This window comes from Stegostoma tigrinum, chromosome 21 (genome assembly GCF_030684315.1).
Source record: "Stegostoma tigrinum isolate sSteTig4 chromosome 21, sSteTig4.hap1, whole genome shotgun sequence".
Lineage (NCBI taxonomy): Eukaryota > Metazoa > Chordata > Chondrichthyes > Orectolobiformes > Stegostomatidae > Stegostoma > Stegostoma tigrinum.
The window spans coordinates 13,555,280-13,684,972 of record NC_081374.1 but is presented as its reverse complement, the minus strand read 5'-3'; the positions used below and the strand labels follow the sequence as shown (position 1 = coordinate 13,684,972).

Below are 129,693 nucleotides of genomic sequence, written 5' to 3'. Positions count from 1 at the left end.
TTTGAAAAAAATATTAAGGTGAAAATTCTTTACATGCTCAATCATATTCACTCAGACAAAAGATTGTGCTGAAATAGGGCATGGTTTTAAAAGAACAAGGGGTATGGAAGGAAAATGGTACTGAGGTACTGAAGTTGCAGAGTCAGCCATGATCATACTGAATGGTGGTGTAGGTTCAAAGGGCTGAAAGGCCTACTCCTTTACCGAATTTCTATGGTTCGAAGTAAAAATTGGTTAATCCAAAACTCTCGTATTACTTTAAGATGTTACTCATATTACTCTCACATTACTTTAAGATGTTACTCATATAACTCTCATATTACTTTAAGACGTTACTCATATAAAATTAGATTCCCTACAGTGTAGAAACAGGCCCGTTGGCCCAACAAGTCCACACCGCCCCTTGGAGCGTCCCACCCAGACCATACCCCATCCCCCTATAACCCACACACCCCTGAACACTACAGGCAATTTAGCATGGCCAATCCACCCAGCCTGCACATCTTTGGACTGTGGGAGGAAACTGGAGCACACGGCAGAAACTCACACTGACACAGGGAGAATATGCAGATAGTTGCTCCGGGCTGGAATTGAACTCGGGTCCCTGGCGCTGTGAGGCGGCAGTGCCAACCACAGAGTCACCATGCGCCCCTTAGTAGTGAGCTCTGGATGGAGCTCACTATTCTAAGATGGCAATGTTTCCTGTAGAGTAATTTCAGGTCAACAGTTACTGTTGCCCTGAACAGAAATTACTGACATAAGTTTTGCTGAGGTCTCATGAAACATTTCTTGTTATTTCAATGTTGATTTCAACTTGAGATTTCTTACTGGGGATCTGCGGTCTCCAAAGGGAGAAAACTGGCCAATCTGATTGGAGAAATGTCACAGACAGCAAAGCAGGAAGATAAAAAGTAGGGAATATGGCTCACATCTAAATCAATACCAAGAACACAAAATACAAATCTGGAGATGCACATGTTGTTAAGGAAGAATCATAAATATTAGAATGAATTTTTTAATAAGATTTTACTAAAAAACTGCACCTTTTCTCTGGGGATAATAGTCAGGGAGGCATTATCCTAGCGGTATTATCACTGGACTGTTAATCCAGAGATCCAAGATAATATTCTGGGAACCTTGGGTTGAATCTTGCCACAGCAGATGGTGGAATTTGAATTCAATGAAATATCTGGAATTAAGAATCTAATGATGATCGTGAATCCTGACTGCTAACTGTTGGGAAAAATCCATCCGGATCATTAATATCCTTCAGGGAAAGAAACTGCCATCCTTACCTGGTCTGGCCTACATGTGACTCCAGACCCTCAGCAATGTGGTTGACTTTTAACTGCCAGTCACACCCTCATCCCATTAATGAATAAAGAGAAAAAAAATCTCCATGCTTATAAAATTGGGTTTTCAGAGTGAGCGATGAAGTTTAATTAAAACAAGAAATAGAAGAATGGATAGTCTACTCAGCACTCTTCATCTGCACCTCCAATCATGTCTGATCTGTTTGTGGTCCATCATAACCATTGTCTTGAATATATTAAATAATCCAGATTTCATTGACCTGTGAGGTGCAGAATTTCAAAGATAAACGAGTCTTTGAGTGAGTAAGTTCCTCTTCATTTCTATTTTATATGGGATCTCTTATTCCAAAACTGTGCCTCCTGGTTTTACACTCTAACACCAACAGAAGCATCCTGTCACTCCCATCTGTTGTGTCGAGCCCCTCAGAACCATATAAGTAACTATTATCTCTCATTCCTCTAAATTCCAATTCTCACTCTTTCCTATTGAGATAATCCTTCATACAGGAATGACCTAATGAACCTTATTTTAACTGCCTCCGATATGAATATGTCACCCCTCCAATGCCAAATGTGTACCAAGTACTGTAGATCTGGCCTCATCTGCAATTATGTTCAGCAGTAATTCTCACCTGTGACATACTGATTACTCACTTATTTGTGATTAAACAAGGCTCAACACGTCCACTAGATTTTACAGCAAGAATATAGAGTAGTGAGTTGAAGTTCATGACAAGTCAGTAACGTCTAATGATTCCATCTGCAAGCACTGCAGTAAAGCACCACATGGAGGTTTAGCTTACCACGTTAATAAATTATGTTTACTCATTATATGACCTAGAGTACAACAGCCTCCAACTCAATAATCAAATTGTACACCTGGATATTAACTTTAATAAGAAGCGTTATACTGCCTTCATAGGCTGAAACCTAAAGAGTTATGAGCTGACTCAACAGGTCTGTGAGTAGTCCAGCAGAGCACACACTCAAAAATGACAAAGAGTGTATTTGGGGAAAAAAAGATAGCTTTACACCAGTAACATTAATTGCAACACAATAACCTATCAGGAGTAAACTGCAAAGGTGTTAAAGAGACAATTCTTTAATCTTTCACATACATTTTCAGTAATGGAAGATCACATTTATCTGCTATTATCAAAGCATAATTAGATCTTACTTCTTACCCAATATGAAATGTCAGAAAGAAAAGCATAACAGGTCAATTTAACCTGGTTATTCAGACGTGACACCTTATTTCCTGTGACGTAAATATTTCCAACTGATCTGGAGCTGTGCTATGTCCAAAGAAAAGCAAAATTTGAAATGGCAACTTGCAGTGATTGGAACAAGTTTGCCCAGGTGGACCTTATTGACAGTGAGTTCCCTGATTGGGGCTGTTATCTTGTACCAATCAGGGAAAACTCCCTGGCAGATTTAAACAAGAATCTCAGGGATTTTCGTCACTCAAGGGACTGGCTCTGAGCTTGCTGGTTAGACTCCAAGTGTAAATACAGGGTGACTTGGTGAAGGGGTTTAGACCTTTGTGGAGATATTTCAGAACTCAAAAAAGTAAAAACATGGAAAAATCCACTTGTAGGCAATCAGAGACTCATAGTGATCCTGACTTAGATTCCAGGGTTCTTACTTTTTACACCAAGTCATCGCCACGTTATTCATAAGCAGAACCAACTCTCTTGAAGGTCCAGAATGAATCAATTTTCATCATTTGAATATATATATTTGACCATGACAGTATCAGTAAGAGTAACCACCACAAAGTCCTTGTGGAGACAATGTCCCACCTTCACAGTGAGGATATCCTCCATTGTATTGTGTGATGCCCACATTGTACTAACTGGGAATAGATTGCAAACAGATCTAGCAACTCAAAACTAGGCTTTCATGATAACAATGTGGGTTATCAGTAACAATAGAAATGTACTCAAACACAATCTACACCTCGTAGTCCAGCCTATTCCACATTGTACCATTGCCATTGAACCAGTGATCAACCCTACATCAATGAAGAATGCTGGAAGGCATGTCAGGAGCAGCTCCAGGCATACCTAACAATGAGATAGCAAGAGCTGCCAATGTTAGAGTCAGAGGTAAGATAATGTGGAGCTGGTGGAACACAGCAGGCCAGGCAGCATCAGAGGAGCAGGAAAATTGAAGAAGGGTCACGATCCGAAATGTTAACTTTCCTGCTCCTCTGATGCTGCCTGGCCTGCTGTGTTCCACCAGCTCCACGCTGAGTTTTCTATTCCTGAAAATGAGGTGCCGACCTGGTGAAGCTACAAGTCAGTGCTACAGCATGCTAAACAGTGTAAGTAGCAACTGATAGAACTAAGCACGGGGTGTCATGGTGGCTCAGTGGTTAGCACTGCTGCCTCACAGCACCAGGGACCCAAGCTCGATTCCACCCTCAGGTGACTGTCTGTATGGAGTTTGCACATTCGCCCCGTATCTGCGTGGGGTTCCTCCAGGTGCTCTGGTTCCTCTCACATTCCAAGCATGTGCAGGCTAGGTGGATTGGCCATGCTAAATTGCCTGTAATGTTCAGGGATGAGTAGATTGGGGGATGGGTCTGAGGGGGATGTTTTGAGGTTCGATGTGGACTTGTTGGGCCGAAGGGCCTGTTTCCACACTGTAAGGATTCTACAATCTATGATCTAAGCAATTCTATGATCAATGGATCAAATCTGAGCTATGCAGTCCTGCAACATCCAGTCATGATGTGGTGGTGGGCAAACAAACAGGAGCAAGAGCCTACAAAAATATTCCCGTCCTCACCGACGAGGGACTCCAATGCATCACAGCAAAGACTAAACAATAGCATTTGCAGCAATCTTCAGCCAGAAGTGCTGAGTAGATCATTCATCTCAACTTCCTCCAGAGGTCCACAGCATTAAAGATGCCAGGCTCATACAATTTGCTTCACTGTAGATGATACCAAGAGATGGCGAAGGTATTGGACACTGCAAAGGCTTTGGTCCGGACAACATTCTGGAAAAAGCCTGAAAACATACTCCAGAACTTTCCACACCACTAGACAAATTGTTCCAATTCAGCTACAATACTGACATCAACATGACCTTATAAAAAATTACCCCATCAATTTCAATCATTGGTAAGGTGTTGGAAACAGTCATCGACAATGCTATCAAGCAAAACTTGCTTCGATATAACCTGCTCACAGATGCTCAAATATATGTCATACATAGGAAATCATGAATGTTTAGAAAGTGATGCATTATAACACCTAACTCTCATTCTTTCACATTAATTTCAGTTGTGCTCCCTATGTATCATTAGCATCTGGTCTGTTCATGTTGTAACACTTCACTTTTCTAAGTTAAGTATCAATTGCCGAACATGCATTAATCTTTCCAACACTTTGAGATTTGGGTAGAACACTTGATCATCCACTGTGGTACTAACAATTATTCAATGCTCAATGTTAATCACAAGTCTGTGAATTATCATAAAAAATGAAAAACCTGCGAATGCTGTAAATTGGGAAAATCTCAGCAAGTCTGGCAGCATCCAAGAAGGAAAAAGACAGTTAATATTTCGGGTCCAGTGTGAATTATCATCCAATAATTTCATCTGGGTCATTAACAACGATAGCAAAACTCTGATCCCTGCAGCTCAGAAGGAGGTCATTTGGCCAATCAAGCCAATTTGGGTTCTCTGCAAGAGCTGTTTAACTCTCCTGCCCTTTTTCCACAGCCCCACATTTTATTTTTCTTTCTGGTATTTATCCAAATCCCCGTTGAAAGGCATAATTGAAGTTAGTCTTCACTATCCTTTAGACAGTGCATTCCAAATCCTTTCTAATTAATGCACCAAAAAACAAAACATGTATTTCATGGATAATGGGAACTGCAGATGCTGGAGAATCTGAGATAACAAGGTGTGGAGCTGGATGAACACAGCACGCCAAGCAGCATCTTAAGAGCAGCTGAAGTTTCAGTAGAAGGCTCTAGGCCCGAAACATCAGATTTCCTGCTCCTAAGATGCTGCTTGGCCTGCTGTGTTCATCTAACTTCACACCATGTTATCACATGTATTTCATGTTGCCTTTCATTCTTTTGCCAATCAGGTTACGTTTGTCCCTTTGGATCTTAATCCTTATACCAGGGGCATTGGTTTCTCTCTACATACCTTAAGACCACGAGATCATTAGACCATAAGAAATAAGAGTTAGAGTAGGCTATTTGGCCCTTGAGCCTGCACTGTCATTCACTAGAATCATGTTTGATCCCACATTCCTCGTATTCACTTTCTTACATTTTTCTCGTAACCCTCGATTCCCATACTGATCAAGTACCTATCTCAGGCTTAAGTAATCGTAAGGACTCTTCCCCCAATGCTCCGTATGGCAAGGAGTTCCCTCTGAGAGAAGAAATTCCTCCTCATTCCAGTCTTAAGTTGGAGCCACAAATTGCATGTCTCAGGGACTAATCTCCTCCAAGTTCCTTTGAAGCTTGAACCTGAGGCCTTGAGGATCCCAGCTTCCATGTGTCATGAGGAAAAGGAACAGCCGTGGACTTGCCAAAGCAGACACAGTGTCTTGATAGGGAGAAGCACCCACAGAGGGTAGTGGGTGCCTGGAACGCATTGCCGGTGGAGGTGGTAGACGCAGACATGATAGTGTCTTTTAAGATGTGTCTGGACAGATACATGGATGGGCAGGGAACAAATGGATACAGACCCTTAGAAAATAGATGACAGGTTTAGACAGAGGACCTCGATCGGCGCAGGCTTGGAGGGCCAAAGGGCCTGATTCTGTGCTGTAATTTTCTTTGTTCTTTGCTCTTTGTTCACATTTCCTTCTGTTTTTCACATTGCTATCAGCTGGTGGTTTAAGCTGAAAATGAGAAGCAAGCGAGCCCACAAAAGCAGAAAGCACACTAACATTTTTCATGCTAACACTAGACATCCCATATCAACCTGCTGGAGATGTAGGGCATCCTTGAAAAGCTCTTCTAATCTCAGTGGATAGATAAAGCATTCCCAATAATTCCGTTGAACAGCACACCTGCTCGTGGGGTCAGGTAGCAAGCCCACAGTTATCCATTAAGTATAGAATGTAAGAGGATGTCATTTATACATCCTCCTATATCACAATTTCTCTTGCAGAGTTGCACTCACTTATTGGTGAACTTATTGAACTTTACATCCTCAGCTATTACTATTGTTTTGAGTTTATGTTGTAACAAAGTTTGGCAATTAAATTAGTATGTATTTCTATAGCACCTTTAATGTGATAAATTGGCCTCAAGGTCACTCACACTAGAGAGACATGTTTGGAATGGGAGATGATTTGGGATGAATTGGCTAAAAGCACGGCCCAAAAGAAATATTTTAAATGCATGGTGGGATGTTGCAAGGCAAAGTGGCTTGGAATGGGAATTCTATGGCTGGGAAAGATTATTGGCATCTCTAACATCAAGTTTAAATATCAGTATTGAAGGAAAAAGTGTGTGCAGGGACATCAACGCAAGGTTGGAGCTCAGTTGGTAAAAAACAATATTTGAACGGGCATGTAGCTTGGAAGAATTTGTTAATTAGAATAAATGTTTTAAATTTCATGTACTGGAAGTCTGTGGAAGTCAGCAGGGCACAAGTAATAGATGTATAAGCCACAGTATATTTAGCAAATTGAAACTTGTTCAGTGATAAGATCAGGAGATTAATGAGCCAGGCTCTAAGAAGATCAGTCTTAACAAAGGTCCGCAATGCCAGAGATCTCAGGAAATGCCGCTGTGGTAACAGTGTGCACAGTGGTGTGTTTGAATCTCACCTCCAGTGCATGTAGAACACCAAATCTGGTTCAGTCAGAATGAGCAGCTGGACTTTTAGATGATAGAATCCCTATGGTGTGGAAACAGGCCCTTCAGCCCAACAAGTCCACACCAACCCTCAGAGCATCCCACCCAGACCCATCCCCCTCTGACCTACTTAATTTACACAACAATTAACACTATAGGCAATTTAGCACAGCCAATCCACCTAACCTGCACATCTTTGGACTGTGGGAGGAAGCCCATGCAGGCACAGGGAGAATGTGCAAACTCCACACAGATAGTCGCCCAAGGGTGGAATCGAACTTGGGTCCCTCACGCTGTGAGGCAGCACTGCTAACCGTTGAGCCCCCGTGCAGCCCAGCACATTAAAATGTGACTAATTGGATATGGGCATCCTATAAATTGTCATCTTAAAAGAAGTACAAATTTTCATTGACTGCTGAGAGAGCAAATGGTAGCCTAAGTTTTCTCATAATGAGTAGCTGCCAATCCTTCATGTATAGTTCCCTTTGACAAATCACAAATACAGAGATGGCAGTGTCAATGTTTTGTTAGCTGTCCATCATGCTGCTGAATCAACAACTGTAGCTTTTTTTTTAAAAAGGCTGTAAGTGTAGATTTGTTAAACTTATAGCTCTGAATGCTTATACTTAGATTTCCATTCAACTGTTAATCTAGCAGTTACTCACTAAATGAAGAATCAAGTCATGGTGTAAATGAAGTTATTACATGGACCAGGGGAAATGTGCAAAAATAACAGAGGGAAACAGTCGTGAAGAATTGCAATGAGCAAATTAACAGGAGTCAGCTTTAGAGAAGACCTTCCAAAAATAAGGCATCATTGGAAGATATAAGGAGTCTGCAGTGAGAGGTATGAAAGAGGGGAACACTATTTGTTGCATACTGTAGAATACTTCCAGAAACCTGGCCAAGTGAGGTAAAATAAGGTGGCTTCCCCTGGGTTTTTCCAATTATTGTGCTGTGTATCAGTCTCTGCTGAAGCAGTATCATTCAACTCAAACACTGTTTTATTCATTCAAACAATAAGAGCAAATTTTTACCCACAATCTTTCATACATGACAAGAAGTAGTCTGGTTTTGTAAATACACTTTATTTCTTAAAAAAAATAAAAACTTTTTCTTGTAAATGCCATGTCAGAAGTCACATGACACCAGGTTATAGTCTAACAGGTTTATTTGAAATCACAAGCTTTCACAGCGCTGAAGGAAACTTCACCTGGCGAAGGAGCTGTGCTCCGAGATGGTTACGATTTCAAACAAACCTGTTGGACTATAACCTGGTGCCCTGTGACTTCTGACTGTGTCCACCCCAGTCCAACACAGGCACCTCCACATCTTGTAAATGCAGTGACAGAGATATTTACAAAATTAGGATTTGCTAAAACTAAATTTCTTTAAAGAGTTAGGTGATTAAAGAAACAAAACAATTAACTCCCCTGCTGATTATCAGAACTTTTTCCCGTCTGACAATGCACAAGTAGGTTTGGGGACGGGGTTGAGGGTTGGGGTGTGGTGGTTGTGAGACAATTCTCTCCACTTGGCTGATTCAAATCCAACAACACTCAATGCTATCCGAGATGCACACATGCTTGATGACACATCTACCAGAAGTATTCTCTCTATCCACCTTTAAGTCATCACTGTTAGCACCTACAAGATTCACTGCAGCAACTCACCAAATGTCCCTAGGTATCGCTTTTCAAATCTATGACCTCTACACTTAGAAGAAGGACAGTAGGGTAATGGAACGTCCCCACTGCAAGTCTCCCTCTTGGTGACACCTACATGATTTGGAATTATTTTGTTGATGCTTCAATATCACTGGAACTCCAGCCTGAACAGCACAAACATTCACTCTGCTTGGAGTGCAAGAAAGTAGCTCCAAAAGTAGCCATTAGAGTAGCTTTGAAAGGGCCATTAGAGATAGACAATTAATACTTGCCTTGCCATCAACTCTTACACTCTAAAAATGAATTTTAAAAAAGTATTAAGACATTGTCCAAAGTCCTCATTCCTGCTGTTGTTCATCTCTCAAACCAGTAGATGATGCTCCTGAGCAGTAAATGATGAACAGGAAAATTGAAGGCGCAGTTGAAACAGTTGATGCTAGAAAAAAGTTAGGCAACACCTTCAGTGAAAGAAAAAGCTAACATTTCAAATCAATTGCCTATCACTGGAAAGATTTACAGATGTAACATGTCTGTAACTTTTACAGATGTTTTAAGGTGAGGGAGGAAAAGTTTAAGGGAGATATGTGTGGGAAGTTCTTTACGCAGAGGGTGGTGGGTGCCTGGAATGTGTTGCCAGTGGAAGTGGTAGAGGTGGGCACGATAGTGTCATTTAAGATGTGTCTAGACAGGTACATGAATGGGTAGGGAGCAGAGGGATATACATCCTTGGAAAGTAAGCGACAGGTTTAGACAGAGGATCTGAATCAGCGCAGGCTTGGAGGGCCGAAGGGCCTGTTCCTGTGCTGTAATTTTCTTTGTTCTTTGTTTAACATGTTTAAGCAATACAATACAGGAGGAAAAGAAGGGGAGATAGGAGGAAACCACAAAGGGAAGATCTATGCTGGATGAAAGGGAGGAATCAAAGAGCCAGAGAGTTATACAGCATAAAAAATGATCTCTCAGTTCAGCCAGTCCATACAGACTGTAACTAAACTAGCAAAACCTGCCTGCACTTGGCCCATATCACTCCAAACATTTTTTATTCACGCAAGGTATTGCATTTTGGTACAACGAACAAGGGTAGGTCTCATACAATTAATGGTAGGGCCTTGGGTAGCATTGTAGATCAGAGGAACCTAAGGGCACAGGTACATAATTCTTTGAAGCTTGCATCACATATAGACAGGGTGTTTAAGAAGGTATTAAGCATGCTTGCCTTCATTGCTCTGAGTATAGCAGTTGGAAAGTCATGTTGAGGCTGTACAGGCCTTGCTGAGGTCTCTTCTGGAATAATGTGTCCAGTTCTGGTTGCCCCGTTATAGGAAGGATATTATCAAGCTGGAGAGTTTTCAGAAGAGATTTAACAGGATATTGCCAGATATGAAAAGTTTGAATTATAAAGAAAAGCTGGATTGACTGGGACTTTGTTCACTGGAGCACAGGAGGTTGAGGGGTGACCTTAAAGAAGTTTACAAAATAAACACAGTATAAATATAGTTAATGGTAGTTGGCTTTTCCCTAGCATGGGGGCTTCAAGACTAGAAGATGCATATTTAAGGTGAGAGGAGGAAGATTTAAAAGAGATATGAGGGGCATTATTTTTTACACAGAGGGTGGTTTGCATGTGGAATGAACTTCCTGAGGAAGTGGCGGATGTGGGCACAATTACAACAATTAAAAAAAAATTGATAAGTACATGAATGGGAAAGGTTTGAAGGGATATGGACCAGGAGTAGGCAGGTGGGACTAAGGACTAGTTTTGGAGTAGTTCAGCATGGACTGGTTGGACGAAAGGGTTTGTTTCTGTGCTGTATGACTCTATGACTCTAAGACTCTATGTACTTACCTCAATGTCTTTTAAATGTTGTAACTGTACCTGAATCCATTACTTCCTCTGGAAGTTCATTCCAGACAGGAATAACCCCCAGTGTAAAAGAAATACCCCTCAAGTCTTTTATAAATCTTTCCCCTGCAACCTTAAAAAACGCCCCATTGTCTTGAAATCCCCAATCTTAGGAAAAAGACATCTGCCATTCACTTTATCTATAGCCCTCATGATTTTGTAAATATCTATAAGGTCACCCCTGAACCTCCTACGCTCCAGTGAAAAACGTCCCAGGCAATCCAACGTTCCCCTACAACTCGAATCCTCCATTCCTGACAAAATTCTGGTAAATCTCTTCGGAACCCTCTCCAGATTAATAATATCCTCCTTGTAACAGCACAACCAGAACTGCACACAGTACCGCAGAAGAGGCCTCGTCAACACCCTCTATATAACTTCAACATAATGTCCCAACTCCTATATTCAAAGAGCAATGTAGGCAAGCATGAAAATTGACAGAAAAAAAAATTCCTAGGACTGCATGCACTGATCATTCTGGCTGTCCATTTGAAGCACACAGGATGAATTAGACCAGTATGTATCATTCACAAGTTTTGCTTGTTCTTATTTGCCTTCTGGGAGGTTAAATGATAAAAAGGGCAATGTGCAAGAAGGCAAAATGAGATATTTGTGTGACAAATAAAGGAACAAAACAGGAGCCTGGAGAAATGTAATTGCAAATAGCAGAATCATCATCGACAATCTACCATCCAAAATGTCATTAACCTGGAATGTTAACATTGTTTTTCTCTCTCCATTGAAATGTGGGAATCCCAATCTATTGCATGCTTTTCTAACACTTTTTTGGTATTTTTCAGGTTTTATTTCAGATTTCCAACATCCACCTGCTTTTGTGTGAATAAATATAGGCATATAACGTATTCCAATTTTTTTCATACTCCTGTTTGTGGGGATTGTTATAGTCAATGCCCGAACCAAGATTCTCTGATGAATCTTGATCTGGAGACATGCATCTGAAATTTCAGTTGAGTTTTGAATTTAAGCACAAAACAATTAGGACTGGGTTGGGATTCACTACCTTCTTTAAATGGACAGTCCAATGTTTGGCAAATGAGTGAAAGTGTTGATGCCGTCTTCATGCTAACTAACTAGCTGTCTGGAAATCTCAAGATGAAGATAATTTTGCCAAAAATAAAATTTGTTTCTTCTTTAATTTCCATATGCTCGCATTAAAGATTAAAAGCTGAGTCATTCAAAAATATGTATCCAAACAGTAACAATGATATTTTGATCCGGCAACTCAACTACTTTGGTTAAATCTCTTTTCTGTTTGCTTCCAGGTTCCAAGCCTCTGATTACTTACTGGGTGTAACCAGTAAATACACTTTTTTTTAATCAGAGAAGTTGTGTCTCACAGTGAGTAATAATTGAACGGTGTATTTTTCCAATTGGTTCTGACTTATCAAGGAGAAACATCATCATAAAATTTGCTCTGATAATTCACTATAAAACTCACCTGACTTCTTGTTTTCATTGCACTTGGAGCAACATTTCCCACACGATAGTAATTCAGATTTTACAGCAACGATTTAAACATTTACAAGAACGTAACCTGAGAGCAAGCAACTTACTGGCCCTGATCAGAAGGACAGAATGAAGTGGATAGTCCTCACACTTTGCTGTTTCCATTTGACAGAATGCCTTAAAAGGTAACAAAACAGAATCAGTTTTCCTAAGAGATGATGCACTTGATTTAAATATGTACCGAGGAAGACCAGAATATCCAACTGTCAATAAGAATGTTCACAATTTTAGCTTTGCTTTGAGCCTTCTAACCAATTTGACCTTGGGTGGTGTGTTTGCTTTCATCTCAAATGACTGTCCCCTTTGGATTATCAAGAAACAGGGGCCACATTCTTGGGAGAAGGGGACCAAACATTTAAGGTTCAGGCCAGATGGCATCTCTGCCTTCATGACATTGTGTTATTTTAGATTCCCTACCCCAGAGGACTCTGGAATATCAATCATCAAGCGTAATCAAAACAGAGACGTCAGAGGAGTTCTGAAGTGCTCCTGCTTTTTTAAAAATGTTCCTTCATTAATCTCAATAAACTGTTCTTCCTTTAGGATTCGAAAAAACAACCATCTAACTGTGTAACAATCAGTTTGCTCGTTTCCATAGTTTCCTAAACTGGGACCTCATAACTCAATACCACCCCAAGCTTAACAATTAAAAATATTTTGAGAAGCCAGGATGTATGTCATTGTAGATAATGGAAGAATTCCTCACCAGTAAAGTGAAGGTTCTTTTATGCAGTAGGGATAGAGGTGTATTGCCTGGTATTGTTAGATGTTGCTACAAGTCAGAGAGTTAGGCAGTGAAAGAAAGAATGGGGGTCTAATCTGATGGCATTTTCCATTTATTTGCCACTGTTGTGGGTCAGCTGAGTTTGTGGGAGAGGGTGGGCAATTACTTTGAAAGCTGGTCCTCAGTGCTAGGAGGCAAAATGCCTAAATAGACTAATTAATTTTTAACTGCCCTTCCCTTCTTTACAAGAGTTAATTTAAAAGCTGCTTCACAATAAAAGCATTGAGATAGATGTTTTGCAGAAATATGGAAATTATATCATCTGGAAGCTAATCTTTAGCAGGGAGATCATTTTCAATCATTGCTTGTGGCTTCATCAATTTTTCTTATTATAATTCGATAGAATTCCACTGAAGAAGCACAAGTCGATCAAGCAAACAATGAGAGAGAAAGGGATACTCTCATATTTCTGGGAACACCATAAGATGGATATGGTACAAATGGGTCAAGCTCAGGAGTGTTCTGCCATACAAAAAACAGCCGAGCCCCTTCTCAATTACATGGATGTAAGTCTGTTCTGGCAATTGGCTTAAACTTACTTGTGAAGCTGAGTTATAGATATTGGGTTTTGAAACTAAATAAATGAAACTTACATTGCTACTGATAGAATACCTTTAATGCAGCAAGATGGCTAAATTGGGTAGGAAAATAATCGTTAGAGGATAATCAAGTAATAAATTTTAGCTGTTATTGTTTCACAAACTGAGTGAGACATTGAGAACTGACCTTTCAACTTCCCAATGAGACCTAACACAAGTTGGGACTGAAAAGACTGTGATCTTTACTTATAAAGACTATCACACATAAAGCACTCAGACATGTCGGAACATCTCCATCAATAATATGAACATTAAACACGCAACAAACCAAGAGAACTTTTGCATTGATACTTGTTAACTAGCCTGTTGTAAATTCTTTGGAAGGTCACCAAAATAATTTTGAAGAAGTTTGAAGTGCAATTGCCAACACATTGGTTGGGACATTGGCTAAGTGTTACATAGATATTCAGCACTGAGCTGTTGAAATTATTCACAGTCACTAGATAAGGGCAGAATTTAATATTTAATGCATGGCAGCAAATATTTCAGCTATTTCATATAACTTATCCTGAACTCATTGCCTTGGTCAGAGGGTCTTTCATAAAGTAAAATGCTTTGTATATAGACTGTGGCTAGAAGACTTGAGATTTTTGACAATATATACTCTAGCCTTGTTTATTTTTTGACATATTCACTGGCCCAAATTATAACAATGGTATGAGCTTCTTTCTGGCATAGGACTGATATGAAGTTTGAATTTTGTTTTCTCTGATTCAGCTGTCTTTCAGGAGGTACTATGACCAATACATTGTGATGATACTGTGGCTATGAGGTGTATTTTGTCCTGGGTTTTTCTTTTGAAAAAAAAAAGGTTGAGGCAGAGATGCTGAGTGTTCAAAGGCAATAACATAAACAGCTTGTGAGATCTTGTTTTTTTTTAAAGTTGGAACAATAAAAGCAGCCTGAATGGGTGGGGTCAAGTCTCATAGAACCAGGGCTTTTAGTTTACCTTGCAATAGCAGTTACTGGGACCTTGAAACTGGATGTAAAAGCTTTTATTCCTTTCTCTGTTACAACTAAAAGCTGGGGTACCCTTCTTGCTGCTAGAATTGCATGTGAAACAATCTGTTTTACTGAATTTGCCTTTGCCAAGGGTGTGTTTATGAGATGTAACTATATTAGAACAGTTATTCGAACAGTAGTTAATTAATCTATCATTCTGTTAAGTTTTCCAATACAGTTATTTTATTCCAATCCTTCTTGCTTTTGTTTGTATTTTAATTATAGTGTATGAATAAAGTGTGTTTTGCTTCAAACCAATAAGATTGTATTCAGAATGCAATGCCTGGCACTTGCCTTAAAAATAAGAAAAAGTTAGGGTCTAGGTTATTTCCTTGACATGTTTTGAGGGCGGCTTCATCTACCCATAATAACACCTTCACTTAATTTTGAGGCATCTTGTGCTTTGAAATTGTAGCTAAACTTGCAACAACTTAAAATGGAAAAAAAAAATTAGATTAGATTCCCTACAGTGCGGAAACAGGCCATTCGGCCCAACAAGTCCACACCGCCCTTTGAAGCATCCCACCCAGACCCCTTCACCTATAATCCACACACCCTGAACACTACAGGCAATTTGACAGGGCCAATCCACCTAGCCTGCACATCTTTGGACTGTGGGAGGAAACCAGAGTACCTGTGGGAAACCCACGCAGACACAGGGAGAATGTGCAAACTCCACACAGACAGTCGCCTGAGGCTGTAATCGAACCCAGGTCTCTGGAGCTGTGAGGCTGCAGTGCTAACCACTGAGCCACCGTGCTGCCCCAATGAAACAATGAAAGAAAGTTAGGGTGGAAATGTTCTATTGGGAATTAGGTGATGGAATTATTTCTGTTGCCTGAAGGACCCCCTTCCAACCCTGGGAGGAACTGGCCACCCATTGAGCTTTTGATCAGGGTACCCCTCCAATTGGCATAGAGTCAGGTTCCTTCTACTCGGAAAGATAGCAAGTGAGCTTTAGAAAGTCAATCAGAGGGCATGCACCTTCAGAGCGGCAGCAGTCTGCAGTAACGTGTAAGTAACAAAAGGTGCTTCAAAACAAAGGAGCCAGCATACCAACTCTTTATTAAAATATGATTTATAAACTGGAATAAAGAGCCAGGTTACCCAAAGATATAGTGGTGGAAAAAGTAGAGAGTAGCTGGGAGCTCCTCTAAAGGTCATCTGTTGGCTGCGCCTGAACATATTTGTACTGCCCTCACGACAGCCTTCCTCTCAATGCCTGCCATCGAGTTTGTAAACTAGAAACAAACTGGGAACCTCCTTTAACTGACTTCCCACTTTGAGGTGTTGCATAGCCCACACTAGATCAAAATGGCTAGCAACTGAAAGGCATACTTGTGAGCGCTGATGGCATTTTCAGGCCCCTGTTTCCAATCTTGGCGGTGGCCACAAATTCTGCCTTCCAAGTCCAATATTGACTCTTCCTCATCCAGTGCAAATCAAGTAAATAAATGAGGAAGCATTTACACCATGTTCCTGCCCACACTTCAATTTTGTTCAGGCACAAAAAAAAGCCTCCTGTTTTGATTTCAATGGCTTTGTTATAAGGCAGAATTGTTACTTTAACTCCAGGCCTGACTGTGGCGCAAATTGAATCGAGCACTTCTGCAAAACCTGACACAGTAAGATTGCAAATGAAGGCTCTTTCTGTTAAATAGCATGAGGAGTGTTTCTCCATTCCATAATGGTTTTACATGTTCTCTACCTCCTACCGTCCAGCCCATCTCCAGACTGCTAGCTTGTTCTCTGCCCTGATTCACTAATTCCCTCACCAGGGACCATTTTGGTAAGTTACTGAGGAAACTGGGCCTAGTGCCCACACCACCTGACCAATCACCTGACTAATTAAAAACCAAAAGAACTGCAGATGCTGTAAATCAGGAACAAAAACAAAGTTCCTGGAAAAGCTCAGCAGGTCTGGAAGCATCTGTGGAGGAGAAAACAGAGTCAACGTTTTGGGTCCGGTGACCCTTCCTCAGAACTGATGATGGCTGGGAAAACGTCAGTTTATATGCAGAAAATAGGGAGGTGGGTGGTGTAGGGAGTAAACAATAGGATAGAGCCCAAAGAGAGAGGAAGACAGTTGGACAGACAAAGGAGTTGCTAACGATCAGGCTGGGAGGGTGAATAGCTGTTAATGGGGACTGTTAGTGACTAACAACCAGGGTTGAGTAGTGGCAGGCTATGTGGTAACAAGGCCTGGTGTGTGGGGTGATGAGCTGGGACATGGGAGAGTTTAGGCCCTAAAATTATTGAACTCAATATTGAGTCCGCAGGGCTGTAAGATCCCCAAGCGGAAAATGAAGTGTTGTTCCTCCAGCTTGTGCTGGGCTTCGCTGGAACACTGTAACAAGCCGGAGACAGAGATGTTGGCCAGGGAGCAGGGTGGTGCTTTGAAGTGACAGGCAACAGGTCGTTCAGGATCTTTTTTGTGAGCAGAACATAGTTGTCGCCAAGCCTATGCTTCGTTTCCCCACTGTAGAGGGAACCACATTGTGAGCAGCGAATGCAGTAGACAAGATTCTTGGAAGTGCAGGTGAAGTGTTGCTTCACCTGGAAGGTATGTTTGGGCCCATGGATACTGGGGAGGGAGGAGGTAAATGGGAAGGTGTTGCAATTTCGCCTGTTACAGGGGAAGGTGCCGTGTGGCTGTGGGGAGGTGTTGGGGGTGAAGGAAGTATGGACCAGGGTGTCCAGGAGGGAATGGTCCCTGAGGAAGGCAGACAAAAGAGGGGAGGGGAATATACATCAGGTGGTGGCATCTTGCTGGAGGTGGTGGAAATGGCACCAGATGATCTTCTGGATGTCGATGGTGGTGGGATGGTAGGTGAGTGTAAGGGGAACCCAATCGCTGTTGCTTGGGAGCAAGAGGCGGCACCAATATGACACTTCCGCCATCTACAATCCGACCCCACCACCCAAAACATTCTTCCATCCCCACCCATGTCTGCCTTGTGGAGAGACCACTCTCTCCGTGACTCCCTTGTTCGCTCCACACTGCCCTCCAACCCCACCACACCCGGCACCTTCCCCTGCAACCGCAGGAAGTGTTACACTTGCCCCCACACCTCTTCCCTCACCCCCATCCCAGGCCCCAAGATGACTTTCCATATCAAGCAGATGTTCACCTGCACATTTGCCAATGTGGTATACTGTAACCATTGTACCCAGTGTGGCTTCCTCTACATTGGGGAAACCAAGCGGAGGCTTGGGGACTGCTTTGCAAAACACCTCCATTCGGTTCGCAACAAACAACTGCACCTCCCAGTCGCAAACCATTTCCACTCCCCCTCCCATTCCTTAGATGACATGTCCATCCTGGGCCTCCTGCAGTGCCATAATGGTGTCACCCGAAGGTTGCAGGAACAGCAACTCATATTCCGCTTGGGAACCCTGCAGCCCAATGGTATCAATGTGGACTTCACCAGCTTCAAAATCTCACCTTCCCCCACCGCATCCCAAAACCAGCCCAGTTCGTCCCCGCCTCCTTAACTTGTTCTTCCCCTCACCTATCCTCTCCTCTCACCTCAAGCTGCACCTCCATTTCCCTCTACTAACCTCATCCCACCTCCTTGACCTGTCCGTCCTCCCCGGACTGACCTACCCCTCCTCACCTCCCCACCTAGACTCTCCTCTCCACCTATCTTCTCCTCTATCCATCTTCGGTCCACCTCCCCCTCTCTCCCTATTTATTTCAGAACCCTCTTCCCATCCCTTCTCCGATGAAGGGTCTAGGCCCAAAACATCAGCTTTTGTGCTCCTGAGATGCTGCTTGGCCTGCTGTGTTCATCCAGCTCCATACTTTGTTATCTCGGATTCTCCAGCAACTGCAGTCCCCATTATCTCTGAATGAAATTGATGAAGCTTTCCAATTCTCGACGAGACAGGGAAGCAGCACCGATGATATCATTGATGTATCGGAGAAAGAGTTTGTGGGTGGGGGCCAGAATAGGACTGGAACAAGGACCACGTACCCCACGAAGAGAAAGGCATAACTAGGGCCCATGCGGGTACCCATGGCAATGCCTCTTACCTGAAGAAAATGAGAGGAGTTGAAAGAGAATTTGTTGAGGGTGAAAACAAGCTCAGCCAAGCGGAGGAGGGCAGTGGTTCCTGGTGATGGTTCAGGTCTTTGTTCCAGGAAGAAGCAGAGAGCCCTCAGACCCTCCTATTGGGGAATGGATGTGTAAAGGGGTTGTACATCCATGGTAAAGAGGAGGTGGCTGGAGCCAGTAAACTGGAATCTTTGAAACCGGCGTATGGCGTCAGATGAATCATGGAAGTATGTGACTTATTACCTGAGTAGTGTTGACTCCCCTCTACCCATGTGATTCACCCAAGTTTTCAGAAGTTCAAATGCCTCATCATCCATGATTTGCCATCACTGCTCCAGTTCCATGCCTCTTCCCTCCAGTTAAAATCAACCTATTCCCATGAATGACTTGATAAAGCAGTTGTAATTAAAGCCTTATAGTTTACTGAGGGTTCAGCTTCTGTTCTGGATTTCAAGAGCACAGAAAAACATTTCCTTCGTCATGATAAGCTTGGATGGATGGAATTTATCAGAAGAATGTTTACCCTTATATTGCTCATTGCTGATGTTATGGATCAACCGTGTTTCATTGCATAAATGTGGACTTTGCTATCAGGCCAATCTACTGCTAAGTGCATTTATATAATTAATCACTTCTCTTTACAGACACAGTATGGCGGGGAGATTTCCATTGGTACACCACCTCAGAATTTCACTGTTGTATTCGATACCGGTTCATCCAATTTATGGGTGCCTTCTGTTTATTGCTACAGCAGAGCTTGCAGTAAGTAAGACCAGTGAGAGATTGTATTGTCACCAGGTTAACCCTCAAAATTCTTGCTCTGATTGGTACTCCCCTTAGAATCCAGATTCTCATCACAATTTGCATTGTTTTCTGTTTTTAGACATGTATGAGAGGATATATCAGGTGTTGACAATTTTGGAGATGAAGTTTTTTATAGGATTGGACATAGACATCCCAAGAACTTTGAACACAATGACAGCATGGATCTTTCATTGTGTCTGAAACATCAATGTCTGCTTTATGTCTGGTTTTGCTGGGGTCTGGTAATTCCCACATTGCAGGTGAGGACCCAAACATGCTGTTGGCAAAACCTGGGATACGTGAGTGATGAATGGTAGTAGTGGTGGGAAAATGCAATGTGATCACCTGCCTGGGAGCAGAGGCAGGAGGTCCAGCTTTGTCAAGTGTCAATTAGCACATTCTAGCAATTTCACAATGGCCAGGTCAGGTAATTGTCAGGATTCAAAAGTAAAAATGCGCCTAAAGCACTCCTATGTATGTTTCTTTTTCTATGGAAATTACAATAGGCTTGAATTTTTTCAGGCATCGGGGATAGATGGAATGAAGGACTAATGGATATACCGGGTAAATGATGGCAAACTGTCAGTCTCACTTCCATCTGGAACATAAAGTCCCACCTAAGATTGGAACATTCATCTATATTCAGTATTGGTGACCATGACAACTATCAATGATTGTTGCAAAAGGTCACCTTATTGACTAAAATCATTTAGGGAAGAAAATCTGCAGACCTAAGCTGGTCTAGCTACATGTTACTCCAGACCCACAGGAATGTGATTGACTCTTAACTGCCCACAATTCATGCATAATTAGAGACAGGCAAACTAATTCTGGATTTGGCAGAGATGCTCACACCCCATGAGAGAATAATGGAAACCAAATTTCTCGCAATGGACAGCAAGAAGATGGTTCCAACTACAGTCTGTGCCACTCCTGCCCCTCCATTGACTGCTGTAATGTGTTTGAGAGTTGTTAGGGATTCTTCACTGGAAACTATATCCAGTTTTGTGTCGTTGGTTAACTTAGACATGTGAGGCAATATTACATTGTCCAAATTGAAATATCTCCACAGGAGCCTGTATCCCCGTATCACCACGTCACACTTTATTTACACATGGAGATTCATTGGCACTGATCCAGCTCCCTGAGAGCCAGCTGCCAGAGTGAACAGGGTGTCTGACATTCCTGCTCTTACCTGTCAGCCAGACCGCCCTGATTGGACCAGATTAACAGCCCTAATCAGGGAACTCATATTCTACAAGGCCTACCTGACTGAACGGATTACAATCACTGCGCAAATTGTTTAGAAAAGATCAGAAACAACCCATCCGCTGGATGCCAGTTGCCAGTCTGACAACTCCCCTGTCACCCCCACTCTACATCATCTATCCTTCAACCTTGTACTTACCCTAACATGTACTAGCATCCAGTGGGCAGGCACTCTGTGAATTTGCTTGTGTGTGTGAAACAAATTGGCAACACTCACTGCTAGATTCCTAGTCTCCTGATCTAGAACCTCCTTTCAAATATCCAGTAAACTGACCACATCTAAGCTTTCATATTGCCTTCTCTATTCAGACTCTGCCGTTCCAAAATGTTGCACGCCCATTCATTTGGAAAGGAATGAGAATATTTTTGTAATGAGAATTAGCCACAATATGCAGTACCAGCAAGGATGTCATCTCCTCTTTGGAGAAGGAGAATTAACTTTCTGATACATACAATAATTCTGGGAAAAGAGATGTGCCCTTTTATGCTCTTTAATTTGCACTCTTCAAAACAAAGCCGCAGGAATGCCAAATCTCAAAGTGAACAGCAATTTCTACAAGGTATTGTTATTGCCTTTGGAATTTAATAACTGCCATTCTGTCCTTATGAGGACAAGGCAAATGGACCAATGAAATAACACGGTATGAAGCTAAATGAACGCTACAGGTCAAGCAGCATCAGAGGAGCAGGAAAGTTTGATGTTTTGGGTCAAGGCCCTTCTTCAAACTTTCCTGCTCCTCTGATGTCGTTTGGCCTGCTGTGTTCATCCAGCTTCACACTATGTTATCTAAGATTCTCCAGCATTGGCAGTTCCTACTATCTCTGGTCCAATGAGATGTCTCTTTGCAAAGTCTATATGTTGAAATATTAAACAAGGTTGGTTTTGTTCACTATAATTCTGTCTCAGTGCAAAGGACATTGTTTTTTTCCTTTTACAGAAGAGCATGACAAGTTCATCCCAGATAAATCATCAACTTATACAAGGGATGGCCGTCCTTTCTCTATCCATTATGGTACAGGCAGTCTGACAGGAATAATTGGAATAGACAGCGTCACAGTAAGTAATTGTTGTACCCTAAACAGGAATCTGAAATGTCAAGAGTGCTGCAGTGCCTGTGCAATGACCTGTCCGTTAAATAGGACACGTTAATTCAAACAAGACTTGTGGCACCCCATAGGTGGATTGCTTGAGAATACTTAATTGGCTCTTATTCAATGTTATTGACTTGAATTGCTCAGTGAGTTGCTCTTGCCACAGATGATGACCTGCTGAATACTTTTACTATTCCTAGTTTTGTCTCTATTACATTTGGTTTCAGGTTGGCGGCAGCTTAACCGTCAGCTTTTGTGGTCCTAAGATGCTGCATGGCCTGCTGTGTTCATCCAGCTCCACACTTTGTTATCTCGGATTCTCCAGCATCTGCAGTTCCCATTATCTCCTTTTTGCCTGTATTTTTTTCATGTTCTTTAGAGGCTTCAGTACAAAATATAGGCTGATTCTCCAGTGCAATGCTGATGAGTTGCTGCACTGTCAGAAACGCTGTCTTTTAGAGCAGGCCTGAAACCAAAGCCTTGACTTCCTCTCAGGCATTTGTAAATGTCCCATGGGACAATTGAGAAGGGCAGAAAAATTATCGTCAGTGTTCCAGTTGTTGTTTATTCCTCACCTTGCATCAATAAAACAGGTTATTTGGTCATTGTGTCATCACCTTGTAGGACCTTGCTGTTCAGAATTTGATTCAATGTGTTTCCTCCATGACAACAGGAGCCATACTTCAGAAGTACTTCAAAACTTTGAGTTGTCTTGAGATCGGGAATAATGTCACATAAATTCAGATCTTTCTTTTTGTGCTTAGGTTGAAGGCATCACTGTTGTGAACCAGAAATTTGGTGAGAGTGTGACAGAGCCTGGTACAACATTTTTGTATTCCCCGTTTGATGGGATTCTTGGATTAGCTTATCCATCTATTGCAACAGCAGATGCCACGCCTGTATTTGACAACATGATGGCACAAGGCTTGGTAAACTTGCCCCTCTTTTCTGTGTATCTTAGTAGGTGAGTCTTTCTTCTACGCTCCTTATACAAAGTAGATTAAATATTTGAGGTTCCAATCTTTAAAGATAACGATTCCTTTTTACAGAATATACGCAATACAATGTTCAAGATTAGAATACTTGGAATTTTACCCTCGTATTCAAATTCTACGGCACAGTGTTCGGTCAATATGGATCAGAAAAATCTAGCACTTATTTAATGCAAACCCTGATTTGTTTAACCAATCTCAATCCATTATCATGTATTTCTGTTTCAAACACCAAGATTCACTTCTGCTTATGCAAACTTTTGTCACATTACTGAGGTATTTTGTGAAAGAGATGACTGTACTAAAATACAAATTTAATTTATTTCATTAGTTGGAACATATTTTGGGATTTCATGTATCTACAAGAGGCACTGTATAAATTGCCCCCATGACCACCATCCCTCCACACCCTAAACTTCTCCCTGAAGGCCCAGTTCAAATATACATCTCTATGAATCAAGAAACTTCTGGGTTCGTTTCCTAGACTGAGTTGTGTTAATAGCTGTTTAGAAAATGATTTCAAATGCTCCTGGTCTAGGGAACGAAACAAAACTGAACTAGAAACTCTGCTCCTGTCCACTTTCAGGTAAAGGCATCAGCAATAGTAAGGATTAGAGAATGAGTGGATGAGGGATTTTTAATTGCTGTTTAATTACTTTCTGTTTGATTGTATCTTTCTGCTAACTGAGCTATGCTCACTGTGCTTGATTGATTAAGCCTGGGTGTGAACTCATTGTAAAATAGTCACCAGAACCTATTACAATTTGAGCTGCAAGCAATGATTTTTGCTTGTAGAGATATTTTAAAATCTTGTCAATGTATTGGCTTCACACTGAGGAGCAGGTATCAACCTTGCATTAATCTGAGGTATATGAAATATACGAGAGGGTTTTAAGAACATAGGAAATAGGAATAAGGCGTGCCTGAGTGTTAGTGAGCAGGAATTGCTGAGCATTTGCAGCTTAATGGCAATTCTGATGACACTTTCCATCAGTTTGCTGGTGTTTGAGTGTGGGGCGGTAATTGACTAGGTTGAATTTTCTTCCTTTTTGTATGCAAAGTATACCTGAACAATGATCACATTGTTGGGTAGGTGCCGATGTTATAAGTGTTCTGGAACAGCTTGCCTAGGGGCTTGGCGCGTCCTGGAGCATAGGTCTTCAGTACTGTGACCGGAATGTTGTGAAGGTTTGTAGTCTTTGCAGTATCCAGTGCCTCTAAGTGACCACGAGATGAAGTTGAGATAGACCATCAATTAACATACGTGTCTTAGGACTGTATCAAGGATCACTTGCATTGTCTTGTACATGTGAGAGCACAGCAATTGAAATTGTGTACCGTCAGAGAGTGGACAATTAGAATTCAGGTGTGTGATAATGTTCAGATACCTAAAAGAGAAACATCATTGTTTTATTCCTAATTGCCACATCCCTGTCAAGATGAATAACGTCATTCATTTGTTCTCTAAGTTTGTGGGTGCTGATGAGTGCTGGATCAAATTTGAGCAGATATTGTAGTAAAGTACTAGTACCTTGCCACAGAGTGTGTCGATTTGAAGTTCAGTCAAAGTGACCCAATGCTGCAAGGCTGCATTACACTGTTAAATCTTACGTCCTCAAAATTTCCTTGCTATGAACCCGGTTTTGGGGACCTCTGCCCAGTTGTCCAAAATAATGATTTGAACAAATCTTCTGAATAACATGTGATCAAAATTTCACATTCAAGTTTTCAAATTTATCCATTAGTTAATCTTATGATGGTATGTTGAAGTTTCTATCTGCCATTTCCAGAACCTGGTCTTCAGCTAGGTGTTTTTAACCTTGTAGTTTTAATTGCATCTGTATCAAAGAATCATGGAATCATAGAACCCCTACAGTGTGGAAGCGGGCCATTCGGCCCATCAAGGCTAAACCAACCGTCTAAAGAGTAACTCTCCCAGACCTACTCCCCTACAGTGTCTCTGTAACCTTGCATTTCCCATGGCTAATCCTCCAAACCTACACATCCCTGGGTACCACAGGCAATTTAGCAAAGCCTTCCACTTAACCTGCACATAATTAGACTGTGGGAGGAAACCAGAGCACCCAGAGGAAACCCTTGCAGACACGGGGAGAATACACAAACTCCACACAGACAGTCACCTAAGGCTGGAATCGAGCCCAATCCCTGGCACTGTCATTAGTGAGTCTACATTTTGCCACATTTGTCAGTGTTCAATCATTGTACAATAAGAATCGAAGAACAGAAGGGACATTTCCCCTCAAGCTATGAGCATTGCCAGGGTTTCTTTGCATTTATGTGTTGCCAATGTCAGGGAGGGGAGAAAGATATCCACATGTGTACATGAGCGGTTGACCCTGGTGGTGTCACACTGCCATGACATGATGCATTTGCACATGTTCACGATGGCTCCGGCAACTAAGCAACCCTCGCCCTCTCTCTGCTCCGGGGCCTGCTTCTCCCACTTCCTGCTCTACACACCCACTACAGGCTCCACTACCCTGCTCTGCACACTGGGGTCCTCAACTAAAGGCACTGAGATGGGAGTCCTCAAGTCTAGGAACATCAAGTTGCCTTGAGATCAGCAAAGACTGCACACTGCTCAGCTCCCTGTCATTCCCAGCTCAGCAGGACATATGTACATCATAGGGGCTGTGACTGCATTGCGTTTCCTCTGCAGCTGCGGTGTCCATGAAGACAACATTTTCTAAAAGATTTAGAAAGAATGTAAGATTGAAATCCGCGGTCAACAAAGTTCCTTCACTAAACTGCCATGTCTCAGCGATTCAGAACACTCATAAACCACTTCCTGTTTCCTCTGGCTTTAAAGATTTCTTTCCTCAGGCCTATCCCACCACCACCAAGCCTGCTGTTCTCTCATTGCCATCAGGCTGTTGGCAAATCTTTGGATGGGTGTCACAATCTTGGCTGATCTCTAGCCAACTTGATGATTCCTGGATTTGAAGACTCCCATCCCAAAGCCTTTAGCTCAGGATCCCAGATCCCATAACTTCTCTCAAGGCTCCTGTACTCTTCTTCTCAAGTCAGCCTAGAGATTTTGCCCAGTGGAAGCTTGCATCAAGTTGTCCAAACTTACTCAATTTCCTTAACAAGTGTAGAGAAGGAAGGGACAATTCCCAACTGGGTACAAATTACATGGTTATTACTAACAGTGAATGGAAGAAATGTTGAGTTATACTTCTCTAAACGAACACAGATTTCTATTACAATCTGCTGTCACTTCTGATGTACATTATTGATTATTTTTCATCATTCTTGACCAAACTTAAAAGCTTTCTCTTTTTGTTTTATTTCCCAGAAATCCAAATGATGGGGCTGGGAGTGAAATTATTTTTGGTGGATTTGATACTTCACACTTCATCGGTGAACTCCACTGGATTCCTGTGACCAACAAAGGATACTGGCAAATTCAGTTAGATGGGTAAATGCATGCATGAGATAACTGCGTTTGTTCTTATTCCATATCACAGGTGGTGCTCCAGGGCATGTAGTTTTTCACAGAATCACTAGCTGGCATTCAAAACCTGCCTCCCATGGAGCAACCCTTCAATTAACATGATCTTTGGCTCTGAATTAGGTTTTATAGCAGTAACTTCAGGATGATATGTGATTGGAAAATCTGGGTAAAGTGGGGAGGTATTTGGACACAAGGATGGGGAGGGTAATAGTGTGGTTGCAGAATAATGTTTTGATTAAGACATAGAATCCCTACAGGGCGGAAACAGGCCCTTCAGCCCAACAAGTCCACACCGAGCCTCAGAGCATCCCACCTAGACCCAGCCCCTGTAACCCACCTAATCCACACATTCTTGAACACTATGGGCAATTTAGATTAGATTCCCTGCAGCGTGGAAACAGGCCTTTTGGCCGAACAAGTCCACACTGCCCTTTGAAGCATCCCACCCAGATCCATCTCCCTATAACCCACACACCCCTGAATGCTACAGGCAATTTAGCATGGTCAATCCACCTAGCCTGCACATCTTTGGACTGTGAGAGGAAACTGGAGCAAACCCACACAGAGATGGGGAGAACGTGCAAACTCCACACAGACAGTCACCCGAGGCTAGAATCGAACCCAGGTCCCTGGTGCTGTGAGGCAGCACTGCTAACCACTGAGCCACCCGCAAGACATGCCTCAGAACAAAATAAAGAGTTGGAACTGCTTATTTTCTTACATTTGTGGGGACTCATTCCCATACTTGAGGGGTATTCAGTATCAGATTGTTCCAAGGTTGGTTAAGGTTAATGGAAAATAGAAGCTCCCGGCTATAATTTGAGGTGAATAATGTCAATGTATTCAAGGGAAAGTTAGATAAATACATGAGAGGGAAAGGATTGGAGGGATACGAGGAACACCTGCATAGACTTTTAGGGCCAACTGATTTTCTGTTATATGCCATTGTCTGTTAATGCTGCAGAATCTGTGACTCAAGTCTAAGAATATAGTAACCACAAATTAATTGTAAAATTTTAATCTGAAGATCCAGTGCCCTGTCTGATGAAGGGAAGAAAATTTCTGCATCTGAATGTCCAGAGCATTAATAATAAAACAAATGAATTGTCAGCGCATATAGAAAACCACATGTACAATCTGATGACCATTAGAGTGATACGGCTACCATGAAACCAAATCTAGGACCTTGATATCTAAGGGTATGTGACATTCAGGAAGAAGATAAAGGGTGGGAAAAGATTGGGTGGTAACTCTGTAAATTAAAGTGTGCATTCATATTGCAGTGAGAGATTATCTTTGCCCTAATGTTAAAGACAACAGAATCAGTTTAAGTGGAATTATAAAGCATCAAGGGGCAAAAAAATCATTGGTGGAAGCTATTCATCAGCCCCTAAACAGCAGAAGTAACCAACTCACAGTATAACTCTGGAATTTAGGTTTGTATAATTACAGTGATATTGTAATCATGGAGGTTTTTAACCGACATGGAAATTGGGAAACCTAATTAAGTCTTATAGAGAATGAATCCTTGAAATGTGCATTAGAAGGTTTTTTAGAACCATACCTTGTGGAATCAACCAGGAAACAGGCTTTTTTAAATCAAGTATTGTGCAGCGACAAAGAGCATACTAATAATATTGTTGTAGAGGAACCTTCAGGGGAGAATGACTATAATGTAAAAGAATGTTCCATTTAAGCTTGAAAGTGATGCAGATCAATCAGAAACAAGGCCCTTAAATCTTAACCAAAGAAACTATGAAGGTATAGAATCTGTGTGGGTAGAGTTGAGGAACCACAAAGGAGAAAGGTCATGATGAGAGTTGCGCACGGGCCTCTTTGCAATAGTCAGGATGTGGGGAAGAAAATAAAATTAGGAGATAGAAATGGCGTGTAAGAAAAGCCACTCTTCGAATAATCATGGGGAACTTCAATGTGTGGAGGACTGTGAAAGTCAGGTTGGTAACTGATCTCAAGAAAAAGAATTTGTGGAATGTCCAGAAGATTTTCTTTTGGAGCAGTTTGTGGGAAGGCCTGCTAGCGAACGGACAATTCTGGGTTTGATGATGTGTAATGAGGTAGAATTGATTAGGGAGCTCAAGGTGATGTAACTTCTAGGAGACAGTGATTGAGATATGATAAAATCACCCTGCAGTTTGAGAGGAAGAAGCTGAAATTGGATCTTGTGGGATTACAATTGAATAAAGGTAACTCCAAAGACATGAGGGAGGAGCTGGCCAGAGCTGGTAGGATGTGGAGCTTGGAAGACAGTGGAGCATCGATGGCAGAGTTTCTCCAGGCAATTCAGAAGGCACAGGAGAAATTCATCCCAAGGGAGAAGAAACATACTCAAGGAAGGATGAGGCAGCCATGGCTGACAAGGGGAGTCAGGGACAATATAAAAGCAAAAGAAAAAGCATACAAATGGTGAAGATTAGTGAGAAGCCAAAGGATTGGGAAGCCTTTAAACACCAGCTAAGGATAACTGAAAACACAATAAGGGAGGAGAAGATGAAATGAGAGAGTAAGCTAGCTAGTAATATAAAATAAGACTCCAAGAGTTTTCTTTTAGATATCTAAAAGTTAAGAGAGAGACAAGGCTGAGCATCGGGCTGCTGGAAAATAAGGCTGGAGCCGGAGTAATGGGGAACGAAGAAATGGTGGAGGAACTGAATAGATACTCTGTATCAGTTTTCACAGCAGCATACCAGAATTTGAAAAGGGGCAGGAGGCAGAGGTTTGCACAGTGGCCTTCACTGAGGAGAAGGTGCTAGGGAATTTGAAAGGTCTGAAGTTTGATAATCAACTGGACCAGATGGACTACATCACAGAATTCTGAAGGAGATAGCTGAGGAGATTGTACAGCCACTGGTGGTGACCTTTCAGGAATCACTGGAGACAGGGAGGGTCCCAGAGGACTAGAAAATGACTAATGTAGTATTCCTGCTTGAAAACGTAGGAAGGCAGAAGACAGGAATCTATAGACCAGTTAGCATGGTCTCAGGCATTGGTAAGATTTTACAGTCCATTATTAAGGATGAGATTGTTGAGTACTTGAAAGAACATTGTAAAATAGGATGGAGTCAGCATGGCTTTGTCAAGGTGAGGACAAATCTGTTTGAATTCTTTGAGGAGGTAACAAGCAAGATAGACAAAGAACAGAAAATGGGCATGATCTATTTGGATCTCCATAAGGCCTTTGATAAAATGCCTCTCAGGAAGCTGCTAAATAAGATACGAGTCCATGGTGTTAGGGGAAAGGTACTGGCATGGATAGAGGGTTGGTGATTGGCGGAAGGCAGAGAGTGGGGATAAAGGGGTGGCTTTCAGCTGGTAATTAGTGGAGTTTTGTAGGGGTCAGTGTTGAGACTACAACTATTCACATTATACATTATGATCTGTACAATGGAGTTGATTGTTGCTAAATTTGCAGATGACACAAAAATAGATGGAGGGACAGGTAACTGTTGAGAAAGTGGGGAGGCTGCAGCAGGACACAGACAGGCTAGGAGAATGGGCAAAGAAGTGGCAGATGCAATACAATGTTGGAGAGTGTGAGATTATATTCTTTCGTAGGAAGAATAGGTGTGTAGATTATTTTCTAAAAGGAGAAAGGCTTTGGACACCTGAAGCACAAAAGGGCTTACGTAAACCTAGTTCAGGAGGCTGTCTTAAGGTTAAATTGTAGATTCAGTTAGCAGTTAGGAAGGCAATGCAATGTTGTCATTCCTTTTAAAAGGGCTATAATACAAGAGCAGAGATGTACTGCTGAGGCTGTATAAGGTTCTGGTCAGACCTCATTTGGAATATTGTGAGTAGTGTGGGGACGCATATCTAAGGAACGATGTTCTGGCATTTGAGGGGATCCAGAGGAAGTTTACAAGAAAGGGGAAGAAGGACTTGTTGTCTGAGGAGCAGTTGAGGACTCTGGATCTGTACTCGATGGAGTTTAGAAGGACAAGGGGGAACCTCATTGAAACTTGGAGAATACTGACAGGCCTGGATAAAGTGGTCACAGAGAAGATATTTCCACTAGTAGGAGAGTCTCAGACCAGAGGGCACAGCCTCAGAATGAAAGGATGACCCTATAGATCTGAGAGGAAGAGAAATTCGTCAGCCAGAAGGTGGTGTATATGTGGAACCCATTGCCAAGCTGATTGGCCTAATTTTGCTCCTATACCTTATGGTCTTATGGGCTATTTCCAAAACAGTAAAACAACACCCAGCTTATCAACCTTATGCTTCTAGATCTCATGTATGTCAGTTCCATCACAGACTAAACATTAGCCTCTTCCTAGGGTCATTTATCTAAAAGTGTTTTAAAAACTACTGGCTCAAGTAAAGAACAAACATACCAACCAGTGACCTACATTTTCTGATGTTTGAAATACTAAAAGCTGCAGACACCCACATAGCAATTTTTTTCTTAATGACTATTGAAAGATGTGAATGATGAATCCGGCCAAAAGCAATCCTATTCTAGTCACTCAGGACAGGCATCTTAGAGAATAGACAAAGTTGTTAAATGATATTTTGCATGCGTTTATAGTTAAATGATTAGCTGGGCGATAATTACTGCTAAGTGGTACTTTAAACAATTTTGCTTTGACAGCAAATAGGGGAAAGTGAGATTAATTTGTAAACCGGTTACAGAGATTTTAGGAACTGCCGATGCTGGAGAATCTTAGATAACAAGGTGTAGAGCTGGATGAACACAGCAGGCCAGGGAAAGCTTTCCTGCTCCTCTGATGCTGCTTGGCCTGCTGTGTTCATCCAGATCTACCCTCTCAATTTGTAAAGCATTGTCTTTGAGAGGACAAGGCTGAGTGAAGAGGTTACATCACCCTTTAAACTACTGTTGAAAGTGTTTTTGACACAGAGACACAGCGGTAGGGAATTGGTTCCTGTGATCAGAAGGTTATGGAGATTATTTGAACTACAGGTCAAATTGATCACTATGACCGATTTCTTAATACTGGTAACAAGCCAGAGTTTATGTATTTTGTAACTGGATAATTGAAAGTTCAGAGAGCTCTGGAAGTGAGTTTGCTCGCTGAGCTGGAAGGTTAGTTTTCAGACGTTTCGTCACCTTTTTTTTTATTTGAAAAAATATACTTTATTCATAGAATGTACAAAAAATAAAACATTTATACACCTACCCAGTCATGCAAGCCACTCCGGGTTACCCGGGGGTACGTACACCAACTATAGGGAAAAAAAAACAAAACAGAGAAAAAAAAACAAAGCAAAGAAACCGCCCCGGCAGTCGTCACCCCGCACAGTCCCAGTTGGCCCCCTGACCAGTTGGGGAAGGCGCCAGCTGGGCCCAGTTACCAGATAGGATTCTTTTCCCTTTTCTGGACGAGGGGGCTCATACGGTGGTCTTTCCCCACTGCGCCTTGGCGGCGGCTGCCCCAAGCTTTAGCGCGTCCCTCAGCACGTAGCCCTGGACCTTGGAGTGCGCCAGTCTGCAACACTCGGTCGGGGTCAGTTCTTTCAGCTGGCAGACCAGCAAGTTGCGGGCAGACCAAAGAGCGTCTTTCACCGCATTGATGGTCCTCCAGGCGCAGTTGATGTTGGTCTCGGTGTGCGTCCCCGGAAACAGCCCGTAGAGCATGGAGTCCCGTGTCACGGAGCTGCTCGGGACGAACCTCGACAAATACCACTGCATCCCCCTCCAGACCTCCTGCGCATAGGCACACTCCAGAAGGAGGTGATCAACAGTCTCGTCCCCCCCGCAGCCACCTCGAGGGCAGCGTGCGGTGGTGCAGAGATTCCGGGCATGCATAAAGGATCTCACTGGCAGAGCCCCTCTCACCGCCAGCCAAGCAATGTCCTTGTGCTTGTTTGAAAGTTCTGGCGATGAGGCATTCTGCCAAACGACTTTGGCAGTCTGCGTGGGGAACCACACGATGGGATCCACCCTCTCCTTTTCCCGAAGGGTCCTGAGGATACTACGTGCTGACCACTGCCTGACGGCCTTGTGGTCAAAGGTGTTTCCTTTCAAAAATTTCTCCACGAAGGACAGGTGGTACGGAACGGTCCAACTACTCGGAGCGTTCCGCGGCAACGAGGCCAGGCCCATCCTTCGCAACACCGGGGACAGGTAGAACCTCAGTAAGTAGTGACACTTGGTGTTTGCGTACTGAGGATCTACGCACAGCTTGATGCAGCCACACACAAAGGTAGCCGTCAGGGCGAGGGTGGCGTTCGGTACGCCCTTTCCCCCATTTCCCAGGTCTTTGTACATGGTATCTCTGCGGACCCGGTCCATCCTCGACCCCCAAATGAAGTGGAAGATGGCCTGGGTGACCGCAGCGGCGCAGGTCCAGGGAATAGGCCAGGCCTGCGCCACATACAACAGTACCGAAAGCCCCTCGCACCTGACAACCAGGTTCTTACCCGCGATGGAGAGGGACCGGAGCGTCCACCTGCCCAGCTTCTGCTTAAATTTGGAGATACGCTCCTCCCAAGTCTTAGTGCATGCCCCAGCTCCACCAAACCAAACACCCAGCACCTTCAGGTAGTCTGTCCTGACGGTGAAGGGGATGAAGGAGCGGTCGTCCCAGTTCCCGAAGAACATGACCTCGCTCTTACCCCTATTGACTTTGGCACCCAAGGCCAGTTCAAACTGGCCGCAGATGTCCAACAGCCTACTCATCGACCGACGATCGGTGCAGAAGACGGCGACATCATCCATGTACGGGGAGGTCTTGACCTGAAGGCCTCCGCTGCCTGGGATAGTCACGCCCTTCAGGCCCACGTCCTTCCTGATGGAGGCGGCAAAGGGCTCCACACAGCGCACGAACAAGGCAGGAGAGAGCGGGCAGCCCTGCCTGACTCCAGATCTAACAGGAAAACTGTCTGATTCCCACCCGTTGATCGAGACTGCGCTAACGATGTTGGCGTAGAGCAGCTGGATCCAATTGCGGATGCCCTCCCCGAACCCCAATTTGGAGAGGACGTCCCTCATGTAAGCATGAGAGACCCTGTCGAAGGCCTTCTCCTGGTCCAGGCTGACGAGGCAGGTGTCCACCCGCCTGTCCTGTACGTAGGCGATCGTATCCCTGATGAGCGCGAGGCTCTCAGCGATCTTCCTGCCCGGCACAGCACAGGTTTGGTCAGGGTGAATCACTGACTCCAGGACAGACCTGACCCGGTTGGCAATGACCTTGGCCAGGATTTTGTAGTCCACGTTCAAAAGTGAAATGGGACGCCAATTCTTAATTTCTTCCCTCTCCCCCTTCCTCTTGTAAATGAGGGTGATGATGCCCTTCCTCATGGACTTGCACATTTCCCCTGCCCGAAGCGCACTATCGTACACCTCCAGCAGGTCCTGGCCGACCAGACCCCACAGAGCAGAATACAGCTCGACCGGTAAGCCATCACTTCCGGGAGTCCTATTCCTCTGCAAGGACTTGAGGGCTCTGGCCAGCTCGTCCAGGGATATCGGCCGGTCCAGCCACTCCCTCGTGCCGTCATCTAAGACCTCCGTGATAGACGACAGGAACGACTCGGAGGCCGTGCTGTCCGTGGGCTTCGTGTCGTACAGTCCGGCATAGAAGGATCTGCTGATCCTCAAAACGTCGGGCCGAGACGACGTCACCGAGCCGTCGTCCTCCTTCAGCCGGCTAAGCACAGAGCTCTCTTTGTGCACCTTCTGAAAGAAGAAACGCGAGCACGTCTCGTCCTGCTCCACAGAGCGGACCCTGGACCGGAAGATTATCCTGGAGGCCTCCGCGGCGAAGAGCGAGGCCTGCTGGCCCCTCACCTCGCGGAGGTCCTCCGTGACATCGACCCCCATCAACTGCAGAAGGAGCAGGTTCTGCACCCTTTTCTGGAGTCGCGACAGCTTTCCCCGCCTCTCTCTTGCCTTCTGAACACCCTTGAGGACAAAGAACCTCTTGATGTTCTCCTTCACCGTCTCCCACCAGTCGCCTGGAGACTCAAAGAGGGGTTTCACGGTCCTCCAACCGGTGTACTCCCTCTTAAGCTCCTCGACGTTCTCTGGGGTCAACAGAGTCGTGTTGAGCTTCCACGTCCCCTTGCCGGCCGGCTGGTCGTCCTGTAAGTGACAGTCGGCCAACAGGAGGCAGTGGTCAGAGAAGAACACCGGCTCGACACCAGTGGATCTGACCGAGAACGTCCGTGACACAAACAGGAAGTCTATCCTTGAGCGGATAGACCAGTCTGGCCGCGACCAGGTGTACCTCTGCTGCGCTCCGTCTGCAGGGGTGCTGAAGACGTCGAGCAGCTTGGCGTCCTTCACCGTGCCCATCAGGAATCTGGACGTGACGTCCAGTTGAATCCCCCCACCCGCTGTCCCCACGCCGGATCTTCCATCTGCATCAATGATGCAGTTGAAGTCTCCGCCTAGGATGACCGGCCTGGACGTAGCCAGCAGGGGTGGAAGCCGCTGCAGCACAGCCAACCGCTCACCCTGTACCGCTGGGGAGTACACGTTGATCAGCCTCAGGGGAGCATTCCTGTAGGTGATGTCAGCCACTAGGAGGCGCCCCCCCACCACCTCCTGAACTTGAGAGATGGTGAAGTTGTGCCCCTGCAGCAGAATAGCCAGGCCCGAGGAGCGACAGTCGTTACCCCCCGACCAGATCGAAGGCCCACAGGTCCAGGCGCCCAACCATTTCCCGTACCTGTTGAGGTGTGGTATCCCGCACTCCTGCAGAAACAGGAGGTCCGCCTTGGTGGTGGTCAGGTAGGCCAATGTGGACACACATCTCGCGGTTGACTTGACGCTGCGCACATTAATGCTCGCAACTCGTACCCCCATTGTGGGCAGTGACCGCAGTACCCTCCCCAAGTCCAAGGTCCAGCCTCTCCATCTGTCCCTTCATGCCCATTGCCCGGGCTAACTGCTGGACGCTCTCTGGGCTCAGGAAACCGTCTGTGCTGCCTTCCGGGTGGCATCCCCCCGTCAGGGGTGCGGAGGCAGGAGGGTCCGGCTCCGGATCAGGCTGGGGACGTGCTGTTTCCTCCTTCCCGCCTGGAAGTTCCGGGGGGCCCTCCAGTGCTCCAGCGGCACTTGACTGGGTGTCGGAGTGAGCCTCAGGACGCCTCCCGTCACCTGGAAGCGGGGTGCTGCTTTCCTTCCCCCTCGAGACCTTTAACTTCTGCTTCGGGTGGGCCCTCTCCGAATCCTCCTCGTCAGAGGAGCTCTTATAGCCCCCCTGTAGCTGTCTCTTCCCTCCTGATTGTTGCGGTTCCTGGGCCCGTCGACGCACCTTCCTCCTCGCTTTCCGGACTGTAGTCCACTCCCCTGGGTCGCCTGTCGCCGCCTCCATTGGCTCCGGGTTGTCGGGGGGGATCGGAGCCTGCAGGGGTGCTTTGCTGGCCTCGGGCCCATCCTGCAGGGCTGGGCCCTCCTGCACGGCCTGGCCCTCCTGCACATTAGTGGGGTCCTTGCTAGGCCCTGGTACCTTCCTCTCCTCCGGGGGGGCTGGCCCCGCATTTCCCCTGCCGGCGACCTGGGCGTAGGTGGTACCCCGCCGCGGGCATGCCCTATAGAAGTGGCCCGCTTCCCCGCAAAGGTTGCAGCTTCTCTCTCGTGGGCAATCCTTTGCAAGGTGTCCCTCCTCCCTGCAGTTCCTGCAGATGGTGGCTTTGCAGTCGGCCGCCATGTGACCTGACCTACCGCAGGCATGGCAGACTTTAGGTTGCCCTGCATAGGTCAGGTAGCCCCTGCTCCCGCCGATCGCGAAGCTGGACGGTGGGTGTGCGACATTCCCGTCTGCGCCCATCCTCAGCGTCACCTTGACCTGCCTCTTACTCGTCCAGATGCCAAAGGGGTCCACCATGTCAGTTAGGTCCCCTTCCACCTTCACATACCTTCCGAGGAAGGTCAGGACATCAACTGCTGGCACATGCGGGTTGTACATGTGTACAGTCACCATACGGCTCCTCTGCGCTGGCATCACAAACAGTGGGACAGCGGTCAATACAGAGAGGGGGCCCTCACCTCCTTTCTCCTTGAAAACCTCCAGGAAGCGCTCGCAAAGCTTGGCACTCCGGAAGGTCACATCGTAAAAACCCCCTCCGGGGAAATCCTGCAGGCAGTAAATGTCCGCAGCAGCAAACCCACAACAGTCCAACAGGACCCTCTTCACGAAGAAGGTGCGGTCCACAGGTGCACCTTCATCCATCTTCTTTACGGAAACACGGATGGTGTTCCGGACCCCCTGACCTGGGGCACGAGCACTTGCCGCAGCCATCGTTGCAGGTTGGCTGCTCCCCTGAACCAGCGTTAGGCCGAAGCCAGCATTAAGATCCACTGGTCGCAAGGGTGCACAGCCAACCCGACGTCCTCCTTTCACCTCCAAGACAGCACTCTCGTCCTCTCAGTCCACAAGAGAGTGGGTCTTTATTGTGTTTGAGATGTAAGCTGGTTCACTGAGCTATAAGGTATGTCCCCAGATGTTTTGTCACCATTCTAGGTAACACCATCAGTGAGCCTCCGACGAAGCGCTGGTGTTATGTCCCGCTTTCTATTTATCTGGTTAGGTTTCCTTGGGTTGGTGATGCCATTTCCTGCATTGGTGATGTCATTTCCTGTTCTTTTTCTCAGGGGATGGTAGATTGGCTCCAAATCAATGTGTTTGTTGATGGAGTTCCGGTTGGAATGCCATGCTTCTAGGAATTCTCGTGCGTGTCTCATTTTGGCTTGTCCTAGGATGGATGTGTTGTCCCAATCAAAGTGGTGTCCTTCCTCATCTGTATGTAAAGATACGAGTGATAGTGGGTCATGTCATTTTGTGGCTAGTTGATGTTCATGTATCCTGGTGGCTAGCTTTCTGCCAGTTTGTCCAATGTAGAGTTTGTCGCAGTTCTTGCAAGGTATTTTGTAGATGATGTTCGTTTTGCTTGTTGTCTGTATAGGGTCTTTTAAGTTCATTAGCTGCTGTTTTAGTGTGTTGGTGGGTTTGTGGGCTACCCTGAAGCCAAGAGGTCCGAGTAGTCTGGCAGTCATTTCGGAAATGTCTTTGATGTAGGGGAGAGTGGTTATGGTTTCTGAGCCCGTTTTTTATGTTTATTTGGGTTTATTGCTGAGGAATCGGTGGACTGTGTTCATAGGGTACCCATTCTTTTTGAATATGCTGTATAGGTGATTTTCCTCTGCTCTGTGTAGTTCCTCTGTGCTGCAGTGTGTGGTGGCTCGTCGGAATAATGTTCTATTGTAGTTTCGTTTGTGGGTGTTGGGATGGTTGCTCCTGTAGTTCAGTATTTGGTCCGTGTGTGATGTTTTCCTGTAGACGCTGGTTTGAAGTTCCCCATTGACTGTTCACTCTACTGTGACATCTAGGAATGGCAGTTTATTGTTGTTTTTCTCCTCTTTTGTGAATGTTATGCCAGTAAAGGGTATTATTGATGGTCTTGAAGATTTCCTCTAATTTAGTTCGGAGAGCATTACAATGATATCTGTAATTAAGCAAACATGCTGATTAAACCATGTGATTTTGTTACGACTGACAAAAAAGTAATGCTGCTTCGAAAGGTTTCTTCTGTACCATGGCACTACTCACTGGGGATAGCGCACTGTAAATCAAACCTGACCATTTCCTGAGTCATCACAGTATGAAAATTGGACTAAAACCAATTGCCCAATTCTATCTAACTGCCTCATTCAGGTTAAAAGGGTGTACATGCAGGTATTTTTCCATTCACAAGAAAACTTTCATTTTTTATAATCAAACTGTTTTTAACCAATGGCAAAAAGTAGACTAAATGAATTGTTCACCTACAACTGTATAATGTAAACAACTCAGAAAAAAGAAAAGGATTCTTAATTTATGTGACTTAAACTTTAAACCCCTCCCCCATACCCCATCCTCCCAAACACACATGCGCACACACACACACACACACACACACACACACACACACACACACAGACACAAGAACACACACACACACACACACACACACATGCACGGACACACACACGCACGAACACACACATGCATGAACATGCACACGCACGAACACAAGATCACAGTTCTGTGTCACCAATCCCAAATTACTAAGTAGATTGGTTGGTTCCTCAATCATTTTTCTTTCTTCAATGCAACGACAATGCTTTTTGAGATGATTATTTTTTAATTCACTGGTTGCTTGGTTGGACCCAGGGATCTTTCTTTTCCTGCAGGGTTTATTATTCTTCCTTGCAGCAACTCTAAGTAATTTTCCCCTACACTTCCACAGGGAGTTGAAGTTGACAATTTTCACATAAATGGAACGCAGTGATAAGTGTTGATGCTTCTAGTTTCTGGGGCTTCTGTCTTCTTCTGATTTCTCCCAACTACTTCCCACAGGGTTTTGGTCCAATCAGTAAGATGTTGCTGTGCAGCGCTCTCCCAAGCCCACAATAATTGGTGTCAATTGAAAATCAAATCACAAGGCTGTATCTGGGCAGAACTGCCCTGGACATACAGAGATGCCATTAATTTATCTGGACTCCTCCCTCACTGTTCCAATAAGGCAAATTGCATATAGAACTCACAACAAGCTCCAGTAACTTGATTTTGAAACCGCAAATAGCTCACATAGTTTGCTTAGTTTAAACTAGTATATTTTCCCAGTCCATATGACAAAATAAATAGAAGTGGCCTGTACAAGCTTACAACATTAAGAGTGAGTTGTACAGCCTCTTTCATCTAAAGTTTCTGGCCTCGATATCAATGGCACACAACAACTAGCATATTTGTGGACTACATGTGGAACACCTTTTGTAAATTTTAAGGCAATCATTCATACTTACAATTACAGAGGCTGCTTTGAAATTTGATTTGATTTTACTTACATCCCATGAGGGGTCTGTCTCAGGTGTTCAGTCCATCAGTGGAAATCCTGGCATATCTTTGGAGTGGGCAACAAAACTCTCTACCCAATTGCAGCAGTGAGTTGTTCTCAAAATCTTTCTTTATAACTTCTCCTTGCTATGGTTGTGTGCCTAATCAGCTAAAAGCCTGGATTTGTTCTTTTAATTGATTTTCAATCACATCACTATCATGTTCAAGATAATAAAATGTGAGGCTGGATGAACACAGCAGGCCAAGCAGCATCTCAGGAGCACAAAAGCTGACGTTTCGGGCCTAGACCCTTCATCAGAGAGCTGCTTGGCCTGCTGTGTTCATCCAGCCTCACATTTTATTATCTTGGAATCTCCAGCATCTGCAGTTCCCATTATCTCTGATACTATCATGTTCAAAGCCACTAACAGATGTATTTTCTCCAGGCTCTTTTCAAGGCAGTGCTTGAAGAAAAGTGTGGCTGGTCTGGAGTGTTATTTTCCTTATCTTTATGTACAGAAATAATGGAGCACAGTCCCTCACAAATCCAACAGATTTGAGCAAAAATCAAGTCTTGAACTGTTGTCTTCCCATCCTGTCTCCTGTTTTTTTTTTGGGTTCTGAGGGAATTAAGGGATTCAGGGGTAGAGCAGGAAAGTGAAGGTGAGGTGGAAGATCTTACTGTTGAGGTGAGTAGGTACAAGGTTGTGCATTGTCTATTTTCGATGTCTTTGTGTTTTTAGTGTGAAGGTTGGTGGAACTGTTCTGTTCTGTGAAAATGGATGCAAAGCCATTGTTGACACTGGCACATCCCTCCTTACTGGGCCAAGCAAGAGCATTAATGCACTTCAGAACAGAATTGGAGCAGTTTCTAACAGAGATGGAATGGTATGTACAAGAAAATCTGATTTATTGGAAGCATTTCATTACAAGCTGTCAAGCAGTACAAAATAATGGGATTCCTTTAACTATTTTTGATGACAGGTTTGAAAAACTAGAGGTAGCAAAATGGGTCTCTCAATTAAAAATAAACTACTATGGTTTCAAACTAAAATGTATTTCGCAAGAAGACATTTTTTCTCACAGTGAATTGTTAGGAGCCAGAATGAGCTTTCTGAGATGATGCTCAGGACAGATTCAATAGCAATATTCAAAAAGGAACTGGAGAAATACTTAAAGGGAAAGCATTTACTGGCCAACGGAGAAAGAGCAAGGGAATAGATTAATTGGAAAGCCCTCCAAAAGAGCCAGCAAATGCACAACTGGACAAATGGCCTCTTTCTGTGTTCTATAATTCTATGATTTTATGCACACTCCCATCTTCAGGTGACATATACAGTGAATAGGCCAAGTCCCAAGACAAGTAAAAACCTCTGACAACCACAAGCAAGACTTAGTGAAGCTGTTCACAGTATCTTGTGAAATAACTCCAAGAGGCCAGTATCCCATCACTCTTTATTTACATGGTGCGTAACACTTGACACTGGTGTGGGCTTCCCCAGAGCCAGCTCTCAGAGTGAGGGGAACCCCTTACACTCCTGCTTATAGCTGTCAGCCAGGGCTCCATGATTCAACTAGATTAACAGCCCCAATCAGGGTACTCTTATTCTATGAGGTCCTTCTATGAGGTCCACCTGGCTAACCTTGTAACAATAATTACATCTTGCCTTCAAAATAAAGTTCCCATTACTGCCTTGAGTTGCATTCTTATGTATTTCAAAAGAAGGGAAAGTGCAAGTCTATTATCATACATTGTGTTGATTCAATTGTCACCATTCAGCTTGTCTATTGATACTCCTCTTAGCTACACTGCACTTGAAATTGCTTCTTAAGAGATACATGTCTATTGTGAAGCAAAGATTTATTCTGATTTAAACCAATTCCACCCTTTATGTTCAAGTAATGTGAAACATGACAAATGTCATGGCAAAGTTAATCTGACAGTGTATATTTCCACTCCCCCTCCCATTCTCTAGATGACATGTCCATCATGGGCCTCCTGCACTGCCACAATGATGCCACCCGAAGGTTGCAGGAACAGCAACTCATATTCCGCCTGGGAACCCTGCAGCCATATGGTATCAATGTGGATTTCACCAGTTTCAAAATCTCCCCTTCCCCTACTGCATCCCTAAACCAGCCCAGTTCGTCCCCTCCCCCCACTGCACCACACAACCAGCCCAGCTCTTCCCCCCCACCCACTGCATCCCAAAACCAGTCCAACCTGTCTCTGCCTCCCTAACCGGTTCTTCCTCTCACCCATCCCTTCCTCCCACCCCAAGCTGCACCCCCATCTACCTACAAACCTCATCCCACCTCCTTGACCTGTCCGTCTTCCCTGGACTGACCTATCCCCTCCCTACCTCCCCACCTATACTCTCTCCACCTATCTTCTTTACTCTCCATCTTCGGTCCACCTCCCCCTCTCTCCCTATTTTTTCCAGTTCCCTCTCCCCATCCCCCTCTCTGATGAAGGGTCTAGGCCCGAAACGTCAGCTTTTGTGCTCCTGAGTTGCTGCTTGGCCTGCTGTGTTCATCCAGCCTCACATTTTATTATCTTGGAATTCTCCAGCATCTGCAGTTCCCATTATCAGTGTATATTTCCAGTTAGGTGAACCTTAAAGTTACACCAGTTTGTTAATAGTATAAGGAAAAAAATTCCAATTGATGGAAGCGGAGGCCAAATGGAAAGGATACTGTAAATTTGCTAATTTGGAAATTGGTTCAGAAGTATTTCACGCACTGTACAAAATCCTGAACTTGTTAAAACCATTGTCTGCTCTTCACATCATTTAATCAGATAGTTAAATTTAACACATACTTGAATGGAATGCAAAGCTCAATATTGCCCTTTTTCCCCTGCAATTTCAAACCATGGCTAGTCCTGATCAGTTTTCAAAAAAAAAATCACAACTAAATTTTCAACCTTGCAAAAGCTTTTTAAACATTCTTATCTTTTTTCATTTTTCTTTAAATGCTAAATTGCTGCAAGACATAGCATTTGCATACATAGCATCTTACCTTGTAATGTTTGATCAACATACCAGTAGCGAATCAAAGGTAATGTATCATAGCTTCCCCACAGTGTGGAAGCAGGCCATTCGGCCATTAAGACCACACTGATCCACAGAAGAGCAACCCACCCAGACCCACATCCCCACCCTACCCATGTAACCCTGTATTTCACATGGCTAATCCACCTAGCCTGCACATTCCTGGATACAATGGGCAATTTAGCATGGCCAATCCACCTAACCTGCACATCTTTGGACTGTGAGAGGAAACCAGAGTATCCAGAGGCACGTAGACACGGGAAGAATATGCTAATTCCACATCAACAGTTGCCCAAGACTGGAACCAAATCTGGGTCCCTGGTGCTGTGAGGCAACAGTCCTCACCACAGGGTCACCATTGGTGGCTGAACAGTTAATTTTAGGATACTTGGTTTTGCAGTCAGTTGAAATGCTTAATATGATGTATTTGAAAGACCAGAACTCGCTGTCATCTGACCTCCAGTGCCACCAACTGTAGCTACGGTTTCAAACTCACTAAGTAAACAATAGTCAATGTCACTGCTTTTCAACATCTCTAACACCTGTAAGGTCAAGGGTAACAGGTACATGAGATTGCCAGCAACAGCAATTTCCCCTCCAAGCCACACAACAATCTATCTTGGAACTGTATTGCCACTCCTTCATTGTTGTTGGTTTAGAATCCTGGAATTCCTTGTTAACACTGTGAATGTTCATATGCCTCAAGGGTTGCAGCAGTTTGACAAGGTATTGCACTACTTCCTTCTCCAGGGTGTGGGCAATAGACAAAAACTGAAAGAACTGAGGATGCCGTAAATCAGGAACAAAAACAGAAGTTGCTGGGAGGTCAGCAAGTCTGGCAGCATCTGTGAAGAAAAAAAATCAGAGTTGACATTTCGGGTCCAGTTCTGAGGAAGGGTCAACAGGCTGCCAGACCCGCTGCGCTTCCAGCAACTTCTGTTTTTGTTCATGGGCAATAGACGTTGTCCCAAACAGCGACATCCAAATTCTATTAACAAATAAAGAAAATAAAGCACCTGAGGGAAAAGTGGCACTTAAGCCTGGGCTTTTTAGACTAGAATAGGCATAATACCACTGCGCTACAAGATCCCTAGAGTAGTTGGCCAGTGATACTGAGATGAGAATCAACCCTCAAAATGCCTCATTGTCACCTCCTACTGCGAAAGTAGAGAATTTCTCTTTTAGTAACTGGACACTGATGTGTTTTACAGTACTCCATAGACTGTGGATATATGTCCAGCATGCCTGACGTGACATTCACAATAGGAGGTGTTGACTACATTCTTCCACCTCAAGCCTACACACTTCAGGTATGCAGTCACTTATTTCGTAAGAAGAAAAATTGGGAAGTCTACTGTTTCTTAAACTGTTATTTTCGTCAGATTTATGACAGAATGTGGGGTAGATTTGCAATTGAACACTCCCAGTGTAGAACTTCTCAGGCTTGGAATGCATGTCACAAATTTTAGTTCTGAGATCAAAATGTCAAACATAAGAATAGGTGAAAAGTCTCTTGGGTTCATTACATATTGGTCCTGCCGTACAAAGTTTTGCCTTAAATCAGATCATTTGCCTTATAGGTCCAAAAACGAATAATTAAAAACAATAACAGCAAAGGTGTAACATTAATAAATATACAAATTTCTGCCAATTATAAAAATAACCAACAGTTTCAAAATGAGACCATTCACTGCAGTTTTGCAATGATAACCAGGACCGATTTTTATTGATGTCAGCTATTACTCAGCAGTAATTCTCTCACTCCTGGGTCAGAAGTTTCAGTTCTCCTTGTGGTTGAACCTTCAAACATTTCATAATTGAATGATTTGATTTTTGGCAATGACATGATTTCAGATATCCTGAGACAGCAATGCACATGTTACCAATGTGACCTGTTTCAGTATTCAGTACGGGTTGGGCATGAAACATTGTCATGGTTTAGCTTGTATTTGTGTTGAAGAGCTTTTTTCTCTGTTTCCCTACACCTCTGTCCCTCATCCTGATTCCCTGTCTTTCACAGATAATACAGTGAGGAGCTGATTGAACACAGCAGGCCAAGCAGCATCAGAGGAGCAGGAAAGCTGACGTTTTGGGCCTAGATCTTTCTTCAGAAATGAGGGAGAGGAAGGGGGTTCTGAAATAAATAGGGAGAGAGGGGCAGGCGGATAGAAGATGGATAGAGGAGAAGATAGGTGGAGAGGAAACAGACAGGTCAAAGCCTCCTGCATTTCCCACAACTCATCCCTCACATCCCGTCCCCGCAATAACAACCAAAAGAGAATCCCCCCCATCCTCACGTACCACCCAACCAACTTCCGGATCAAACGCATCAGCCTCCGACACTTCCGCCATCTGCAATCCGACCCCACCACTAAAGACAATTATCCCTCCCCACCCTTATCTGCTTTCCAGAGACACCACCCTCTCCACGACTCCTTTGTCCACTCCACACTCCCCTCCAGCCCCACCACACCTGACACTTTTCCGTGCAACCACAGGAAGTGCTACACCTGCTCCTACACCACCTCCCTCAGCCCCATCCCAGGCCCCAAGATGACTTTCCATATCAAGCAGATGTTCACCTGCACATCTGCTAATGTGGTATACTGCATCCGCTGCTCCTGTTGTGGGCTCCTCTACATCAGGGAAGCCAAATGGAGGCTTGGGGACTGCTTTGCAGAACACGTACGCTCGGTTCGCACTAAACAACTGTACCTCCCAGATGATAACCATTTCAACTCCCCCTCCCATTTCTCAGACGACATGTCCGTCCTGGGCCTCCTGCAGTGCCACAATGATGCTACCTGAAGGTTGCAGGAACAGCAACTCATATTCCGCTTAGGAAGCCTGTAGCCCAATGGTATCCATGTGGACTTCACAAGCTTCAAAATCTCCCTCTCCCCCTACTGCATCTCAAAACCAATCTAGCTCGTCCCTGCCTCCCTAACCTGTCCTTCCTCCCACCTATCCCCTCCTCCCACCTCAAGCCCCACCACATGTCCTACTTACTGACCTCATCCCACCCCCTTGGCCTGTCTGTCCTCCCTGGACTGACCTATCAACTGTATTGTACAGGGGCTTAAAAAACACACAATGTGGAGCAAATTACTCCTAATGCTGGAATCTGCACCAAAAACAAAAAAAGATGCCCGATATGAAATTTTAGCTTTGCTCTCTCTCCATGGGTGCTGCCTGACTCACCGTGACTTCCAGCATATTTTGTTTTCAATTTAACAAAAGCACAACTGTTTTGAATGGGGGACAACAACTTTGTCCATGTCAAGTCAGAAATTGTGACTCGGGTCAACAATTTTGTAAGTTTGTCTAAGAGACAACACATGCTGACAGTGCAGGGTGGTACTGAGGGAGTGCTGAACTTTGGGAGGTGCTGCATTTGAGTGAAGTATTTAACTAAGGTCTTGTATGGCCTCTTGTAAAACATTACCATCACCACCTTGAAGAAAAGCAAGCAAATTCTTCTGAAATCCTGACCAATATCTAATATTATTACTGAACGCCAATGATCCAGTTGTTAGCTCAATGTCATTTAGATGATCTTTCTGTATGCAGATTAGCTGTCATGTGTTTTTTTTTATAACACTTCAATAGGAGAAAACTTCATTTGTTGCAAAGTCCTGAAAATGTCCTGGAAGCATTCTGTTATGAGTTCTCTCCTTATTTGTAATGCAGTTAGTATTGTAGTTAATCAAGTCTGTTCCCCTTGCAGGAGGAGGATGAATGGGGACAAATTGATTGCAGCAGTGGATTCCAAGGCATGGACATACCTCCACCTGCTGGGCCACTCTGGATCCTGGGAGACGTCTTCATAGGCTATTATTCCGCAGTGTTTGACAGGGGGAACAACAGGGTGGGTCTTGCTAAATCTGTCCCATGATGTCCCATTGCACTGATTCAGGTGGATAGGATTTCAACGATTATTGCAGCAACTTAGAACATTGCGTGTAGCATCACTTTGAAATTAATGATTTTAACACTCAGAAATTACCTCATTGAAAATTTTTGTCAATGTTTCTAAACAATCTCTACCACACAGCTTGCAAATTCACAATCCAGCATTTACTAGGGTTTTAATATTCATCAGGATATTGATTTAAAACAAATTTCAGGACAGACGGTATCATTGTTTCTCACACGGTTGTTGCACAGAGCCCAGAGTCAATGCCCTTAAAATCATTGCTATGAAAATACTCATCGCGTTCAGAGATTCTAAAGTCACAGACCAGTAACTTCTGTGCCCTGTGATTTTATTCAATATACTGAGAACTTGAAGCTAAAATGTTAGATATTTACCTTTAACTTCCATCGCAATGCATTCCTATCCAAAGATCTCAACTCAGTTGCTATTTTAAGAGTCAATCCTGTCTAGAGAAAGGAGAAACGCCAGAAGAAATGGGGATTCCATTTCATGCAATAAACAAACATGCATCAACGGCTTACATCACAATGGGTTTTATTCATCTCGATTAGCAACGTTGCATTGCTTCCGGATGCAGAAAATCTTTCTTCAAAATGTTTTGTAAAATGGGCTCCTTTTTAAAAACATCTATTTGTATAAAGCGTGTTGCTTCTGTTGCTTGTTGAACTGGGACTAAAATCACAATCAGGATCAACATTGATTGTTTTTGTAACTAATTAAACTAACTTCCTCTCAGTTAATGATTAATTGTTCAAGAAATGGTTCGAGAAATGATAAGACCAGCATTTACTGTCTATCTCTCATTGCCCTTGTACTGAATGGTTTGCTGGGCCATTTCTGAAGTTAGTTAAAACACATGTAAACCAAATTGGGTAAGGTTACCATATTTGCATGCCTAAATGACAATAGTGGGCTAAATTGGTTTAAAATGGTAATGGTTACATGTTCGTTGTTAGGCCAAGCTTTTTTAATTTCAGATTTTTATCAAATTCAAGTTTCGCCAATGCCATGACAGGATTCAAGTAGTGACATTCCCATTACACCATCACCTCCTTTGTACTGTCAAGCAAATAATCATATAGAGCACAAAGGGGAAGGAAACATAAAGATTTTACACTGTTACACATAAATAAGGGCTCTCACCAGTTATCGAATTTAATTACAACTTTTACCCTTCTCCCAATACGTTTTATTATTTTAAAAACAGTAAGGCTTCTATGGGGAATTTGGCACCTTGATAGTTTGATTACATTCTTACACAACTATTGGCTGATGTAATATGCCGTGTTATAATTGCATTACCTTAAGATGAAAGGGTCTAACCATGAGCAACCTATTAAAAAAGCCATGATGTGTAATTTAAACTGAAACTCATTCTGCTAATAAAAATCGAAAGATCTGCAGAGCTGGAGATCAGAAACAAAAACAGAAATTGCTGGAAAAGCTCAGCATATCTGACAGCATCAGTGGAGAGAAATTTGATTTGATTTATTATTATCACATGTACCTAATTACAGAGAAAAGTTTTGTTCTGCGTGCAGCACAGGCAAATCATAGCACACAAAGATCATGGAAACATTTTAAACCAAAGATGGATCAGAAGGAGGATTACAAAGTTACGGTTGCAAAGAAGATGCACAAAAAGCAAAATTAGATTTGAGATTTGACATGTCTATTCAGAAGTCTAATCACAACGGGGAAGGAGTTGTTCTTGAACCTGTTGGTACATGTTTTTGAGCTTAAGCATCTGTTGTGTGGCGGAAGAGGTTGGAAGAGATTATAACCAGGGTTGAGGGGTGTTTAATAATGTTTGCTGCCTTTCCATGGCAACAAGAAGTGTAGATAGAGTCATTGGATGGAAGGTTGGCTTGCATGAAGATCTGGGCTGTGTTCGCAACATTCTGGAGTTTCATATGGTTCTGGCCAGACTAGTTGCCACACCAAGTTGTGATACATCCAGATAGAATGCTTTCTATGGTCCATAAGTAAAAGTTGGTGAGCCTCATTATGGACATACTGAATTTCCTTAGGATACAGAGGAAAAAGAGGTGTTGTGCCTTCTAGGCTGTCACATCTACGTGGGTGGTCCAGGACAGATCAGAGTTAACGTTTCAGGTCCAGTGATTTTGAATTTCTGACGGAGCTTATCAAAGCTGTTGGGTTCATGATATCTCCCACACCATGGGAATGGTGTGAAGTTGAAGCACTGATAAGGCGTTGTTCAACATGTTTTTGTTTGTTATATCATAGAGCCATTATACACATTTCTTTCAATGTTTCTGCTCAAAAGGTGAGGGAAATGAATGCACTAATAATGCACAATAATTCGACATCTTCCACATTCACTAGTTTGCTGTGCAATCTCTTCAATAATGTTGCGATGTTTTAAACCACAATATAATTTTAAAGATGAGCTGCAGCTCAGATTTTACAAGCCTTACATTAAATTAAACAATGCTTCTGAGTGTGTTTATAGTCATTTTATTTGCTTATCATGTCTTCTTTCAATTAAAGTATCTTCTTTTACTGCTTTCCATGGATCTCTGCCAGACACATTAGCGAGTTATCTATTTTATTGCCATATACTAACAGCACTGTTATCTTGTCACAGCTGAATATGTTGTGTGTTGGAACATCACAGGGTGGAAAGGGGCATCCCTCACTGAAAATAGATAACATTATTGAACAGTACACTGGTACATTGACCGGGAAGATGTATCCTGCTTATTTGTGTAAAATCATACAAAGATATTATTACTCATGAGAAGGAAGCATCTTGTTCTAACTGAAAGGAGAGATCTCCAGCTCGCTGTAACTCATCTCTAGATTGTAATATCCAGGACAGGGAGCTGTACTCAAGAATTAGATTCAGTTGGGACCACTGATGAAACCTTGAAATTGGGGGCCCAAGGACTGGGAAGGGTGGAGTTGACTGGAAGCTGAAGATTGGAGGATTAGGGAACACAAATGGCAAAGTCTAGGTGGGTCAGGAATGGCAGAGATTTGGGGCAGAGAATGTGAAAAGTTGAAAGTCAGGAGTGGGGTGATTGGGGGAAGTGATAGAGGTGGAAATGTTGAGATTTATAGATGTCAAAAAATCTTGTAATTATAGTATATACTGAAGAAAACAGTTGCAGACTTCAAGAGGACAGAAATGGACTTGTGAAATGGACTGGTCTAGGCCCGAAATGTCAGCCTTCCTGCTCCTCTGATGTTGCTTGGCCTGCTGTGTTCATCCAGCTCTACACCTTGTTATTTCAGATTCTCTAGCATCCGCAGTTCTTACTATCTCTCGTGAAAGAGCACTATGGTTTGTACAAAATCAGCTATTTTGTCTTCATGACATTTCAATAACATTTTAGAATTGCAACAAAGTTTGGGACATTCCATGGTTGTGAAAGGTGTGGTATTCACAGGAGTCAGGATAGCAATAGCGGCTAAAGGAAAGCAAGAGAAGATGGGCCCAGTTGTCTCTTTGGAACTGCTTTCCCCAACATTTCATATTAACCAGCTTCCATCCCCAAGATCAGTCCCCTTCCTACAATCTGATGCAATCACTTCAATACATCCCTCATCGTGTTAATTCTCCCCAAACTCCTCCACCAGCTGTATCCCCATTATCTTCCCCACTGAATATGATTACTTCATTCCTCCTTCCATGATTTCTGTCCTGCCTATCAGTTGTTCCTGACCCCAGTTCTCATTCCTTCTTATCATCTCCCCCCCAACTTTCAATCACCCCGACTCCTGATCTTATCTATCTCCCACATGATTTCCTTCTAAATAGTCACTCCCCCTCCTGAGCCACAATCTCTTTAATACCATTGCAAACTTCTTCTCCATTGAGTTTCCCTCTCAACCTCGAATTTCATCAACACTGTCTTCCCAACTCACGATCTCTTCAGCTTCCCCGTTCCCCTCCCTGTTACCACCCCCTGACCAACCCCCCAACCCGTCTCACCCTGATTTGTGACCCAGAGATTGATAAATCTGTTGGTGCATGCTTTCAAACTTTGGTATCTTCTGCCAGATGGAAAATAGTGGAAGAGAGCATAACCAGCGTGGGAGGGGTCCTTGATTATGTTGGCTGCTTTCCTGAGGCAGTGGGACATGTAGGTGGAGTTAACGGGTGGAAGACTGGTTTCCATGATGGACTGAGCTATGAATACTAGTAGACTTTCTACTCTATAGTCCGTGTCTATGAACACTACTCAAACTTGTGTGTTGACAGTTTGCAGAAGTAGGTTTTCTGTTCCTGCAGGGGTACACAACAGACAATGACTGAATTGGGTGATTTTAATTACCACAGTTTACAATTTTTCATCTCCTCTTACATATCTCACAATATCATCCAAGGATATTACCAAGTTCTGCATTTGATTTTCTTATTTTTCTTTAACCCAGAGGGCTGTGATTGCTTTGTTATTAAAGACTGAAGTTGTTGGCAATGAGAGGATTGGGTGATAAGGATGGGGTCAGGACAGGACAGCTAAGGTAGAAGGTATTCGAAGATAGAGAATTCTAACCGTAAACCTACGCTAGCTCCAAATTCTTATTTTCTCCTTCTCTAGGTTTGTCCTTTTTAATTCATATTTACACAATGTTTACACTCATCCAGTTAAATAATATCAGTTGTCCTGAGCATATATTAACTACCTAGATTCATGAATGCTAGGGCATAGATAGTCATTATACCATCGCAGGATCTTTAATACAATTATTCAATGAATTGGATTTTTTAAAAAAAATTGTTCATGGGAAGTCAGGGTGGCTGACTAGGTCAACATTTATTGTCCATCTCTAACTGGCCCGGATGACATGGTTGTGAGCTGTCTTATAGAAGCACTTGGTGGATAAGGACAGCTATTAGGGTGGGAGTTCCAGGGCTTTGACACAGTGACAGAGAAGGAATGCCAATATAATTCCATTCAAGATGAAGGGTGGCTTGAAGGGGAACTTTCAGGTGGTGGTGTTGCCATGCATCTGCAACCCTAGTCCTTCTAAATGGCAGAGGCCATGAATTTGGAAGGTGCTGATGGAGGAGACTTGATGAGATACTGCAATGCATCTTGTAGATGGTGAAGATGGATCCCACTGTATATTAGTGGTAAGGAGAGTGAATTTTGAAGACTGTGGATGTATGCCAATCAAGTGCCATCTGTCCTTGGTCTTTCCCCATAAAGTCACAAATTGTGCTTTATCAACATTAAATTTCCTGGTTGTTAGTTCTTAGTGAATCTGCTTTCTTCATTCTTTCAGTCTGGAGTAACTTGCTGTGTAAAAATATATTCTCATTTTCCTCTCTGGTGCTTTTGCCAATTCATTTAAAGCAAATTATTGTCAGACAGGACAGATAACACAGGCGTGACTTTGGCCTAATCATTGGCAGGATTGTACATAAAGTATAAACACAGCCAGATTTCAGCCTAGCCATAATGCTGTATAACTCATATTTTCCATTACTGAGAATGTTTGACATTGTCTTCTTTGCACAAAGGTACTTTGTATCCAACTTTCCTTCCAAAATTTCCATTCAATGATTATAATTCATCTCTCTCTCCAATCCTGAAGCTGCCAGCTATTGTATCCATTTTGTCATCATGTTAAAATGCAGTACCTTAGGTTTTCAGGTTAATTTTTTCCCCTTTTTAAAACAGCCCAATATTAAACCTACATCAATTAACCAACTGTTTTGTGGAACTAACTTTGTCCATGAGGCAATTTTCGATGTTCTGATATCATAAAAGGTGTTACACAAATGCAAATTATTCCTTACATTTTTAAGTCCGATATGGAAGCTTAAATTTAATCGGGTGTGTTGCCTTAATATGGAATTATGCAAGTGTCTGTTTAAGTTACTCCCAAGACTATTCAATTCTTTTTGTTTTGCTGTACTTTGGCGAAATGCAGCAGGAGAATTACAAATGATTCATGAATTCCAAACTTCCTGGCCTGGGAAGCTGGGTGTGCCCACTTCATTCACCTGGATTGAATGAAGGAGGCGTATTGCTCACTCCTTGTGTCTGAAGTTAGTTCTGAACAGCCCTCAGTATTGGGGTCAGTGATGGGTGGGAATTAGAGACTGGGCACTATTATGGTTGGGTCTAGTTATAAATTATAAAAGAGCATGAAGTAGGTCTGGTGAAACCTGAACCAGGAGTAATTTATTTTATGTCTTTACCGTTGCACAGTCAGACCTAGACTGGCTCAAAGCTTGCCCCCTTCAGGTCATTTGACCAAGTCTCTTTAAGGGGCAGCATATATTCCCAACTGTAAACATAGCAGCCCACACCCTTTACTTCAAAAACTCGCATTAATATACATACATACAATCGTAAATCTGACATAGGCATAATAGTCAACATGTATACATTGTCAGGAATATTTACAAAAGATGGAAAACATGAGAAATTGACCACTAGCCCACAATGCAAATTGTCCCTTCCATTGTCAACATTGGCATGATTCATCTCTTGAAGGGATGGCGGTTTCTAGCAGACCATCTCCTCAACTCTGGAGCCTTTTCTGATGTAGTCTCCTAGACTTCCAGAAGCTCCTTCCGTTTAGCAAATGCACCCAATATCTGATTGGCTGCCATTGTGCTGTGACCCCGCTGCTGTCTCCTCCCTGTGTATGTCAAACCCTGACTCAGAGACACATGGCTCAATTGTTGCGACAGGTTCCATTTGGCTTGGCCCTGAATTTTGAGGGACAATCACACTGTCAGCTCCCCCCCAACCACACTGGCAAGGTACCAGCTGGTCCATGTGTTTCCCCCAGTCCAGCTCACCCTCGGTCTATATCGTATATGGCAATGGCCCTGTTTGAGCCAGCAACATCGCTAGAATCCATCTCTACCCAGATGTATAATTTCTGGCCAAGGTGCTCTCCCTTTTCTGGACTATCCTCAACTTGGAGGTTACAACCCTTCTCGCTTTCTACCCCTTTTGATTTCACATACAAATACAATGTAGTCATCATCCTTCCCCTTAATTCAAACACCCAATCCTGTGTGACACCTTATCAGCGATGGGCACTTCCATGGATAGCCCCAGGTTCCCATGAGCTTATGGTATTAGCTAAACACTGTAATCTCTAGGCCTTGGGATCTTCCTATGCATCCTATTCATTCACATTCCAAAAGTTTAATGGCTACACTCCTTCAGGTCTTTCTCAGCCTTTGTTATCTGTAAGGACAGCTCAAATTCTATCACCCATTGTGTTTTGGTGTTCTCTTTTATCACAATCAGTTACTCCTTTTATCTTCCCACTGTCCCAATTACATAATGTAAAAGTAAAATATCAGTTAATTTCAACTAATTGCTATAAGATTAACTTCTGCTATAAAGTTCATTGTAAGTGTAACTATATACAACTAATTCTACTGTCAGTATTTTGTAATTTATAGGCTGTGATCAATCTATGTTGTTCGGGGCATAACAGAAAGTGTTTCTTAAGGCTAGTTAATCCTTATATCGAAGCTTAAATTTTTTTTAAGGCTTGTATCATATCCTGGTTATATATTGAAACCAACTTCTATGATTAGAGCATTTTTAGCTAGAAACAATTTAATGTTGCTAGTAACTTCAAAGAGGCAACTGTTTACTACAAAATAATTTTAGCTGTCATCCTTGCAGCTGCTTGAGTACCTAATCTAGTATCTGACGTTATTTATTTACTGGGACAGTCATCCTTTCATTAACAAAGCTTGAATTAGTCATTTATCAGCGCTAAGGCTTCCTTTTATCAGAACTGTTTCAGATGGGAACATACAGCGTTTCTTTAGTGACCTTCTAGCAGTTCTGTTCAAAGGTACCATTGTATTTCACTATGTGAGCTGGTTGCTTAGCTTTGCCCGAATTCTATCTGCCGTCTTGTAAGCAGGCATGGGCCACTAGTGTGTTCAGGTACAGGTCGCCTCACATTGCCAGGTACAGGCCACCTCACATTGCCAGGTACAGGTCACCCCTACACCCATCTCTGCAAGAGTGCTGCTGCCATTGTTGATATCTCATATATGGGCCAACAATGGAGTTTAGCAGCTTGCGGTCAGTCAGCAGAAAACGGCTGCACTTCTTAACATCAAACATGATGCTCATTCCTTTTTTGTCGACTTGGGAGTAATTCTCCTCTGTCTTATTTAATGACCATGATGAGAATGCAATGGGCCTTTCCTCTCCATTTAGGAAGATGTGCAACAACTCCATAAAACAAGGCATCACATGCTAACTGTAATGTTAACTCGGGGTCAAAATGAGTTCAGACTTCTGGCTTTTTCACTGATTGTTTCATCTCCCAGGAAGCCTTCTCACAACCAGTGGTCTGTTTCCACGGCTGCTCTTTCCCAATCTAAGAGATTTAGCATGGTTGCCAGATCCAAGATGAACGTGCCACAACAATTGATAAATCCCAAGACCTATTTCAGTTGAGACACATTCTCTGGTCTAAGGGCCTTGTAGTAGCTTTCATCGTCTTGGGTACGATGTGGAGTCCCTCACCATTGATTATATGGCCCAGGTTCTCAATGGAGTCTTTAATAAGCTCACAATTCTCCCTTTTTATTTGTAGGGTGTGCACTTGCAACCTTTTTAGCATCGTATTGAGATTTCTCAAACGCTCCTCTTTGGAGGAGCCATCCACCAAAATATTGTTCAGATAACACTGGACTCCAGGAAACTCATTTAAGATTCGATGCATGGCCCTCTAGTATAGAGCCAGCGCTGACTTGATGCCAAAAAGGAGGCACTTGTCGCAGGACAGTCTCCTGTGTTTCACTATTGTCAACAGCAGCTGAGACTCCTTTGCATTCTCCATCTGTAGGCAGGCCTGCGACAGATCCATTTTTAGAGAATTTCTTTCACACTGCCTATCTACTGAATAGGTCCTCTATGAGTGTGAGTGGATATAGATCCAAACTCAGGCCTGAATTGACCTCAAATCCTCACGGTGCCATTTACTTTGAAGTTTGGATTGATTGGAATGGCCCATTCACTGCTGGTGTCAATAAATGTTGAGCTCAAAAAGCACAGCAGGTCAGACAGCATACGAGGATCAGGAAAGTCAATGTTTCAGGCTGAAACCCTTTATCAGGACTGTGTCTTTTCCAGCTCCACATTTATTACCTTTGGCTTCCAGCCTCTGCAGTTCTTATGATCTCCTCATTAAAATCCCATCATGCCAGGTGACAGACCTTAACTCCATTAATAAATCCGGTGACCAATGAAACTGTCATCAACTGTCATAAAAGGTCACCTAATTTGTGAATGCCATTTAGGGAAAGGAAATGTGCAGTTACAGTTGCAAGCAAACTAGCAAAAGAACATCACATATGCTGAACAAAAATGTTTTGTGTTCTTTCTTTCTGGAGTGAAGGTCTTCTGAGGAAAGGCTGAGGGACTTGGGTCTGTTCTCATTGGAGAGAAGAATGCTAAGAGGGGATTTAATAGAGATATACAAGATGATCAGAGGATTAGATAGGGTGGACAGTGAGAGACATTTTCCTAGGATGGTGATGACGTCAGCTTGTATGAGGGGGCATAGCTGCAAATTGAGGGGTGATAGATTTAAGACAGATGTTAGAGGAAGGTTCTTTACTCAGAGTGGTAAGGGCGTGGAATGCCCTGCCAGTCAATGTAGTTAACTCAGCCACATTAGGGGCATTTAAACAGTCGTTGGCTAAGCAGATGGATGATGATGGGATAGTGTAGGGGGATGGGTTTAGATTAGTTCACGGGTCGGCACAACATTGAGGGCCGACGGGCCTGTCCTGCGCTGTATTGTTCTATGTTCTATGTTCTATGTTCTATGTTCTATGTTCAATCACTGGTGGGTACTGGTTCCAATGCTCCCAGCTTTGCTTGCCATTCCAGTTCCATGTAGATCAAATTGCATACAGTACTGGACATACCTTCAGACTCCTCAGACACACCTCCAGCTTCAGCTATATTTTAATTTCAACTCCTTTCACTTCCCTCAGAGTTTCTTGAAGACATGTTTGTCATCGGTCAGGATCTTTTGCAAACTCATGTTTGAGTCTGACAAACTACACCTCAATTCAACTTGAATTTTCGTAACCATGGAGCATCTAAATAATGCAGGGTATTTTCCTTTTATCACAGACGATTGCAATTTTGCACACTGATCCCTTAACTGTACTTTCACCAGTACATAGACCTTCAGTGGCACTACTTGTTCTCTGTGTAATTTTGGCAGGCTTCAATGATAATGCCTTTAACTTCTCCCTGTAGACTGATTTGGGTATCAGGAACACCACTGCACCCATACCCACTTCCATCTTTACTGCCTTCCCCTCTAATTTGGGAAGAACCCAGAAACAATCAGCTTAACCCATCACTGATGAGATATTTAACTGAAAACTATGCGGACTCTGGGCCTTTTGCTTCTCCTGCAGACCTAGCTGACTCCCTATCTACCCCCCTGGCTGTTGACAGGGACCTTAGGCCTTGTCCTCAAGATTATTTTTTTCTGACTCTCCTCCTCTTGTTTGGGTTGTATCCAGTCATTTCAGGCCATCTGACCCACTTTCTTACATCTGTGGCACCGGACTCCTCAAGTCCAATGCATTGACTCCTCATGGCCAAACTTCCCATGTTGGTGGCATTCTGCGCACTCTGTTGAACTTCTACGACTTTAGGCACCCCGGCACCCAATTGTGTTGTTTGGCCAACTGCCAACTCCATTGAGGCAGAGATTTTAAAAGCTGCCTTGAAATCAAGGTCTCTCTTTGTTAGTAGCTTCCATTGACTGGCTTCATGCCAGAGGCCACAAAACAACTGATCCCGCAAGGCATCCTAGAAAAATCCACCAAACTAACAATGTTCCATTACGCTCTTTAAGGCCACAAATTGGGCAATGGGTTTTCCTTCCTGTTGCACCCGTTTACAAAAACGGAAACATTGCACGACTATCAGAGGCTTTGGTGCAAAACGATTTTCCAATACATCTCACACATCTTCACACATCTTCTCCGCTGGTATCACTGGTTGGACCAGACACCTTTAGAATTGCATAGGTCATGTCCCAATGGTGTTCAAGGAAACTGGGACCATTAAGAGTTCAGCCACTCTGTTTACCTTCCCCAGTATTGATTAAAACATTCGGTGTACAGAAACCATTTTTCTGCCCATTTGCCAAATGGTCTCTTTGTTCCAAATTGGCCCACCATTTGATTGCATCCTCCCCCATTGTTTACTACATTTGTCTTTCACCACTTGTTTTCCTGCCATCAGGAATTTTTCCCACCGGTCAAGTCCCAGTGGCCGATAGCCGCTTGCGATCCGAGCCACCTCAGTGAAGACTCTCCGCAAGAAACTCCTGGGTGAGTTATCCCCTTTCCAGCCATTGAACGCAGCCCGAGTCCCCTCACGACTGTCGCTCTCGGCCTGCACCTTGGGCCATATCCTTCTTCCTCAGTATCGACTGCAGCCCCAGTCTCGTCATGACCGCTTGCCTTTGATATTTCGATCTGTCTCCCAGCAATTATACGATACCACCTCCTCAATCCCACACCATTTCCAAAGTCTGAGTGATGTTCAATCTCCTCTCTTCCTTCTGAACACATCGGTAGTATAGTGTTAGTGGAACATGACCCAGCCTTGTGGCCAGTTATTATATTTGGGCCATATATAAATTATAAAGGATCATGAGGTTCAAGTGAAACTTGAGCTGGGAACAGTTTATTTCATGTCGTTTAGAACTATATGGTTAGACCTAGGCTGACTCAAAGCTCCCCCCCCTCCTGGCCAGTTGACCCACCTTCTAAAAGGGACAGTACGCACTTCAACAGCATACGTAACAAAGACAGAGTGGAAAGCCACTGTGAGTGAGGGAGATGGTGTTCTGTGTGAGAGTGGTGATTAAGACTCAGTTTGGCAGAGAGATCGAGCTTTGGAATGGGAAGATATTGAATTACTGGGTGCGGATTGAGTCTTTGTGGCAGTTCTGATCTTGGAATCAGTAGGAGTAGTGGGGCTGATGGGAATTTAACTATGAAGAGGACAAAATAAATCCTTGGGCTGGTGACTCTTGCCGGATAAGATTCCATGCTGTAATGTTCACCCATCCTATCCTATCTCTGATTGTCACTCCCCGTCTGTGTAATCTCCTTCAGCTGCTGAACCCTCAAAAACTTTTGTGGTTCTCTCATTTTACATTCACAGTTCCCTTCAGCAGCCTAGGCCTTAAGCTCTAGAATTACAACATGCAGTTTCTTCATTCCCCTACTTCTCTTTCTCCTTCTTTGAGGCGTTCTTCAAACTTACCAATTCGTGCAAACTTTCTCCTCAGCTTTTTAGGTGGTGAACTTTGCCTGGATACTCTGCTTTTTAAAGATGATTATTTAAATGAAAGTTATTGATGTGGCTGTGCTAAGCAATAAGAATCAACACTTCATGAAAGTACAATATCACATGAAACAATTGCCTTCTCATTATTAGTTCAACAATTAGTGTTAGTGTTTGTGGTTTACTATTGTGACGACGTCTTGAGGAATGATCTTTATTTTTCTTCCTCATTGCTTTGCACAGAATGTTTTTCTTGCAAATTTCCCACCGAAACCACTAGCCAAGGTAATTTCCAACTCAATTACTCAGACTGTTGCTCTGCTGCAGATACTGAGATAGTGGTCCTCAATTTTGACACATACTGAATGAGTCAGAACAGTATATGTGTCATTCACCAGTTTTACTGATTTTTTTTCCTCCTGGGTTAAGACTGAGAATCACCTGTTGGACCTGTAGTTATTTCTTTTAGACCTTTTTGTCAGCAAAATGTGTGCATTATGTTTATGTGTGTCTGTCAGCTTAGTGCCACTTCAATACAAGTGGGTATGAAATTCAGTTCTCACCTGGCATTGAAAATGCAAGTTGATGCTGTTCCTAATCCAACTAGGCCAAAGCAGACTCAGTTATTCCTTTCAAGAGGATTAAAAAAAATTGGAATCTTGCTTGAATGTGTCTCCCTGTGGGCCAATCTAGAATGAGAAGTCATAGGTTTAGGCAAAGGCACTGCAGAGTTAATACAGAAATGAGGAGGAACTAATTCACTGAAAAGGTCATGAATCTGTGGAAATCATAAGCCCAGAGTGCAGTGGACCCTGAATAAACTTAAGGAAAGAGACACACAGAGTTTTAATTAGGAATGGGTTAAAGTGTTGTAAGGAAAGCGGAGTTGAGGGCAAAATGAGCTCAGCCACGATCGTATGAAATGACCGAACAGGCTTGACGTGCTGAATTGCCTACTCCTGCTCTTAATTAGTATGTTCTTGAAAAGGAAAAAAAGCAAGCCAGCTTAAAGATTAAGGGAGTAGGTCTAATTGAATAGCATTTCATATGTATTCACTGAAACGATGTACCAAATTCCAAACTTGATTCGGGAATAGTCTGGGTAATTTATGAAAATTCATTTTACATCAGCTCCAGACTAGCTAGTCTGAAAGCCAAGTAGCAAGAATCTTATTGTTGAATATTCACTTCAGTTCAGACTGCTCTGCACTATTGTTACACAACACAAATTGTGCTGATAAAATCTGCAACTATGAAATCCAATTCATTTATTTACAAACTTGCTATCACTACAACTGCATTAGGATTGAAAGGTGCAATATTAATAATGTGCTTCAGTGTTTAACTGAGCAGAATAACACAATTATTGCATTTCAGATGATATTATTTATAAATGAAGAAAAGACTATTGCACATGAGATACTGAATCATTTTCCATGTACACACAGTAGAGTTGCCAAAAGAAAGGCATGACTGTTAGTAACTGTTACACACTGCTACAAATGTGTGTAAAATCTCAGGGTCCTTGAGAATCTTTAAAGACCTTTATAAAACCATTTTAATGATACTTTTTCCGTGTGGAGAAAGACAATACGTCAAAACCATCAGACATCTCTCTCAGGATAGTTTGACACAGAAAGTACACAACAAAGTTTAGCAACTTGGCTATCACCACTGAGTATCACTTCAGCTTGAGGAATGATTAGCTAGTGTGGCCAATTCGTAATATATACTGATGAGGAGCCGGTTCAGTTCCTGTGCTGGCTGAGGTTAAATTGAACATTCCACATTTATGAACTCACCCCTTGCCTGAGACATGTTGACACTCAGATTATACTACCCCTAGTTGTCCATCTCTCTAATGAGACAGCAGTTCTCTGGGACTATACCCAATTTTTGCAAGGGAAGTGAAAATATAATGCCAACGACTGTACACCTATAAGCAGGCACCAGAAAGAGAAGTCAGCCTGAGCTCATGAGTTTGTGTAATGAATGACTAATGATCAGAAGTGTATTCATGTATTTTATGTGTCATACCTCAAACATAATTTGGAAACAAACGCAAGTGGCTTAACACTGAACATGGTTACTCAGAAGTTCTGTTGTAGTTAATGAGAATTCAATATCAAGTGGGAAAACAATTATTTCAAAATGCACAATAGATTCCATTTTGTACAGGGGAAGTGAGAATAGTGATCTGCCTGAAAACTTCTGAAGCCACGGACTGGCACAGTAACTATGGCAGACATAGGGATGTTACAGTTTTGAATTTTTTGTCCATCTCTTCAGTGATAGAGATTTAGATATAAGCTGTTCTAAAATTTGTAGAAGACAGACAAGTTAAAGAGGTGGGGATGGAGCCAGTAGAGGTGAGTATAGGTGGGGAGTTAGGGAGGAGATAGGTCAGTCCAGGGGGGACTGGCTGGTCAAGGGGGCGGGTTGAGGTTAGTAGGTAGGAAATGGGGGAGCAACTTCAGGTGGGAGGAGGGGATAGGTGAGAGGAAGAACAGGTTAGGGAAGCGGGGACGAGCTGGGCTGGTTTTGGTGTGCGGTGGGGGGAGGGGTGATTTTGAAGATTGTGAAACCCGCATTAATCTCACCTCAAGCCGTACCCCCATTTCCTACTTATTAACCTCATCCCACCCCCTTGACCTGTCCATCCTCCCTGGACTGACCTATCCCCTCCCTACCTCCCCACCTACACTCACCTCTAACGGCTCCATCCCCGCCTCTTTAACTTGTCTGTCTCCTCTCCACCTATCTTCTCCTCTATCCATCTTCGATCCACCTCCCCCTCTCTCCCTATTTATTTCAGAACCCTCTTCCTCTCCCCCATTTCTGATGAAAGGTCTAGGAAAACATCAGCTTTCCTGCTCCTAGGTTGTTCTTTGGCCATCTGTGTTCATCTAGCTCCACACCTTGTTATCTCTGAATCTCCAGCATCGGTAGTTCCTATTGTCTCTGTTCTAAAATATTTTCTGTTTGTATTTTCTGGGGAAATTTATCAACTTGCTAGGCAGACTGTGGTGTAAGATGCTCGATAACAGACAATTGGTGGATGGACTCGGAGTAGGTGACAGAAGGACAAACAAATACTGAATGGATTTGGGAGTCTGTCCCATCGACCCCAAAAGTAAAGGTAAGGGCGCACTGACCTCTACATTGCCGAGGCCAAATGCCAACTCTCCGACACCTCCTCCTACCACCCCCTTGATCATGACCCCACCGCCAAGCACCAAACCATCATCTCTAATACCATCCATGACCTCATCACCTCAGGAGACCTCCCACCCACAGCCTCCAACCTCATTGTTCCCCAACCCCGCACGGCCCGTTTCTAGCTCCTTCCTAAAATCCACAAGCCTGCCTGCCCTGGCCGACCCATTGTCTCCGCCTGCTCCTGCCCCACTGAACCCATCTCCACCTATCTGGATTCTATTTTCTCCCTCTTGGTCCAGGAACTGCCCACCTATGACCGTGACACCACCCACGCCCTCCACCTCCACCAGAACTTCCAATTCTCTGGCCCCCAACACTTCATTTTCACCATGGATGTCCAGTTCCGAAACACCTGCATTCCTCATGCAGATGGCCTCAAGGCCCTCCGCTTCTTCCTGTCCCGCAGTCCTGACCAGTCCCCCTCCACCGACACCCTCATCCGCCTAGCCGAACTCGTCCTCACCCTCAACAATTTCACTTTCGATTCCTCCCACATTTTAACTCCCACTCCCATTCCTTAGATGACACGTCCATCATGGGCCTCCTGCAGTGCCACAATGATGCCACCCAAAGGTTGCAGGAACAGCACTCATATTCTGCTTGGGAACCCTGCAGCCCAATGGTGTCAATGTGGACTTCACAAGGTTCAAAATCTCCCCTCCCCCACTGCATCCCAAAACCAGCCCAGCTCGTCCCCGCCTCCCTAACTTGTTCTTCCTCTCACCTATCCCGTCCTCCCACCTCAAGCCGCACCTCCATTTCCTATCTACTAACCTCATCCTGCCTCCTTGACCTGTCTGTCCTCCCCAGACTGACCTATCTCCTCCCCACCTCCTCACCTATACACTCCTCCCCACCTATCTTCTCCTCTATCCATGTTCGGTCCGCATCCCCCTCTCTCCCTATTTACTTCAGAACCCTCTCCCCATCTCCCTCACTGATGAAGGGTCTAGGCCCGAAACATCAGCTTTTGTGCTCCTGAGATGCTGTTTGGCCTGCTGTGTTCATCCAGCTTCACACTTTGTTATCTTGGATTCTCCAGAATCTGCAGTTTCCATTATCTCTGATCCCTCCCCATAGTCCTTCTCTCTTACGAGAGGAAAATGCCTGGTGGTGAGTTTAACCTGAGAGGAACCACACCTCAGGAAAAGGGCAAAATTATGAAGGCAGTTTCTACATGGTGACCTCAGCTGGTACAGGAATTGAACCTGCACTGAGCTAATCAACCCACTTCAGTAGATTGTACCTAGTCACAAGGACATGAAAGGTCTTAGGTCGATGGTTTCGGGGTCCCACATCAGTTCTCTGTGATTTTACCCCAGTTGTTCTGAAAGCAATTAAGCTCACTAGCTCACAAGCCCATATTGCTCAAACCACCCCCACTTCTCATGGTGCCCCATATCATCCATCCCAATACAATGCTAACTGATATTCCTTCAGTGCCATTCACTTATTATGTGCATAACTGATTTCCTTATTATGAACATAATAACATGGATAGCCACTGAAAAAACAAAATCACCCATGCAGTACTATTTTCTAAAAAAATTGCTCCTGCAACATTATAACAGTGTCAGTCAGCCAGACAAGTAAATTATCAATGACAGAGGCTTCAGAAATTCGTTACCTTTTAATTTTGTTTAACAGGACATCAACAAAAGCTATCACAGAAATTCTGGCTTATTTTAAACACCCTAAAGATGTCAGCGAAGCAAATGAGTTAGAGATCCACTTCACTTGTCAAAACAAGTTTCTTGTCAAGCAAATACTTCTTTGCTGATGCTTGGCCCTTGTCCAAGAATGCATAATGGGTACATGCAATTGATACAGGAAGTTGGTTACTGTGCGAATAAATGAAGTGGATGGCCAATGGCAGGCTGGTTGTGTGTGGGAGACCTTGTAATTAAACTTCCAGGAAAACGTTCCATTAGAATTGTTGGAGCAAAACATTGTGCTCAATGATGATTGAAGGAATTTGAGGATGAGTGGGCACAGGCTTTTTGCTACATTTGTTAGGATTTATAACATTTAAATCTATAATTATTTTAGAATTTCAAAGGAAATGTCAGCTGACCAATTAATGCCAGTCAGCCACAATGAGGACTGAATATTTTCAACAAGGTGGAGAGCCCTCAAGAGGTAAAAACCGATCTACAGAAAGCTTCTTGTTTGATTACAGTCAGAGATGTTGTACAAATATTGTACTTTGCAGCTGTTGAGCTGTGAACACTTACTGTTTGCAGTTGGACAAATATGATCTCATTTCACTGCCCAATGTATTCCCCTGGGAAGACAAAAGAATCAGAATTTCAGTATATTCCAACCTCATGAGATTTGCAGAAGTTCATTTCAAAAAAAGTGAAAATAACTTGCATCGATGCAGCTTGTTTCACATCCTCAGGAAATCCCAAAGTATTTTTTGGCCACTCAATTGATTTTGAAAACCATACATCAGTTGGACATCCCAAAGTTTGGATTCACAGGACATTAAAATGAGGAAAATCAGTGTTTTTCCCATTGAGGCAAGCTCCACATGAATCATGCTGGCAGCAGTGACTTGGCAAATCATACATCTAGGGCTGTAGATGGGGCTTTGAACTAAATAGTTGGAGAGAGTGAGTTCAGTTGTGCAGAAGATTGAAAAATCAAAATTAAAGGAGAGCGGAGGAGTTCAAGTTAATGTTGAGGCCGATTATTACCAGAAAGAGGCGGAATGTTTGAACACAATATTGCGCCGAAGAATCATACAAGAGTAAAGAAATTTCGTAATTAAACAAATTTAAAGGCTTTGTATCTGAATGCACACAGCATTCAGAATAAAATTAATGAGTCAACAGTGCAAAAAGAGACAAATGGGTCTAATTTGGCAGTGATTATTGAGATGTGGTTGCAGGGAGACCAGGTTTTGGAACTGAATACCCAAAGGTGCTCAGTGTTTCAGAAGAATAGGCAAGAAGGAGAAGGAGGTGTTGTAGCTCTGCTAGCGGAGGATGAGATCAGTGCTGTGATGACAAATGATATAGGCACTAGAATTCAGGGTTTAGAATCAGTCTGGGTTGAATTTTTTTAAAAAGTGGAAGAAGTCCCTGGTGGGCATAATCTATAGGTCACCAGAGAACAGTTCCAGAGTAGGGTACAGTAAAAACCAGGAAGTACTAGAGGCTTGAAAGAAAGGTACAATGGTAATCATGGATGACCTTAATATGCTTATATACCGGATTAATCAAATTCACAAGGGTAGTTGCAAGGGACAGTTCATTTTTGGTATTTTTCCTGGAACAATATGCTGTGGAACAAACTAGGGAGCAAGCTATTCTGAATTTGGTATTGTATAACAGGATGGGATTAATTAATTATCTCATAAAGAAGGACCCTCTTTGGAAGAGTGATCATAGAATGCTATAATCTCAAATTCAAATTGAGGGGTGAGCAATGAATACCACACTAGCATTCTACAAAAGTTAAGCTAAAGTAATTGTGTAGGTATGAGAACAGATCTGACCCTAATGGACTGGGTGACAAGACTGAAAGGTAGTTAGGATAGTTGATGAGCAGTAGGAAATATACAAGGAGTTATTCAATTTATCCCAAATAAAATGTATTTCAGTGAGGAAGAAAGATTGTAATAGGGGAATGTGGAGGAAGGTGGAGATAGCATGCATGGCCAAGCAAGGAAGTTATGATAAAATAAAGGTGAAAACTAAGGCATGCCATATTTCATAAGAAAGCCCAAAGGCAGGCTGGAGGAATGAGAAGCCTTTAAAGGCCAACAAAGGGTTACTAAAACAATGAAAAAAGAACAATGGCAAATTATGAAAGAAAATTAGTGCAAATCATAAAAATGGACAGCAAAAGCTCTTCTAAGTATATATTGGTAAAGAGAATATCGGTTCCTTGGAGGAGGAGGCTGTGGAATTACTTGTGGGGAACACAGAAATAGCAGACACTAAATCAATATTTTCCCTCAACGTTCACAGTAGAGAACACTAGTACCATTCTAAGAGTAACAGGTATTGTAAGGTTTATAGAACCGGAGGAATTTAGAACAATCATCATCATTAGGAAAATGGACTGAGCAAACTATTGGGAACTGAAGGCACACAAGTCCCAAGGCTCTACAAGCTAGCACCCTAAATGAAGTGGCAGCAAAGATCATAGATCCACTGATTATAATATTCCAAAATTCCCTGGATGGTGGAAAGATCCCTGTAAATTAGAAAAATGCAAATATAACATCCTCACTCAAAAAAAGGAGGCAGAAGGTAGGAAATTACAGACCAGATAGTTTAACACCTGTCATTGGGAAATTGTTGGAATCCATTATTAAGGACGTCAAATGTGATCCATCAGAATCAGCACGATTTTGTGATGAGCAAATCTTGTTTGGCTAATTTGCTTAGAGTTTTCAAAGGTGAAACTAGCAAGGTGGATACTGGGGAGGTAATGGCCTAATGGTATTATCACTAGACTGTTAATCCAGGCACCCAAGTAATGGTCAGGAGGTTTGAATCCCACACAAGCAGAAGGTAGAATTTTAAATCAATTATTTTTTAAAAATCTGGAAGTAAGGAGTCCAATGATGACCATAAATCCATTGCTGATTGTCAGAAAAACCTATCTGGTTCACTAACATCCTTGAGGGAAGGAAGCAGCCATCCTTACCTGGTCCGGCCTACATGCGATTCCAGACCCACAGTCAATGTGGTTGACTCTTGACTGACCTCTGGGCAACTATGGATGGGCAATAAATGCCGCCTAGCCAAGTGATGTTCACATCCCATGAACGAATAAAGAAAAAAATATTCTGTAGATGTAGTATATCTGGACTTAGGACAGTATTTGACAAAGTGACACATGAAAGGTTAATACATAAGGTACAAACCACATGAGAATGGTGTAATATATTAGTTTGGATAGATGATTGGTTATCCAGCAGAAAGCAGACAGACAAGTGGACATTTTTCTCGTTGGAAAGATACAACTAGTGGGGTGCCGCAGTGTCCCGTTCTCAGGCCTCAACAATTTACAATCTTTGTTAATGACTTGATGCATGGATAGAAGACACTAAAGCCAAATTTGCAGTCAACATTAGCATAGGTATGAAAGTAAATTGTAATAAAGACATAAGAAATTTACAAATTTCCAAAGATATGTAGGCTTGCCCAAAATGAGAATTTTCCAATAGTATCCAGGGATATGCAGGACAGGTAGGTTTAGCCTTGGTAAAAACCCCATGTGGGGTTATTGGGATGGAGTGGGGTAGTGTGTGTGGGTGGAGTACTCTTCAGAGGATCAGTGCAGACTCGATGGGTCAGATGGCCTCTTTCTACACTGCAGGGATTTTATGATTCTATGATACGGGTAGATTTGATGAATATGCAAAATTTGGTAGATGGAGTTTAAGTGATAAAAGTAATGTCATACATTTTGGTTGGATGAATAGAAAGGCAGCTTTTTACATAAATGGAGAAAGACTTCAGAGAGTATCAGTGCAGAGGGATCATGGTGTGCTCATGCATGAATCACAGAAAACTAGTCTGCAGGTACAGCAGATAACAAGAAAGACAATTTAAGTTTTACCATTTTTAATGAAAGAAACAGTGTATAAAAGTAGGGAAGTGTTGGTGCAAATGTACAAGACATTAGTGAGGTCACACCTGGCATATTGCCTGCTATTTTAGTCCCCTTAATTAAGGAGGAAAGTAGTTACATTGGAGGCAGTTCAGATGAGCTTCACTGGATTGATTCCAAAGACAAGGAGTTTGTCTTATGAAAGAGAGATAGAGCAATTTAGGCTATTACTCTCTGGAGTTTAGACCAATGAGAGGATGTCTAATTGATGTACAGACAATAATAAAGGGGATTGACAAAGTAGGCAGAAAACAGATGCTTCCCCTTATGGGCAAATCCATAATCTGAGGTCAAATCTTTAGGATAACTGATGGCAGATTTAAAACAGAGATGAGGAGGAATTAGAGACAATGGGAACTGCAGATGCTGGAGAATCCGACATAACAAACTGTGGAGCTGGATGAACACAGCAGGCCAAGCAGCATCTCAGGAGCACAAAAGTCGACGTTTTGGGCATAGGCCCTTCATCAGAAAAGGGGAATGGGGAAAGGATTCTGAACTAAATAGGGAGAGAGGGGGAGGCGGACCAAAGATGGATAGAGGAGAAGATAGGTGGAGTGGAGAGTACGGGTGGGGAGGTAGGGAGGGGATAGGTCAGTCCAAGGAGGACTGACTGGTCAAGGGAGCGGGATGAGGTTAGTAGGTAGGAAATGGAGGTGTGGCTTGAGGTGGGAGGAGGGGATAGGTAAGAGGAAGAACAGGTTAGGGAGGTGGGGACGAGCTGGGCTGGTTTTGGGATGCAGGTGGGGGAGGGGAGATTTTGAAGCTTGTGAAGTCCACATTGATACCATTGGGCTACAGGGTTCCCAAGCAGAATATGAGCTGCTGTTCCTGCAACCTATAGGTGGCAAGATTATGGCTCTGCAGGAGGCCCAGGATGGACATGTCGCCTAAGGAATAGGAGGGGGAGTTGAAATGGTTCGCGACTGGGAGGTGCAGTTGTTTATTGCGAACCAAGCATAGGTGTTCTGCAAAGCAGTCCCCAAGCCTCCGTTTGGTTTCCCCAAACCAGGGACACACCAGGTACAGCAGATGCATTATACCACATTTCAGATGTGCAGGTGAACATCTGCTTGATGTGGGACGTCATCTTGTGGCCTGGGATGGGGGTGAGGGAGGAGGTGTGTGGGCAAGTGTAGCACTTCCTGCTGTTGCAGGGGAAAATGCCGGGTGTGGTGGGGTTGGAGGGGAATGTGGAACGGACAAGGGAGTCGCGGAGAGAGGGGTCTCTCCGGAAGGCAGACAAGGGTGGGGTTGTAAAAATGTCTTTAGTGGTGGGGTCGGATTGTACATGGCTGAAATGTCGGAGGATGTTGTGTTGTATGTGGAGGTTGATGGGGTGGTATGTGAGGACTAGGGGGATTCTCTTTCGGCGGTTATTGCGGGGCAAGGTGTGAGGGATGAGGTGCGGGAAATGCAGGAGACATGGTCAAGGGCGTTCTCGACCACTGCGGGGGGGGGGGAAGTTGTGGTCCTTGAAGAGCAAGGACATCTGGGGTGTACGGGAGTGGATTGCCTCATCCTGGGGGCAGATGCTGCAGAGGCAAAGGAATTAGGAATAGAGGATGGAATTTTTGCAGGAAGGTACGTGGGAAGAGGTGTATTCCAGGTAGCTGTGGGAGTTGGTGGACTTGAAATGGACATCAGTTTGTCGGTGGTAGCCTGAGCTGGAGACAGAAAGGTCCAGGAAGGTGAGGGATGTGTTGGATGATGATGGCTTGGGGACCGCTTTGCAGAACACCTATGCTCGGTTCGCAATAAACAACTGCACCTCCCAGTCGCGAACCATTTCAACTCCCCCTCCCATTCCTTAGATGACATTTCCATCCTGGGCCTCCTGCAGTACCACAACGATGCCACCAGTAGGTTGCAGGAACAGCAGCTCATATTCCGCTTGGGAACCCTGCAGCCCAATGGTATCAATGTGGATTTCACAAGCTTCAAAATCTTCCCTCCTCCCAACTTCATCCCAAAACCAGCCCAGCTTGTCCCCGCCTGCCTAACCAGTTCTTTCTCTCACTTATCTCCTCCTCCCACCTCAAGCTGCACCTCCATTTCCTACCTACTAACCTCATCCCGCCCCCATGACCTGTTTGTCCTCCCTGGACTGACCTATCCCCTCCCTATCTCCCCACCCATACCCTTCTCTCCACCTATCTTCTCCTCTATCCATCTTCGGTCCGCCTTCCCCCCTCTCCCTATTTATTTCAGAAGCCTCTCCCCATCTCCCTTTTCTGATGAAGGGTCTAGGCCCGAAACATCAGCTTTTGTGCTCCCGAGATGCTGCTTGGCCTGTTGTATTCATCCAGCTCCACACTTTGTTATGAGGAGGAATTACTTCTGTCAAAAGTTCATGAACCTTTGGAATTCACTAACCCAGAGTGTGGTGGACACCCAGACATTGAATAAATTTAAGGCAGAGATAGACTTTTCATTAGTAATGGGTGAAAGAGTGATGAGGAAGTAGCAGGAAAGTTTTGATGAGGCCTAAAATAACTCCTTGAAGGCCAGTATCACATCACCAATTCACCTTTTAATTACACGTGCATAATGCATGACACTGTACCAGCTATGGCAGAAAATCTCTGACATTCCTCTTTAAATCTTGTCAGCCAGGACTCCCTGATTGGACCAGGTTAACAGCCCCTATAAGGAACTCATTTTATATGATGTCCATTTGGCTGACCTCGATCCATTCACTACAAAGCTGGCAGCAGATCAGCTATTGTCATATGAAATGGCTCAACACACTGACTTTCCTACTTCTGCTCTTGGTTCTTATGTTAAGTTCCTATATAAGTACTTTACAATGTAAGCAACTACATCAGACATGCCTCAAGTAAAGTGCTCAATCTTCTATTCCATTTGCAGAGAAGATTTAATGCCATTATTTCTACAGTGCACTGGAAGTAGTTTAGAGAAAGTTCACTCACCTGCATCCCGCGATGAAGTTGCACAGGTTGGACAGGTTAGGCCAGAACTCACTGGAGTTTAGAGGACTGAGAGGTGATGTTGTTGATTCATAGAGGGAGTTTCTCAGGGTGGTTGCGGAAAGGATGTTTCTGCTTCTGGGAAAGGGGAGACATATATTAAAAATCCGAGATAGTAAGAACTGCCGAGGCTGGAGTCTGAGATAACACGGTGTGGAGCTGGATGAACGCAGCAGGCCAGGCAGCATCAGAGGAACAGGAAAGCTGACGTTTCGATTCTGGACCTTTCTTCAGAAATTCTGGTGCTACTTAGCCTGCAGTGCTAATCTAGCTCCACACCTTGCTATATTAAAAATCAGGTGTCTCCCATTTAAGATGGTGAACAAAGTTTTTTTCCTCTTGCCTGTTCGTTATGTGGAATTCTTTTCTGCAGAGAGCCGTGTAGAATTATTGAATATTTTATAGATAGATTTGCGATTGGGCGTCAAAGGGTACTGGGGCAGACAGGAAAGTTGCGATGAAGCCACAGTCTGATCAGACATAATCTCACTGAATGATGGAGGAGACACATAGGGCTGAATTCTTCTAATACGTATGTGCTCTGTCGCAGATTGCACAATCAAAATAACAGTCTAACCTCAAGGGAGCTCTCTCTTTAATTCACTGACTAAGCTTAGCTACGGTTTTGATCCACCCATCTGCACTGTTCCAGCAGCAAACTGCTGGGAAACACCCATGTTGCTGTGTCAGGCAAGAACAATCTGAATCTGAACAAACCGGCTTTGCACTCAGTCTGAGAAGTTGCTTTGACGGAGCATTGATATCGGAGCGGCAGCTGTTGGCTTGCTATACCCTTACACTTTCAGGAGATGAACAGAAAGTGAAATGGATATGAAGGTATCGATCCGCAAAATGCTGCTATAGATTTATACTGAGCACATAGTCTCGTCATATTCTGCCCAGAACTACATGTTAATGTGCCAAACTGTGAGTAAACTAGAATTTAACTTCAAGCAATTGCAGCTGTCACCATTTATAGCAAGTGCTTGTTGGCAACAGTGTTTTATCAAGATTCATTTGTTTCAATTTATATTTCTCTTTTAAGTACTGATCCAATCGTGAAAATCTGTCACTTTATGCCTGACAGTCTTGAGTGTGCTTTTACTTTTTGAAATGTCATGTCAGTGCCTGTGTCACTGAAATATCTCTATTCAGACACTTGCACTGACACGAACTGACAATATCAAAATGAACCTTCATATGGTAGTCTGTCATGTTAAAGCTTTGGTTTGAAGCATGGTCTTGTTTGTAATGTGAGTGCAATTCGAGTAGAATCTGTCCAGGATAAATATCAGACAGCCGTAAACTTCAGTTAGCAAAAAAATACTTAGCTTTGTGTTTCCTGGAATCAATTTAGCCGCCCTGAAAATTTCATTCCTACAGAATTGCTCATGCCTTCAGTTCAAGAACTGTACTCCAAGAGTCTGGCATGGGGATGCTTTTCAAAATTGTGTTCATGTTTTTACGCATATTCAGGCTTAGCGAGTATCATTGTTAACCCCATGTCTCATGATTGTACGTTCAAGTCCCACTCGTGACATTTGGGTACAGAAACATAGGCTAACACCGCAGGGCAGTAAGGGCAGATGGCGGCATTGTGGTAAAGTAGGGGACTGGTAATCCAGAGGCTCAGGCTGACGCACTAAGGACCTGAGTTCGTTTTTTTTTATAGAAGGGGTTTCTACTACAGAGTCAGGGTCAGTTAGCTCAGTTGGTTGGAGGGCTGGTTTACTCTGCAGAGTAACATGAAGTACTTTGGATTCAATTTCTACACTGGCTAAGGTTACCATGAAGGATTCTCTTTCTCACCTGTCCTGAAGTGTGGTGACCATCAGGTTAAACCACTAGCAGTTATCTCTGTCCAATGAGATGGTAGCCTGATGGTCAACTAGGTCTACAGTGACCTTGCCTTCATGACCGAAGAATGCCTGAAGCACCATCCATTATGATGATGTGATATGGCATTGTGGGTGGAACAGTTTAGAATCTCAGGAGAGTGGGACCTAACATCCAGACACTCCTCAAAGTCACTCGATCAGTGTCTACTATATCAATGTACATTAGAACCAGGTCAGCCAAGTGGACCTCATAGAACTTGAGTTCCCTGATTGGGGCTGTTAATCTGGTCCAATCAGGGAGCCCTAGCTGACAGATATAAACAGTAGTATCAAAGGTTCTGCTCACTCTGAGAGCTGACTCTCAGGGAGCTGGATCAGTGTCATGTAATAAAGCAACTCTTATTATCTCCAAGGATTTTCTAGCTGGACCCGATATTGGTTTCATTTATCCACGCTAGACTAATCAGACCCTGTCAATTCCTATACCTAAATGCCACACCTGACTGATTTCGAGAATTGCAGGTCTGATATGGGTAGATTGGATCAATTAGGAATACATTCAATACAGTTTTGAAGAACGGAGTGGGATCTCATAGAAACCGATAAAATTTTAATATTATGATTTAGGAAGTTTGAATTTTTTGATCTGGCCATGGAAGACTGGGCCAAGTTTGTGGAAAGAATGTTTTTTTTTCAGGCAAATCACATTGGAGCAGATGAAAAGCAACAAATAATTGTCCTGACAATGCGTGGACCCACAGCTTTTTCAGTGATTAAAAGACATATGTTTCCTGAGGCACCAGATACTAAAAGCCTTTCAAGAGTTGGCAGATTTAGTTAAGGAATATTATAACCTCAAGCCTTCTCTAATTCTGAGGCATTATTGGTTCTATTCAGCATTTCGAGAACCAAGGGAATCTGTATTGGGATTTTTGATGAGGTTAAGATGATTGGCAGAGGTGTGTGACTTTGGCTTAAAACTTAATGAGATGTTGCGAGAACGTTTGGTACATGGGATTAATGACACAACCATGCAAAAGAGCCTACTAGCTGAAGCATAGCTGGACTTCAAACAGGCACTACAATGGTTTTATCATTGGAAAATGCAGCCAAGTGGAGCATTGAGTTACAGGGTATTCCAATGGAATGGACACCCTTGCCAGCCTGACTGAGCTTGGGGAACACCACTCAAGTGAAGGCAACTGTATAGCCTCACTGAGGACATAACCCGACCAGAGGGACTCTAGGTCAGCCACCAGCAAAACTGCCATACAAAGCCAAGCCTTGGCCAAAGAGTTAATATTTTCTTCAGGATCCAGACAGATAAGCCATTGAGCCAAAGATTTATACAACCTGAAAAAAAGCCCCTTTGGTCCAACTTGCTCATGTTGGCAAAATATCACAAATCAGTCCAGTTATATTTGCGAGCATTTAGCCCATATCCCTCTAAATCCTTCCTGTTCCCATACCCATTCAGGTGCCTTTTAAATATTTTAATTGTACCAGCCTCCACCATTTCCTCTGGCAGCTGTTCCATATATGCACCACCCTCTGCATGAAGAAATTGCTTCTTAGGTCCCCTTAATAACAAAGTATGGAGCTGGATGAACACAGCAGGCCAAGCAGCATCTCAGGAGCACAAAAGCTGACGTTTCGGGCCTAGACAGGTCCCCTTTATATCTTTCCCCTCTCACCTTAGACCTATGTCCTCTAGTTTTGGACTCACCTTACCCTGGGGAAAAGACCCTTAGTTATTCAAGCTGTCCAGGCACCCCATGCTTTTATAAACCTCTATAAGATTTATAAACTTTGACACTCCTGGAAAAATAGCCCCAGCCTATTCAGCCTCTCCCTATAGCTCAAACCCATCAACCCTGGCAACATCCCTGGAATATTTTCTGAACCCTTCCACATTTCACAACATCTTTCCGAAAGCAAGGAGACCAGAACTGAATTCAATATTGCAAAAGTGGACAAACTATTGACATCCCAACTCCTACACTTGATGCACTCATCAAAGAAGTGTACTAAACACCTTCTTCACTACCCTGTATTCCTGTGATTCTACCTTCAATGAACTGCTTGGCCTGCTGTGTTCATCCAGCTCCACACTTTCTTACCTCAGATTCTCCAGCATCTGCGGTTCCCGTTATCTCTGAAGAAAATTTTCTTGTACATTTAACAAATTCGTCTCCATCCAAGCCCTTAATACTATGGCTGTCCCTGTCTCTGTGTGGAAGATTGAAATCCCCTACCTTTACAACACTATCATCCTTACACATAACTGAGATCCCGTTAAAAACTTGCTCTGAAATTTCCCACTGACTGTTGGGGACCTATAGTACAATCTCAATAATGTAATCATCCCTTTCTTATTTCTCAATTCCTCCCAAATAACATCACTGGACGTACTCCCAGAAATATCCTCACTTACGATTGTAATGTTCTCCCTGCCCAAAAACAACAATTCCCCTCCTCTCTTGCCCTCTGTTCTATCCTTCTAAGGCACCTATAACCTGGAACATGGAGCTGCCAGTCCTGCCCTTCCCCGAGATGAGTTTCTCTAATAGTGATGATATCCCAGCCCCATGTTCCCAAGCATGCCCTGAGTTCATCTGTCTTGCCTGTCAAACCTCTTGCATTGAAATAAATATGTTTAGTTTATCAACCTTACTTCGTTCTCTACCTTGATCTTGCCTCCCTTAGCTATTTAACTTGCTCTTCTTCTCAACAATACCAGCCTCAGACATATTTCTTTTCTCACTATCTCTTTGGGTTTCCATACCCACTTTACTAGTTTACTAGTTTACTGGTTCTCAAGTAGGCACTCGCAAACCTCCCTAGCAGGGTATTGGTCTTCTTCAAATTCAGGTGCAAACTGTCATTCTACCCCAGAAGAAATTCCAATGATATAAAAATAAATATTCCCTGCCCACTGTATAAGCTCCTCAGCCATGCCCAGATCTGCTGTATCCTCCTATTGCTCCTTTCACTAGCACATGGCACTGGGAGTAATCAAGACATCCTTGAGGCCCTACATTTTATCCTCCTGACTAATTTCCTATATTGTCCTTAAGAATCTAGTTCCTTTCTCTTTCTATGTCAATGGTATCAACATGTACAATGACTTTCTATTGGTCACTCCATCCTTTGAGAATAATGTGTGCCCTCTCCGAGACACCCTTGACCCTGGCACCAGGGAGATAACACACCATTCTGATGTATCGCTCTCAGCCACTGAAATGACTATCTGTGCCTCTGACTAGAGAATCCTCTATCACAATCGGAACCTAACATTCCCCTCATTGCAGTGGAGCCAATCTTGGTACCAGAAACCTGGTAGTCAGAGCGACAATCCCCTGAGAGTCTGTCACCGCCTACATTTTCCAAAAGCACATTCTTGTTTCAGAAGGGGATAGTCACAGAAGACTCCTGCACTACCTGTCTTCCCCTCTGACCTTTCCTAGAAGTAACCCATCTACCCTAATGTATCTGCAGCTTTTCTAAAACTGCCATCCTTCCTGGAACTGCCATCCATCAGACCCCTGGCTCCTGTAAATTCCTCATTGCCTGTAATTGATTCATGTGATCTGATAGGATTCACAACCAAACACTTCCTGCAGACATAATTATCAGGAACATTGAAATTCTCCCTAATCTCCACATCTGACAGTAAGAGCTCATGACTCTACTAAAAGCTATCTCTGCACCTTAATTTGTAGATCCAGAAAATAGCACCTTTACTACTCTGAAAACTGCCATAGAATAATTTAATACCTATGCTTTATGTTTTAAAAAAAATTATCAAGAAACAGGTCCCAGTAAAACATAAAAAAAATCCTCACCCTACTCACAATCGTAGGTTTACAAAAAAAAATCAGGATTGATAAGTTTTATGACTGTTAAAAGCAAAGCCCTATCTGATCAAATGAAATCCTGGCAGTGCCTGCTGTGAGCAGTTCCAATAATGACGTTTCTCCAAGGTCAGCCATGAATTTGACTGTTTGTTCATTTTTCTTGGACCAAACTCTAATTTCCAGAGTTGCTTGTAACTTCACAGTCAGTCCGCCATTGTAGTTGCTACAGGTATGTGGGCTCGTAACAACTAAAGAGTCCTAGTAAACCTAAATAGAGTAAGGGAACTCATACGCCTGTATCCAAGAGAATGTGCACCCTGGAAAGTCTACACACATCTGGTTTGGAACAGTTAAATTTCTGAACAGCATCCAAGTAGGAACCAATCAATACAAACATCTGGTTGAATGGTCAACCTAAAATAGGGGTTGATTGGCCGTTTCAGTGATGATAGAACCAGTCTTTAACAAATGCACTGTGGACACTAACGCTTTAATTTGTGCAAGATCTCGGCTAGATTGAGAACCTATACCAGCGACCTTTACGGATTAAGGGTACAACTGTTGTTCTGGCTTCTTACAAGAAGCAGCAGGTTCACTTACCACTGAATGCAGTCAAAGACTTGGACCCAGGTTTGATAGGCCGAAACTGGTTCATAAAGATTCAACTTGGTTGGCTCCACATTCTTCGATTGAAAAATGGCTGCCTGAGTGAAGTGCTAATTAAATACCTGCAGGTTTCTCAGGAAGGTATAGAGACTATCAAAGTAGCCAAGGCCAGTTTGTATGTTGGGTGAGTGATAATGGGAACTGCAGATGCTGGAGAATCCAAGATAATAAAATGTGAGGCTGGATGAGCACAGCAGGCCCAGCAGCATCTCAGGAGCACAAAAGCTGACATTCCGAGCCTAGGCCCTAGACCAGCAAGATTTTCCACGATTCTGCAAGGCCTGCTCAGTGCCATTTGATTTACAGCCAAAAGTAGCAGCAGAAATGAGAAGGCTGGGCAGTGAAAGAACCATGAAACCAGTCCAGGTTGTGGAATGGGCAACACTGGACGTACCAATTTTGAAGCCCAATGGGACAGTTTGCCTTTGTGAGGATTTTAAACAAATAGCAAACCACTTCTCACAGATAGATAAATACCCAGTCCCTCACATAGAGGAGTCATGTACAAAGTTGGTGGGGGATCTGTCCTTCACGAAGCTGGACAGGAACCAAACATACTTCCAATTGCGGTTAGATGAGGATTCTCAGCAGTATGCTACAATCAATACCCATAACAGTTTGTACCAATGTACAAGATTGACATTTAATTTGGGATATCATCAGTGAACAAATGTTCATTCAAGGAGATAAGGAGCATTTCAAAGAGGTAAGTGACTCAAGGAGCAGACAGGTGTTAGGAGAGCATTCCAGAGATTGGGAACTAAGCATAGTGCCAATGATGGAACGATTCGAATTGGAGTCCCATAGAAGACCAGAGTTGGAAAGGCACAGGGATCTTGAAGCCTGCAGCGTTATAGATTTCAGAGTTAGGAGGCCAGTAAGGGATTTGAAAGCAAGGGTGAAAATTTTAAAATTGAGTAAATTGAAATTGATACACTTCCTTAACCAAATTTAAATGAGGAAACATGTCCAAGTGAAAATGACCAACATTATGAGATAACACAGTGTGAAGCTGGATAAATACAGCAGGCCAAGCAGCATCAGAGGAGCAGGAAAGTTTGATGTTTCAGGTCGAGACTCTTCTTCTTCAGAAGAGTCTCGACCCAAAATGTCAAACTTTCCTGCTCCTCTGATGCTGCTTGGCCTGTTGTGTTCATCCAGCTTCACATCATGTTACCTCAGATTCTCCAGCATTGGCAGTTCCATGACCAACATTATAACAGGTTTGTACAATTAAATGGTTAGTTTGTAGGGTAAATTGCCATCTGGTGCAATGAATGTGAATTCAGTAAAAGAAATATCAAGGGATTGATGGCAATGCAGGAGGAAGTTGAAGGTAGTTCTGAGCAGATTCTACAGGGCCTCAGTCAACACACTCTGCTGTCTTTACCTATGTAGTTTAGTGAAGGGGCATTCAGAAGGGGGATAAAGCTGGAGAGGAGAAGAGTTTGCAATTGTGTTGAGGAGAGCAAGATTTTCCCTTTAATCATTCCTTGCTGTGTGTGGCTGCTTTAAGGGCAGTATCATCATGCATACCTTGGAAAAGAATATTGCTTGTGAGCGTTTGTTATACTATTTTGTACATTGTTGGATTGCTACAGGGCCATGCTCCCACACAACACAGCAAGAACACTGATAAAATGCAATAAGGTGATAAATGCTGCAGGTTTATGGGACCAACACGTGTTCAGCAGGCTGTAATTGAATTACAGAGTTTGGTTTAGGTTATAAAATGTGAAAGTAAAACTGAAGAGATTTATAGCTGATCTCTGACTTCTGAGATTAGATTAAAGCTACAAGATTACTCATGGACATTTGTGGTTTTAAATGAGAGAAATGAGATTGTATTGCTTTGCAACCCACCTGCCAATGGGCCTGAACTACAGATTTCTCATTGTTCTGTCCCAATTCATAAAGCACTGTCCAAAACTGAGTTACAATTCCACAAACACGAAGGGGTCTCAAGAATTAGTGTTATTAAGAAGTTATTGGTGACGTTTTACTGAAAAGCTTTACTTGGCGTTGGGCTCTTAGTTTGCTGCTAAAGGCTGCTCACAGAATGACAATGATGGCAGTACAGTAAAATTTGCTTTGTATTGTGATGTTCAATGGGAAGAATGAATGACAGTAAAATTCTTCAGTTTTGTTGATAAATCACCTGCGGCAGATTCCTAGAAAATTCTACATTGTGTGCGTAGAAATAAGGATAAATTATTCACGTGTAAAGTGAATTGCTGTACTAAGATCAAGTCCAATTCTCTTTGAAAGCAGAGGGATTGGGGTTACAGGACCAGGATGCACATATATAATTCAGTCCTGTTTTAAAGTGATTGTGCATATAAGTTAACATGGTACTTTGACTAAGTTTCATTTTAATTAAATTCTGGAATTTGCCACAATTTGGCAAACAGGGAAACAGGGAAACTGGAGTTTCTCTGCAGGACAGGACAAGGAGCTAACAGATGAGAAATGAAGGTGTACAACACCCCTGTTGAAAAGGGAATGTAATTACAATATAACATCTTTACTTCAGCAGATATCATTGCCAAAAAGCAGGAGTAGGAATTCATAGAATCCTTACGGTGAGGAAGCAGGCCATTCTGCCCAATAAATGCACATTGACCCTCTGAAGAACATCATGCACAAACCCACTCCTCTACCCCATACAATAGACACAGTTGGTAAGCATAATATAACTGTGAAAATGGAAAGTTAAGCTTTTCTGGACATTTTTGTGCAGATGTAGGACTTCAAGTATGTTATATGTATATATATGTGATTTTTAGAAACTTTATTGTTTATATATGTAGACTGTATGGAATTTGCAGCAGAGAAGTTTGACATGTATCAGTATTCATACTTCACACAAGCTTTTTCCTTCCTGGGCCTACCTATCTAACCTCACCAACACGACCTCTATTTCTTTCTCCTTCATGGATCAACCTAGACACCTCTGAAAGTTATTAATGCTCATCACTTCAATTACTGCATGTAAAAGCAGGGGTCCAGTTTTTTTTTACCTTAATCGAAGCCAAGAACTTTCTTCTGAATTTTTCTTTGGACATACAGTGATTATCTCAGGCCCGCAGCACCTAATTTCAGTCTTCCACAGTTGAAAATGTTTTCTCCAAATACCCCATCATCATTTTGATGGCCTCTGCTAGGTCACCATTCAACATTCTATTTTCTAGAGAAAATACTGTCACTTAAGTAGTCTTTCCTGACACTCGTAGTGTCTTCGTTATGATAACAGCCTTGTAAATCCTTTATGAAACTCCTCAAATACTTCTATACGTTTTTATAAACATGAAGACCCTGTAAAATCCAACTGATATCATTCCCATATTGTAGTAATAATTACCTTGGCAACATATCATTGAGCAGCACAACAACCTTTGTAATAAAGCTAAAGTAAATTATCCTGTGAAGATTCAGTGAAAGTTATTGATGTGAAATACTAAGACCTTTTCTCTGTAATTGATCGCTGATAAATCCTGTAAAGAACTCAAGAGAAATGCCTTTACTCAGAGAGAATGGAACACTCACTTGTGCACAGAGAGGTTGGAGATCCTCAGACAGCACCTTCCAAACCCAAAACCATGTCAATCTAGAAGAATAAGAGCAGCAGATATGTGGGAATACCACCACCTTCAAGTTTGCTTCCAAGCCACTCACCATCCTGACATGGAAATACATCACTGTCCCTTCGATGTCGCTGGATAAAAATCCTGGAATTCCCTCCCTATTGGCTTTGTGGATCAACCCACAGCAGGCGGACTACAACGGTTCAAGAAGGCAGCTCACCACCACCTTCTCAAGGGCAGCTACAGATGGACAATAGATGCTGGCCAACCCAGAGATGCCCACATCTCACAATAAATAAACAAAACAATATAAAGTAAAAATACATTGATACCTTTAAGGGATGATTAGATAAGTGTATGAAGGAGAATGGAGAGAACGTTGCCTTGTTAAGATAAAATAAATTGGAACCGGATAAGGCTTGTGCAGAACAGAACAGAAACTGCTTGGCCTCCTGTGTTCATCCAGCTCCACACTTTGTTATCTCGGATTCTCCAGCATCTGCAGTTCCCATTATCTCTTGCACTGGCATTGGCCTATTTTGTTTTCGTTCAAGCCTGTATAATTCCTGTCAAGGAAGTTCCCTAATCTGCTGAATGTTTTCAGAACTTTTCATTTGTATGTGCAATGAATTCAGTTCGACTCATTTCTGAACTCTAGGCCAAACAGCCACATGAGCTAACCAGCATCCCAACTTCCCAGTTAGATTATTATCAAGGAACCTGATACAAACATGACAGAAGCTTCAGTGGCTGGGGTGGGTGGGAAATGGGTAGAAGGGAGGTGTTTAGAAGAATAAAGCAGGTGTGGGAGAATGGGGTGAAAGAGGGCAAGATTTTTATTGAGTTGATTTTGGCACCTTTTAAAACCGGCAAACTGACACTGAGATTTGTTACTCTTGGACTTCCCAATTTTCACCGGAGCCTTTTAGGAATGCCAGCATGCCTAACCCAGTCAGCTCCAAGGTGAAGATAGGCATGTCCTACTCCTATGCAATTTTCATGGTGTCGAGCTAGATGTTTAAAGGGTGGTGAATCATAGCCCAGCAGAGGCTGGTCAACCTACAGCTCGAGGACTCAGCAGTTCAAGAAGGCAGCTCACCACCACCTTCTCAACGGCAACCAGAGATAGGTAATAAATGTGCCCACGTCCATGAGTGAATAAAAAATAACTTTGGATAGAACCTCCCTGATGAAAAATGCTGAGTTTGTTTTTCCATCAAGTTCAGATAGGTCACATCAGAGTATGCCCTATTAGCAGCTACATCATTCAAGTTTATCTGTTCATAACCATTAAGGACATGTTTCTTTCAGTCAATCGATGACAAAGTATATTCCTATCTTCCTGTATTTCTTTTCTAGGCACCATAGATGAGCATCAACAAGGGAGTGGGCTTGAAAATAGTTATCCTTGGTTCCCTTGGGTATGTATTAGCAGAAGTGCAGCTTTTAAAAATATGTATTGCAAGCATTATTTATTATTCAGACATATTTGGGAGAATATGGGAGGAAAGAGGAATGAAACAAATTTATTTTATGACATCATCAAGTGAAATCAAAGCACAGTAAATTACTAAATGATAATACTTCTGTAACTTGTCAACAATGTTAGCTGTAGTCTCTTTTTGGACGATGGTTAGTTTGTTGCTCCGCAAAGCCTGTTTGTTCACAGCTTGGAGGGTTGCATATTGCTGAGATTCTTTATGGGCAAAACACCAATCAAGAACATGTCTTTCTTTGATAATGGTGGTGAAGTGGCCATGTCACTAGATTAGAAGCCAAGGGTAATGATTTGGGGACATGGGTTCAAATTTTACATCTGTACCCCCCCTCTGATGACTGTGTGTCCACCCTCAATGTATCCTTTCCAGAGAAGGGCTACTCACTGAGAATGCAACATTAGAAACTAACTTCTTTGCAAGTGTATGCTTCACTGATATATGACTGTCTCTCCATCCTCTCAAAAGCCACTAGATTGTACAGGATAAAATATAGAATTCTGTTAAACTCTGGGCAGACCGAGGGACAAGCCATCAGTAATATCAACTTCAGTTAAATATTCAAAGGCAGGCTGGTTCAGTGGCCGAGGTACAGTTTTGGAAAAATCATTTGAAAGAAATAGTAGATTCAATCCTGAATATTCCAGATGCTATTTCTTAATATTTCCACATCCCTGCACTTGTCCGAAATCAAGAAAGTGCATTCACACATTCATGTAAAAACATCTACACAGATAGCTCAATGCCTTTAAGTGCACAGACAGAAAAAGACTAGCAATTTTATAGTACCTGACACATCAGATGAATATTTGACAGGCTCCCCAGAGAACATCCTCTGCAATCCTTCCAACAGATCGGAGTTTTTATTTATATCCACCTGAGAGGGCAGATGGGCCTCAGCTTAACATCTCATCTGAAGGGAGGAACCTCTGACAGTGCAGCACCCCCTTGCTGCAGTGTGGGTCCATCAGCCTAATTCCTCTGCTCAAAATACATAGAAACATCGAAAATATTTCACCCTTCGAGCCTGTTCTGCCACTCATATTGATCGTCCAACTCAAAGCCCTGCTCCTGCTTTCTCCCTAAACACTTTGATTTCTTTAGCCCTAAGAATTATAGCTAACTGCTGCTTGAAAACTTTCAATGTTTTGGCCTAAACCACTTTCTGAGGCAGAAAATTCTACAGGCTCACCACTCTCTGGGTGCAGAAAGTTTTCTCCATCTCGGTCCTAAATAACCGATTCCACACTCATGGATTGTGATCCCTGGCTTTTGATTCTCCATTCAACAGGAACGTCCTTTTTAAAAAAGTTTTATTTATTCATTTTATGGGGCATGTGTTTCTGTGGCTGGACAGCATTTATTGCCCATCCCTAGTTGCCCTTGAGAAGGTCATGGTAAGCTGTCTTCTTGAACCACTGCAGTCCGCCTGCTGTCGGTTGACCCACAATGCCATTAGGGAGGGAATTCCAGTGTCAGTGAAGGAACAGAGGCAGATTTCCAAGTCAGGATGGTGAGTGGCATTGTGGGAAACTTGAAGGTGGTGGTGTTCCCATATATCTGCTGTCCTTGTCCTTCTCGATGGAAGTGGATGTGAGTTTGGAAGGTGCTGTCTGAGGATCTTTGGTGAATTTCTGCAGTGCATCTTGTAGATAGTACACACTGCTGCTACTGAGTGTTTGTGGTGGAGGGAGTGGATGTTAGTGCCAAATCAAGAGGGCTGCTTTACCCTGGATGGTGTCAAGCTTCTTGAGTGTTGTTGGGGGTGCAATCATCCAAGCAACTTGCATTTCTTCTTTTTAATCCTGTTAGAATTTTATAGATTTCTATGAGATTCCCCTCATTTTTTTTGAACTCCAGTGAATATAATGCTAACTGTGATAACAAGATGTAGAGCTGGATGAACACAGTAGGCGTAGAGCTGGATGAACACAGTAGGCCTAGGTCTAGGCCTGAAATGTCAGCCTTCCTGCCCCTCTGATGCTGCTTGGCCTGCTGTGTTCATCCAGCTCTACACCTTGTTATCTCAGATTCTCCAGCATCTGCAGTTCCTGCTATCTCTGAAATAATCCTAACTTGACTGAAGCTTCTCTTGAGCAAACATGGACATGATGCTACGCAAGAAAAGGAAATTGTACAATTGCAAATCTCTCATTACGTCAGCTCAAGGTAAATCGGGCATTTTTCTGCCCTCTCACCAACAAGCTAAGGGTAGTGTCTCTCCCCTTGAGCCAGAAGCTCTGGGTTTGAGTCCCAATCCAGCACTTGATAATCAAGGAAGGTGCATTGACAACACTGCCAAACAAGTTGATTGTCAATCTGAAAATCCTTTCAACATGCGCCAATGGCCTGCAGTTAAGAGTGAGGATGATTCCTGGTCAGCCATGTGATGGAAAGAATGTTGGAGCCTCTACCAGCACTATCCGCAGCTCCACTGAGGAACGCAGGAACAAGTATATGTTGGCACAGGAACGTGGTCTCCCTGAGTGATCTATAACTCCCCAACATCATGGAGGCAACAACATACCTCAATAGCCTCTTGGAGCTCACCAGCAAGTGCACCATTCTCTAGCCAATCTGAGTCATTAAAATTGTAAAGCAAGGAAATTCTATTAAATTTATATAACACCCCTTGTATATCACCAGTTGAAGCAGCATGTACCATTCTAGTCTCCATATTTCATAAATGGCGTAGAAGGAAAGTGCAAAGCTGCTTGCACGGGTGACAGCACATTATTATAAATTATAACTATCAGACAGAACAGACTGTGGTATTCCCTCAGGAAAAGAGAAGGCAACAGGGATGACCAATTAAGTTTACTTTTAAAGTTAAGGAGATCTTGGACAGGACAGATGGAGAGGAAACAATTCTTTTTGTGGAGACCTCTGAAATAAAGGGTTATAAATATAGGACAGTGACTAATGGATCTAATAAAGTATTCAGGTATGAACTTCTATTGCACTGCTGCAAGATTTAGCTAATGAATGGCACTAATGCACTTAAAGTGATGTCGGGTAAATGCCTGAGGGAGAATGGAACAGCATTTTCTGCTGACACGGTGAGACGATGTTGAGGAGGAGTGTTTGTGTGGAGCATAAACAGTAACTTAGATCAAATGACCTAAATGTTTCATTTTATTGCTGTACATTCCATGTGATTCTCTGTATTAAAATAACCGATTAATCAACAACACCCCAGCACACTTGCATCAGTTGGCACTTAAGAACCTCTCAATCTCGAGTAGATCTGGGCAGCAAATTCAAAGAATCGCACTGCATGTGTCACGTGACTCCTTCCCTGAAAAATCTGCATTTTGCAACATTTTAGTTGGGGCAGGTTTGAGCGCCGTCCGAAAACGGAGGTTAAATCATGACTATATTTTCTGAATCCTTTGATGTAGGGTTGGTAAGACCTCTCTTCTGAACCGGTATGTCAATAACAGATTCACTCAGGAGTACCGTACCACCCTGGGAGCAAGCATCCTTCCAAAAGAGATCAGAGTGGATAATACATTGGTGAAGCTACAGGTGAGGAATATTTGTCCTGCTTCATCACAGGTCCCTGTCCATGTGGGACAAACTGAAGACCAAACTGCTCTAGTATGATAACAAAGTGTAGAACTGGATGAACGCAGCAGGCCAAGCAGCATCAGAGGCCCGAAACGTCAGCTTTCCTGCTCCCCTGATGCTGCTTGGCCTGCTGTGTTCATCCAGCTCTATACCTTGTTATGTCAGATTATCCAGCATCCGCAGTTTCTGCTATCTCTGCTCTAGTATGACATATGATTCCTGTAATTCTTGTTTTACTCATTCATGAGATGCGGGCATCACTGGGCAAAACCAGAATTTATTGCCAGAAAAGCAGTTAACAGTCAACGATATGATAATGGGAACTGCAGATGCTGGAGAATCCAAGATAACAAAGTGTGGAGCTGGATGAACACCTCCTCCCTCACCCCTATCCCAGGCCCCAAAATGACCTTCCATATCAAGCAGATGTTCACCTGCACATCTGCCAATGTGGTATATTGTATCCATTGTACCCGGTGTGGCTTCCTCTACATTGGGGAAACCAAGCGGAGGCTTGGGGACCGCTTTGCAGAACTCCTCCGCTCGGTTCGCAACAAACAACTGCACCTCCCAGTCACGAACCATTTTAACTCCCCCTCCCATTCCTCAGACATTCCTCCTGCAGTGCCACAATGATGCCACCCGAAGGTTGCAAGAACAGCAACTCATATTCCGCTTGGGAACCCTGCAGCCCAATGGTATCAGTGTGGACTTCACCAGCTTTGAAATCTCCCCTTCCCCCACCGCATCCCAAAACCAGCCCAGTTCTTCCCCTCCCCCCACTGCATCACAAAACCAGCCCAGCTCTTCCCCTCCCCCCACTGCATCCCAAAACCAGCCCAGCCTGTCTCCGCCTCCCAAACCTGCTCTTCCTCTCACCCATCTTCCTCCCACCTCAAGCTGCACCTCCATTTCCTACCTACCACCACATCCCGCCTCCTTGACCTGTCCATCTTCCCTGGACTGACCTATCCCCTCCCTACCTCCCCACCTATACTCTCCTCTCCACCTATCTTCTTTTCTCTCCATCTTCGGTCCGCCTCCCCCTCTCTCCCTATTTATTCCAGTTCCCTCTCCCCATCCCCCTCTCTGATGAAAGGTCTAGGCCCGAAACGTCAGCTTTTGTGCTCCTGAGATGCTGCGTGGCCTGCTGTGTTCATCCAGCTCCACACTTTGTTAACAGTCAACGATGTTGGGCAGCACAGTGGCTCAATGGTTTGGACTTTTGCCTCACAGCATCAGGGACCCAGATTCAGTTCTGGACTCCACATTGTCTGTACTCTTCAGAGCCCTGGAGATGGCTTGAATGGCCTCTTTCTGTACTGTAGGGATTCAATGTTGTGATGGGCCTGTGGTCATCTAGGCCAGACCAGGTAAGGACTGTAGATCCCTTACCATAAAGGAATCAGACGGGTTTCACCAACAAGCAGCAGTAGTTAGAGGGTCACTGTTAGACTAGCTTTTTTGCTTCCAAATTTCACATCTGCCATGATGGTATTCACACTCACATCCCCAAAACATGAACCAGGGTTTTGGATGACTATTCAAATAACGTTACACTGCACCACCATATCCTCCTATTATTCCAGTAAGAGTACCCATGAAAAATTTTAACAAAAAACAACCTGTTTCACTTATACTGTTTTGAGAAGTATACCTCCTGTCCTTTGCTGGTCAGACCCATGCTGTGAACTGATTGGTTTTTCACTGCTGCCCAGGACAATTTGAATGGGTAATGAATGGGCAACACCCATATCCCATGGATATTAATATGGATCACGAATGAGGCAAACATTTGACCCCATATTGACTGACTTGCTTTTTGTTCTTCAATTCAGATCTGGGACACTGGAGGTCAGGAGCGTTTTAAGTCACTGGTGCCTTCCTTCTCTAAGGGTTCAGATGGCTGTGTCCTCGTTTTTGATGTGACTGATCGAGACTCTCTATATGCTCTGGAAGGCTGGAGGGAAGAGATTTTGTTGCAAATTCCTTTAGAATATAAAGATTACCCTTTTGTTGCACTGGGCAATAAAGTTGATCTAACAGAGAGGCAGGTAAGTTGTTACAAAACCTTGCAATGGTAGAACGCAGAAGGTGTCTATTTGAGCCATCACCTCTGTCACAGTCCTTTGGCAGAGCTTTCAATTTGTCCCACATATAGTCAAAACTCCGCGATTTTAACCTTCATATGTATAGAACATAGAACATTACAGCACAGTACAGGCCCTTCGGCCCTCGATGTTGTGCCGACCTGTCATACCGATCTCAAGCCCCACTAACCTACACTATTCCATGCACGTCCATATGCTTATCCAATGACGACTTAAATGTACCTAAAGTTGGCGAATCTATTACCATTGCAGGCAAAGCGTTCCATTCCCTTACTACTCTCTGAGTAAAGAAACTACCTCTGACATCTGTCCTATATCTTTCACCCCTCAATTTAAAGCTATGCCCCCTCATGCTCGCCGTCACCATCCTAGGAAAAAGGCTTTCCCTATCCACCCTATCTAACCCTCTGATTATTTTATATGTTTCAATTAAGTCTCCTCTCAACCTTCTTCTCTCTAATGAAAACACATCAAGTCCCTCAGCCTTTCCTCGTAAGACCTTCCCTCCATACCAGGCAACATCCTAGTAAATCTCTTCTGCACCCTTTCCAAAGCTTCCACATCCTTCTTATAATGCGGTGACCAGAACTGTACACAATACTCCAAGTGCGGCTGCACCAGAGTTTTGTACAGCTTCACCACAACCTCTTGGTTCCGGAACTCGATCCCTCTATTAATAAAAGCTAAAACACTGTATGCCTTCTTAACAGCCCTGTCAACCTGGGTGGCAACTTCAAAGGATCTGTGTACATGGACACCGAGATCTCTCTGCTCATCTACACTGCTAAGAATCTTACCATTAGCCCTGTACTTTGCCTTCCGGTTACTCCTACCAAAGTGCATCACCTCACACTTGTCTGCATTAAACTCCATTTGCCACCTCTCAGCCCAGCTCTGCAGCTTATCTATGTCTCTCTGCAACCTACAGCATCCTTCGTCACTATCCACAACTCCACCGACCTTAGTGTCGTCTGCAAATTTACTAACCCATCCTTCTACGCCCTCATCCAGGTCTTTTATAAAAATGACAAACAGCAGTGAACCCAACACCGACCCTTGCAGTACACCACTAGTAACTGGTCTGCAGGATGAACATTTCCCATCAACCACCACCCTCTGTCTTCTTTCAGCAAGCCAATTTCCGATCCAAACTGCTATATCTCCCACAATTCCATTCCTCCTCATTTTGTACAATAGCCTATTGTGGGGAACCTTATCGAACGCCTTACTGAAATCCATATACACCACATCAACCGGTTTACTCTCATCTACCTGTTTGGTCACCTTCTCAAAGAACTCAATAAGGTTTGTGAGGCACAACCTTCCCTTCACAAAACCGTGCTGACTATCCCTAATCAATTTATTGGCTTTTGAAAGTTATGCAACTGCCCTTTCAAGCAGTGAATTCAAGGTCATAACAATGCCCTGCATTTAACAAATAACCTCATCATCCCCGGCCTTTTTGCCAATTATTTCCTATCTGTACCTTCTGCCACCTGAAAGAGTTTCCTTTATTATTTCTTTCTCCCCATCAGCTTTGTCAACTTTTGATCTCCATTCCACAAACAGCCACAGATCAACTGTTAATGACATTGATAGATTTGTGTTAGCCAATGGCATAGAGGGAAATGAGGTGACAGCAGGTATAACCAGCTGGATTAAACACTCCCACACAGAATCCAGCATTTGACTAACCCACTGCCTATCTCTGCACTACTGCCATTGATAGAGGGCAGAGTGGCACCTGCCAATTGTCAAAGTTAAGTCCTTCAGTGGATAATTATAGCCAACACTGGGACTCATCCCAGAAACACCAGAAATCAACTGTTGCTTGCGAAGAAGATCCACACCAGGCAGTTAGCCTGGCAGGTCTCCATGCACAGGCTGGTGCTGAGAGGGCTGGTTAAGTCCCTCCTTAATGCATCAGAGGGCAGCATCACCCCACCTCCCCCCCACCAAATTCTAGCTGCCTACTCCAATGGACTTTCAAACCCCAGCACCACTCCACTCAATGGCCTTTCTCACTGACTGACATCAGATTTATTTCCATCTCAGGCAACCAGCTTGTAACTGATGTCCATTTCAAGCCCACCGACTCCCACAGCTACCTAGAATACACCTCCTCCCACCCACCCTCCTGCAAAAATTCCATCCCCTATTCCCAATTCCTCCGCCTCCGCCGCATCTGCTCCCACGATAAGACATTCCACTCCCGCACATCCCAGATGTCCAAGTTCTTTAAGGACCGCAACTTTCCCCCCACAGTGGTCGAGAACGCCCTTGACCGCGTCTCCCGCATTTCCCGCAACACATCCCTCACACCCCGCCCCCGCCACAACCGCCCCAAGAGGATCCCCCTCATTCTCACACACCACCCTACCAACCTCCGGATACAACGCATTATCCTCCGACACTTCCGCCATCTACAATCTGACCCCACCACCCAAGACATTTTTCCATCCCCTCCCTTGTCTGCTTTCCGGAGAGACCACTCTCTCCGTGACTCCCTTGTTCGCTCCACACTGCCCTCCAACCCCACCACGCCCGGCACCTTCCCCTGCAACCGCAGGAAATGCTACACTTGTCCCCATACCTCCTCCCTCACCCCCATCCCAGGCCCCAAGATGACATTCCACATTAAGCAGAGGTTCACCTGCATATCTGCCAATGTGGTATACTGCATCCACTGTACCCGGTGCGGCTTCCTCTACATTGGGGAAACCAAGCGGAGGCTTGGAGACCGCTTTGCAGAACACCTCCGCTCAGTTCGCAACAAACAACTGCACCTCCCAGTCGCAAACCATTTCCACTCCGCCTCCCATTCTCTAGATGACATGTCCATCATAGGCCTCCTGCAGTGCCACAATGATGCCACCCGAAGGTTGCAGGAACAGCAACTCATATTCCGCCTGGGAACCCTGCAGCCATGTGGTATCAATGTGGACTTCACCAGTTTCAAAATCTCCCCTTCCCCTACTGCATCCCTAAACCAGCCCAGTTCGTCCCCTCCCCCCACTGCACCACACAACCAGCCCAGCTCTTCCCCCCCACCCACTGCATCCCAAAACCAGTCCAACCTGTCTCTGCCTCCCTAACCGGTTCTTCCTCTCACCCATCCCTTCCTCCCACCCCAAGCCGCACCCCCAGCTACCTACTAACCTCATCCCACCTCCTTGACCTGTCCGTCTTCCCTGGACTGACCTATCCCCTCCCTACCTCCCCACCTATACTCTCTCCACCTATCTTCTTTTCTCTCCATCTTCGGTCCGCCTCCCCCTCTCTCCCTATTTATTCCAGAACCCTCTCCCCATCCCCCTCTCTGATGAAGGGTCTAGGCCCGAAACGTCAGCTTTTGTGCTCCTGAGATGCTGCTTGGCCTGCTGTGTTCATCCAGCCTCACATTTTATTATCTTGGAATTCTCCAGCATCTGCAGTTCCCATTATCTCTGGAAAACAAATGAGGTCTTTTTTTGCTACATTCTGTGCCTGATTGAAGCCAAATGCAAGAGAAAGTGGGAGGCAGTACAGGAAAAAAAGGAAGGAACAAAACATAGGCCTTCCAATCAAATCAACCAACTTTGTTGTGAATGACCTCAAAATTCTCCTGTTCTTCAGCTAGCCAGCAGGTGGTGCCGGAGAAGGTTCTGACTTTGATTCACCTTCTAATGCTCACATTCTTTCCTCCAATAGAGGGTGCACTAAGCCCAGCGGGAAATTTTGAAGACAGCATGAACTTTGCGTGGAGAATCCAAGGAGAGATTTAATCCCCTCCAGCTCTCACATTCCCTTTTATCATGAAATAACAAGGGTGGAAATGTACTGCCAGTGTGAGAAGCTATGGAATTAATCAGCCCTTCAGCTATGTTTGGCTCATACAGAATTTGAGTCCCCAGCATAGAAATAGACCATTTGGCTCAACTGTTTATGCTGGCCTTGGATCTCCATATCAGTTCACTGACATTCTTTATCATCTAAAACTATCACTATGTTGTCCCTATATGCCTTAATATTTCATAGACCTTATCGGTTTTCTTCTAAATTCTGTTCATGGTTTGATGGCATCACTCACAATTTGACCAGCATTTATTCCTTTGTGGTAATGGGCTCCACATTCTTAACACTCCGTGGATTTATAACAAAAAACTTCCTACTGACTGAATATATCAGTGACAGTCTCATAACTATGGTTTGTAATTTAAGTTTTGCTTTTTGTTTTTTTGCAAAATTTATAATTCTAATGAATATTCATGCAGCAGTTTTGCTGCCATAGTCTAAATAACAGACAGAGTGAATTTGTTTTTGTTAAAATTTTGACCAATTGGTATTTTTTACTCTGCTGCCTAGTTTTTTTTTCTTATCTTTGTTAGTGGTATGTTGACTGTATTGTCACAATATGCAGGTGAAGGGCACTATTTAATTGAGATTTAAAACAGGTATTGGGGGTCCTGTTGTGACTCAAAGGTAGTGCTCCCCTCCCCTGGATTTGGAGGCCTGGCTTCAAATCTTACTGGTTTCAGGGATCCAGATTTGATTCCAGTTTCGGGTGTCTGTGTGGAGCTTCCATGTTCTCCCCATGTATGCGTGGATTTCCTCTGGGTGCTCTGGTCTCCTCCCACAGTCCAAAGATGTGCGGGTTAGGTGGATCAGCCATGCTAAATTGCCCTTAGTGTCCAGGGATGTACAGTTTAGCTGGGTTAGCCATGGAAAAGCATGGTTACAGGGATATGGTAGGAGCTGCAACTTGGTTGGATGCTCTTTGGAGGGTCATGCAGACACAATGGGCTGAATGGCCTCTTTCCACGCTCTTGGGATTCTATGACTTGCATTCTGTGGACTCAGCCCAGTGATTGTTTGTGATATACGAGCTTGGCATTGTGTTTTGTCTGGTTCTTTGGTTATAACCCATGATCAATTAACTCAAAACATCCCAACTACCCACTGCTGCTGGATAGAGATCAGGAATGGCAGTGCTGGTTAATTTTCAATGGAGCGTAGCTACAATGTTCTGAGGCCAGCTAATCCAGTGTATACCACAGCTGGAACCTTCTGCAACCTTCTGGCTCTTCATGAGTTGGTGTAGTCACTGGTTAAATGACCCCAAGTAATTGAGAAGGGCTTCTGCTAGGTTTCAGTTCAAAACAGGCTGTCATAGAAAACTCATGATCGTGCTCAAATCTATTGTGGCCTTTCCCTGCCCTCAGCAATCTTTAAGGCACAAAATCAAGGAACTCATCCAACATTGAAATCTCTGAGTGAAAGGACATTCAAACAGTGGAGATCTCAAGAATGAGGAGGTGTTGGATGACATCAATGCTATTTTCGTTCCCCCGCTGGAGGCTGGCAGCTACTGGCTGAAATTCTAGTAACTGCTACCGAAGTGGCTGCCACCATCCACCACACAACAGAACAGAACGGACAGATGAGGCAATCATTAATGCAGTACAATCTACAGCTGAGGAGGTTGAATCTGATGAATACCAGCCTGCTTGTCTGATTATGTTCTGAGCTGAAGCCACAAAGGCTATAGACAGGTTCTGGGATTTCACAATGCAGCACAAGATCATTGAAACCAGTTTTTGATTGCAGTGAAAACATGGCGACTACTATCGCACTCCCCTACAAACAGTATGCTTAGATTGCTGCCTTGTTCCAGAGCTAACTTCCCAACATTTTTCAAAGCCTTGTATTGCAGAGGGTCACAGAAACATACAAACATAGAAGATAGGTACAGGAGGAGGCTATTCGGGACTTCAAACCTAGTCTGCCATTCATCATGATCACGGCTGATCATCCTGCTCAATAGCCTAATCCTGCTTTCTCCACATAAGCTTTGATCCCATTCACCCACAAGTGCTATTTTGGCATCAATTACTTCCTGTGGCCATGAATTCTACAGGCTCACCACACTTTGGATCTAGAAATGTCTCCTCATCTCTGGTTGAGTGACTGATTTTATTGCCATGTGTATCAAAATACAGTAAAAAGTTTTGTTTATGAGCAGCACAGGCAAATCACTGCAAGCAAAGGGATGTCCAGATCAAGAAGACTTTGAGGCATGCAGGTTACATGGCAGGTTACATTATTTGAGGCTAGAATCCACTCTGATCTACCACAGATTCTCTTACTGTGATACTTCAACCCCAGTCTCCTGGCTTAGTGGTAGGGACACTGATACTGCACATCAACAACTCTACAGCAAGTATTCCAAATACTTAACTAAATTACTCTCTTCACTGGTGTACCTTAATTTAGTTATCATGCTATTAATAATCTGGTTGTTAGGACTTTACGATTTCTGCACACACTGCAAAAGTAATTAAAACACTGACATGAGCTGAGTTTGAGAAAGGCTCTTCAGAAATTTACAAGATTCAGAAATGGGCTCCTCGGTGGTTAACACTGCTGCCTCACAGCACCTGGGAGCCTTGTTTGATTCCACCCTCAGGTGACTGTGTAGAGTTTGTACATTCTCTCCATGTCTATCTTGGTTTCCTCTGGCTGCTCCAGTTTCCTCTCACAATCCAAAGATGTTGGTTTAGGTGGATCGGCCATGGTATATTGCTTATAGTATCCAGGGATGTGTGGGTTGGGTGGATTAGCTATGGGAAATGCAGAGATAAGATCGGTGTTGGGTATGGGTGGGATGTTCTCTGGAGGTTCAGTGTTGACTTGATGGGCCAAGTGGCCTGTTTCCACTCTGTAGAGATTCCAAGAAATTCATTTCTTTAATTCCTTTTTCTTTGGCAAACTAATCAGTCAGAAGAATAATATGGCACTTTTGTCACAATCACATAGTGCCCACAATTTCTGACACACAAAAACAATGATAGATTTGTGAAACGTTTTATGGAGCAGGTGTCAGAGATATCCACGCCCAGTTACCTGCCCTGAACCAGCAATGTGAATGCTATACACTGCCTTGTCAGTTTTGTAAGTTTGTGGACTAGCACCTCAAAAAATCATGGAAATTTGAAGTGAGCCTTTAGTGACGTTACATAGAACTCTAACGTTCAATCGCTTGATTGACAGATTGGTAGCCGGAAAGAGCCTTCAAGAGAGGTGCATCAACAACCCCAGATTCAGGCATGGCAAAGCACTAAACTCAACTTCTGAGTTTCCAAATGAATAGGATGAACTGTGAGAGATTCTTTTAAACAGACTAGCGGTTAACTTTTCAGACTATGATTCTGCAGTTGTTCTCACATTGTGATCGTCCTCTCCTTACACTTCTGCAGGTTACAAGTGATGAGGCAGAAGCTTGGTGCTCATCTCACAATATTCCTTACTTTGAAGTGAGTGCAAAAGAGGATATTAATGTGGACCATGCCTTTGAGAACATTGCCAGAAATGCTCTGTTGCAGGTAAGAATAACTCAACCGTGTGTGTGTGTGTGTGTGTGTGTGTGTGTGTGTGTGTGTGTGTGTGTGTGTGTGTGTGTGTGTGTGTGTGTGTGTGTGTGCGTGCACGCACGCGCGTGTTTTGGAGGGTGGGATGTGGTTCCATGTGATGAAATAATCAGGTGAAACAGGAATCCAAATGTTTTCACTCCCTGGTCCAAAAGCTGAGAACGACTGTAGCATCCACTAAACACGAACCTGACATAAACTACAGATCAAACCTGCCTTCTTGTTATGAATTCCCATACTTCTGTCTGAGACAGCCGAAGGAATGACAAGTTTGTTCAATTTACTGCCTAATCTGGGGAATGTTTGTAAAACAGAGGTAGTCGGTTTCTTGATGAACAAGGGGATCAAAGGTTATCAGTGGGGGGGTGGTGGGTTGGGTGGGGGACAGGAGCAAGTCACTTCAAGGCCACAGTCAGATCAGCCATTGTCTTATTGAATGGTGGTGCAGGCTGGAAGGGCTGAATGGCCTACTCCTGTTGCTAATTCATATCTTTGTGTGAGTCTGGGACCAAGGACACGATCTAAAAGCTAGGGCCGTCATTTCAGGAGGGAATTTAGGAAAATCCTCTGCACGAAGGGTGGTAAAACATTCAGAATTTCTTCTGCACAAGACGATCAATGCCAGGTGATTGTTAATGAGAGATTGTTAGGTTTTTGTTAATCGAAGGCATTGAGGGACATGGGGCAACGGTGTGTATATGGGGTTAGGTCACAGGTGAACCGTGATCTCATTGAATTGTATGTATTCTGAGGCTTCCTCCTGTTACTATGTTCATATTGTTAATGCCTGATATAAGCTGAATTAAGGCCAAAGATCACAAAACATCTAAACTGACATTCCTAACTGTGGATCTCACCAAATTATATTGCCTGCCCGTTGTAAATTCACTGATCCCTACACTTTCTAGCAGGAACTTGTGACAGTCAGCATGGATTTGTGAGAGGTACATCATGCCTCACAAACCTTATTGAATTCTTTGAAGAGGTGACCAAACACGTGGATGAAGGTAGAGCAGTGGATGTGGTATACATGGATTCAAGTTAGGCGTTTGGTAAAGTTTCCCATGGTAGGCCCATCAGAAACTAAGAAGGCATAGGATAGGGGGAACTGTGGCAGATTAGATTCAGAATTGGCTGATCCTTAGAAGACAAGGGGTGCTGGTGGACGGAAAATATTTAACATGGTGCTCAGTTACGAAAGGTATACCGCAAGGATCTGTTCTGGGTCCTCTTCTATTTGTGATTTTTGTAAATGATTTGGATGTAGGAGTGGAAGGACGGATGATACAAAGGTGGTTCAAGCTGTGGATAGTACAGAGGACTGTGCTAGTTTACCAAGAGACATTGATAGGATGCAGAGCTGGGCTGAGAAGTGGCAGATGGAGTTTAGCCCTGAAAAGTGTGAGGTGACTCATTTTGTGGAGGAGCAGACAGATCTCAGGATTCATGCTCACAGTTCCCTGAAAGCTGCCAACCAGTTGGATAGAGTTGTTAAGAAGGTGTGTGATGTGTTAGCTTTTGTTAATAGAGGGATTGAGTTCAAGAGCCATGAAGTTATGCCCCAGCTATAAAAAAGCTTGGTTTGGCCACATCTGGAGTATGGAGTATTGTGTCCAGTTCTGATCGCCTCATTACAGGAAAGATGTGGAAGTGTTGGAAAAGGTGCAAATGAGATTTACCAGGATGTTGCCTGGAATGGAGGGAAGGTCTTACAAGGAAAGGTTGAGCGCTAGGGCTTTTCTCTTTAGAACGACAAAAGATGAGAGGTGACTTGATAGAGGTGTACAAAATGATCAGAGATATAGATAGAGTGGACAGCCAGAGACTTTTTCCTAGGTTGGAGGTAGCTATTATGAGGGGGCACAGTTTTAAACTGAGTGGAGGTAGATATAGGGGAGACGTCAGAAGTAGGTTCTTTCCTCAGAGAGTGGTAGGGGCGTGGAATGCATTGTGAAGCGGGTAGTGGAGTTGGCTTAATTAAGGGCATTTAAGCTGCTACTAGATAGACATATGGATGATAGTATAAGGTAGGGATGGAGGTTAGATAGATCTTAGGTTTAGGGTAAAGGTTTGGCACAACATTGTGGACCAAAGAGCCTGTACTGTGCTGTACTCATCTATGTTCTATGTTCTAAGTCTCAAGATTGAGTTAAATCAGTGTAAGTTGGAGCAATTGGCCCTGTACTCCATTTGCTTGTTACTGTAAGAGAAGAAAGCTTTCAGTCTCCCATTAAAGCTCAATCCCCTATTCAGGTCTCAGGACCACCACCTGGTCCAGATATCGTAAACGGATTGAGTCCCATTTGCCAGCATTTGGCACATATCCTTCCAAACCCTCCCTATTCACAAACCCATCTAGATGCCTTTTAAATGCTGCGAGGATAGCGTGGTGGCTCAATGGTTAGTACTGCTACTTCAAAGCACTAGGGACCTGGGTTTGATTCCACCCTCAGGTGACTGTCTGTATGAAGTTTGCATTCTCTCTGTGTCTGTGTGGGTTTCCTCCAGGCGCTCTCGTTTCTTCCCAACATCCAAAGATGTGCAGGCTCGGTAGATCAGCCATTCTAAATTGTCCATTGTATCTAGGAATATGCAGGCTAGGTAGATAAACCATGGAAAATGCAGGGTTACAGGGTCAGGGTGGGGGCCTGGGTCTGCTTGGGATGCTGTTCAGAGGGCTGGTGTGGGCTTGATGGGCTGAATGGTCTGCTTACACATTGTAGGGATTCTATGATTTTATTCTATTGTAAATTGTACCAGTCTCCAACACTTTCTCTGGCAGCTCATCCTATACACATACCATGCTCTGTGTGAAAATGTTGCCCCTCGAGCCCCTTTTTAAATTTTTGCCCTCTCACTTTAACCTGAGCTGTCTAGTTCTGGACTCTCCTAACCAGGGAAAAAGACTTTGGCTATTCATCTTATTCATGCCCCTCATGATTTTATAAACCTCTATGAGGTCGCCCGTCATCCCCTGACACTCCAGGAAAAAGGTCCCCAAACTATTCAACCTCTGTCTATAGCTTAAACCCTCCAATCCCAGCAACATCCTTATAAATCTTTTCTGAACCCTTTCAAGTTTAACAAGAATTAAGGAGCACTTTCAAGTTATTACAGGAGTCAACTGATTGAAACATGCATGACAGTCACACCTTGTTTAGCAAGGAAAGAATAATTCAGCTTGACACCAAACGCACTTGTGTACCTTAACATGACAAACTGCTTGATAAATCTTCCACGATAAATAGTTGTATGATATAAAAGGTTGCACATGGCTGTAATCTTTAAGTTAAAGATAAATGGTTCTGATCAGTAAATCAAAGCTATCCACACCTGGTGATGCTTTGTGAAACAAGACTGTGCAGTGAGTACTTGACCGACTCCCCTACATTGCTGAAAAGATACATTTATATCATTTTATTTAAAGGGTGAACTAAGTTCCGAATAAATTTCGCCACATAATTTATGGCAGAGTTGAGCCTCCTGCTTATGCTTTCACTTCACCTTTAACGAATCTCACAGATGTGCAGTCATGTACGAGACTTGTTGTTGTGATATGTCTCACTATCAGTATGTCAGTGCACATTAAAAAGATAACAATATGTCAGTGTACCTTTAGAGACCTTCCCGTGATATTATCATAGCATGTGACCTGAGACTGTAAAGAATCTCATACTCTGTCTTAATCAGAGCTGCTTGAAGCTTGACCTACTAATGGAAGTCTGCTGCTGTTTGTAACCATATCGCCTAATACTAGCCCAGAGCTTGAGGTCCACCTGCTGTCTTTGAGTGTAATTTCCTGATAAAGGAGTGTGAGGATCAGTGAACTTACAATGAAGGGGCACATTAATTTGGTGAGTTCCACATTCTGTTGGATTCTTCAATACCATATTATTCATGTCAAAATTCTCATGGTCCAGGAGATAGTATAAGCATTGCTATATCAGATACAGATGGAGACAGAATACATATCACTTGGTAAATCAGCCTTGTTGACTTTAGAATAGCATTATCATTTATTATCACTTGTAATTTTTACAAAGGAAATACAGTGAAAAGTGTTCAAGTTACCACATCACAGCACCTATATTAGTAACAGGAGGCATACATTTTTAAAAAATAAGACAAATTCCATCTTAGTTAAATTCAGGCTCTTAGGTTTGGAAAAGACAGTACAGCTGCAAGACTGCCACGCTGAGCCACTAGAATACCGGACCGAAAGCCACCGCCAAAGCAAAAATGCTGTTGGATTAGCAGGGAACACCAAAAGTCATTAGAAAGGGAAACAAACAATATTGCACCAGAAGGAAGCACAATTCCTCACACTCTTTGGAATTGTCGCTGCCCATGAGCTTGTAAACTTTGGCTTGCATGTTAACAGTGATTATCAGTGAGACAGAGCATTTGACTGAAATGTTTTCTGAGCTACAGAATTAATCAGTAGTTAGGGTGGGATACAAAATGTGGGAGCAGGTATGCTTAGAAACTGTAACTTCAGCAGATCTATTTACTTAGCCTTCTATTCCCGGATTGTGATTCTTTTCAATCAATGGCATTCCATCATTTCACAATTTTTGAAATTCCCCTTAGAGCGAAAGCAGGAGTCCGCGAAAAGAGCCTTCCAATCAAAGCACCTACCCACAAGATAATAGCATACATTATAACTAGCCCTGGATTTCAGCTATAGTCCTAATTTCCTGAGACTTCTTGGCAAAGCGATGTCTTCCTGCATGTTGTAACAAACCTACAAAACTGATAACCTTTAAAAGACTAGAGGTTAGCATTGCTAAATGGAATTAGTGATCGAGCTGGTTATTCTTAATCCACTGGGAAAGAATTGGATTTGATTGGCTGAGAGGGTCTTATTACCTGATTTGATTTCTTTTTTTTTCTTTTCATTGTAACTTAATAAGCTGGAGGTAACATTTTTTGGCAAACTTTTACAATTGAATCTATAAATCATGCCTTTTGTTTTTGTTTTCTCTTTTCTCCTCCCAAGGATTCAAAATGGAAAGATTCATATTTGATGAACTCCATCTCCTTAGGAGACAACAGAACATCGGTGAGAAATAATTGCTGCTGAGCACTGGGAGTGGATCAGCAGTGAAAAGTGTGTGGTGACTATGTTTTTGTAATAACCCGTAGTCCTAGCTGTGCCTTTAACCCTGTACAAAGATTTATTTTTCGAAGAACCTGTGAAGTCTGCAGCTCAATTTCGTAACTAATACAATAGCTCAATGGCTTTTCCATAATTCAATAGTTGTTGTGGACTTGGATTTGTTTCATTATACCACTTGAGATAACTTGACAGAGACAGAAACCATTCAGACCCTTAAGGTTCAAGCTCTGAAAATTGGAGCCAAGCCAGGGCACGTTGAAGTTGGACAGTACTTAATTCTCAACAGACTCAGGCCATTGACAGGAACTTGAAATTCAAATGGTGCCAATGTGAAAGCTTCCTGTTTGGACAACAGGAATGTAAAATGCCCTTCATGTTCCTGGTGATGCAGTTTTCTGAACTTTACGCAATTTTGCATTGTGCTAACATGGGTGAATAGGTCATTATCGGAGAGAAAGCAGATTGCAGAGTAAAGGAGTTGCCATAATCCGAAGATAAATATATATAACATTTTAAAATAACAATAAGGGTTGTTTGTATTTGGAATCTTCACCATGGTCACAACAGAGTCTACATTAAGGAACTAGATTTTATATCTCAAAAGTAATCTCACAGCTATACCACAGAATTTCTGCTCTGTTTGTACAACAGCTGCTTTGGGTTCCAGAAGAACAACTTTTGTTACACTTTTATCCACAAGTCAAACTTACCAACCATGAAAAAGCACAATAAATCAATGCCCTTCATGTTCCTGGTGATGCAGTTTTCTGAACTTTACGCAATTTTGCATTGTGCTAACATGGGTTACTCAAACAAGTACTAATTTTAGGACTAATGGATGCCATTCATAAGTCAATGCACAATTAAAACATTTGTTCTGCAGAATAGTAGTGGCTGGACTTTGACTAGTTGGATTTTCTTTTAAGAAAAAGTTGGTGAAGGGGATTATAGCCTCAGTTTGCCTTCAATGTAAAAGCCTTACAAGAAACTCACAAAGACTGTATGACACTGTCAATTGTAGTTACCTGCACCACATCAATGGATGCTGCTAATACAAGGAGCCCCCAGCTTCTGTCACGACACTATAGATTTCATGGTCAGCACCCGTGGACCAGTCGAACCAGGAAAGTTCCTTGTCACAATGGATGTTTCAGCAGTCTACCCCAGCATCCCCCACAACAATGATATCACCACAACAGTCTCGATACTCAATACCAACAACTGCCAATTTCCGGACATCATCCTACAACTCATCGACTTCATCCTCAACTACAACGTCATCACCCTTGACAACCAGTTCTTTATCCAGACACATGGAACAGCCGTGGGGACCAAATTTACACTCTAATATGCCAATATTTTCATGCACAGGTTTGCGAAAGACGTCGTTGCTGTGCAGGACCTCCAACCAATGTGATACACCAAATACATTGATGATATTTTCTTCCTTTGGTCTCATGGAGAGTAATCACTGAAACAACTACATAGTGATATCAACAAGTTTCAATCAACCCACCATCAGATATACCATGGACTACTCTTCAGAATCGGTCTCATTCTCAGACACACACATCTCCATCAGAGAATGACACCCCAATGCCTCACTCTATCGCAACCATACAGATAACTTCACAACGCTGTACTTCTCTAGTTTCCACCCTGAACATATTAAAAAATCTATCTCCTACAAACAAACCGTACACATACACAGGACCTGCTCAGGTGAAGAAGAATGCAGTGGACACCTGATGTATTGAAGGACACCCTCATAAGAATGGGATACAATGCTGAACTCGTCAATCGCCAGTTCGACGTGCCACAATGAAAAACAGCAGCAACCTCCTCAGAAAGCAGACATAGGATTCGACCGGTAGAGTACCCTTCATCATCCAGTACTTCCCTAGAGCAGAGAAACTACCTCATTTTCTTTGCAGCCTTCAACATGTCATCAATGATGATAAGCATCTCACCAAGACCATCCCTATGCCTCCAGTTCTTGCCTTCAGACAACCACCAAACCTTAAACAGACTATCATTCGCAGCAAACTATTCAGCCTTCAGGACGACATCAACCACTACACTACAGGATCCTGCCATGGCAACCTCACCAAGATGTGTCAGATCATCGGCGTGGACACTACCATCACACGTGGGAGTACCACCCACTGTGTGCAAGGCAGATAGTCATGTGATTTGGCTAATGTTGTCTATCTCATACACTGCAGGCAAAGATGTGCTGAGGCACGGTATATTGGTGAGACCACGCAGACACTACAACAATGGATGAATGGACATTGCGCAACAACTGTCAGACAGCGATATTCCCACCCAGGGAGTGAACACTTCAGTGGTCAAGGACATTCAGCCTCCAATCTTTCGGGAAGCATCGTCCAAGGCAGGCTTCGAGATTCAAAGCAATGCAGAATCGCCAAGTGGAGACTGATAGCCAATTTCTGTACCCATAAAGATGGCCTGAACCATGATCTTAGGTTCATGTCCCACTATGGGTGACTTCATCACACTGTTCTGTATCTGTAAAACCTCCTTTACTGTCCTGTTTTGACAACATCGCCTTGATAAATTGCTATGATCGCTCTTCTCTCACACACACAATCTCTCTCTCACACACACACACACAAACACACACACACACACACACACACTCACAATCTCTCACGCACATAGTCTCCCACAGACATATACTGTCTCACACTCACACTCTCTCTCTCAAGCAAACATGCACACACACACAAACCTGTGGGATGAATCCTTTCATCCAAAATGTTGTTTATTTGCAGATGCATTCTATACTGTCCAAGAAACATGCAATTTGTAGTCACAGTCAGCCAGTGTGGCATCTTATAAATTCCAGCTTTCAGAATAAAACCAGCCTGATTCTGGTTAAAACTCTGAGACAGATTCTGGACAAGGCGTCGCACCTACAATTCAACATCTGACCTGAGATGTCACCTTTTGTACATTCCTATTGCTCTGTCTGTTTGAAGTTTGGAAAGTTAGGCAGACACTGACGAAACCTTTAATTATCTCCAGGCAGTGACTTGCAACAGATTCAGGAATTTGCATCTTAATCAATTAAAACTTGTGTCTCCTTTCTAACAGGGTTCTCCAAATCCTGCTTCTGCAATTTCTAGAATGCAAGATTGCATGAATGATTAAAGATTCACCAGGAGGCAGTCAGTCAGCCATTTTAAGTTTGTTCACCCCACTCACAACAGTGCTATGACCCTTTGATCTCTCTGCCCTTCATCTGTCTATAAACCATGGGCCTGTGCGCTCTCCTCTCACTGCACCTGATGAAGGGGCTGTGCTCTGAAAGCTTGTGTTTTCAAATAAACCTGTTGGACCACAGCTTGGTGTCGTGTGATTTTTGACCTTGTCCATCTCAGTCAAACACCTCTACATCATGTTGCTAATACTGATACACATAAAGTAGTTAAGGGCATATGCTTAACTGTATATATTTATGAATAAACATCAATTCATTTTGAATTGTTTTTCAATATATCAGTTAGGTGAAAAACATTTAAGTGAAAGGTGTGTACTGTTCATGCCTTTAGTTGTAGTTAAAGGAACATGTTACAGTACTGTTCTGACAGGTTCATGGGTCTAGCATGAGGAGGATCTTAGCATGGACTAACTAAATTAGGGATGGCATCAGATATACTACTGTCCAGTTCATAGGTTTGCAAACAATCATTGGAAAATATGTTCCAAAAGGCCAAGAAAATAATTGAATAAATATTCTATGACTCAGAAAATATTTGCACTTCTAGCACCTGACGGGAATTTGGTATCACTGAACAGCAAACACTCAATTTTAAGTCAACCATTCAAATTTATTTAAATTTAAATAGAAATATAATCTCATTTCAAGAGGATTGAAGCCATTGGAAAGTAAATTCGGGTGGTGTGTAAACCAGGCATCAGATCCAACCTTTTCAATTTCCCAGTAGGGAGGTAGGCATATGTTGTGTCTCTCTCCCTCAACTCATTAAACTCTAAACAACTGCAAGGACAACATAGAGTTATTATTTAATACAGCATTATAAATATAGCATAGTCACTGATCAATAATAGGAATGACCATCGAAATTTATAAATGAAAGTTTAAATAATTGTTGGAAAAATTATGATTATTATTAGAAGTTTTCGTTTAGGGCTTATCAATTCCAACTTCACCCCTTCTTTCAACTCACCTGTTATTGGAATTCTCATTTGTACCTCTGTCACCTCCAATGACTCCAGGTCAGTCTCCAAAATTCCACCCTCAGTAAACTTCAAGTTTGTGTCTTAAATCACATAAATCTCACTGAGTTTTCATCTCTGTGCTTGTATTTACGTTGGCTTCCGGTCAAAAAACATCCTGATCTCAAAAATCTCATCCATGTTTTCAAATCCTTGCTGGGCCTCATCCCTCCCGATGTCTGTAACCTCCTGCAGCCCCAAAAATTTTCCCTTGATAACTGCTGCCCTCTAATTTCTAGCCTCATAGTCCTCAGTTTTAATCACTCAACTGATGTTGGTCATGTCTTCAGTTGCCCAGGATCTATGTTTACAATGACTCTTCCTAAAATGTCTCTGCCTCTTTACCTCACTTTGCTTCTTTGAGACATCCTTTACTCCTACCTGTCTGACCAAGCTCTTTGTCCTCTCACATAATATTTATGTGGCTCAGTGTCATATTTTCTTCAGTAGTTTCTCAGAATTGACGATGACTGAGCTCCACTTGGGTGTGATGGGTTCTAAGATGGTGGCTAAGCCTAAGACATGATTTTCAGACTCTTTTACTTGTGGCAGGTGGCACTTGAAAGGTTGGATAGGTAGTTTATTTGGAGGCTTGTGCACTCTGATAGTCTTTCAATAGATTTGGTGCCTTCTCAAATGAACCTTCCTTATTTTGATCGGTCAGGGCCTCCTAGGAATGCTGGAACTCTCTTACTAATGGAAGCCTAGTTGTACCTACACCCACCCCTAGTGCCACAGTTCAGGTAGAGCTCTCAAGGGCACATAGGAATAAGACATAAAAGCTGATCTAGCCAGCAATGCCCACATCTCATTAAATAATTGCAAAAATGTCAATGGGATTGTTTGACTTCTTTAAGGAGTCTTTGGGACATCTCAAAAGTCTTTCTGCTCTCCTCCAAGGCAACTCTTAGTGCAACCAATTTCAGAGTGAAGCGATTGTTTTGCTCCTGTGAAGTTTGCTCCTTTGTTTCTTGAACTATTTTATTAAAGACCTGGTTTAAATGTAAGTTGTTGCTGTAATGTACAGCTTGAACTACGTATTTGATTTTATCCAATGTATGTTTATCATATATCTTTGAAATTCTTTCATGGTTGTGGGAGTGCTGTCTAGGCTGGCTTTCACTGCCCTTGAAAAGGGAATGGTGAGCTATTTAGATTACTATAAGAGGCATAGCAGCTTTAGTAGAATGAATGACTTGTTAGGTCAGTTCAGATCAGATTAAAGAATCAGTTACGTTTCTATGGGTCTGCAGTCAAATGTAGGCCTGATTTCCTTCCCTGAAAGTTGCTGATGAACCAGATGGATTTTTAACAACATTCAATGATAGTTTCATGGGCATCATTATTAAAGGTAGCTTTCAATTCCAGATTTGTATTAATTTGAATTTGAATTCCATCAGCTGCTATGGGATTACTAGTCCTGTGACATTGCCACTGTCTATGGACAGAATTCACGTTTGCAGCCTGAAGCTAACTTTATGACAAAATAACTATGGTCTTTCCTCAGTACCTTGCAATGACCTAGTTGTTGCCTTAAATGAGAGGTACATCAGCTGGATTGGCATGATGCAGATTGTTTTTATCTGCGTCACTTCAGGAAAGTGTATTACAGAGCAGATTCACCAAATGCAGTAGACCCAGTTGTTCAGAAAAACGTTGAGGTGGATTCAGTTAGCAGCAGGAAACATATTATTCTCTGTTGATTTCTGTCAAATAAAGTCTCTTCCTCCCACCAAATCTGTTATTATTTTAAATTCAGATTAAGTGGTTTCCTGTAAAAGTTCTTTATACCAAACTAGCCTCTTTTTCTTTCTGGATGATTTTCCAAGGTAACAGGGTTATTGCAATCAGGAAATTGGTTGTCAGTAGTTTTCAGGAAACTAGTCAAAACTGTATTGCACAATCTCAGTGTATAGATAAGTGAGTGACACTTTGAAAGACAGTGACATTCATTTGTGTTTATTGACTGTAAATATTTTTTCACAAATAATTAGATGATAGTGCAGTTCAAGGGACTGGTGCTTCAGCTAAGTTGACTTAAACAAGCTTCGTTGCTGCCTAAACAATATCACATAATGGTAGCTGTTTTTAAGGCCATCATTTCACCCAAATAGTCCGATCTCTGGAAAATGAACACAGGTATGGTATGCCCTACATGGGCAATCTTTGTGTTGACTATGCAGGCAGGGTAATGTAATACAAAAAAAAACATGTGTGTCACACAAGGAAATCATTGTTTTTGTCAAGAAATCATTGAATAAGTATTAACTGGATTTAATTATGCCAAGACAAGAATGTAAAAAAAATCCAAAACACGTCAAATCTAATATACAACATTTTTATTGTCTTAAGGTTTATTTCATTATCAAAAAAATTGGATAAAAGTTATTTCCTCTCGGTGAGTTTTTTTTTACTTTGACATTAAATATTTCATTTCTTGTAGTTAAGCTCTGTCCACAAGAGCAAAATGCTGCAAATCTTAAATTTAGAGAAGAATTGGGACCTCTCAGCATCTCGTAAGAAATATAGACCTGCATTTGTGTAGCACATGTTCACAAATCCTAGTCATCCCTAAGTGCTATGCAGCCAGCCAAGTATTTTCGAAATGTGATCCTAGCTTGAACGGGTATGAAACACATCAACTAACTTGTGCTCAGCAAGCTCCCAGAAGTGCCAATGTGATAGTGACCATATAGTCCTGTTTCTTTTGTGACACTGACTGAAAGATAAATATTAGGGTCGAGGATAAAATATTGGGCTGAGTACCACAGAATAACTTTTTTGCCCCATTTCAAAATAATATTCGCTGGGCCGACTAGAGGGTGCTTTGATTTAAAATTGCATTAGCCTTCAATAGCACAGCACTCCCCCACATATGACAGTGGGTTGTCAGTATAAATCTATGTACTCAAGTCACTGGAAGAGGACTTGAACCCACAACCTTCTGTCCAGAAGATGTGAGTGTTCCTAATGGTTCCAACTGGAAAGGACGCTTTTTCCTCTTCACTGTTGCTGCATAACCTGAAGATTATTTCTTGCATTTTCAGCATTTGTCACTGATTAATTCACTGTCATAAAATATAATAATGTTAATTAAACACTATTACTCTATTGACACAGTTCAGCAAATTGGTAAACTCAAGTTTAGATGATGATTGAATACCAAATTAGACCCCCCCTACTTTTATAACTGACTCTTACTTGATCTCTCCATGGAGTTATCTAAATTAAAGGCATTGTACGGACACAAGTTCTTGATTTCATGCCAGAGGTGGGGAGGTAAGATTAGTAACGAACAGGTTAACACATTCACATCAAATTGTTTTGCCCGAGATTTTAACAAAAGCAATGTTTCTAGCTAGCACATGTTAAATAGATTAAATGTTTTGAGGAGTTTAAATTCAACAATACTGATATCTCAGATTGTCCTGCTAAAATAACAGATGATGGTGGTTATTTTTTTAAGACACCTTACAGTGTGGAAACAGGCCCTTCAGCCCAACAAGTCCACACTGCCCTTTGAAGCATCCCACCCAGAACTATCCCCCTATAACCCACTCACCCCTGAACACCACAGGCAATTTAGCATGGCCAATCCAGCTAGCCTGCACATCTCTGGACTGTGGGAGGAAGCTGGGGCACCCGGAGGAAACTCACGCAGACACAGGGAGAATGTGCAAACTCCACACAGCCAGTTGCCCGAGGCTAGAGTTGAACCTGCGTCCCTGGTGCTGTGAGGCTGCAGTGCTAACCACTGAGCCACCGTGCCACCCAGTTATTAATGCACAAATCTGACAATGGGTTGAAGCGAAAGCAGATGTATGGTCAAACACAAAAATCTGGACATTGTTATCCCTAACTGACCCACCACTCAAAAGTATGGCATGCCGGGTAGCTTCTGTGTTTGCATCGTAGATACACAGAGATTTAGGCCTTGTCCTAAGTCTTAGGTTATCCTGATCAAACTCTGTGGTGTTAAAAAGTATTTTTTCACAAGTGTATAAGGTTTGGTGTTCTCTTAACTTTAATTGCAAGACTTAGTTCACTTATGATTGTAGAGTAAGGTCATGTGAACCCATCTAGAATAGCTACTGGTCCTGATTAATGAAAAGATCTTTCCCAGTAAAAACATGTTTTCATATGCATCACAGTATCCATTGAAGTTATGCTAACGAGTACAAAAGAATATCACTCAATAAAGGCAATAATTTTCAGTCAATCCACTTCAGGAATTCAGCTTGTGGTTTCTGGCTGACCGGACACTTGTGTCTTGTTCTTTTTCATTAAGTGATATTTTCTCTTCTATCCTCTGTCTTCTTTCTGTGTGACAGACTGCTAAGAGTTACAGCTTGTTAACTTCTGCTATCCACTAGCACTCTGGATATGATCAGAGGCATCCTGAAATCTTGTTAGCTTGGTAGTGCATGAAGAATACGTGATTAATCTTAGATTTAACCTTTCAGGTCCAGTGACTGGAAATGCTAACTCTGATTCCCTTCCATAGATGTTGCCAGAACTGTGAGCTTTTCCTGCAATTTCTGATTTCATTTCCGATTTCCAGCATCTGCAATCCTTTCAGTTTTTATTAATCTTAAATTGTCCAGGTAGTATATGTTAAATTCTAACTGGTTCCTTTAAAAGTGATGGTCACCTTCACTTACTTGCTATTATCTCCTGACTAGTTTCCTGTGAGTCATTGGACTACAAACGTTAACTCTTGTTTTCTTCCCACAGATGCTGCCAGACCTGCTGACAATTTCAGTTTTTGTTTCAGATCTTCAGCAGCCACAGTCCTTTGATCATTTTATCCCCAAGGCGTCAGTCATTTCTGGAAATCATCCTTTTCATTGCAACTTGTCTGTCTTAACGTTCCAACTTTATAGATCTCTTAATAGATAATACCTTATCACGAGAGTAAATGGTGTCTGATTGAAAGGAGGATTTTTTTTCTCTCACAGAGGGTTGTGAGTTTTGGAACTGTATTTCTCAAAAACATGGTGAATGCAGAGTCTTCAAATGTTTTTAAAGTAGACATAACTGTGTGATATTACTGCCACATAAAGGTAAGGCTATGACTGTCACCAATAAGAGACAATCCAACCACCAGCCCTTGACACTCAATGGTGTTACCATCACTGAATCCCCCACTATCAACATCCTAGCGGTTATCATTGACCAGAAACTCAACTGGACTCACCACATAAACACAATGACTACAAGAGCAGGTCAGAGGCAAGAAATACTGTGGCAATTAACTCACCTCTTGACTACTGAAAGCCTGTCCACCATGTATAAGGTACAAGTCAGGAGTATGATGGAATACTCCCCACTTTCCTGTGCTCTCAACAACACTCAAAAAGCTTGACAATATCCTTGACAAAGCAGCTCGCAGACTGATCCATCCACTCCCTCCACCGCTGATGCTCAGTTGCAGTAGTGTGTACCATCTACAGCATGCACTGCAGAAATTCACCAAAGATCCTCAGACATCACCTTCCAAACCCACGACCACTTCCATCTCGAAGGACAAGGGCAGCAGATATATTGGAGCACCACCATGTTCAAGTTCCCCTCCAAGCCACCTTCCATCCTGATTTGAAAATATATTGCCATTCCTTCATCGTCAGTAGGTCAAACTCCTGGAATTCCCCCTCTAATGGCCTTGTTGGCTCAACCCACAGCAGGTGGACTGCAGCGGTTCAAGAAGGCAGCTCACCATCATCTTCTCAAGGGCAACTAGGGTTTGGCAATAAATGCTGACTAGCCAGCAATGTCCACATCCCACAAAATGAATAACAAAAATCTAGAACAAAGCAGAATACACAATGGTGTGAATCCTTAATAATTGAAGATCCAATTTCTATTCTGTCTAATCCTTCATTCTGGTTGCTCTGTTATAGTAAGGATATTATCAAGGTGGCGATGATTGATCAGGATGTTGCCAGGGAATGGAAGGTTTGAATTATAAGGAGAGGCTAGATAGCGTGGAACACTTTTTCACTGGAGCATACAAAGTTGAGGGGTGACCTTATAGAGATTTTTAAAATCATGAGGGATTTAAATAAAGTGAATGCCAAATGTCTTTTCCTTGGGGTGAACAATTTCAAGACATATTTTTAGGATGAGATGAGAAAGCTTTAAAAAGGACGTGGGGGCAACTCTTTTACATAGAGTCTGTTTAGGGTGTGGAATGAACTACCCGAGGAAGTGGCAGATGTGGATACAGTAACAACATTTGAAGGGGATTGGGATAAGAACATAAATAGGAAAGATTTGGAGGGATATAAGCCAAGCACAAGCAGGTGGAACCAGTTTAATTTGGGATTATAGTCAGTACGGACTGGTTGGACCGAAGGGCCTGTTTCTATGCTGTATGACTCAATGGTTCTATGACTCTAGATTCTTGACAAACAGGAGGGTGAAAGCTTTTTGGGATAGGCAAGAACATGAAGAAATCCAATCAGCTGTGATCTCACTGAATTGCAAATAGAATCAAGGGATTGAGTGGCCTTCATCTGACCATAATTCATATGTTTTTATGTGGTGTACACTCTGGTGATTAATGCTATCCCCAGCGTTATGACTGATATATCTAAATATTGTGGAAAATTCCAAAGCGTTTCAATAACTTTTGGTTGAAAGAGCTATGTGTGCTTCCACAATAACAGTTGACACCTGAAACAAGTGAACTAAAGTCACTTTCAAAAGATCATACTGGCTTCTTTTGTTCTCCAAAAGAAATACAAGTCACATTAACAAGAATCAAATCTTGTCCCTTACTGGAGTTTGCTAAAACTGAGGTTGCTAAATGCTGTTGTAAGTCACTGCAAAATGTATGAAGGTCAAAATAAGCATACAAACCAATTTACTGAACTTTTTCCAATCAAGCACACATATGGGCCTGCTATAAGGCAAAACATTTTAAGATATCACTGTGTCCTGAAACCCAAAAGTGATTTTCACTTCAAAGGACTTAACATTTGTTAACTTAAGTATACATTATCTTGACCCATGAAAAGAACCATAAAACCATAAATCTGTGCTCGTTTAACTTGTGCCATCACACTATTTTTTTCACAGGAAGTGTTTTACTATTAACGACAATGAAACAGATGAAGATTTAATTCCTCACTGACTTGCTCAGGTTGAAATTAATGAAAAATAACTCAATATAATAGTGTCAAAGTTCATTCCTTCAACTTAATTGCTGTTGGAGACTTTTGTAACAAAATTATTTCAAAGTGTTTTCTTTTTGTCTTTTTAATTGTCTACTTAAAATTGATCTTTCTTTCCCTTTGTTTATATTGTTGCTCATACTTGATTTTATATTGAATTAATTATTCTAACTTTCACTTCCTGGCTCAGATCCGATAATGTTCATTTCATACTCCACCACTATGATTGTTCAGGGATACAATCAATTGCTTATCCGGCTCAAGAATACTTTGAATCCCCTCCATTACAGCAACTTGTATGGCTGAAACTCATGAAAATTTATAGGGCATGAACTAGTCCTTTCTCAGTAAACTCTCGGCGATTATCTCAAGTGAGTTGAATGCCCCCCTAAAAGTTGTTGTCTTTATTGAATTGAACGCTACAACATTTAAGGTGAGAAAAGAGTTTTGCGGACACTTTGGTTAATCCTAAACTCAGGAAAATCCAACTGAATTCCAGAGGTGAGGTGAGAGTGACAGCCCTTGACATCAAGGCTGCATTCAACCGAGTGTGGCATCAATGACCCCAAGCAAAAGTGGAATCAATGGTTATCAAGGGCAAATTCTCCTGTGGTTGGTGTCATACCAAACACACAGGAAGGCAGTCATGATTGTTGGAGGTCAGTCATCTCAGCTCCAGGATATCTCTGGCAGAGTTCCTAGGCTCAACCATCTTCAGCTGCTTCATTGATTGACCTTCCCTCCATCATCAGGTCAGAAGTGGGGATGTTCGCCAATGATTGTACAATGTTCAGCACCATTCGTGACTCCTCAGATACTGAAGCAGTCCTGTTCACATGCAATAAAATCTGGACAATATCCAGGCTTGGGCTGACAAGTGACAAGTGACATTCGTGCCATGCAAATGCCAGGCTAAGACCATCACCAATAGGAGACAATCTAACCACTGCCCCTTGACATTCAATGGTGTTCCAATCACTGGATCCCCCACGATCACCATCCTGGGAGTTATCATTAATCAGAAGCTCAATTGCACTCACTACATAAATACTGTGGCTACAAGAGCAGGTCAGAGGTTAGGAATACTGTGGCTAGTAACTCACCTCCTGACTTGTGAAAGCCTGTCCACCAGACACAAGGAATAAGTCAGGAGTGTGATGGAATACTCCCACCTTGCCTGGATGATTGCAACCCCAACAACACTCAAGAAGCTTGACACATCTAAAACAAAGCAGCCCACTTAATTGGCACTAGGTCCACAAGCATCCACTCCTTCTACCACTGTCACTCAGTAGCAGCAGTATGCACTTATCTGTAAGATGCACTGCAGAAATTCACCGAAGATCCTCAGACAGCACCCTCCAAACCCTTCCATGACCACTTTCCATCTAGAAGCATGAAGGTAGCAGATATATGGGACTACCACCACCTTCACGTTTGCCTCCAAGCTAGTCACCATCCTGAGTTGGAAATATATCGCCGTTCCTTCATTGTCACTGGATTAAAATCCAGGAATTCCCACTCTAATGGCATAGTGGGTCAACTCACAGCAGGTGGGCTGCAGCAGTTCAAAAAGAATGCTCTCCATCACCTTCTCAAGGGCAACTAGGGATGGGCAAGAAATGCTGGCCAGCCAGCAATGCCCACATCTCATAAAATGAATAAAAAACAGGATCCAGAATAAAGTTGAATAAATAATTGTGTGCATCCTTAATTATTGTAATTGAAGATCCAAGTTTCTATTTTTTCCATTCCTCTTTAAATGAATAATTAATTGCACAGTTTTACTTTTAAAATGGCTCTCAAGTAGTTTCCTCTGACTGAAGTGAATGCCTTCTGCAGACCATGTGAGACTCCATGTGCAGAAAGAGCCCTGGACATCTCTTCCATTTAGTTGAATCTAAGGGATAACACGAAATTACCTTGACATCAAACTTTGTCACTCACAACTGTCTTGACAACTTCTCCAAAGCATATCATGCAACAGAGCTTTTACAGTGATTTCATAAAATAGCAGCACAGAAGAGTAGAGAAGTAAAGGAGAATTTGCAGCACAGCGGGGAACCATTTATTCCATCTTGTCCTGCTAACTCTCTACGAGAATAAGTCTTCTCATCCACTGTCCAGACTTGTTCCCATGGCCAAGCAAACCTTTTTGTTTTTGGTTAATTGCTCAATTCTCTTTTGAAAACCACGATTAAATCTGCTTTGAACGCACACACGGGCACGTACCAAAACTCAGTCACACATGATGTAAAAGAAGTTTTTCTTCTGCCTGTTTTGGAAATTTCCTAAATCTGTGCCATTTGTTTCACCATCCTTTGTTCAGTAGGAACAGTTTCTTTTCCTCCCTACCTTGGTCCAGAATTATTACAATTTTGAACACATTCATTTATAGCACATTAATATCAATGATTTAATGCATTTTCCATTGGTTTATATTTTGTAAAGCATGATATCTTGGTGAATGAAACACTGTTCTCTTCCAAATAATTTTTGTGTAAGCTGTTAGTTTCAGAAAGGGTTACTGCTGAGGAGTGCATAAAACAACGCCCAATATGAACTTATTGTGTGGACTTTATTGGGGAACAGCACAGGATCTTGAAGGATCCTTACCTACCCCCAACATCTCCCACATACTCTTACTTGTTAGTAACAACATCTATCATACTACTGTAAACGGTGACCTGACTGCAACTGAGAAATAAGCATCATCCTATTTAAAACAAGAACCTCTTCTAGTTAGACTACAGGTTGGTGTTCCTCTCCGCTGTTACTGAGCCCTTTACAGCCCAACCTAAAAGGAGGATGGTGGCAAAACATCTACTTGATGTGTCTTTTCCCGAGGCAACTGTCGTGAGTAGGGACAGCTTCAAGCAATTCACTCCAAGTTGGACAGCAAAGTACCTTTCCTTTGCTGCCTTACTGAGAGGGTACAGCACTAGCTGAAGTGTTATCTTCAGGAAAGGAAAGGAAGGCCCCTAGAAGAAGAAAGAAAGAAAACTCTAAGAGAGAATGTCAGTGGGAGACATGTACCACAGGCTTCCAAACCCAGCAACTCTCCTGAAAAATTAACATTAAAAAAAATCCCAGTTCTATGGGAGCTTGAAAAATCCATTCAGGTTGCTTCTACTGTTCCAACATGAAAAACATTCCAAGGCCTCACAAGCTGCTTACTTCATCGGATTCAAACAGATCACTCGGTACCTCTTTTTTTAAAACCACTCCTTCAAAAGAAAACAGAGCAAGATACATCACTTAAAGCCATGGTATCATCACACTTTCAAATATGACATTAAATTGAAGCCCCATCAAGATGGATGCAAAAGATCCCCGAGCCTTGATTTCAAAGAGGAATAGGGTAATTACCCTGAGTGTCCTCATTGATACTTATTTTTCAATCAATATTACTAAAGCATCTTTACGTGTCATTATCATTTTGTGAGAGTTTGCTGTACACAATACTTTCCTACATTGCGAAAGTGGTGACTTTTCAAAAGTACTTCATTGACTGTAAAACATTTTGAGATGTGCTGAGGTTGTGAAAGGTGCCAGAAAAATACAAGTTCCTCTTTGCTTTTCTTTATGCTCCCTAACCATATTGCTCAACCCTAAATTCAGAAGTGTGCTCCTACTGTAACACTGACATATTTTCTCCCTCACAGTCACGCTGTGGCCTTTCAAAGCGAGTATGTCTGATTTGCAATGAATTAAGGGTAGTGTAGCACTGCTTGCCAGCACCTTCTAGGAATAGAACTGAGACTCCTTAAATGAGTAGAATTCTTGAGGACGAGTCTGTGCTAAAACAGTTCGCAGAGAGGAAAGGCCAACAATCTTATTCTGGCACCATCCAATTTCCTAAATCATAGCAAACAGTAACCAGAATCAGCAAGCAGTGAAAATTTAAGATTTGGCTTCATTATTGCTGAGTGCTCAGATACAGGAATTGCTATGCTTAACCTTTTGTAACACTTAATCTTAAATATTTACAGTATCTATTCTGTTACTGATATCATAAGAGCAAAGGCATCACAATAATGGGAACTTAAAAGTTATTGTTATTATGCATATAAAAACTATCTCAAGGCATGATGCAATTTAAAGCATCAAAGATTAATTTACTGCCCGTTCATCTTTTTTTTACATGAATCATTTTAGTTAATTGAGCAACATGAGTGAAAGGCTGAACTCTGCAATGCAGATTGCTGTGTCCAGAATTAAACAAGCAGGTAACTTAGTAAAACAAGATAACAAAGTGTGGAGCTGGATGAACACAGCAGGCCAAGCAGCATCTCAGGAGCACAAAAGCTGACGTTTCGGGCCTAGACCCTTCATCAGAGAGGGGGATGGGGAGAGGGAACTGGAATAAATAGGGAGAGAGGGGGAGGCGGACCGAAGATGGAGAGAAAAGAAGATAGGTGGAGAGGAGAGTATAGGTGGAGAGGTAGGGAGGGGATAGGCCCAGCTCTTCCCCTCCACCCACTGCATCCCAAAACCAGCCCAGCCTGTCTCTGCCTCCCTAACCTGTTCTTCCTCTCACCCATCCCTTCCTCCCACCCCAAGCCGCACCTCCATCTCCTACCTACTAACCTCATCCCACCTCCTTGACCTGTCTGTCTTCCCTGGACTGGCCTATCCCTTCCCTACCTCCCCACCTATACTCTCCTCTCCACCTATCTTCTTTACTCTCCATCTTTGGTCCGCCTCCCCCTCTCTCCCTATTTATTCCAGAACCCTCACCCCATCCCCCTCTCTGATGAAGGGTCTAGGCCTGAAACGTCAGCTTTTGTGCTCCTGAGATGCTGCTTGGCCTGCTGTGTTCATCCAGCTTCACACTTTATTATCTTGGATTCTCCAGCATCTGCAGTTCCCATTATCACTTAGTAAAACAAGTAGTGACTCTCTAGGGATGGAGTATGAACAAATGTGGATTGTAGGGGTAAACGGGAAGAGGTGATGGAGGACCCAAAGAATGAAGTATTTTAAAAGATACATTGTGAACTGTCAGTTCCCCTCCACACCTTAAAGTGGAGGATACACTGCTGGATGCAATGACAAGGGCAGTATTCTATAATACAATATAGGGAGGGGGGAGCATATTGATAACGTCACTGGACTAGCAATCCAAACCTCCAGGCTAATATTGTAGGGACGTGAGTTCTAATCCCACCATGGCAGATGGGGAAATTTGAGTTCAATTAAAAAAAGCTGATGACCAGCTTTGCAGCTTTGCTTTGAAGCACCATTGATTGTTGTAAAAACCTACTTGATTCACTAATACCCTCTCGGAGTGAAATCAGTTTTTAATACTTCTACACGCAACTCTGGGCCCAGATGTGAATTTGGACTATAATTGCAGGCCCAGCCAGTGACATGCACAATGAGTAAAACAAAACAGTGTTCATAGGAATTGCTCCACAGTCCTGCTACATCCAGCCATGAATCGTGGTGGACAATTAAACTACTTACTGAGGAGGAGGCTCCACAAGTATCTCCATCCTCAATAACGGAAGAGACCAACATGTTGGTGCAAAAGGCCAGGAAAATAGGCAAGATCTGCACTGGATATAGAGGATTGGGTGAAAGTCATGCCTTTCCGAACTTCCACAGCTTACACTCAGGATCACTTCTTAATTGCACAAGATCAGGTGATTACGATGTGGACAAGTAGCAACTCCAAATGGTGAAATTTACATGCAAGATGCCATAATGCACTCCTGTTGATATCACTTTTTTGCATAGCTTAAGTTAAATGTCAGGCTATAGGAATGTATTACTGACTGATTTCAGCAATTGCCAAGCTTCTCAATTAATATTTTTACCCCAAACATTCCATCAATTTATTTGTTTCACCTGCAGGAAAATCCATCTCAAATCATTTTCCTATCACTTTCCACTTTGGGAGACGATTAACATGAAAATTGAAACAATTACGAGAAGCACGTTGATTTCTGTTGATCTTTCCTTCCTAATTATGCAGCAATTCCAGTTATTCAAAGGCCTGCACAGTCCTGAGTATGCATTTCCTCCTCTGTGTTTGTCACTTCTTTTCATTTGTTGTTTTGTAGACAGATATCCCGTTGTTTACCGCAATTAGAAATGTTTTGTCAGCAAAAAGTTGAAGGGTTAAAATTCCGACCTTTGCCCTTGATTAATAATCCTTGAAACCATGTCCTTGGCAACTTTCCATTCAACTACTCTGTGTCCCGTAGCTTTTACAGGAATGGGTGAAGCAACACAAAAGGACCGAAGCATGGAGCATTTTTATAATCACAGGTGTCTCCAAATCAGTGCTCAAAATCTTTCCACCGCTTGATATTTGCACAGATCTTTCTTTTGGTGTTGGACTGTAGCAAAAGTGCAATATTTGATGTTAGAACGCTGGAGGCGTGGAAATAACCATTTGTAAGTTGCATAATTCATTTCTGAAAGAAATAAAGTTTGGGTTGACATGAACGTGGTATTTCATGCCAAATGAGAGGACTTAGTCAGATTTGGCTGGGCTCATGTGAAATAACAAGGATCTTTCAACTGTACACACTTCATCAAGAAGCTCAGACCAAACCCTTAGCCTATAGATCTCCAACGTCTTCAGTAAACCTTGAGACGAAATTGAATATCTCAACAGCCAGCTATTTCTTTTTTTTCATTCAGAAAGCATGTTGCTCTTTATCTCAGTCAGTACTTCTCCATCATATTGTCTGGCACATAATTACAGTTCTGCCTTCAGCTCTCTTACCAACGTTCGTTCTAAAATAAAATCTGATTTGAAGCTCACACAGCAGTAACAATAATTGACACAGTAGATACACAGACTTGTTCATAGAACTTCAACTCACCCTTAAGAAAATGTTTTTGTTTTACTAGATGAGTCATCATGTATTTAAAAACTATTCACACATACCAAAATTGGAATGTGATCACAGTCACGCAAGTGGTCTGACTAAGCACAAATTTTGAAGTCAGAGAAAGTTATTGGGGTGATTTATGGAATGTAGGAAGGTGAAGACTAACATGGAAACCTTTAAAAATTGAACCAATTATCACAAAATATACTACAGGAATGAGATGCTGAGTTCTGATCTTCCAACACCCAACTGGTAGAATACTCTAGATGCCCAGCTGTGTCCAAATGTGGGCAGGCTGCTTCCATTGTGAGTGTGGGATGTCACTTAATGAAAATAAATGAGATTCCTGCCCCAAGTAGGGTATTGCAGTGCAGCAAATCAGATTTGAGTTGCTAACATTGTATAAAACTTGAAGAGTAGAATGGATATATGTACATGCAAATGAAAAGGGCATGGTGTTAGGTCACCCCTTTGTGGCTCCCTCATGGACACACATATTGGTGGCCTGAGCTGTGATTGAAAGCTTGAGCACCTAAAAAATGATTTTCCAATAAATAAAAGCAAAATACCACGGATCCTGGAAATCTGAAACGAACATAGAGAATGCTGGAGAAACTCAACAGATCTGGCAGCATCTGTGAAGATTATAAATTAAATAAGTGAATCAAATCTGGCATGATATTGCTTCAGAAATATCAAATAAAATTGTCAAGCTGCTTTCACTGATTAACTTTGGCTGGCGTCTTGGTAAAAACCACAAAATCACAGCTCTGCCCACATTTCTCCTAAAATAATAGTCCTACGATGCATGCATTATGCAGTAACAATGGCATGCCTAAAGCTGGTGGAAGTTTTGTAAATGCTGATTACGGTGCAGCGAATTTGCCAAGTCAGTTTTGAAGTCATTACGACAACATTCATACTAACTTAGTAACATTAGTGTTATCCTCAAGATCTGCAACTTAACTTGAATGACAAGAAAAGCACAAGTCAACCAACAGCAGTTTAACACCAACCATGCTGATATCGCTGTGGTCTTGGGGTGCTTTTCTCCTTATCCAGGTTTAGACCAACGTCAATAATGTCCTTTCAACAGTTGAGAGACTTTGGGATCTTTTAAGAAATAAATTTATGACAATTTCAAACATTCTCAATGCTGGCCATTGTTCTGGTTTATAAAGATGAACCTTTAGCACGATTTTTATATTCATAAAAACTGCTGATTCCAAAAGTGGGATTTTTATATATTTTTTTGTTACATCTTTCCCATGTGCCATCTTTCGCTTGCAGAGTGGGAGAAGACACAATAACTGAGGCCAGGCAACTTACTTGGAAATTAGCTTAAGGTGAAGATATGTAGTAAACACAACTAAATTATGGTGGAGACATATAGTAAATAGAGATGGTGGAGAATCTGAGATAACACGGTGTAGAGCTGGATGAACTCAGCAGGCCAAGCAGCATCAGAGGAGCAGAAAGTTGACATTTCTAGTCGAGACCTTTCTTCAGAGAGAGAAAAAGATAAATTTTGGGATTAATGTGAGTGTATTTTACCATGGGTTTCAAAACCTTTTAAATTTGTGTAATAAGTAAATAGCTTGGTTTAATTGCATTTATTTTGTATAACAAACTTCCATTTATTGTTAATGCTATCCTGAATCTGCAGTGCTACATGTTTATATTTCAGTAAATGACAGTTTGTTAAAGTCAAAATGAAAAAGTCTGGGATCTAATTTTCCTTTATTTATTCATGGAATGAGGGCATTGCTAGCCAGCTGTATTTATTGCCCAGAGGGCAGTTCAGAATCAACCACATTGCTATGGGTCTGGAGTCATATGTAGGCCCAACCAGGTAAGGATGGTAGTTTCCTTCCCTCAAGGACATTAGTGAGGAGGACTTGGAAGTGTCAACAGGAAGGGAAGTTGTTGCTGGTTCTTATGCCAATGCTCGCTGTCCATCAGGTTTTATTTTTGTTTGACTTTTCTGTGATGTTGCTAAGCCATTTCAGAGGATAGAAAGGAATCAACCACATTGATGTGGATCTGGTGTTACAAGAAGTAGATACATATTAAGGGTGGAAGATTGTTTTTAACCCAAAAGAGCACAAGTGAACAAGATGGGCATTTTATAATAATAATATGACAGTTCTATGGCCACAATGATCAGTTCCAACATCTGCTCTGTTAGAATTTGAGTTCACATCTCACAAATATTAGTTCAGGCTTCTAGCTTACTAGTCCAGGACATTACCAATTAAGCTAACTTTTGGGTCATAAAATGGGGTAGTACCACTCATGATCACTCATATCAATCAATCTGTTCAAATTAGTCTACAACAGGCACAATCTCCCTCCTGCGCAAAAAACACTGCTAGAAAGAAAATATTGCTAACCGCAACCCACATGTTACGCCAGATCCAGAGCACAGTGGATGACTCCAAATAACCACAACCTCTGCTATTCTACACAAGGGAATAACTATATGGAAACCATGTGCTAGCAATATTGTAAACATGAAATAGTCCAACAGTTCCAAATACTGCTGGATATATCAATCTGAGGATATCCTTCTGTTATGATGCAAATTGAGCAGAGGAAATCTTCTTTCACATGTATCCTATGACTACAAACTACTGGTTACATTGTGTTCTGTCACTATCTGGGGTGCATACCAGAAGCATTTAGAGGCTCCGTTTGGAGAACATATTTTGTTCATTCCACAGTCACACAGCAATTTCCTACACAATGGTTCTGATTTCCTGGTCAGCACTGTCGAGATGAAATAGTCCACAAAGGACTGTAGGCACCTCAGTCCATTTATAAGAGTGGTTCCAGGAATGACAAACTTCAGTTATGAGCATAGATTGAAAATGTTGGGACTATTCTCCGGGGACAGAAGAAGACTGAGAAGAGATTTGATACAAGTTTTCAGGAACTGGAGTAGGCAATTCAGCCCTTCAAGCCTGCTCTGCCATTCATTATACTCATGGCTGATCATCCAACTCCTTACCCAGTTCCTGCTCTCTCCCCACTACCTTCATCTTGTTAGCCCCAAAAACACATACATCTTATGCATCTGCAAAGGATTCTTTTTATGGGTCTTTGCCTAATTTCTAAGAGTTCACTCAGGTTGTGCTCAGTCGGAGATTTCTAACCTCTGTATATTGCTCATTGCTTTCTTAATGCACACTCACTGACTTCAGCACTGACTAACTCAGTGCCAACCTTTGTGTGGGGTCACATTGCTTTCTAACTGCACATGGTCTTTTGTGTTCAATTACAGTTTGCCAGATGCTGTGCATGGCAGAGATGGAGAGGCAAGCATCTTACGATGGTGGGGAGCAATGAACAGTCAAAAGGCTGAACATGTCGCTGCCTGGCACCATACGACATCAGCATCAGAACAGCTCTATGTGCCTGCAGTTTATGTGGCAAACACACTGCATGTGCTGCAAGAAATGGTGATGGGTGAAAGTCAAAGGATAGCAGTCCTTAATGGGATGAATGGAGATTACAGTCAGTCAAAGTGTATCATCACAGTCCAGCCCAGGAGTGTGGCTACAGCCAGCTGGATACTTGACATAACCAGAGTCTGGGTGATCTTTGTCCTTACTAGGTTTAATGTATGATGAATGGCTAAGGATCATGGGATTGTACTCATTAGAGTTTAGAAGGTTGAGGGGAGATCTAATAGAAACTTACAAGATAATGTACGGTTTAGAAGGGGTGGACACTAAGAAGTTGCTTCCGTTAGGCAGAGAGACTAGGAACCGTGGGCATAGTCTTAAAATTAGAGGGGGTAAATTTAAAACTGAAATGAGACGACATTTCTTCAGCCAGAGAGTGGTGGGCTTGTGGAGGCTGGGACGTTGGATGTCTTCAAGGTAGAGAGCGACAAATTCTTGATCTCAGAAGGAATCAAGGGCTACGGGGAGAGTGCAGGGAAGTGGTGTTGAAATGCCCATCAGCCATGATTTAAATGGCGGAGTTGGCTTGATGGGCCAAATGGCCTTACTTCCACTCCTATGTCTTATTGTCTTACTGTCCAGCTTTGGGACATGGTCAATCCTGGAGATCAAGTTAATGGAGAGGCGATGGCCTAGGAGTGTTGTCGCTGGACTGTTAATCCAGAGACCCAGATAATGTTCTGGGGACATGGATTTGAATCCCACCATAACAGATGATGGAATCTGAATTTGATAAATATCTGGAATTAATAGTCTAATGATGACTGTGAATCTATTGCCAATTGTCAGGAAAAACCCGTCTGGTTTGCTAATGCCCTTTAGGGAAGGAAACAGCCATCCTTTCCTGGTCTGGCCTACATGTGACTCCAGACCCACAGCAATGTGGTTGACTCTGAACTGCCCTCTGGGCAATTAGGAATGGGTTATAAATGCTGTCTAGCCAGTGATGCCCCCAACCTGTATATGAATAAAGAAAAGGAAAGTATAAGCAGTGCGGGCATTACAGTTATTCAGAACCACTGAGGAAACAGTGACTGCTGCTCTATAGATTCCCACCCCAACCCCAAGATTCCAGGATGGAGGAACTAGGAACAAAGCCAGGTGTTGTCAAGGGAGTGTCCCATTGAGTGGGGGATCACAAGGAGAGGGAGCTGGAAGGAAGGGCACTGGGATGGTTGTTAGTAGTCTATAACAAGGCACCCTCAATTCTTTAAGATCAAGGGATCTCACAAATCTCCCACCTCCTCCATATCTCCACCAAACAAACTTACAGTCCACAAGTAGTTCTATCTCTCAATGAGACAGCTTTTCATCTTTCTCAATTGTAGCTGAGAAAATTGCAGCCGAGGCAGCAATAAGCCCTCAATTGGCTTCTAATGGTAGTTACCTGACCACACAAGCTTCTTAAAAGTAGAGACACAACAGAAGGTTGCCCACTGACTTTTTAACTTGGATGTTAGATGGGCAGCGGTAGGACAATGTCTGACACCAGTCCTAGCAACAGCTTGCCTAATTATCCAGGATTCCTACCCCCTTCCCTCACCCCCTGGAAAATTGGAAAATTCCACCCTTTATGTGAAGTCATGGAGTCATAGAGACATACAGCATGGAAACAGCCCCTTTGGGCCAACTAGTCCTTACCCAACATAATCCCAAACTAAATGAGTCCCAATTGCCTGCTCCAGGCCCATATCCCTCCAAACTTTTCTTATTCATATATCCATCCAAATGTCTTTTCAATGTTGTAATTGTACCCACCTCCACCGCTTCGTCTGGAAGTTCATTCCGTACGTGAGCCACTCTTTGTGTAAAAAATTTGCCTCTTATGTATTTTTTAAATTTGTCTCCTCTCCCTTAAAAATGTGATCCGAGTCATGAAATTCCCATCTTAGAGAAAAGACAAACTCCATCAACTCTATCTATACCTGTCATTATTTTAGAAACTCCTATCGGGTTACCTCTGAACCTCCTACACTCCAGTGAAAAAAATCTCAGCCTAACCAGCCTTTCCTTAAAACTCAAGCCTTCTATACCCAGCAACATTCTAGTAAATCTCTTCTGAACTGTCTCCAGCTGGATACTACCCTTCCTAGAACTGAGCAACCAGAACTGGACACAGTATTCCAAAGGAGGCCTTACCAATGCTCTGTACAACCTCAAGATAATGTCCCAAGTCGTATACTCGTAGGACTGAGCATCCAAGTGTCTTTTTAACCATCCTGTTTACATGTGGCACAAGCTTTAACAATTATACCAATCATGAATCAATTTTCGGAGCTCAGCTTGTGTTACTGCTTAACCAAAAGAAACAACAACCGGAATGCTCACCTCCTACCAACCTGAAGATGAACCCAAAGACTTGCCATATAAAACACAAAGCTAAGTGGTCTACGTTCTACATCATGAGGCAGCGTGCTCAGTCATAAGAACAAAATTAACAGGTGCAGGAGTAGGCCATCTGGCCCATTGGACCTGGAGATGAAAGCCAGACAGAATGTAACCATTTATTCCATTGTCCTTCGAAGTTACACAGTTTGAGGTTAAAGCAAAGCTACAGGAAGACAGTGCAAGTACAGTGATCACTGCATTTTTAAACATGAATAACCATGAACCCCTTTGCATGCGGCAATGGGGGATCCAGGAATGCCGCACTTACATCGATGACATCTCATGCAAACTAAGTGAAAAGGCAAAATATTGAGCAGTAAATTGCTCCAGCCCACATCAGGGTCAGTACAGAATCTTTTTTGGATCTTTGAAGACCATTGTTCACCTCAGGAGCTAGGGTGCATCATCACCCTTGACAATGTTATTTCGATTTCATTTCGGTAAGTTTCCAGTCCATTCTGTTAGCCGTTTGTTTAGATGTCTCTTGCAGTGCTCTATCAAGAGCTGTTCAACCTGTTATAGTTTTTTTCTGAGGAATGAACAGAAGCTCTGCGGGATTGGATTGTATCTACATGGAGATGAATGCTGTATTTGATAGCTAGTCAATAGGAGAAAGAGCAACATGGGGACAGAGGAAATGCTTCAACAAAAAACTGAAGAAGCAGTAATTAAGGAATAGTGTCAAAATGTCCACAGCTGTGGGAAGCAGTACCGAGAGGGGGAGTGATCTGGTCATCCACCATAAGGAATGGTTCCAGGTATTTGGACAAATTGGAATAGTAATAGAACAATAAGGAAAAGTCAGACAGTGACAATTGGCAAATGGGAAACCCTGATATAATGACAGTAACAAGGTCTGTCAGTTGGCTCTCATGGAATATGAGTTCCTTGAATAGGGCTGTTAATCTGGTCCAATTAGGGAGCCCTGGCTGACAGATATAAACAGGAGTGTCAGAGGTTCTGTTCATTCTGACAGCTGGTTCTGAGGGAGATAGATCAGAGTCAAGTGCGATGTACGTGTGAATAAGTGGTGACTTGGTGACCTGATACTGGCCTCTGTGGAGTGATTTCACGAGTGTGTAATATATTTGACAAAGTTGTTGTCAGCTCATCTACAGAATATTTCCCACAGTTGACAAAGCATCAAGTGTCAGTGTATCACAATCAGTGTCATTTCAAAGTGACTTGTATTATTTTCATGTTCCACATCAATAGTTTTATTATAATTTAACTCCTGAAATTTTGGTGCCCGTTTTGTTAAGATCAGGATAGTATTTTCTTGCAAAAACATTCCCAGTAGATTGTCACAGGCAAGAAAATAGAAACCCTAAGCTTTGAAACTAGCACCACATTTTAATCATTTTTAATAAGTTGTTTCCCAGCTTTCATGAATTGCTTTGGTGACATTTTTTTCCAATTAAAATTTCAAGCCCTGTAGACAAACAGATTAGCAAGAGGGTCAGAAACTCTTCATAAACAAGTTCCTGACTTCCACCGCACTCGTTCCCAAGAGAGCAGAAATGATACAAAACAGTTCCCCTGAAGGAATGAGGAAAAAAGTGGATGAGCAAGTCCAGTTTCTTCTACAGGCATTCACTTCCAATGAATCAGATACACAGCAACACGGGTGGAACTGAAGAGAACGGCACCACCCAGCATTCCGTTTTCAGATGAATAATGAGAGCCTTACACAAGAAAGCAAACAATTGGAAATAGCTTTAACAATCAACGACTATTCAAGCTTATACTGTAACAATTAAATTGGCTGTTTTGAATTGCCAAGAATGGTTAAGATTACCTATCTAAATTGATAAAACTTGTGGCTGTATTTCATTCTAAGATGACCCCAACCTTTAAACATACTGAGCTTGAAATAGATTTATGGTCAACACACCCTTTATCATACCAACATTTATCAGAACAGATACTTATGGTGTAGCAACCCACACATTTAGTGACTCCAAGATTTACTTGGTGTTCAGAGTTAGTCTGTTGTTATAGAGAGCATCGGATTGATGTGAGTTCACCTTGCAGATGAAGTCAAAACACAAATCTGACATTGATAAGCACAATTGTGTTTGAACAGAGAAGCAGTTATGATCCTGCACATGGGTGTCACCATTTTTTGTAAGTTAGCATATTGATTTAATAGGCCCACATGTTTCTATTTAAACAAGAGAAAGCCCAAAGTAGATCAGTTTAAACTGATGCATTGTGTTTTTTGACAATTGTACAAATATTGGTATTGATATTTTCTGGATTACTGGAAACTATGAAATTTGCATAATACACTGTATTACCAGGGATATTTTAACCTGAACCACGGCAGAAGGAGAAAACACAAGATCAGCTTATTGTACATAATACCCAATTTGCTCTTTTAACTTCACATGAGAGTAGGCAGGCAGGAAAACCAGTGATACAACCAATAACATTTCTTTTAAATTTGCCCATGGGATGTGGAAATTGTTGGCTGGTCCAGCATTTATTGTCTGTCCCTAGTTGCCCTTGGCAGCTTGGAATAAAGTTGCCCGCAATGCTCCTGATTGGCATTAGTACTCTTTACTAGTCTATAGCATCACAGGACCTGACAGCACTTCCACATATATAATATAGAAACATAGAAGGTAGGAGCAGGAGGAGGCCATTCGGCCCTTCAAGCCTCCTCCGCCATTCTTCATGACCATGGCTGCTCATCCAACTCAATTGCCTAATCCTGCTTTTTCCCTGTTACCTTTGATCCCATTCGCTCCTAGTGCTATATCTAGTCATGTCTTGAATACATTCAATGTTTTGGCATCAGCTACTTTCTGTGGTAATGAATTCCACAGACTCACCACTCTCTGGATGAAAAAATATCTCCTCATCTTTTTCCTAAATCACCTATCTGAATCCTCACACTCTGACTCCTGGCTCTAGACACACCTACTATTAGGAACATCCTCCTTGTATCTACCCTGTCCAGTCCTGTTAAAATTTTATAGAACTCTGTGAGATCCCCCCTCATTCACCTGAACTCTAGCAAAAAGAATCCCAACCTAGTCGATCTTTCCTCATACATCAAACCCACCATCCCCAGAATCAGCCTGGTAAACGTCTGCTGCACTCCTTAGAGAGCAAGAGCATCCTTCCTCAGAAAAAGAGACCAAAACTGCCAACAATATACAAGGTATGGCCTCACCAAGCCCCTGTAAAACTGCAACTACATATCCCTGCTCCTGTACATGAAACCTCTTGCAATGAAGGCCAACATACTATTTGGCTTCTTTACTGCTTGCTGCACCTGCATGCTTACCTTCAGCATTCTTAATAAATAAGCAAACCTACATTGATAGAGAGATAGCAGGAACTACCGATGCTGGAGATTCTGAGATAACAAGGTATAGAACTGGATGAACACAGCAGACAAAGCAGCATCAGAGGAGCAGGAAAGCTGACGTTTTGGGTCTGGACCCTTCTTCAGAAATGTAGAAATGCCCATTTCTGAAGAAGGGTCCAGACCCGAAACGTCAGCTTTCCTGCTCCTCTGATGCTGCTTGACCTGCTGTGTTTATCCAGCTCTACACCTTGTTTTCTCCAAATATAGATAGGTTACTCCAACATTATCTCATAGGAGTTGATTATATAAAATGGCTGATGAATAAAACTTGAAGATGTTATGAATTGATTCTGGTCGATGGGTAAAAGAAGTGAAGAAGGTTAATGTTTTTGGTAACATGAAAATTTTTGCAGGTTTGACAAATCACATCTTGACGCTGGTGATGCAGCTAAATACATAAGCCCCTTGGTCAAATATGCACATGGAATAAATACCAAGAGGTTGGGATTGAAGTTCCAAGAAATTTTGATTGTTCCAAAGCACAGGTGAAAAGACAAGAAATGTTTACAAATAGCCACACCTAAGTTAGCAGGGCTGCAGCACGTACTGTGATGTTCTCCTCCTCTCCACCCAACAAACACACACTAAATATAACCTACAAACAAACATAGCATAGCTAATAAGATTTAGTCATTTCTAATCGGCCTGGTTTAATATATTGACTTCCACAAAAGTGATCATGAGCCACATCGCTAGAATGTTGACTCCGCAATTTGGATGCTAGGGTTGCCCTACTATACGTTCCAGCTAAGATGTCAAGGACTGTGGTGGTCTTGGCATCTTAGTCCTGCTAAAAGGACTTCATTACATTGGCAGTATGTGAGCCCCAGTAAGAGCAGGTGGAGGAAGCTGTAGACACATAAGTCAATAACTACGATCACAGTACACTTCCAAATATTATAAATTGCACATGGCACTCAAATACATTCACCAAACTCTCCAGTAAAGCGTTTCAATTTTCTTAATCCAACAGCAACACTAACGGCTTTTTAAATAATTCTACACAAGATGTGCGTAAGTGCCCATCATTCTTTCCTCCGATGCTTTCTCTTGATAATCATTGTCTCCTATGCCTGTTCTGCCCTAACCATTACCTCACTGGCAGGGTTTGGCTGGTTTCTGTTGGTTTCTAAAAAGAAGGCAGTGAAGTGACATATTCCATCAGGTTGAATCTGCGCACTGAGCTGCACTCCCTTCCCGTGCTCAATGGTCACTATGATGGATAAGATCATTAAAGCCCCCACTATTTGGTTCTGTTTGGGTATTCCTACTGGTCTGAAAAGCCTGACTTCTGAGTCCTTACAGCAGCTGTCTGAGCATCTGGGGATGGACTTTTGTCATTGGACCATCTTCCATAACTGCGCCTGTAGTCACCAGGTACTGTAGACTGTTGTATTGGTAATTCACTGCTCATGTCTACATCTGCTTGATGCAGTGATTATTTCAACTTCAGTGCCCAGAAAGCACCTATTCCACAGAGGGCCAGCGAGATCCAACTCTGTCCTCATCAGCTGAAATCTTCCATGCACGTATAATCCTATCACCAGAAAGTCAGCTATCCACAGACCTGGAGGATGGCATGTTTACATACGATCCACGGTACAGATAGTGCTTAGTAACCCTGCAGTGAGGAACTCACCTCCTGACTCTCCACAACCTGATCACCATCAACAAGGAACAAATCAAGAGTGCAATGAAATACCCTCACTTGCCTGGATTGCCGCAGCTCCAACAACACTCAAAATGTTGTAGACAATACACACTGTTGCTACTGAGTATTAGTAGTGGAGGGAGTGAATAATTTTATGGATGTGGTGGCAATTAATTGGTCCACTTTGTTCTGGATTGCATCATTCAGCATAAAGCAGCCCACTTGATTGGCACCACATGCATAAACATTCGCAAACTCCATCATCAATGTTTAGATGCAACAGTATGTATCATCTATGACATGAATAGTAAATTTACTGGGGCTCTTTAGACGGCACCTTCCAAACCCAGACCATAACCAGGACAAGCACAGCAGATACATGAGAATACAACTGCCTGCAAGTTCCCCTCCAAACCACTCACCATCCTGACTTAGAAATATATCACCGTTCATTCACTGTTGCAGTGGTTCAAGAAGGCAGCTCACCATTACCTTTTCAAGGGCACCTAGGGATGGGCAAGAAATGTTGGACCAGCCAGTGATGCTCACAACCTGTGAATGAATAAAAAAAATCTAACATTTATCTTCTACTGATGTCAAGCTGACAATTTCATC

General features: G+C 42.8%; 2 protein-coding genes and 1 long non-coding RNA gene across 9 annotated transcripts; 2 read left to right on the top strand and 1 right to left on the bottom strand.

The window, feature by feature from the left end:
- The first annotated feature begins 12,186 nt into the window (after window positions 1–12,186).
- LOC125462666 (cathepsin E-A-like) lies at window positions 12,187–48,579 on the top strand. Its single transcript, XM_059653357.1, has 9 exons — window positions 12,187–12,372; window positions 13,375–13,537; window positions 19,335–19,452; window positions 21,702–21,820; window positions 22,620–22,819; window positions 26,167–26,289; window positions 39,869–40,013; window positions 43,390–43,488; window positions 45,906–48,579. The coding sequence occupies exons 1-9, from the start codon at window positions 12,317–12,319 to the stop codon at window positions 46,071–46,073; spliced, it is 1,191 nt and encodes a 396-aa protein (XP_059509340.1). The 5' UTR covers window positions 12,187–12,316; the 3' UTR covers window positions 46,074–48,579.
- Window positions 48,580–58,986: 10,407 nt separating this feature from the next.
- On the bottom strand, window positions 58,987–70,314 carry LOC125462882 (uncharacterized). The gene is made up of 3 exons (XR_007249723.1): window positions 70,201–70,314; window positions 63,871–63,920; window positions 58,987–59,106 (listed from the first exon to the last, which is right to left on the bottom strand). It is a non-coding gene; the product is annotated as an uncharacterized LOC125462882 (long non-coding RNA).
- Window positions 70,315–70,838: 524 nt separating this feature from the next.
- On the top strand, window positions 70,839–103,263 carry LOC125462881 (ras-related protein Rab-7b-like). Of its 7 annotated transcripts, none has more exons than XM_059653354.1 (7): window positions 70,839–71,094; window positions 81,562–81,623; window positions 85,100–85,226; window positions 87,107–87,322; window positions 94,615–94,740; window positions 99,785–99,895; window positions 103,025–103,263. In XM_059653354.1, exons 2-6 carry the CDS (start codon window positions 81,571–81,573, stop codon window positions 99,866–99,868), a joined length of 606 nt encoding a protein of 201 aa, XP_059509337.1. In that variant the 5' UTR covers window positions 70,839–71,094; window positions 81,562–81,570; the 3' UTR covers window positions 99,869–99,895; window positions 103,025–103,263. The 7 variants fall into 7 exon arrangements, with proteins under 7 accessions (XP_059509337.1, XP_048409300.1, XP_048409295.1 ...); XM_048553343.2 differs by adding an exon at window positions 79,155–79,299 and having other exon boundaries at window positions 70,841–71,094; window positions 99,785–103,263; XM_048553338.2 differs by adding an exon at window positions 79,152–79,299 and having other exon boundaries at window positions 70,841–71,094; window positions 99,785–103,263.
- The last annotated feature ends 26,430 nt before the right edge of the window (window positions 103,264–129,693 follow it).

What these genes read in the sequence shown, in the direction of transcription:
- LOC125462666 (XM_059653357.1), top strand. Translation starts at nt 12,317, where the DNA reads ATGAAGTGGATAGTCCTCACACTTTGCTGTTTCCATTTGACAGAATGC. An exon ending in CCCTTCTCAATTACATGGAT is followed by an intron (nt 13,538 to 19,334) that starts GTAAGTCTGTTC and finishes TTCTCTTTACAG; the next exon opens with ACACAGTATGGCGGGGAGAT. An exon ending in TTTCTAACAGAGATGGAATG is followed by an intron (nt 40,014 to 43,389) that starts GTATGTACAAGA and finishes TGTGTTTTACAG; the next exon opens with TACTCCATAGACTGTGGATA.
- LOC125462881 (XM_059653354.1), top strand. Translation starts at nt 81,571, where the DNA reads ATGAGCATCAACAAGGGAGTGGGCTTGAAAATAGTTATCCTTGGTTCC. An exon ending in GTTATCCTTGGTTCCCTTGG is followed by an intron (nt 81,624 to 85,099) that starts GTATGTATTAGC and finishes CCTTTGATGTAG; the next exon opens with GGTTGGTAAGACCTCTCTTC. An exon ending in ATACATTGGTGAAGCTACAG is followed by an intron (nt 85,227 to 87,106) that starts GTGAGGAATATT and finishes TCTTCAATTCAG; the next exon opens with ATCTGGGACACTGGAGGTCA.